The sequence below is a fragment of the Vigna angularis genome, chromosome 6 (genome assembly GCF_016808095.1).
Source record: "Vigna angularis cultivar LongXiaoDou No.4 chromosome 6, ASM1680809v1, whole genome shotgun sequence".
NCBI classification, from domain to species: Eukaryota; Viridiplantae; Streptophyta; class Magnoliopsida; order Fabales; family Fabaceae; genus Vigna; species Vigna angularis.
This window is the reverse complement of record NC_068975.1, coordinates 37,938,297-38,075,326: the sequence shown is the minus strand read 5'-3', so window position 1 is coordinate 38,075,326 and position 137,030 is coordinate 37,938,297. Positions and strand designations below refer to the sequence as shown.

The window sequence follows — 137,030 nt, the reverse complement described above, 5'->3', positions numbered from 1 at the left end:
ACAACGTAAGGTGACCTACCAAATCATGCTTTTAGTTTTCTAGTCATTGTCATTGTACAAGGGAAGCTTCTAAACATGAAACTTATAAGATGTTAAAATATACCATCTAACTATTAAAGTTTTATCACAAGAGGGTAGTTGTCATAAGATTTGGTGCAAAACGAGCACATGTGGACTACATCCAAAATAGTATAAACATCTAGATTCATGTCTTTCTCCAATCAGTTGTCTCGTACCACGCTCCTGGATGACAAAGGAATTGGCATCAAAGATTATTGAGTAATTTAAAGACTTGGTTAATTCACTTAATGATATTAGATTAAAAGGACGAGCAGGAACAAAAAGGACAAATTATAGATTTAAGGAAGGATAAAGGAAAACTTGACCAACTCCCTTCGAGGAAACATTAGAACAACTGGATAAGGTTATGAATTAAGAGTTTTTTACAAAAGAAAGGGACAAGACAAATATATATTATCAAAAATGTGATTAGAAGCATCTCAGTCAATTATCTATGGATTTTGAATCACCATGGATTGTGGGAACATGAATGGGCAGAAAATACAGAACAGGGCCACACTGACAAAGGTCGGGGATAGCTGCAAAATGTTGCTAGATAAAGATGGGTGTTGGTGAGAATGAATGTGCTCAAGTCAGTGGGAAAATTAGGCTTTCATTTAAAGTTAAAATCTCCAATTCAATGAAAGAGAGGTGAATACCATCACCCTTGAAAAGCCATAGGTGACACTTACAAGGCTCACTTAAGGTTCTTGCAATGCCTTAGCACCACTCATAACATGCCCCAATTTCACCATTTATTACAACCACTATTTAAAATTGTGATGATATTTAAGTTTCATAGTGACCAAGAGCGTATCTGCAACACTATTCCACTATATCATTCTATTGATAACTATGTTTTCAAAAAACACAATTTTTTTTCAAAATGTTGGATATAAACACACGCACATACGAGGAGGGGTCAAAAACAATGACAAAACAAGACAAATAGATATAAAAATGGCTCCATTTTATTTATTTTGACGTCTCTGTGTAACTAGATATAAATCATACTTGATTAGCGTTCGTGATATTACAGAGAACCCATAAAATTTTATTCCAAGATATTGAAAATTGCATTAAAATGTTAGTATGAACTAAATGCCAAACTGAAATGAGAAATATATTTTCAAAATTTCAGAAGTTAAACTTATACACACACACACAGCAGTAAAAAAGAACCTTGAAGTTCACAATTTCCCCAAACTTCAAGAATTCTGTGTGGACATCCTCATAAAATTCTTCAAAGCAGCGATCAATCTCTTCATCTGTATACTGACAAAGGGGTTAAAGAGGTCAAAAAACATATTATGCATTGAAATGTGATATTACATAAGGTCCTTTATACAAGAAACAAAGGGGTGTCCTTTTCTGGCCCTAATTACAGAAAATATACAACTATTCTAAAATATATTAATTGATAACTTTCTTTTATATACTTAATTTATTGTGAATTCTATTGATGAGATATTAATTCATTTCTCATAAAGGTGGATGCATGCATTGGACTATTAACTATATAAGTCACAGTAGTTGGTGGGAAAAACTATCCTTTGAATTACGAGTATGTCAACATATATAATATAACTAATACTTACACTATTTACATCTATGGGTGTTTCGGAAATTATTTTAGTTTGTAGCATTGTTAATAAAATTAACTAACTTAACTATTTTCCTCAAATTCAAATCAGTTATTTGTTTCTCATATAAAGGAATAGAGGTAGTAGTAATAATACAAAATACACACGTCATTTAATACTTTTTTGTATGATACAACTATAAATTTAATAAACCTGACAATTGAATCACGGGATATTATCTCTATGATCATGCATACACAAACTATGGAACATTCATAAGTATGCAATATTATTATAGAAAAGCACTTACATTTTCAAAATATATTTGTGTTAACATGAAGTAGCCTCAACTACATCAATCTACAAGGAGTTATCAAACACTGTAAATATGACAAGACTTATTCTTGGAACTAACACATGTTTGGATGAACTCATTTGGGGCAAAAAATAGTTTAACTCAAGGGTTCTTAAGAGTATTTTGAGGGAAAAAAGGATCAATTATTTACTAAACGATCATTATTTACCAAACATATTGTGAGGGGAACAAATACACATAGCATATATGTGTGTGCCTAGAAGACAGAGTAAGTACTAAAAGTGCTAGTTTTTTCAGAACCTAAAATAGTCTTTATAAGTTATCAAAAGTTTTTTATAAAAGTAAAACCCTTCTAATTAATTTCTAGGAATTATAAAAAAGAATGTGAAGAGAAATAGTGACATAGATGTCAGTTTCAGCTTTCCCTAGAGTGCATAAGGAGTGAAAAATACTACAAATTTTGATTCGTGGCGTATGGGATGTTGTATGATAATGGAAATCAAAAAAGAAGAAAATACTAAAACCCGAAGAAAGTGCACCCTCAACTTTATACGGAATGTTGGCAGATAAACATAACACAAAATCATTTAATCGGAAAAATTCTCCATCCCTCCTGCAGGAAAAAGACAAAATAGAAAAATCACAGTAACATTTAACAATCACTAACTGAGTCAATATTTTTAAGCTCTTGCTGCCGCAATCTCAAACACTTTGAAGGTCATGACAATTAGGCTGCAACATAGGTCCATAAGCCAAGACTTGGATAACCCCTGACAACTACGTCCGGTTAAGGAGCATGAGCATGTAAATTATTAGAGTATGAGATATTGGAAGTTTATAGCAAAGATCTGAAAGAAAAACGTTTTAAATAATCAATCTAAACATTTTAAAATGTTATGCTGCCATAATATTAATTCAGACAGTATCAGAAACAAAAATTCTTCCCCTCATGCCAGAAACACAAATTATCGCAGAAGTATGATGCGAAATACATTGTGAACAACAGACTTTGATTGCTAATAAAATCAAGTAAAAAGGGAAAGGTACAATAACAGTCAAACAAATTCAGCGAGTAACAAGCTGGGTGGAATTAATAGTAAAAGCTTATTCTCAGGCTCAGCAAGTAGGATACAACAGCCAATATCTTTAACATTGAGCAAGCAAGGCCAAAATCATTAGCCTCCAAAATGAGTCTTGCAATGAATCTGTGATTATTATTAAGTCAAAGAATTGAATAGACTCCTTTAAAAAAATAGAAATATCAGATGAAGAAGTGCGTGGATTTTGGAATGATAAAAAATGAATTTAAGGATATAAAACGATGCAAATTGATGTATACAAGATGTAAGGGGGAGGGTGAAAATAGTATAGAATAGTTTGAATGGGATTTATGATGATGATGATTGCGGAAAAAAAATAGTACAAGGGAGTGGAATATAGTTGCCGATTATCAAGAAATAAGAGCATTGACTGATGAAAGTAAGTGAAGAATGAAGAGGATACGATGAAGTGAATGAACAGACCTCGAGGCCCTCGTCTTGGTCCCGATCGCAAGCAAGGCCAGGACCGTTGTACATGTTTTCCATTAGAAGAGTGGAGGATTTATCAGGGATAAAATGGACTCTACTACAGCGCCTACCAAAGCGACATGCTCCCGTTTTTAGATGAAAAGGGCAATGAGCTTTATCCTGGAAAAGGAAGAAGCAGTGAGTGAGAGAGAGGGAGAGAGAGAGGGAGGGAGAGGATTACTCAAATGAAAGGCACCTGTTCAGTTCCGAAATTGGGTATTTGTTCAGCAACGTCCTGGAGGTTCTGAGTGCGCGATTCTGATTCCGATTCCGGGGGTAAGGGATTGGATGTAGGTCTAATGTCGTCATTCTGCTGCGAAAAGTTATTGTGGGTGTCGGTGTCCGGAACCCTGACTCTGAGCTGTTTCTTATTGAAGATGATCTCGTTTCCTTGCCAAATAATCTCCGGAGGGCCTTCTTCCTGAACCACGTATTCAAATTCGTTGTCGTGGTCGATGCTCTGCTCTTGGTCTCGTTCTTGCTGCTGCTGCTGTCGTTGTCGGGTGATTATCATATCCATGAAAGCCTTCTCCCTCTCCTGAAAGAGGATCGTGTCCCTCTGCATTCTCTCCGCCTCCTCCTGCTCCAGCAATTGCATCCGCCTCTGCTCCTCCGGATCGTTGAGGCGGTCCTCCTCCTCCCGTCGTTCACTCTCCGCCGCCTCCTTCCTCGTCTGCTTCCGCTTCATTTTCTTCATTGCCTTCCTCTTCTCCTTTCGACCCATACTCTTGCCGTCTTCCATTTCTCCCTTCACCCAACCTTTCTCTTCTCTTCTCTTCTATGTGTAATGTGTAAATTTTGTTGTTATTTTTTCTATATTTTTGGATTGTTCTTGGGCTCCTTCTTTATCATTCATTTTGTTTTTTCTTTGTTTTTTTTAAGTTGCTATAAAATACTGTAATTTAATAAAAAAATGTTTATAATTTTTGCATTGTGTATTCTGAAAGTTAAAAATAATTTCTAAAAAAATAAAAAATGATAATTGATTTATTTGACGGTGCAGAAAGAAAAATATAGGAAAGTGCAGAAAGAAGCTGGTAATGGGTCTTCTCGTCTTTTCTTCTCACGGCCCATTAGCCCAGCCTGCACTTCTATGAATGTAAAATTTCTATTTTGTTTTTTAAGACGAAATAATGTTTTCAAATGAGTACGTCTCATGTCTTCTAAACTGCACTCGAATGATAAAAGTCAAAAATAAATAAATAGAAAAGGAAAAGAGAAAAATAAATAGACTCTCCATTTCAATCAGTGTATTTAAACATTTGAGGTTTGTGGAAATAGCTTCAGAAAGATAATATGATGTTTGAAGTGAACTCCCGCAACATACAAATTTAATAAATTTAATGAAAAGAACGATACTTAAAAATATAATAGTTCACATTATATTACAATATTTAAAAATGTCTTATTATAATTTTTTTGATAAAATATTTATTATTATCTATTTATATTTATAATTTTATAATTCAATAATATTTTATTATTTATCATTATCTGTATATGATTTCATAATTCGGTGTATTTTTTCCTTAAGAATAACAAATTAAACTATATAAAAAAAGTTACAAAACTCAAACAAAATTCTAATATGCAAATAAAAAAGAAAAAAAAAGAAGGATTTAATTGATTGTTCAAATATTTCAAAGAGTCCAAGAGTTAAAATATCTAATATAAAATAGACAATATTAAAAATTATTGTCAAATCATAATATAATTCTACATTTTCACTACCTTTTCTCAATAATTGAAAACTTCATTTTAAGATGGAACAACAATAAAAATGTTTCGAGCTTATTAAGAGATAGTTGTTCTAGTAATAAATGTTATGAAGATTGAGTTTGACCACTTTCTATCTAATCACAATGTTTTTTGCATCATGCTCATATGAGAAGGTCGTCCTCAGGTGCACCCTCCAACTTCCACTTGTTCACCTAAAAATATCATCAAGACATCATCAAAAGTGTGTAACTAGTCTCAAAGAATCTGGAGTCCTACAAAAGCATCCCAAAACATCACATCCGCCAAACTTCTTTGGTCAATTAGAACTTGGTGCATGTTTCTTCCCATCATTGCTACAAAAAGTGTTATGGGATTATCTTCTTGTGGTATGATCCCTTTTCTCTGGTCTTCCTTGGTTAATGTCACATCAGACATTGGTATATATCGGCTTTTGCACCATACTAGGCAAAAATGAAGAATTTATTACAGATCTAGGCAAAAATTGACCAAAAGTGAAGTCGTGGGGGGTAATAACGACTTCAAAAGAAGAAGTCGTGCCCCCCCTGCACGACTTCACACTGTTCATAGCAACAGTGTTGAAGTCGTGCACCCCAAAAACGACTTCTGGGTCCTGTAATCGATTACCATTTTTTGGTAATCGATTACACAATGTTGATGATCTGTATGTGGACGAGCGTTCACTGAAAATGGACGAGCGTCCACTTCTCCTACCGAGCGTCCACTGAGCGCATCTCGACGAGCGTCCTCTTAGCTAGATGGACGAACGTCCGCTTAGCTTTCGGGACGAGCGTTCTCTCTGCCTGGCTGGACGAGCGTCCGATTCTGCCTGGACGAGCGTCCGCTTCTGCCTGGACGAGCGTCCTCTTCTGCCTTGCACCAAAACAACCTGGTAATCGATTACACATGTTTTGTAATCGATTACCAGTGCTTTTGGTGGCATACAAATTTGAAGTCGTGTAGGGTGGTCATGATTTCAACACTCTGTAATCGATTACCATTACATTGTAATCGATTACAAAGTCTTGAAGTCGTTTTTAGGGTGCACGACTTCAACACTGTTGCTATGAACAGTGTGAAGTCGTGCAGGGGGGCACGACTTCTTCATTTGAAGTCGTTTGGGCCCCCCACGACTTCCCCATTTACGTAAATTTGTTTGACTTTGCCTATTTTGGTAATATAAGAGGCAAATTTGCCCATTCTCGTGCAAAAGCCGTATATATCACTTTTTAGCCAACCTTGTTTTCACTCCGCGTGCAAAACCTCCTACAATGGTGTTGAAATATCCTAAAACGGGAATTTCATGGTTATAAATTGTTTTCTTCACAACATCTTCATTTTTCTTTCCCTCCTTTAAATATTTTTGCAATAACCTTTTATACACTAATCTACCGAGTTGATTTGTCAGTGAGTAATAGTTTTCAGTATCACATCATTGTGCATGATGAAAATCACACCAGGTTGTTGTTTTTCTACCTATTACTTTAGAGTTCGACATCGAAAATTCAAATGCCTAGAGACATCCTCGATATTTAGCATGTCCATCCATGAAGAGGTAGAGCTAGAACGGTTTGGTCTTTGTCTTCTGTCTTTTTCCCTTCTCAAACCTTCATAGGTTTACATTGTCCTACATCCACTATTACAACTATTTGCTGGTTCTATGTAATTGTTCTTGTCGACAAAGAGCCTTTTTCTATATGATAGCACAACTCATCGATTTTCCTTATCGATTGCTCGCGTTCCTTCTTGGTTTCTCATCACAATCATTCGCACTCCTCCTTAGCTTAATGCCGCATGTGTTTGTGTCCCTCTTCAATTTCTTATTGTAGCACTTGCTCAGCCTTTGCTCAGGTCCGATCTTCCTCTGAACATCATCATTTCGCCTCATTCTCTCGTCTCAACACTTTAATGATGGTTGTCCATCCCCACCATTGCTCATGGTATTCCTGACTATAGATTCTTTATTAATTGTAGTTTGGAATTAAGTTTTACCATGATTCCATTACATATGGCAATTGTTCAAGTAAAAAATTATGTTTTTTTCATCGAAGACAAACACAGAAATAATTACAAATTGTTTTTATTCTCTAAAAAATAAGAGAATATTTCAGTTACAAAGATAAAAATCAAATAAAGATCACAGAAATAATAACAAAATACAAAGATAATAACAAAGTATTTAATACTACAAACATAACTAAAATTTTTAAATAATAACAAAAAAAGTCGCTAAATTGAATTTTGATCGTGGGTTAATTTCTTTGCTCGACCCATAACGAACTCGATTCAAAGTCCAGAAGGTTAGTTCGGCCTGTGACAAATCTTTATTGAAACTCATTGTTTTGATAAAACTTTCTTAACTACAATAATTTCGCACCGATTCGGTCTTAACCTAAATGCGAAGAGGTCAGTCACCTTTAGACGGTATAATAATTATTTTATGTTTTGGACTTTGTGTCTTAAGTTGAAGGTTGAAGACAATTTCTCCTGCACTTCCATAGTTTTAACCCGCACTTCCCGTATGCTTGAAAATTTTATTTTATCCTCTAGTTTATTATTTTTATTAAGTTCTGAAATCAATAATTTGGAGGCATTCCAGAATAAATTCGTATTTTGGATTCTATATTTCGAAATATAGAATAAAAAATACATTCCATAACGTACGATATGAAATACAAAATTCATATTCTGGAATGCACATTAGTGAGAACAGACAAAAAAACCAATATTTTTAATCGGCACAGCGGGGTAAGGTATTCTAAATCAAAAACTGAAGAAGGAGGAGTGAAAGAGAAGGTGCAATAGATTGGTGTAGTAAGAAGATGAAATGAAGAAAATAAAGACAAATAGGTCATTTCACTCCATTTATGGATCAAACAAATCTTGGGAAAGAGACACCAGGAAAATGACAGCACTTTCACTTTCTCAAGTACAACATAAAACTTTTACTTTCACTTTCACCTTCATTCCAATATTAGATAACAAGAATCATCATCATCACTACATAGGACAACAATAACACTTAATTGTTGTAAATAATAATGTAAACAAATATAACATGTTTCCAACTAAAAGTCACCCATTTATTGTTTTACTTCAATTGCAATAATATTTTAAATAAACCAGAAAATCTCATACTTCTTTACAAAAAACCTTTATATTCTTGATGCTAAAAGAGAAGTAAATAAAATGATCGATGAAGATAACAATGGTCACTCACGACAAGAACTCAATAGAAAAATATAAAATTTTTGAATAATCAATAACAAAAATTTTAAAAACTTAATTAAAAATATTAAAATTTTCAAAAGATTTGAAATTAATTAAACAGAAGAATAAAATGACTAAAATAATACCGTTACAAAAAAAAATCCAGCTGATGAAGTAATATTCATTCTAACTTTCTAAAAATTATGTAGCTTCATATGCATACCCCCGCGCATATGTGCTATATGCATTTAATGATACATTTGCTACGATCTATATCAGAGCTACATATACAATGGATTTTAGAGCCTTACAAATTTGTAGTACTCCACTGAGAAATGAACCTTTTATCTACAATAATGGATTCAATTCAACTTTGTCTAAACCTATAGAAAAACAAGGTCTGATGAACCAATAACAAATGGTGGTCTCAACAGCATTTTTTATGAGCTCGCTTACAAAATTGCAATTGTTTGTTTCTACTGAAGGAGTCACCGATTGAAGCAATGTGAGAGCAACCGAGAGGCCACGGTCCTTTAAAATTTCACTTTGTTATAATCCATTTCTATTTCTGATGAAATGTCGATAAAATGCTGATCACTTAAAACATTTGCATTCAATATCTCAACAAGATGTGTTATCACAAGGAAATTCAAATTCCCCTAAAAGAATACACACTACCTTCCTCCAAATACAGCTTAAGCTCAACGCTAATATCTAGTACATAGTCTAAATATAACTCTTGAGGCAAAAAACTTGAAATTTCTTTCTGGTTAAATGGGGAAGAATATCAATGGCAGTACAAAAAATATAGATATCAAGGCGTGATATTAAAGGTTGATTTATAAGAATAAATTAAAAATGACATGTCATACAAGACAGGATTACATGTGACAGACAAATTCTTGTATCATCGTTCTATAAACTCATAAATATAGTGATACCGAACAGCAGAAATCGGTGTCACAGAGGATTAAGCTGCTACCTGTTCAGGGACTTCTGATTGCTGTTGATGTGATTCCTCAAAGTGAGAACCTACTCCTGAAGAAGGGCCATACGGTCCAGTCAGGTGAGAAGATGGCCCTGGGGCTGTACGATAAGGCGGTGACATTTTAGGTGAGGCCCCATATGAAGGAGCATATGACCCTGATACTGGAGGAGCTGGTCCAGCTGGTGGGTGTTGTCCAACAATTGGAGGGGGAACTCCAGACGGTGGATATCGTGGTTCTGACATTTGTTGGAGCCCACGTGGTGTTGCATAAGGCTGATATCCTCCCATTTGAGGTGAAGGTCCAGATGGTGTTGCATAAGGCTGATATCCTCCCATTTGAGGTGAAGGTCCAGATGGTGTATAATGCTGGGCTGTCATTTGCGGGGCTGCCCTGTTCGTTTGAGAAGAAAGTTCGAATGTAGAGGGGTGGTGAGATTGTCCTAGTATATGAGGTGAAGGTCCAGGCGCTGTAGTGTGAGGCCCAGTCATTGGAGGAGAAAATTTCCATGAAGGTTGATGCATTGGCGGGCGTTCGTGTCCCGACACTTGATGTGGAGCCACATAAGATGAGTTATGTGGTGCTCCGGCCATTTGAGAACGTGGCAATTGAAACCCAGAAGGTGGATAATGTGCTCCAGTCATTTGAGAAGAAGGAGGTGTTGGACTCTGTGCCGCCCTTTGTGTTGGAAACCCAGAAGGGTTAAGTGTAGCTCCTGACATCTGAAAAGGTGGTGGTGGGTGCAGTTGAGCTGCCATTTGTGTGGTGGGAGGTCCAGAATGTGGGTTATGTGGCGCACGGTAAGCAGGTCTTGGAGGGGATGGACGAGGAGTGTATGCAAATCTGTTGACATCTAGTAGCCTTTCAATCTCGTCACCTCTCCCGGCTTCCTTAAAAACCTCAGTAACACATTCCCGCAAGGCAGTAGTAACCCCAACACCATACCTCATAACCTCATCTAGCAGCTCTACGCTTTTGTCCAATAACCCATGGGCACAAAGTCCCTTGATTACAACCTCATAGCAAGTGGGGTCTGGTTTGGGATCTTTCTCTCCTAATTTACTTAAAATTTGAGCACATTCACTGGCCTTACCATTCTTAATCAATTTATCAAACACCATGTTACCAAAAGCAGCAACTACCCTGAGACCAGTATCTGCCATTCTGTTGAACACCCTGAGAGCATCATCGATCCTCTCCATTCTCAAGTAGGCTTCAATCAAAGTTTTGTGAGTAGGAACATCGGGGCTTAAAGACTTCGAGCACAGTTCTTCAAACAGGGTCTCAGCTTGCGAAAGCATCCCATTCTCACAAAACCTAGCAATGATATTATTGTAGCCGGCAACGTCCATGGCAAAGGGCTTAGAATTAGGTTTAGTACCAACCTTCTTAAAAGTTGCAAGGGCCTCCTCAAAGTTTCCGAGCTTAAAGCACTCATTGACCATAAGATTGAAGGTATCAGAGTTAACAGCTTGGAAATTGGGAGGGGTGTGATTGTCGAGCATATGATCAAACAAGGCCCAAGCCTCAGTTTTCCTGGCATGCTTGAGCAAACACTCCAACAAAACGTTGCAAGTGGCAGGGGTCATCCTAAACTGGCGCTCCAACAAGGACCTGTAGGACTCCATGGCTTCCTTATCCCTACCCTTTTTGAAGAACCATTCCATGAAAGTGGAATTCACAACCCCGTCATACACCAGGCAGCGCTCCTTAAGCTCGTCGAAGAGCTCATTGGCCTTCTCCAAATTCTCCAGTTCGAGAAAGCCTGAAATGAGGTTGTTGTAGACGAGGGAATCCGCGCCGTGGCCCTTAGTGAGCATCTCGCGCAAGAGGTCGACGGCTTCGGAAATTCGACCGGCTTGGATCAAACCTTTGGTGAGATGGCGATAGGTAACGGGGGAGGGACTGAAAGGAGCGTTGGCGAGGACGTGGCGATAGACTGCAAGGGCCACGTCGACACGACCCTCGTCGCAGTGGGTGTTGATCACGTTGTTGTAAGAGACGATGTTGGGGACGATATTGAATTGGTTGAAGAAGAAGTGGAAGAGGGCAATAGACTCCTCGTACCGCTTCGACCGGTACATGGCAGCGATGATGGCGTTACAGGTGAAAACGGTGGGCCGTGTCACAGAGAACACCGCGTGCCGGGCGATGGCGGACGCCGCCTCGAGGTCGCCTGCGCGGATGAGGGACTGCACGCGGTTGTGGAGGCTCAACCGGGGGCCCACGAGCGCCGAAGTGGAGTCCGGGAGGCGAGGAGCGTTAGGGTCGCGCGGAGGACCCTGCTGCGGCGGAGGACGAATAGCATTCAGGGGAGGCTCGATGCGCAGACGCCGCTTCCGTCGGCGGCGCTCGGCCGCAGCTTCTTCGGCGGAGGAAAAGGCGTAGGAACGGGTTTGGGTGAGAGAGAAGATGGGCCGGGAGGCGGCGATGGAGGACAGGCGACGTAGGAGCAGGCGGTGAAGCGACATCTTGATATGGTAATGGAATGCGAACTGAATCTCTGCGCAGTGTTTCTTTCACTCCTCCCACACCAACAACGCTATGATAAACCCTAACTAACCCCTTTTACATTTGGAAACGCTTTCTCTTCCTCGTTCTCCTTTTTCTTTTTTTCTTTTTAACTATCACCACTTTTTTCAGTAATATTTTATTTTGATGATTGCTATAATTGTAATGATACAATTATTTCTATTATTCATTAATAAAATCATCATCATTATTATTCATATATAATAATGTATGCTATTATACATAAGTTTAATATATATTAATCATTGTTCTTAATTTTTATACATTTATTACAGTATATAATTATTTTTAGATTATTTTCGTTCATTTTTAAATTTTGATACACTTTCCATCCTTTTTCTTAAAAAAATTATAATTTTTTCTCCTTCAAAACTAACGTTAAAATTAGGCCGACTTTGACTAATATTAGTTACTTATTTTTATTATATATATATATATATATATATTATAACATTTAATTTTCATATATTATATACTTTTTTTACACAAGGCCTAATCAACAAATAACACTTCTACTGGGTTCTTTTAGCAAATTCTACCCCAAATTTTTAAGCTTAATTTAAGCTCTGTCTAGCTAACTTCTCCAATGTATATTGTTTTAACGCATCCAAGTTATAGTAGCACCAGTTCTCAAAGGCACAAAAAACATACATTTAGGAAAAAGCTCACAACTTGCTGCATTCCTAGAAAAAGACAGTCCAAAATGTAACTTTTACATTCTGAATCACCCTTTCCAGAATAAAAAGGGGTATACTTCACTTTTTACATTGACCATCCTTGAAAAAGAATAAAATAAACTATGCAATATGAACACCTGTATACCTCAGACTAGAAACAAAAATCGGATGCAAAATGTGACGTGTGAATTTCAAACGTGACTATGCACATGGACACTGGACTTGGCATTCAATCAGTTAATGGTTTGTCAGGTTTGCCTGTTGTTGATATGGATCAATCCAACATTTGTCTTTCTTTGCTGCATCTCCCCATCTTTTACCGAAAACCTGCATTTCAATGTATGATTGCATCCTAACCTGCATGTAGCATGTTGCTTTGTCAAATAAGGGCAGTAAATGGAGCTAAAGGTTCATAAAGTCTTCATTGTTCTTTTGTGCAACTATGTTACTTACATTGGCTCTAGCATTACCTCCAGGGGAGTCTGACGATGCCTGCAATGCAAAGGACAAAGACCCTTATTAATCATTAGACTGCCAGTAAAATCTAAGCACAGATAGATATACCTGGTTTTAATATGTTGTCAACTTGAACTAAAAGTAGTCAAGCATACAAATCTTTAACAAGGCCAAATTCATATAGAATCTGCTTAAATTCAAACAAGATAGAAAACTGTGCGACTCTTGTCATCAAGTTACAGTACGTGTAGAAATGAAATCACTTGCCTCATTGCCATTTGGGCCACCAAGAGTAGGCAGGCCCAGATGAACTATGTACTCAGAATCAACAACACCAACATTTTTCATTCGATCACCCTGAAATATGGCTGAGAGATGAATAAAAAGGATTTGGAATGAAATGAATATGCTGATCTGGAGCAAGCAAGTTACCTGTGCACAATAGCCAAGCTGCCTATCCAGGCCCCAGGCATGGATTAAGTCATTCTGTAGATAGAAAGACGATTACATGAATATGAATATATGACTGTAAAAAAATCAATCTGAATTAAAAAATTAAAAAACTGTGCTAGCATGTTATATAATGTTCTCAGAAAGAAATAATTCTTCAGAATTTTAAAAGTTAATTAAAAAATCTGTGCTATCATGTCATATAATGCTCCCAAGCATAAAAAGTTCTTTTTGGTCTTCGCAATAAGATTAAGTACCAAATTTACTTAGTTTTAGTATCCATACCTGGATTAAATGCCATACACATTGCCAAGACTTCTTAGAAAATACCGGTGCCATCATTTCCACCCAACTGGAAAACAAATTCTTTCCATATTTAATCATGAATCCAATTTAATGGCAAGAATGAGCAGTGCGTTAACTGAAAAGAAACCAGTACAAGACACACAGTGTGCAACTGTTTACCCAATGCAAGGAGGAGCAATGCTACTATCATCACACCTTCCACTGCCTTTTAGTTTATAATACCTTCTGCATAGACATAACAGCAAAAATAATATTAGCAATATTTTGAAAAGAAAAATCCCAGTAAAAATTCCCCTATAGCATGTTCGCATGGGAATGCAACCTCAGAATAGCAGATAAATGGAATTTACGAGACAAGCCACTGCAGATGTGTATTCAATTAAATGTAGACAATTTTAGCATTCATTCATCGCCTACAAATAATAGGGGTAAATTTTGTCCAGTATGCTTTCCAGACTACCACACTTTACAGAGAGATGTAATGTGTGCATGAGGCACATATATTGTGAAATATAACCTACAGTATGACTAGGAACTGTGCAATATTCTAGCTCATTAATACAGAATCATGTTGGTTACTCTAAAAAATTGGGCTTAGAATCTAACAATTCCCACAAAACCTGTTTGTAAGGTGATAATTGATCATGCCTTATAAGGACTACACTATTTATATATTTAATTAATATGGAATTTCAATTTGCTAAGAGCCTGCATCCTGGTGGTTCCCACACTACGACACTCCACTCGGCTTTGCTGATGATCTCTTCAAAGGTAACATTTAAGACAGTTTTTCGACAGTTATGTTCTAATAACTGTAGGCACATACTCAATTAAGGCTGTGTTAGAGTAAGCAACTCCATTAAATTATATAAATTTTTATCATATGAGAACTTATTCACAAACTCAACTATGAAATTTACTTAAATAAGCTTTAAAAAATTTACTGTGACAAGTTTTTTTAATGTATTCAATTGAAATAAGCTGAAAGAGCTTACAGGAAGGTCATATGTCCAATGTAGTTCTTTGAAAGGTTCCCTATATTAGGACCACTCTGTTCATATACATTGGTAATATAAATAGCAAGGGTATGTTAGGGCACATTTTTCCATAGTACACTTTATGGAGACGCTGTGTGTCTCTTAGTATGCACGTATTTTATAAATGAAACCCCCAAAAGGACAGGGAACTATACAATATTTAAGATCATTAATAGAGTGCAATATTGGCTGTAATTTTAATAAAGGTGCGAATTTACCAGTGGAACATGTTTATTGCAAAAGTTAGAAAAAAAAGGTCAACCTGTGCAGTTTCGATCCGGCTTTATGGACTGTCAGTGGATGATGTACCTCAGATTTGGTAGGATCCAGAGCCGGCTGAGATATCTCAAGACCCTCTTCTTTAACAATAGATAAATACCTGTCAAATAATCAACAAGTCCTATAAGAGGCATATAATAATCACCAGAGATATAAAAAAAATACTATTTCTCATGTAGTATAGTCAAGTAAGACCTTTAAATTTAGTATCATCCTACTCTCTCGGAGAAATTTTACAAAACGAAGAAAAAAACACTTACCTTTTTGGATCAAAATTATCAACAAGAAGGTCCTCATCCCAAAGAAATATGTAGTTGTATTCGGCAATTATGTCTGGATGCAAAAACCGTTTCGCAAACCACCTATGCCATGATATAGCATTATATTACTCAATCTTTACCCAAGAACTTAATCTTCAGAAAAGATTATTACAACTAGAGAAAAAAATTTGCCTGAGCCTTTTATACCATTTTGTTTGATTTATAGCAGATAGATGTATGACATGGTTACTCCAAGCTAAACTCTTCCATCCATCCACAAAACCATCATAGTGAAAAAGCATCACAACAAAATCACTTGACAAGAACTGCCACCAGCAATATGAGTCAGAAGATAGAATGAGTTTTAGATCAAAGAAAAATTGCACACGTGAAGGAATAATAACCTTTTCAACAATATTGTTGACAATTTCTTTCTGCTTAAGTCCTACTGCCATAGCCAACAGATTCAATGGGCGCTTTAAAATTGTCTACAAAAAAGAGAAAGTGATGCATAAAAAGAAAATTAATAAGGTAGATACCATCAACCTATAAGATAGCAGGATTTTGACTAATATATAGTGATAGGTCAGATCAGAAATAGGTAGAGTAACAAATATTTATTATAGAAAGCACTCTGATCGGTATCAGTGGGAAGCTAAACAAGAGATCCAAAATGATGAAATGGGGATTATCTCCCTCTTTAACTCCCAGGTAGTTCATTCTCTCCCTTCAGTGTCCAACTTCTTGCTTGCAACTTTTAGTAGACCCTGACCATTACTCCTTATCCCTTCAGTTACTGAATATAAGTAGTTATTCTATTGTTAACAGAACTGAGTCCTAATCCCCTAGTAATCCTCTTATTTGCCTAAGCTGGTCCCTTTCAATCAGTGGGTCGTTACTAAAACTTATTTACATAAAGAGAGTCAAATGCTTAATGTAGCAGATCACAAGAGAGGCAACCAAAGCATTCAAGCGAGAAACTTAACTTGTGTGCCGATAAGAAAGGGGATAGAGCGAAAAGAGATGCAGGAAATAAGCAGTGAACAGTGACAAAGAGTAAAGTGTCTCTTGAATACCCTGTTTTATATTTTTTGTTTCAGATTTTATTGTTCATTGTAATTCTATTCATTGGTACTCATACATAAAGTGTTTTCAGAAGGATATACAGTAGATTCCCCACATATAAGCGAGATCTGTCCCAGATTCTAAAGTAAAATATTTGGTAAAGTACTTTGTTCTTTTGACTTGTAATCCTATGCATGAACATTTCCTAAGAGCAATAGAAAACTACTCTGACTTATGGAGCAAGTTATTTATATTCATAATTTGCAAGTCATCATTTCTTTCAGTTAGCTCGTCATTGTGTACACTCCAATAATCCCAGAACATAAACGTGCATTTAAAAAACAAATAAATAAGATTACACCATTAAAAGTAGCATTCTAACATATAAAAAGCAGTCAAGAAGTAAGTGGCACAAAAATATATGAACCTCCACCTTCATATAAAAATCAGTGTGTTGAGAGTCTTGCTAATTTTGGAATTGATAATAGACTGGATTTTAAGTGGTTTAATGTTCTACCTTCTGTCATCAATTTAGACTTTTTCTGTAATAGGTATCAAGTCCCTAATTTTCGTTTTGTTTAATTCTTTTGTGATAGTGTGATTGTTTTGTTTCTAAGCATGGGTGTGGTTTAGTCCCGCCATGGTTTTGTATTCATTTTTCTCCTCCTTTATATTTAAAAAGAAAAATATGAAGTTATTTCTTAATCATATCCCAACATGTCCATACACCAACTCTTAATATAAACAACAAAAGTCATCATAGTTAAAAATATTAATTGTACACATCAGATAACTTGTTCAAGATCAAACTCCAAACCAACTTTAGTAGAACCAAAAATATTTCCCGAAAGGACTGTACTTACAGTTGATTAACAACATTTTATCATGTGAAGCTTAAGATTAACACTTCATGAGTCTTAGATGAATTTCTATACAATAAATGAAGGACTAGAATTAGCACACCTCACACATACATGATCTTTACCAGAGTCCCATAAGGGCCGCATTTCCAAGTTAGATGTTCTGGCAATAATTCCTTCAGGTAATGCCTCACTTCCCAAAGGCCAGCATTCTCTCTATGAAAATGGAAAAATGAAGAGAATTGGAGATAGTTCCAAGGAATAAGCTTACAAGTTATATAAAAAAGAATCTCTCCCCCCAAAATAACAAACCTTGCAAGCATTTGATTTTGAATCTGGTATTGTATGAATTAGTCCCCATCGTGCTAATCTCTGCATACATAATACCCAGAATATTTTCAAGTAAGCAAAACCAATTTTCAATTGCAGAAAATAAAAACAAGAGTAACTAAAATTCAACTAGAGTTACAAACTGTCAGCCTAAAAGTTGAGTGCTACCAACACTCTTTGGATGCTCTTCCCACAAGTTCTCTATTGCTAAGAAAATTTTATCAGGATCCCATCAAATAGTGAGTGGGCCCAGTTGTTTTTGATACCTACATAAAATTTAACCTATAGAAAATATTGCATACGGTTTGTTTCTTTCATTTCTCCAGCCTAAGCTAAACTGGGAACCATTCGTCAAAGCTAAAAGAGATGCAACAGATGCGATAACATTTATGTTGGGTGGTGGTGGGACTTTTAAGTCAATTCGCAACCACTTGACCTTGTTAGACAATCCAAGTTGGTGATTTTAATATTGTTAAATCAATTGAGAGCAGCAAATACTACTACCCAGAAGATACATCTTGCCAATGCTCAAATGAACAAATACCATGCAGGATTATATTCTTCCCACCACTTTACCAAAAGTAACAGTTTTGAAGCATTATTCATAGAGAAAGCCAACTAAGGTGGCTCGTATTTCAAAATCCCGGATATATATCTACGGAAATATCAATTTGATAATAGTTTCTTTATAAGGAAGAAAAAATTGGAGTAGCAACAATACAACAAAATTCCAGCAAAATTCCTAATTTCCCAGGTATTTTAACTAAAATTGAAACTTGGAGAGTTAGAAATACAATAATACATACCTGTTTGTATTCATTTGCAAAAAAAGCATTTCCAACGAAATAAGCACCAGAAATCAAAGAAACCACGATGAGGACACTCCAGAGGAACAACCTATTCTTGGGTTCTGGCAAGACAAGACCCTGGCAAAGACAACGGTTAGAATAACAACAAGTGGGGTGATGAACGCAGTTCAATCAACTACTGCCGAGTTCTTAAAAAGGTTGTAATCAGATTATCCATCCTGTTTACGGCCAACAGAGAAGAGAAATCACAGAGTTTATGCAAGGGATGCAACAAAATTATGAAGTGAACATCGAAAACACAGAACTGAAAATAGAGTGGGTATAAAATGTGAAACCAATCGCAGAAAAAGAAAGTAAAGAAAGGCAGCAGTGACAGAATAAAGGAATAGAAACAACTTGTCGAGGATCATAGATTCTGAGCAGAGAGGAAGCCGAAAAGGTGGTTATACGTTGACGGATGAAGAAAGTGGGAAACATGTTTAATGAAGGAAGTGGGTGAGAGACAAAAACCTCAGACAGCCGAAAATTAGTGAAGAAAGTGAGACGGAGAGGGAGGAAGCTTACAGTGACAGAATCGAAAGACTTCATTGTTGAACGTTGAAGTGAGTTGTGGGAGGTAGCGAAAGCAGAAAAGGGTATGAGTGTTACGTATGATTAGTTTAGTAGGTGAAAAAATGAACGATCGTTGAAAGAAGAAAAGGGAAGAAAAAGGAAAAGAAGGAACAATTGGAAAGGAAGGAATAGGAGAAAAGAAAGTTGGTTGGAGAAAGAAAGGGAGAAAAGAAGAAGACCGAATAAAAGAGGTGGCGATGCTGCAAACATATAAACAAACAAAGAATCAGTGTTCTGTAAGAAACCAACGTTGTACTTAGTCACGACATAAAACTAAAACAAATTTACCTTTTAATATCAATGTCATTTTTTATTTATGTTGTCTCTTGAAAATATATGTGATTTAAAATTTCATTGATATTCCAACTTGTTTTCAAGAAGATAATATGAAAAGACTGGTATTTCTTGAAATGGGTAGCATAGAAAACATACTTCGACCATTAAATCAGTCCAATACATTATTAAACCATAAATGTAATAAGTAATAAATACAATGTGTTATTTATATTATTATTTATATGAATATGAATTACGTGATTTAATTTGTTAATATCAAATTATTATAATTAATTATGAATAATACATGTCATCCTAATAAAAAAAGTACAGACCAGATACATATTAGTTTGATAAATCAACGTATATTCGATTAGACTCTTCCCTGTTTAAGGATAGTTTAGTCATTTACATTACAACACTTTTAAATTAGCTTAAATATAAAAAAATTGATTGGTGGAAACTTTTTAATTTAATTTTAAATAGAGAGGGGACCTAATACTAGTATCGATAATTGAGAAGGAAGTAGCCACGTTTCAAAGATCATTTAAGAAAGCTTTATTATATTTATTAATGGCTTATAACAAATCAACTGCTTATATTAAGAACTAACTGCTTTAAACGTCGTAACATGCGCACATGTACACCAATAAAAAAACATACACACATAAATATGAAACTACAGTGTCATTAAAAACTGTTCAATCCGTTTATAACTATATGTTATTATATAAACGTAATAAAATGTATCTTTTACAGTTGATTGTTTCTTTGTTTTTTTCTTTTCCCGTGTATACAAAAATAACTCATTTTTCTGTTTATTTATCTTTATCATCTTGTTTATGATGTATGGCATTTATTTCTCATATTGAAAAAGGAGTATTGAGATGAAAATATTCCACTGGTTAAATTATAAATTTATGTTGGTTGAATGTTATATGATTAATTATTTTTAATTTAGTCTTTATTTGTATAAATAAAATATTATAAAAACATAATATAAGAATAAATGATATAAAATAAATTTACCTTGATATATTAAAAACTTTTTTAATAATTTTTTGACAATAAATTATCTATCACTATTTTATTAATTTGCAAACGTAAAAACAGTGGTTGGAAAAAAGGAAAGTTGTTAAAAAAAGCTTTTTCCAAAATAAATATTCTTTTTCAATTCATGCCACTTTTTTTCTATGCTTTGTTTCCTCGTGTTTTTACATACCTCAACTACATATGTTCAGCCACGTTGAAGACTAAATAGAAACAATTTTATGTAAACTAATCACATTAAATCATGCGAATAAGATAATGTTGATGAGTCGTTGTTTTCGTTGGCACAATCAAGTAGCCATTGCTGTGGATTTTAAAGATCAAACTGGAGAACAACAATCCATGCAGCAAAATCTCCAAAATGTTCACGCTGCCACAATCCTGATTCCTTTTGCCTTTTCAAAGCTCCAAGAACATTATGCATGGTTTCCAATTGAAGATGGTTTTCTTGTGAGACACCACACCAAAGCTGAGGGAATTATAAGTTGTAGCTGCCATCAGTTCGAGTTCTCTGGTATTCTTTGTCAGCATTCTCTTAGAGTTCTTTCAACAGGAAATTGCTTTCAGATCCCAGATACCTTCAAAATATGAATTTACATGCAAGAGGTCTGCAGTATGTTCATTTTTTGAAAAAAGATGGCATTTTTAGAAGACTAGAAGTAGGACTGGGTTGATTAATCACAAAGAAATTTTGGTTTAATATCAAAAATGACATGCACCATGTAGGAACCTTACATTATTTATGCCACGAGAGATAGCTTTCATAAGAAATCTGTGGCTACGCAACAGTAAGCCATGGGTTACAAAAGTTATTTGAGAATGCAGAGGAAAAGCCATAGAAAGTTGAGATCCTATTCGTTTCCTACACAATGCTGTACATTTGAAATTGTCTATCTACATTAACAATTCTATATATGATCAATGTTTCAGCCTGATCTAACTGTAATCCAATTGCCCGATGAGCCCAAGGCACTGTCTTCTGCTTTACACACAGCTATTCCTTTGGAGTAATCAGTGTAAGATGCAAGTGTGTTTGTGAGAGAGAAATCATGTACATCACAAGAGTCCCTGAAATCGTGAACCTCCAAGACGCTTGCCGGAGAGGAAGCATGTTGTTTTTGTTGTTGATGTTGAGAAGGTGGTGTTGATGTAACAAAGGGATGAGAAAGTAACTGCTGAGGCGTAGACCTCTTACGGGGATCTCTCTGCAAGCACATGCTCAAGAAATCCAAACCCTCCTTGGAGAAATGGGGTGGAAACTGAGGAATAGCATCACCATGGGCAATCCAGAGCACATCACTGACGTGATTTGAAACCTGATGAGCCCAAGGAGGACTGCCAGTAGCCATCTCAATAACTGTGCATCCCAAGGACCATATATCTGCAGACAAATCAACAGACTCGTTCCTCAGCACTTCAGGAGCCATCCACAGAGGGGTCCCACCAAATGACTTTCCCAACTCATTTGCCCTTCTGGCACATCCAAAATCTGCCAGCTTCACGTTGCCATGTGGGTCCAAAAGCACGTTCTTGCACTTGAGATCGCAGTGTACAATACCATGAAGGTGAAGATGGTTCAGGCCGTGAAGAATTTCCCTGGTATACACACGAACCACCTCTTCATCCAATGACCCACCGAATTTGTGAGCCACGTCTGCCAAACTACCTCCTGACATATACTCCATAAAAACATTCACCTTGCCCTGCTCCTCCTCCTCTGTCCCTAAACATTGGACAATGTACGGTGAAGAATTAAATATTTTCAGGATTTTTACCTCTTCATCCAAAGCCTCACGTCCAGCCCTCGAATGTGATGATTTTACAACAAAAAGGGCACCCGTTGATTTGTTCATCGCCAAATGCACAGTGCCGAAAGATCCACATCCAACCAGTTTCCCCTTCACCCATTTATTGGGTTTAGGCCACGCCCACTGGTGAACGCCACGCATACCGTCTCTTCTTCTAGTTACCGCCATCGCCACCTTCTTCAAGTATTATTTACAAAAATTCAATCCAAAAACCTATGCACATGCACATTCCGTGGGCAGACGAAAAGTTAAAGCATGCAATGTATTATTATATGTTCTTCTTCACCCGGGAAGCATTGCTTCTTCTTTCTTTCAAGTGATTTCAAAGTTGTTGATAAGGTAGAGCGGTTTCCGAGAAATCGGAAAACCGCCCTCTAGAGGGAACCCCTTCCTTTGGTTGCAGTGAGTGAGAATGCTCAAAAAAATCAAAGCTTTGGAAGAAGTTGAATTTGCAGTTAAGGTTGTTGAATATACGACCAGGGACTCACGCCCGCACAGAGAAACCAAACCAATAAACTCTAACTTATAAAACCCACCGTTTTCGCCCGTTACCGGTTAACGGTTGGCTCTCCTTAATTTTTGCACCTCTGTCTGTTTGTTCGTTTCCATATGATGATAAAAAAAAAAGTAATATACAGATAACAATGTATTTTGTATTAACTTGCATTCTATCTTCTTACAAAGGACACCATAATACATAAATTCATTACAATTGTACCATTCAAATGGAGATGTTCCTATTTAGCAATTTCTCAAATTAAGAAAACAAGGATCTTTGACTTTCTCTCTTCATTTATCGCCACACATGGTTCAAGATTTCCACGTGTAATGTACAGTTGGTGTTGGATTTTGTATAATTTCGCTGTTGTAACCAAATTATGAACTTATATGAAATACTTACATTCTAAAGTCTTATAATGTTACTTCTAAAAATTATTTGAAATTGTTTCTTTCAGAAAATACATTTAAGTACAATATATCACTTTATTTTAATTAAACGATAAATATATCACAAAAACAGTAGATGCAAACATTAAGATTTTAAACTTTACAATCTACTGTATTTTTAATCCATTAAAATCAATTAAAATGTAGATGAATAAGAAAAAGGTTGCTACTTTTTATTTTTATTGGAATATTGTTTTCAAACACATTATAGTGCTAGGGGTTGCTTTGAGGTGGAGGGAGATTAGGAGGGTGATTTGGTATGAACACGGGGAGGTTGACAATTTAATTAATTAAGTGAAAATGTTTTGATAAAATCTTTCAAAAAAATTATTTAAAAAACACAAAAATCACATTTATCTGTTATTGTCGTATTTGCTACCTATAATGTGATAAATCCATTGTTGTTTTATAATCGAGTACCATATTATACAATTGAAAACGATACAAGAAAATATTTTAATAAAGTTAGAATAATTGCATTGAATCGAAATTTAACGAAATATACCATATATCTAATACGAAACCTATGAAAGTATCTTGATATTGAAAAAGAAAAACATATATCTTATACGAAAAGAAGTTATTATAAAAACTATATTTTTATCTTATCCACAGAAAGGTTTAGAAGAAAATACTAACTTAGCCCATATCTTATACTATATTTTGTCATATACTAGAATTGTCCATTGATATTAGAAGGGTCAAATTTGAAATATAAAAGATAGAAAATGGAATGAGAAAAATGTTTAAATTATAATTTTTGATAAATTGTTTAAAAAAGTTTTATTGGTAAAAGGTTTCTTAAAATTGTTCCTAAAAATTATTAAATGGTTGGATTATTTTGATTTTCTATTTCTTACAACAGTAAAAGGCACAGACAAAGATCCATTTACGTTTTTGTAAATTGTAAATATGATTTGATTAATACAATGAACTGTTTTCGAAGGCGGTGTTTAAAAGAAGGGGTGGTTTAACAAAGGGTATATAGTTGTAAAAGAAGATAAGAAGGGTGAAAGAAAACCGTAGGTTGGACTGAAACCCTAACTCCACTCGACTGTGCCCAACTTGATCGCCGCCGCCTCCGCCTCCGCCGCCGCCTCTGAATCAGGTTCGAAGGTTTTCCGATGCTTTCCGTATTCTGTCTTGTCCTTCTCCCTTCTCAGTTTCATCTATTCCTTCCATTTTTTTCGATTACAATTGTTTTGCCCATTTTACCACTTCCATCATTTACCGTTCTATTCTTCCGTGATCTGCTGCAATCTGCTGCACCGCCCTCCCCGTTTTCGTCTGACCCATCCTTTTTCCTTTATTTAATTTTCATTGGTTCAAGAAATCAAGATATTTAGATAGATAGATAGATTGGTGGTCACATCGGTGATCCCACTAATTATTTGATTGCATTTCTATTCGCCATCCTTGTTTCTTGTTTTCTTGCTACTTCTTTAGTGCTTTCCTGCACCTTTGTATATAATATATTGGATTTCTTTATTTATTCATGAAACCTTTATTTTTACATCAATTCTGTAATTTTAATTTTGCATGCCTTCAATTTAGCTTCCTTCTCCTCATTTCTACTCTTCAGATCACACCCCATGTAATGATTTTATCACTTCCTGGTTCCTTTATACTTTGACATCTGGTTGCCCAAAATAGATGTGTAGATATAGACAATTATTGCGTCTAATAGAACGAATTGTATTTAAAAAGATGAAACACGACGTGTCTAATTAACTCATGTTGCTCGTTAGAGAAATAGATTTAGAACTATCGATGGAATATCTTGTAATCTGTATTCAAGAAAGTACTCGTTACAGAAATAGATTGAAATATGACATTTTAAATTTTATGTGCAGAGCCTATATTAAGGTCATTTTAACATATATGTTCGCATTTACTATTGACTAGCTCAGTTAACAGTTTTTATTTGGGAAAGGGCATAGCAGTAACGATGTATGGTTAGTTGACTTAAATTAAGATGTTTTCTGCTTGTTTCAGTCTTCTACAATGGGAAGGAAAAAGCCAGAGGATGCTGGCCCATCTGCGAAGACCAAGACAACTAAAGATGCTCCCAAGAAGGAAAAATTTTCTGTCTCTGCTATGCTGGCCAGTATGGATGAAAAGCCTGACAAACCCAAAAAGGTCTCTTCTACCTCCAGTAAGCCGAAGCCAAAATCTGCTCCAAAAGCTTCTGCATACACCGATGGTATTGATCTTCCGCCTTCTGATGATGAAGATGATGATCTCCTAGAACAGGAGGAGGAGAAAAATAATGCATCCAAACGTGGAAGTCAGCAACAAAGGCCTGATTTAAAGCCACTTGATGTGCCTATTGCTGATAAAGAGTTGAAAAAGCGTGAAAAGAAGGATCTTTTAGCAGCACATGCTGCTGAGCAGGCAAAGAGGGAGGCTCTTAAGGATGATCATGATGCATTCACTGTGGTCATTGGAAGCCGAGCTTCGGTGCTTGAAGGAGACGATGATGCTGACGCTAATGTGAAAGATATAACAATAGAAAATTTCTCTGTTTCTGCTCGTGGTAAAGAACTTTTGAAGAATGCATCAGTGAAGATATCTCATGGAAAGAGGTATGGTTTGGTTGGACCCAATGGAAAGGGCAAGTCCACACTGCTGAAACTTCTTGCCTGGAGGAAGATACCAGTACCTAAGAATATTGATGTCCTTCTGGTTGAGCAGGAGGTAGTTGGTGATGACAAGACAGCTCTTGAAGCCGTTGTTTCAGCTAATGAAGAACTAGTTAAAATTCGGCAAGAGGTTACCTCTCTTCAGAATGCAGCTTCTGCTGAAGAAAGTGTTGACAAAGATGATGATGTAGAAGATGATACAGGAGAAAAGCTAGCAGAGCTATATGAAAAATTGCAGTTGATGGGATCTGATGCTGCTGAAGCTCAGGCATCAAAGATATTAGCCGGTTTAGGTTTTACAAAGAATATGCAAGGCCGCCCTACAAAATCCTTCAGTGGTGGCTGGAGAATGAGAATTTCTTTAGCTCGAGCACTTTTTGTACAACCAACGCTATTATTACTTGATGAACCCACGAATCATCTCGACCTGAGGGCTGTTCTCTGGTTGGAAGAGTATTTGTGCCGTTGGAAGAAAACTTTGGTAGTTGTCTCACATGATAGAGATTTTCTCAATACAGTATGTACTGAGATTATTCATCTCCATGATTTGAAACTTCATTTCTATCGTGGCAATTTTGATGATTTTGAGAGTGGATATGAACAGCGTCGTAAAGAGATGAATAAGAAGTATGAGATTTATGACAAGCAGTTGAAAGCAGCTAAAAGGAGTGGAAACCGAGCCCAGCAAGAAAAGGTTAAGGATCGAGCTAAGTTTGCAGCAGCTAAGGAAGCATCTAAAAGCAAAGGCAAGGGCAAGGTTGATGAGGATGATGCCCCATCGGAGGTTCCACAGAAGTGGAGGGATTACAGTGTGGAATTCCACTTTCCTGAACCCACTGAGCTTACACCCCCACTTTTACAGCTCATTGAGGTCAGCTTTAGCTACCCAAACCGAGAGGATTTTAGGCTATCAAATGTTGATGTTGGCATTGATATGGGGACTCGTGTTGCCATTGTTGGGCCTAATGGAGCTGGAAAATCCACGTTGTTGAATCTTCTAGCTGGTGATTTGGTTGCTTCTGAGGGTGAAGTACGAAGAAGTCAGAAGTTGAGGATAGGAAGATACTCCCAACACTTTGTGGACCTTCTAACAATGGATGAAACAGCTGTGCAGTATCTTCTGCGTCTCCATCCCGATCAGGAGGGACTTAGCAAGCAGGAGGCTGTTCGTGCAAAACTTGGTAAGTTTGGGTTACCAAGTCATAACCATCTTACTCCTATTGCCAAACTATCAGGAGGGCAGAAAGCTCGAGTTGTCTTCACTTCTATTTCCATGTCAAAACCACACATTTTATTGTTAGATGAACCAACCAATCATCTGGACATGCAAAGTATTGATGCATTGGCAGATGCACTGGATGAATTCACTGGTGGAGTTGTTCTTGTCAGTCATGATTCAAGATTGATATCACGTGTGTGTGATGATGAAGAAAGGAGTCAAATTTGGGTTGTCGAGGATGGGACTGTCAAAACTTTCCCCGGAACATTTGAGGATTACAAGGAGGATTTGATGAGAGAGATTAAAGCTGAAGTTGATGACTGAACTTGCTTATTATTAAAACAGTTTATTTTTATGACCCCATATTTTTATATTGTCTTCCTATATTTTTCTGATAAAGACGACGTTCCTCCTGCTGAGGCCGGATTTTGTCTCCCTTTTCATGTATTTAGCAACTGAGTGTAATTTTAGGTTGAATGCTATTAATGATGTTGGTGAAACTCGTGGGTCTTGGGTTACAAAAGTTCATGATATAGCGACGTGTAATTCAATCTGTTATGACTAAATAAACATTCATTGTTTTCAAAATTTTCCTGTTATCTTTAATGGTTCGATATTTTGAGGTGCAATACGTATCAACCGGCGGACATTAATATAACCCACAAGGAAGCAAAAATATAAACCGAGGCTCGGTGATCTTCAACTTAATCAAACGTAACCACTTATATGCTGAAAGAAATAAAACTCTGAGGAGTGATACCAATTTTAAGGCAGGTTGCACTCTTATACCCAACAAATCATTTTATATTCTACTTACATTAGTGGAAAGGAAAAACTGTAATTTCTAGAGTTTGTATTGAGAAAGATATGTAAGTTTATTTTTTAGTTTTTTGGAAATGGAAGGTGGGATTAGACATAAGGGTTTGGACATGTAGGGTTTTTTTATTGATTCAAGTTGAATTATGTAATTAATTAGTAATTTAATTTGCAAATCAATGTTGTAGGTGAGGAAATCTAATAGCAGATGATTTGGTTCTATATGGAGGATCATTGGTTTGGGATTGTGCAGTGAGTCGTCTTCACAATTAGCATCAAAAGTTTGTGAATGTTGAGAATGATTTTTGTTATTAAAGGCATAGGTTTTATTTTGGAGACGTAGAAATTGAACGGTGAGTAAAAGAATGCATTGGTTTTATTGATGGTTTCTATTTTTTATTACAAACTAATTACATTGTAACTACTTTTATATGAAATAAATATCCAACTAAGATTTTGAATGTCTCCAATACCGGTCAATAATAATGTCATAAATCACCTCAACATTTCTTTGCTTCGTTTTCAACAACAAAAAGCTAGTTGAAAGTATTGGTTAGTAGAATTTCTACCATTACAACTAATAATTTATCACCACAGAATGTCTTTAGATGACAACTCTCAACCCAAATGAAGGACATGCAACCAGTCAATAATTCCTCCTTACAAACCTCTAAACACATGTAAAAACACTCTTGGTGTCAAAGTTGATTGGGATTGATCACCTTAATCTTAAATGTTCCAACCTTAACTCTAAGAAATTAAGAAACATAGTCATATAGACAAGCATATTGACGTTGTCCATCTTCCACCATACAGTCCATTGCAAGTTCCTTTGTTTTGCCAATCCTCTAAGGTATTATGCCAACATTGTATAAATTTGTCAATTAATATTTGTGTAATTCAGTCTACACTTACATATTTGTTACCAAATACCTTTTAATTTTTATGACGGCCAACAAGTGTCTTAATCCTAAACGTATGACTGTCTTCAACCTTGTTTACCATTATTAAAAAATCACACTTTCTTTTACAGACAGTTATTATCCTCTTCTGATTGTTCTTCACAAATTTAACTGTTTTACCATTTAGAACACTATGCTCCATTAGTGTATGTATAAAATCATTTAAAGTGGCCTTTTACAATCTTTATAAAATTTCCTAAATCCAATTCAAAAACTCTAATTTTAGCAATTACATTACTGTTTCAACTAATTTATTTTTCACATGTTAATTTTAACTGTACAGATGTCTTAAACAAGTTGGAGACTTGTCATAAAAAAAAATACTAACAACTTGATCTGGAGGACTAAATCCATTAGTTTCAAAAAGAGAAGGACCTAGGTAAAATAAAGTTTGAAAAGAAAACTAAAACAAAAAAAAGTTTAATAATTTAATGACTAAAATTAAACCTAGTAACCGAATCCTTTAAATAGGGAAATTTTTATGTAACTAAGAAAAAAAAGGTGTTCTGTAAAGGATCATTACTAGGAACTAGGGAAGGGAATGGAAAGATGGCACATCTGAGGGTGAGGAGAATGAGATTCGGCGCGTGAGTGTAAGGAGCATAGGCTATTTAATCGTCAAATCTCTCGTCGACTTTTGAAACTTTCTCGTAGTTGTCAGACTCGGCCATGACCCTAGTTAAACCATTCTTCATTACACTCTATTTTTCTTCTCACACTTAGATTTGTCCATTATATTCAATATAATATAATCAAGTCAAGCCTTAGGCTGCTTTCAAAGTTCCCCGTTACGCTCGTCTTCTTAGAATCATATTCTTCTCTTATATTGCATTAAGATTTTAAGCTTCATTGCTCTTATTCGTAATTATTCTTGTCCAATTAGTATTATACAACATTCAAAACAATAGTTCATCTCATAACCTTAGGTTGCACAAAGCTTCTTAATTTCCAAAAATACTTCCTTCGCCTAATTTCTAAAGCACAATTAGTTCTATACATCAGGCAAAACAATTCACATACATAAATAATCAAATATGTACACGCTAGATCCAACACCACACTGTAGTTTGATTTGTCTCCTGCTAATGTTGGAGGCTAAGGTGGATTCGAGTGCAATGTTGACTAGTGTGTTTGTCTGGTTTGTCTCCTGCCAATCACGTATTTCAGTCCCTCCACTGAAACCAAACCTCTAACTTGTGGTGTAGTCCCCTCTCTAAGTTATATAAACTATTAATTACAGTTATTAAAGTTTTAGAATGGAAGTTAATAAAAAATTAAATCTAACCAATTAAGCATTCACCTTGGTAAGACTATTTTTCAAGCAAAGAGAGACATTATTACATTTCTTAGAAGCTTTCAGTGGACTTGGCTGCCATGCAACAGGCAAAACAAAGTAATCTGACCCCAAATAACCTCGTAATACAGAGATACTTGATCCAAAGATCAAACACAGTCCAAATCCAATACTATCGTTGAAAGGTAGTGACCAATCAGATCAAACATCTTAACCCAATGACTTCACCCAAAAGTATTCCAACATTTCAAGTACAAAATTAGAAACAAGTAAAACGTTGTCGAGATGGTACAGAAGCGTAAAAAGAGTACTCACAATAAATTCCAGGGCAAAAACATTATAACTAGAATTAGCAAACATAACAAATTAAAAAAAAAAGAAACAAAAAAGACGCCTTATTGATGCTAAATCCTTTACAATCAGTTTTCCCTTTTCCACAAAATTGATATCGATCCAATATTCAGTTTTCAGCCTGCCTCTATGGTCCAATATGTTGCGTTGGGGATCGCATTGGCCAACCTAGGAGAGGAGGTGATCCTGGAGGGGTTGCACTGCGGCTGGGAGAGAAGAGGCTAAGTTCAACAAATGTTCCTGTTGATGTAACACCCTTTTCTAATGTCCGAAATGAAATCGATCCTCGTTTTGTTGATGCATCAGAGTATCTACCAGGACTAGACCGAACATTTTCTTCAACATTTCCTTCCAGATGACTCTGGCCAGCAATGAAAGACACAGTATCATTATGATCATCATTTCGCCTCCTAGCTTCCATGTCTTGCAGATTTCCCAAAGCTAAGCTATCTGCCACTGGACGGTAAACAAGTGTGTACATGCACAAGCCAGCGCAACATACCAGTGCAAGAAAAGCCAAGAAAACAAAGGCTTCAAACATAAAATGCTCAGGTCCGGATAAAACAGATAAACCAAGAAAAAGAACCCTTAATGGAAGGAAACATGAAACTGAGAATAGCAATATGTAAACCCTCTTCTGCAGACCCTTGTTAATAACTAGTTTCAAAATCCGACTACCAAGCCAAAAAAGGTAGGAAGTCAGGACAATGGCATAAAGGCCAAGGAGAATAGTGCTGAATAAAGGGTAAGTACAGAAGGCAGTATCATTCTCCCCGGTCATTGAAGAGGCAGCCGCTGCACTTGAAAAATAATGAGGCAACTTTTTTCCAGAACCACTATTCTTGTCTAACCGAGGTCCAACCAAAATAACAAAAAGCTGAAGAACAAACATTGGGAGGCAGTAAAGAAGAACATATCCCGATGTTTTCACATTCCATTTTTTGCTCATAATTCCAGTCTCCAAATCCTGTAAAGGTGCCCGAAGGAGAAATACAAGTGTGAGGAATAGGCACGGTTCTGCAAATCCCAAATTTGATACAATGTAACACTTGCAGACAGTGTCCGGCCATTTTAAGTGAAAGGTACTCCTTAACAAAGTAAGTCGAATAATTTCACCAATACCCCACCAGATTGAAAATAGGATTATTGTGATTCTGATGATCCAAGGACCACTAAAATAAGTGAGCTGAAGCAGACCTTGACTATGAATACGAGAGCGGAAGTAAAATGAGTAAGCAATGCACATCAACCCAAGAAGAATTAAGATGGCTACTAAACAAATCGTCACCAGACCGAATGCCTCGGTAGCTATTCTCGACAGGGGCATTACCCGATGTACAGATTCCACGCATGCTCTCTGACAGCATGGATACAGGAAATCCTCTGGTGGTTGTGCCTTCTTTCCAGAACTAAAGTATATATCAATGAGTTCCTAATAAAAGAATAAGATGATTGAACTCGATCCAGATATGCATAATCACTCAAGATAGATAGCTCCACAACATCCCAGATCAATCACGCAGCACCCCCTCCATACGCTCACTGTAGATACAAGATTATGGGTAATACATCAACCCCTGAACATATAGCTTTAAGGCTGATTATCCAATTCAAGCACCTAAAGTTGATAATAAATTAGTTAGAAGAAGAAACAAAGAAAGTTGAACACTCGAATGCAAAACCAAGACAACTTTGGTTAAAATGATCACATTTCAGAACGTCAGATATTCGAACCAAACACATGGGGAAAATCATTTCAATCTTCAGGGAGTTTAGCATATATCATCAAATTGCCGGGGTGCAAAAAATAGGCCAAGGAAAAATAATTTATACAGGCTAACAATAACATCTACGTGAGATTACACACTACATTCCTAAATTGATAACAAGGTTTATAAATAAAAGTCGTAGAGTGGGTTTGGCAGGCAATGTCAACGGTGTGACCTCAATTGTGGCCACATTCATTAACTATTTTTCGCAGTATCAATAAACCCAGGAAGCGGCACCAACAAATGCAATTCAAAAGATATATAAATAATCACAGAAAAAATATTAGTACATTAACTAATTTAATAATCACATAAGATCATAGGCCAGCGACTGGTTTTCAGCAGAGCAAACAGACAAAAAAAAAGAAATTTGGAACAGAGGGGGAGTAGTGTGGAGACTGTAACCGGGAGTTGTCTTCGGCAACAGAAACATTAAGTTGAAAGCAGTAGAAAGTGTTGATTGCAATTAGAAGCAAAAAGAGGTGTGATAGCAGACGAAAGATATGGCGTTGAGGAGCATGAGAGGGTGTTTTGATTGAAAGCGATAGCAATAATAAATGAAGAGTGAGTGTAGTGAAGAAAAATAAGAGAGTTGGTGTGGGGAGAGCAGGTATTTAGGATTGTTAAGGCACATTAACTAGAAAAGCTAAGGGTTGAGGCAGGGAAAGACGGAGGAAAATGTGAAGTAAAGTTAGGTTTGTTGGGTATTTGAAGAAGGAAAGAGAGGAAGGGGGAAGATGAAATCGAAATTGAAATTGAAATCGATTGGGAGAGGAAAAGAAGAAAGGAAAAACGGAAGCAGAAAAAGAAAGGAGAGATTGCAGAGAGTAGAGGAAGAGAAGAGAGAGAGCTTACAGCGGAAGGGACGGTTGATCCGGTGAAGAGGAGCGAGGAAGCGGAGAGGCGAAGAAGGGGATCAGCTAACCCTAATTGCAACGGATGCGAAGGTGAATTTGGGAGAGAGAGAGAGGAACAGGAGAAGGCGAGGGAGTTAGAGAAGAGAGGGGAATTGGTGAGTGGGACTTTGTTGGTGACAGCCTGTCTCCAGCTGTGTCCTCCGAACCTTCCGCTTCGTGGATAAAACCACTTGCTTCGACTTTCTTCCTAACCGACGTGTCTTCCTCCTTTTTCACATCCTTTTCACACTCCAACATCCTTTATTGTTTGTTCTCAAAAATATATTTAATTTAATTTAATATTAATAGGACAAGCTTTCTATTTTTACTTTAAAAATATTAAAAAATATATATTTGTCAACGTTTTCTCGTTATATATTTGAATTTGAATAGTAATAGTAATAGAAAAAGGAAGTAAAAATAGCTATTTAAATTTATTTATATATTTAGGGGTGGGTGAGTGAAAAATGAAATATAATTGAAAGGTGACAGGCGTGGGTATGGGAGTGTGCATGGGAGGGAAAGGGATTTGGCGTAATTGAGAGACATTGTTAGAGATGTTGGATTGGAGATCCTAGGCGTCCAATGTTGCTCTAACCGCTCATCTCCTTTCAATTTCATGTATGCTATGTTTTTGTGTTTTCCGGTCAATGACACAGCATCTGCATGTCGTTGTTGCTTGAACCACGCAATTGCATTGCCCTCTGTTTCTGTTTCCGTTCAATTGTAACCCACATTACAAGTTTCTCAGCGCCTCTGCAGATCCCGTTTTCTCTCTTTCCACAGCATCTCCTATCCCTTTTTCATCCGCATTTCGCTTCGCAATTTCTGTTTTTTTTCCTTTCATTTCATTTGGTTGGGGAATCTGGGCAGGGCCACGTTGGGTCTCTTCTTCAATCTAATACGGTAGAATACAACAGAAAGAAAAAGAACATTCTCATTGGCATTGTTGGAAATTGGCGGCGGGTGTTATGGGTTGCATATGCTCCAAAGCAAAATCATCATCATCACACCAATACGTTTCTCAAAACCATACCGAAGGTTTGAAGGCCACTCCATCCCCCAACACCAACACTTTCGGGGACACCACTTCCCTCATATCCAATGTAAATCAATATTCCTATTCAAGTTCAAATGCAACTCAAGAAAAAGCATCTACCCCAATTTTCTCGGATCAAATTCAACAGAAAGGGGACAAGAAAGCCAATGGTAATGGGGTGCGATCAACGACACAAACACAACTACAACAACCTAAGATGTCTAGGTTGTATAGTATAACCAGAGGGGAAAGAGGAGTACAGGTTCTCGCTGGGTGGCCCTCTTGGCTCTCTGCAGTTGCTGGTGAAGCCATTAGTGGCTGGATACCTCGTAGGGCTGATTCCTTTGAGAAGTTGGATAAGGCAATTCCTATTGTTATTCATTGCTTTCTCTTTCCATCCTTATTTAATGTCACTTACCAAACAAACTTACCTGTCATGTTGCAGATTGGCCAAGGAACTTACAGCAGTGTTTATAAAGCTCGTGATCTTGAAACAAATAAAATTGTTGCACTGAAGAAGGTTCGATTTACTAATATGGATCCAGAAAGCGTTCGTTTTATGTCAAGGGAGGTTATTGTGCTGCGGAGGCTTGATCATCCCAATGTCATGAAGCTTGAGGGCATGATTGCCTCACGGGTCTCTGGTAGCTTGTACCATATCTTTGAATATATGGAGCACGATCTTGCAGGACTTGCAGCAAGACCTGACATCAAGTTTTCCGAAGCACAGGTACCTTCTAATTATGCATAACAGAGTCTTAAAGATAACAGCCTTTCTCTCATTTACAACTGTAAATTTTTCTTGGAAGCATTTAAAATTCACTTGATGTCATTTTTCTGTATTTAAACTGGCACAGTGAACCATATTATTTTCAGAGTGAACCTTGTGAGATCTAGAAAGTGTCTATCATTTATATAATTAATAGAAGCATGACACAAGCTTTGAAGCAATGGATTAAATATCTGTTTAAAACAAAAATCACTTTTACTACTACTACTACTATTATTATTATTATTATTATTATTGAATTTGACGAGTCAAAAACATTGTATATCTACGGGAGTCCTAGTGCTATTTATTGTAAAGGGTTTGACCGGGATAACAACGACATTTATAAGTTTTTTGATTTGAGTATCTCACCGTCTTGCAAAAATCCCTAGTGGCTCTAGAGCTGCAAAGATCTGACTAATTGCTTTTGCATTTCTTAGACCTAATTAACCTAAATAGACAAGAAATCTGTTTAAAGCAAAGAAGAACGCTAAACAGTTAGGCACTGGTTATAAAATCAAAAGTAGAAAACATTAATATTTAAGTGTAACATCTTAGTTACCAACACAACCACACCATGGATTCCGATAAAATCTTTGATTTATTGATTCCTTTGCGAGCATCCTTTGAGCACTTGGTAGCCGGTGTGCAGGACCCCGAAGCAAAACCCGAAACCAACAATAATCTTTTACTAAAAGCCCATGTATTCTTTGCATTCAACTCTATTCACAACTTAAAGTTCCGTGTCAGACTTCTTCTCTTATTTTCTTTTCTCATTAATGGACCTCGGCTTCTTGTTTACGGGTGAATATTTTATGTCATATTACAGATCAAGTGTTACATGCAACAGCTTCTTCGTGGTCTAGAGCATTGCCACAGTCGTGGTGTCATGCATCGTGACATAAAAGGTTCAAATCTTCTGCTTGACAGTAATGGCAGACTGAGGATTGCTGATTTTGGGCTAGCAACTTTGCTTCAGTCATCTCAGGGGCTGCCTTTAACAAGTCGGGTAGTGACCTTGTGGTACAGGCCACCTGAACTTTTACTTGGAGCTACAGATTATGGAACTACTGTGGATTTGTGGAGTGCTGGATGTATTCTTGCAGAGTTGTTTGTTGGGAAGCCTATACTGTCTGGACGAACAGAGGTAGTATTCCTCTTTTGTCTTGGCTATGTGCAATTTTTTTGTCAGACATACTCAAGCCTTTGCATGTGATACCTTTATCATCAAAGCTTGATGATATAAGTCTTAAACTAATAGGTTCTCTTCTGTTACCTGTGCATATTTGCATCGGAGGATAGAAAGTTGTACATTTATAAAGTGATGTAAAGTAGAGGAAGAAATCAAATAAGCATCACATTTGTAATCTAACTTCAACATGTTAGTTTTATAGCCATTTGAGTTATACCTGCAATCAATTTATTGATGAGAAATGGTATTTACGAATTAGGATATAAGATTTTTGACGGTGTCATTTGAAATACTTAATTGTTTTGTTACAACTTTCCATGGTTTAATTGGGAACTAAGATCTGGTAATATGTCATTCTAGGTGGAGCAACTACATAAAATCTTCAAACTGTGTGGATCTCCTTCTGAAGAATACTGGAAGAAGTCAAAGTTGCCGCATGCAACAATTTTTAAACCTCAGCATCCTTACATACGTGTTGTTTCTCAGACATTCAAGGATTTTCCTTCATCTACACTGAGCCTCTTGGAGGTCCTTCTAGCTGTTGAATCGGATGATCGGGGAACTGCATCTTCAGCACTTCGGCATGAGGTAAATATTAGTTTTTTTACGAGTGCAGTTCACACTACAAACTGTCTTTGAACAGAATGCACGTGTTACACATCCTAGAATTTTTTGAGCTGGGACCTCAGAAGATTTCTTTCCCATCCTCTTTTACATAGCGACTGACATTTTCCATGCTTAGTTCTTCACAACAATGCCACTTCCTTGTGATCCATCATCTTTGCCAAAGTACCCACCGAGTAAGGAGTTTGATGCGAAACTTCGCGAAGAGGAAGCTAAAAGGTATTCCTTCTTTGAGGATTTTATATTAGAGGATAATTTAGATTAAATTAGTTATCCGAAAATTTGACTATTAGCGGCGGTTTCACCTTCTAAGCCTACTTTTTTTTAGTCAATTCTAATGTGATTTTGTCATATCTGATTTTTTTGCATTACCTGTAGCAATAGGACATTTTTCGCACACCTTTCTAGTGTGTGCTTTAATGATTATTTGCTTTCTCTATGGATGTCTCAAGCAATAATAGAAACGTTTTGCACTTCTTTTCTCTTTTTTTCCTTTCCTTTGTGTTCTCTCAGGATATTCATTTCCAGAGCCTCTGACTAGTGCAGAAGTATTTGAGTGTTATTTTGGTTGTTTTTCTTCTTCTTTTTGAGACATGACGTTGGTTTGATTTGCTTCATTGTCCTTATTGATTCCATGTGTTTCTCCTGACATCCATTTGTCTATTATTAAGCAGGCGAAGAGCACCAAATAAAGGACATGAATATGAATCACTAGGGAATAATTTTAGAGAGTCTACAGCTGTGCCAGTACCTGGTACTAATGCTGAGTTTCAGGCCACTATAGGGGTACGTTATATCATAAACAAAGTGTTAACGGACCTTCTTTTCATTTGAGTTATTTGGGTTTGCCTGACACACCTTTTTCCATGTGATTTTTGACTCCAGAAACCAGGACTGTGTAATGTTAAGCACGTCTCTGAGAAGTACAATTACGAAAAGGATGACGGTTATGGCTTCTCTCGCGAACCTGTAAAGGCAACGTCAACAACACACAATGTATTTTCTCATTCTGGCCAGTCAATGCATCCAAGTGTTTATGGATCCTCACGCACTATGAATTTGAAAGAGGAAAATGTCCTCATATGCCCTGATCATGACTTTATATCAAGAAAGTCTGAGTTGAGCAAACATACTTCGTATTGGCAAGGTAGTGCCGCAAAATTGTCAAGATTTTCTAATTCAATTGCAGCTCGAGGTGATTCACTTCTTGAAATGAGTGGTGGTGACTTTAGTGTGAATTCGCAGTTGCCAGAAGATCAATTTGGCACGAGATATAGCCATAAAGCAGATGGTGAGTCCAACCAATTGTTGGATGGACTCAAATCTTAACAGAAGAAGGACTTTCTCCCCAAGGGAAGTACCGTGCCAAGGTAAATATGTGAAATTGCTCAATTATTTTGAAGCGAGCATTCCTTGTCCCTTTCAGAGAATATGGGAAAGGAATAGTTTGTTGAGTATGAAGACTGGTTTGCTAACTTGTCTTGATATCAATATTTTCTTGCAACGAGGCGAATGTTAATAACCCAGGGATAATAATATATAAATATATCTGTACTCGTAATTAGTACAATACTGGAACCTGAATGAAACTTTCAGGAGATGGTTGTTAGTATTTATGTTCAATGAATGTAAAGCTATCAAATAATTACTTGCTTTTATTTATGATTACAGGGCCTTGCTAACTAAAATGCCCGCATGCATCATTCTGGACCGTTTGCTGGCTTCCAGGGGATATAGTCTTGAAGGAATACTGAAGGAAAACTGAAGGAAAACGAAAGGCAAACTAAACATGCTGTCCGGAAAGCTCGTTTGAGAAATCAAAAAGTGACTGACTTTCAAGAGGGTTCTGATGCAGTTAACATGGTATGAGAACACTGGAACGCAGGGTTGTGGCTATCATAATGCCAAGATAAAATAGTTGTTATGAAAGTTATTCAATTCTTGTTGCCGATAGATGACTAGTGCTCTCACTTCTTCACTTTCAGATGTTTATAATTACCATGGAAGGCCTTGTACAGTGTTCTAACCAACAAACTTAATGTTTCAGGAAGGTGGATAGTTTATAAGAGCCAGTAAAATCCATGCCGATAGAGTGTAAAATAATTGTATAAAACACAAGTTGTTTCATTGCCTGATCTCGAAGTCATTTCCGTGGCATTGTACATTTGAAACTGATTTTGCCCGATTACATTCTATTGATTTAATGCATAGGTTAATGGGTTATTCAAGTTACAAGTATGTTCAAAGCTAGAAGAAGGCATTGGCATAGGAAACTAGAAAGGCTGAAGAAAGTCCTGCATTTCAAAACATCGAATTCTCATTAACGTGGTTATGCAAGTGAAGTAATACCAAGACAGAAGATTTACTATTAACATTCATGTGATACCTTCACTTCTGGGATAATTTACTAGATCGATTAACCTTTGCAATCAATTCTAAACTTAGGTGGGTGTGTACATGCAAGTGGCAAGTTAATTAAAACATGCAATCTCAAGACTTGGAGCTTTGGAATATAGAAGAAATTTGGAATTTCTAACGAACAGTGGACACTGTATGATTATTAACTAAACATATATAATGGCTGGCTATATTTTCTTCCCACTCTAACGTAAGCTTTAAGTCCACTTCCTTTGGTTTGATCTCAAATTCATTTATAAATAGAAGAAAAGAGGAAATCATGTTTCAAAGTACTTTCTAAGCTGTATTGTTTGTGTTGCTCTAGAGGATTTTGGTCAAGCAAAACCTTAAAATACGTTCAGAAAAGTTTTTTCCCTTCAAGGAATAAAGATAAGAAGGTGGGTTATGGACTAAACTTGTTTGTTATGATTGATTTGATGTTCACAAAGAAGACACGAGTGAGTGGGTGAGTGAGTAGAAAGAGATTGAAGATTAAGATGTTGACTGAAATATAGGTATAGAAAGAAATTCTACCAAATTTGAAGATGCAACAACTGCAGTTTGCTTGATTCACAATTCTGGGAGGTGTATTGTCTATATCAAATACGGATCCATCCAGTGGCAGTGCATGGGAGTTCCCTTGGCGTCAAAGCATCAAACGTCAGGCCTAGCCAGCTAACTTCAAACCAAATATAACGCATGCATCCCTCATCCCTGCAATCCCTGCTCGCTTCACTGTTTTTCATCACTCACTCTCTACAGACAAATCAAGCCAAGATGAGGCCCAAACCCCATCAACCATTCAATTCCAAGCTGCTCCTTCTACCGCTCTTGGTTGTCTTCTTTCTCCTCTTCGTCCTAAAATCAAACTTGTCTACCTTCAAAGACATACAAGAGGAGACCCCAAATGCTGCCTCGCAACCATCGCATTCAGTAAAGACCCCAAATTGTTCCCCCAGTTGCAACAAGATACCGGTTTCTCTCTCCCAGGCACTCATCCACTACTCCACCTCAACCATCACCCCACAACAAACGCTGAAAGAGATATCGGTGTCTGCAAGAGTCTTGGAGAAGAAATCCCCGTGCAACTTTCTGGTGTTTGGGTTGGGGCACGACAGCCTCATGTGGAGTGCACTGAATCATGGTGGGAGGACGGTCTTCCTGGAAGAAGACGAGGCATGGATGGAGCAAATAAGGAGGCGGTTTCCGACGGTGGAGTCGTACCACGTGAGGTACGACAGCAAGGTGAAGGAGGCTGAGAATCTGATGGAGGTTGGGAGAGGAGAGGAGTGCACAGCAGTGGGAGATCCAAGATATTCCATTTGCCAGCTTGCTTTAAAGGGTTTGCCGAGTGTGGTGTACGAGACAGAGTGGGATCTGATCATGGTGGACGCACCCACCGGCTACTACCAGGATGCACCTGGCAGGATGAGTGCCATCTACACCGCTGGGATGATGAGCAGGAACAGGGAGAGTGGAGAGACCCATGTGTTCGTGCATGATGTCAACAGAGAGATCGAAGACACTTTCTCCAAGGCATTCCTCTGTGAATGCTTCATGAAAAAACAAGAGGGCAGGTTGAGACACTTCACCATTCCCAGCTTCAGGCACAACCCTCACCTTTTGCACGGGCCCTTCTGCCCTCCCCCGCCGCCTCCATCCTGATCCCTTCTTCATCCCATTTATCCACTGCTGCTTCTTCAATAAAATATTTCAAAACAACAAAACATTTTTTTTTAATTTTATACAATATTATAATTGTAATTTGCTAGCCTAAAGAACTTGTATGTTGTATATGAGTCCACATTCTAAAAAATCATTACAATTGATGAACAAATATTGCATCATCGACCATAGAGAAAATTACGATACCATACCTTTGAAGTGTGTAACTTCCTGTACAATGATTTTGTATGGTTGATATTTTGTCCGTTGAATTTTACCTAAAGTCGTCATTGCCAATTTGCCCATAAAAAAAAGATTTTTTATTAGTAAAAAAAGAAAAATAAAAAGAGTAACGGCGAAGTTTGGTATTTTAAAAATATTAAAAAAAGAGAATTTAATTAAAAGGGGGGACCGGGGAAGGAGAAGAAGAGCTTTGGTGTTGAAAGAGCAGAGACCACATAGCACAGAGCAGAGAGGATTGCGATAATGAGTAACGAATAGTAAGTGTTTTTGTTTGAGAGGAAGAGGTTGGGGGAAGAAAGTGTTACTAATCTGGGGTTTCGTTTGGTTTGATTTGATTTGATTTCAGCGATTACCTGTTCAAGCTTCTGCTTATCGGCGACTCCTCCGTCGGAAAATCATGCTTGCTTCTCCGATTCGCTGTCGGTCTCTCATCACTTTACCGGATTTCCCCTTCTCTTTCGCTTTCTCTCATCTCTTCACTTCCTTTCCTTGCAGGATGACTCCTATGTGGACAGCTACATAAGTACCATTGGAGTTGATTTCGTAATCATCACTTCTCTTCTTTTCTTCTTTGACTCTTTCTCTTTCTATTTATGTCCCGACACTTTTTCTTCTCTCTCCAGAAAATCAGAACCGTCGACCTACAAGGAAAAACCGTCAAGCTCCAGATTGTGAGTTTTCTTTTCTTATACTCTATTTTTAGGTTTTCTTACTATCTAATATCTATTTTGATTATCTTGTGTTGCATCCACTCTAATGTTACAATTTTGCCCTAATTTCTGTATACGCCTGTTACCCAATGTAGGGTATTGAGAATCAACACATAGCACCATCTCTCACATTTTTCCTTCTTATCTTCATCATTCCGCATAAACATTTCTGCTACAGCTCATCATCACCGTTGGTTGTAACCTTGTTCAATCACGCTCTGCTCTGTAGTTGCCCCCGTACCAAGCTTCGATTGTTTTATTCTGTTTTTGCGTATGTGACATTTTAAGTAGACCTCAGCTGTGAATCTCATTATCCATGTTGCTTGTCACTAGAAAATGAAGCCATTCGAGGCATCATCTTTTCTCCTTCCCTAACCATTGATACTCACTGTTTCCTGTAGTGGGATACAGCCGGACAGGAGCGATTCAGGACTATAACTAGCAGTTATTATAGAGGAGCGCATGGAATAATTGTAAATCAACTTTATGCTATCATCATCTACGCTAAAAACCATATACTTGGCCTGATACTAATTGAATTTCTTTAGCAAATTTCTGGAATTCTTATAAGTTTTGGGATCGCAACAGATTGTCTATGATGTCACTGAGATGGAAAGCTTTAACAATGTCAAGCAGTGGTTAAATGAGATTGATAGATATGCAAATGACAGTGTGTGCAAGCTTCTTGTGGGGAATAAATGTGATCTAGTTGATAACAAAGTTGTAGACTCACAAACTGCCAAGGTAAATTACTGAATTATCACTTTTTCCTTTTCTTTTTTTCTTTCTTGATTCATCCGGTAATTATGTTCTTTCCTCTTTAGGAGTTCGGTGTTATTTCGATATTAATCATTAGGCATCTGTTGTTATTTCCCCTGTATATCCTTACATTGATTCCTACTTCTTCTAGGAGTATGGAGTTTATCTTCTGTTTTCTGTGTCTTAATCAAGTAAAGTATTGATTTTGAAAATATACTCTAAATATAACATGTGAACTTTCAACACTTGTATCCCCTGAGCTATTGAAACTGCTACACATGTATCCCCTAAGCTATCAAAACTGTGGTGTTGTATAAAATAATGGAGGGGGGCATCTTGCGGTATTTACCTCGAAAACTAACAGTTTCATTCTGGATACTGGTCTTTTGGGTTGGAAAACAAAAGCAATAGGAACAATTCTAAACTTCATGTCGTTTAATATTCATCTGAGGTGTTGGAGAGGAAGGGAACTTGAATGTTTTCACTTTCATTCTATGACCAAATAAATAGGCATGACAACCGTTATATTTTTACTCTTTACATTCCTTGCTTTATCTTCAATTACAGAGGAAATGCGCTATCTCGGTAGAATTGCCAATTACTTCGAACTCAGTTTCTCTTAAATAAATCAAAATTTAGCAAAGAGTGAGATCTTTTGAATGCATGTATTGCTAGTTTTATCATTGGCTAAATATGTCATGTATAATAATAACTTTGGACTGGTCACTTCTGCATTTATTGTTAGTTGTCCAATGCCATTTGATATAGAATTGTTTTGTTAAAGAAGCTTGTGCCTGAAGGGTAGATTATGAAATATCAGTTACTTTCCCTGCATGTTAAACGGTAAACAAAGAGTTGGATGATCGTACTTTGTCTAACATGTATTGAGAGTATGAATCACAGGCCTTTGCGGATGAGCTCGGTATCCCTTTCCTTGAGACAAGTGCCAAAGACTCTATCAATGTGGAACAGGCTTTCTTAACTATGGCAGCAGAGATTAAGAAGAAGTAACTAATATCTCTAGCTCCTCTCTCTCATTTAGAATCTTTAAACTACAACTATAATCAATGTCTTGAATTTTTTGTTTCCATGATGAGTTTTTCAGCATGTTTAAAATCTAAAACATTAACAGTATTTTTTTTTTAATTTATGTATGAATGATGAATTGTCTTTAAAATAACAATAAAACACGTCGATGAATAATGGCTTTTGATAAAACGAAAAATAAATAGGATTACATCTTGAGCTAATTTTTTGTAATTTACAGATAATGTGTCAATTTTTATTCTTTGAGGATTAATTCTATTTGTTGATGCCTGTGATAGTATGAGTTCCAACGGTAGACGAGTAAGTCCCTTTGAGATGTTTTGAACTTTGATTTGAACTTATGTGCAGGATGGGAAGCCAAACAGCTGTTGGTAAGTCGGCAGAAGCCGTTCAAATTAAGGGGCAACCAATCCCACAGAACAGCAACTGTTGTGGTTAGGTTTTACGTTCTGTTATAACTGTTATATGAAAATAGGGAGACTCTTTCTTTACTGTGTTATGACATGGATGTTTAAGTATTAACTCTTAAAATATGACTTGTCATCTATTTAAATCCCTGGATAATGTTGTTCTGAATCTTCTGTCCTTATGACTTCCCTTGTTTAGAAGGAAAGGGAGGCAATTGGCCACGCATTTTCCACATACATATTGCATAACCACAAGGCAATTAAATTCTAAGTAAATGGTATATGCTTGTGGTAAGTGCAGGGAACATTAAAAACCAGTGCGCCTGCCGTCGGGAAAGTTGTTGGAGAGTCCTACAATCATAATCCAACGGCTTAAAGTTTTTTGGCTGATATTTCAACATTTTAATGTTCTAAAAATAAATTAACGGCGGGGACTAGGTGGAATCATTCTAAATCTCATAAGAAAATTAAATGATTTGAGTCCCACACACTCTCCACATTACCGCATCTTCGTTAGCGTATGCATGCTATATTATAGAAGCTTTTATATTACTTTTCAAAGAGATCACCAATGATGTTTTATATTCCGAGTAAATCAGCAGTATGTTATAAGCATGACAGGTAAAATTTCTCTTAGAAAACTGCATTTTATTGGGGAGTTTAAAATTTGATGTGAAGGGATAAAATAAGAGGCTCAAGATTATTAAACTCACTTCAGATGAAAAAAATATTATATAAATAATATCTTAATTCAAATAAGTCTATAAAATTATATAACTTTAAAATAAATAAAATTTATAGATATATTGTTCATTAAAAAAATATTGTAAAAAATAAATATCTGGACTATGGTCATTTAATTTTGATACATTTTATTAAGGAGACGAGATGATTATGACCATGGAGAGAGACAAGGAGCGCGAAAGATAGTGACAATCAGGTCATGAAACTCTATATTCCAAACGATCTTGTTTTTTTTTTAATTTTTCTACTTTTCAAACTTGTAGAATAGTTCTAAACTCACGATTTTATACTCTATCAATCGATTCTATCAAACGTAAATTGAGTTTACAAGTTAACTTGAGAGTTTCGTAACCATGCGTTCGCATTATGTTTAATGTAAATGAATGTTTTCTTTTTCCCTTTTGGTTTCTTTCTGGAACCCTCGTCATGAAATTACAAACGGATCGACGGAGGAAGATTTGATGTTGAATTTATACGTTCCTGTCTTACGAAGACACTCTACAGTATTACTATAGTGGTCCGGCGTTGATTTGGTAGGAACTGTGTATATATGTACGGTTGTTTAGAATAATTATTGGGTCTTTATATACCTATGAAATTTGCTCTCAACATTTTAGGAAAGTCTGGTTCACGTCAAAGTTGGTGGTGACTTGCATTATTAGACAAGTTTAGAGCTGGTTAGTTCACGCTGACATAAGCATAATTCAGACTTGGTCAATTATGGTAACATTCACTGTTTCAATTCTAATAAAAACAAATCATTTTACACTTAGTTAATTCTCCAAATTGACATGATTTTATCACGCTATTGGTATAATATTTATATTGATTTTGAAAACTTTCAAATTGCAATTTGGTCCTCAACTCATTAGGACACCTTTCGCGGAAATGTGAAGGAAACTTCACCGAAACACAACTCCAAATTATTACTATATTCTAATATCGTGTTCCCAGCTGCCATTCGAATCCTGTTTTACCTTTTTCGCTTCCCTCGATTCATATTATATTATCAAAATTAGTATACCAAAGCGGTTTGAAGGAGGTAAAATCATTATTTATTTTAAGTAATTATAGACAAAAGTCATTTACAAGCTGCAAGTTGGAAAGGAAGATGAGCTGCTTGTATGAATAAAATTCCAAATCAGGAAGAGGGGAGCATGCCTTCATTGCCATGAAAATGAAGGCATGATGATTTGGGATGTATCATCATAATTAAAGTAACACGAAAACGAAGATAGAAACTAGAATATGCTTGATTAATTTATTTATCTGAAAAAGAAAAAAAAAAGTAAAAATATGTTGTTTGCATGAATTTTAAAAAAATGTAGAACACTGGGAGTTTCATCCTCTCTTTTGATGACGGCGTACGAAGAGAGAAAAATATGTTATGGACTTGCATTTTGATGTCTGAATTAGGCTGCATTAGGGGTTTACTGACAGTGGCGGCACACAACGTTTGTATGAGTATGCGAACCAAAACAAAGAAATAGGAAATAAAAATGGCATCTGTGAATGTTGAAAAAATGAAGATGGAGTGTAGTTACTTTATAGATATTTAGAAGTTTTGATAAAGCGAGGAAAGAATCGATAAACAAGAGCAGGAAAGATCCATATTGTGAAGAAGTGTAGTGGGATAAGGTACTCCTCAGGAGGAAGTACAACAAGGGGTGGTTGTAGTGGTGGATTGGGATTCGCGAACTGTGATGGTCTTGCCTTCTTTAACAGTGGAAGATGCAGGGTGAGGAGTGGAGGAGAGTGATTTCTTACTGATTATGCGGTAGATCTCGGAGAGAATGGTCTGGAAAGCCTTTTCGACATTAGTAGCTTCAAGAGCAGATGTCTCGATGAAAGAGAGACCCTCCTTCTCAGCATAACCTTGGGCATCTTCGGTGGCAACAGCTCTGAGATGCTTCAGATCTGTCTTGTTACCGATGAGCATGATGACGATGTTGACATCGGCGTGATCCCTGAGCTCCTTGAGCCACCGGCTGACGTTTTCGAATGTAGTTGGTTTTGTGACGTCGTAGACAAGAAGAGCTCCGAGGGCACCACGGTAGTAGGCACTGGTAATGGCTCTGTATCGTTCCTGTCCAGCCGTGTCCCATATCTGAGCTTTCACGCTTCGTCCCTCCACCTGTCGTCACATAATATATGTCATTTCATTCTTAATTAATTAATACACCACAAAAATACCAGATCTGGAACCACACCTCCAGAGTCCGAGTAGCGAATTCCACGCCAATCGTCGACTTCGACTCCAGACAGAACTCGTTCCGAGTGAATCGGGACAGAAGATTCGATTTTCCAACACCCGAATCCCCGATCAGCACAACCTTGAACAGATAATCGTACTCTTCCTCTGCTCCACGACCCATTTTCTTTTCTTTTCTTTTCTTTTCTTTTTCTTTTCTCTTCTATTGATGATAAAAACAAAACCCTCCTCACCCATTCCAGCTTTCCTTATACTTTATTTTAATACGACCATGTCTGTCGTAAAACTCAATTACGTTTACCATTTCATACCAGTCAATTTTTGTTTTCCCTTTTTACAAAATTACTTAAACAATTATTCCATCCAGTAATCTGTGTTGAATTCTAAAAAAGAAATAAGGTTACAAATTTCAAGATTTCTTTTTGGATCACATATATAATTTTAAAGTAATTTTTTGTATTTAAAAAAATTGGATTACATAATTTGAAAATCATTCTTCATGATAATAAATTTTAGATCACGTAATTTAGGACCATCTTTCTAAAACTATTTTTTGAATTGTGTAATTCAAAAATATTTTCCAAAGTATACAATTTTTAGCTTATTTTTTGTATTTTTAAATTATGTAATTCATTGTTTTTATAAAAAAAATCCCTTTTACACAACACTTAGAAAAGGGAAGTGATGATTAATTTGATATTTTTAACCACCTTCAAGGGCTGCACATGAGAGGTATGGGGTGCAGAAAGAAATTGGCTTCGAATTTAATTTGATTCGGTGTTTATATTTGGGCTGGCTTGGCTTGAATTTGAGTCGGATCTGGTTGGGTCCTATTGAGTCCAGTTCCTTTAGGGTTTGACCTCGCTTACAAGTTAATCTATCTCGTTCTCCTTCCTTCCGGTGCTCTCTTCTTCGTCGCACAGTGGGAGTAGCAGGAGCAGGAAGCGCCTATTTACTTGTTTGCTCTAAGTTAAAAAATGGCTCTGGTCAGTTTCCTTTCTACTTTCTGCTTTTTACTTTTCCATTTTCCCAAATAACTAGCCAACTATTTCGGCAATTTAGCTTAAACCTGAATGCAATGCTTCGTGTGTAGATCCTGCATGCAATCAAAAGAAACAAAAATGTTTTCAAGACTCTCATCGCAGCAGAGTACAGTGGCGTCCAACTGGAATTTGCCCCTGATTTCGAGTTTTCTGTCTCCAACAAAACTCCTGAATTCCTCAAAATGAATCCTCTTGGAAAGGTATGTATGCATCGATGTATCTATGCATTCTCATGTGATCCCCTAACCAATCAATTTTCCTTGTTTCCACCAGTTTCCTGTGTTGGAAACACCCGATGGTCCAGTCTTCGAAAGCAATGCTATTGCTCGTTACGGTACGTCTTCGTGCAATTCCATGTATAATTTCAGCATCATTTTCCAATTCAATTCTAATCGGCCTCTTTTCTTTCCTGCAGTTGCTCGGCTCAATGGTGACAACGCATTGTACCTGTCTACTCCCATTGATAATGTAACTTTCCAGTCTATTCGATTTCTCCTCTTTTTCCACACTCCTTTTCCTTTTCCTATTTTATACGCTCTTCCGTTTCACGTTGCAGGCCCGCATCGACCAGTGGATTGATTTTTCAACTTTGGAGATTGATTCTAATATTCTCAAATTGTACCTACCAAGGTTTGGATACGCTCCATACCTTCCACCGGTAAGCTCCATCTTTTACGACCTTTATTAACTTCCATATTATATTTCTGTCTTCTCTGGATCATCCCCGCCGATCATCTTTCTTTTTTTGTGTCTTTCGAAATTTAACCATTCATCTGAAATGTGTCTACTTCAAGGCCGAGGAGGCTGCAAATTCTGCGTTGAAGAGAGCATTCGGGGCCTTGAACACTCACCTTGCATCCAATACGTACCTGGTTGGTGATTCCGTCACCCTTGCTGACATCATAACGACATGCAACCTGTATTTGGGTTTCACCGAGATCTTAGTTAAGAGCTTCACTTCGGAGTTCCCTCATGTTGAGAGATACTTTTGGACCTTGGTCAACCAGCCCAATTTCCGCAAGATATTAGGTCAGGTTAAGCAAACCGACGTTGTTCCACCTGTTCAATCTGCGAAGAAGCCTGCCCAGCCTAAGGAGTCGAAACCCAAACCTAAGGATGAGCCGAAGAAAGTGGCTAAGCCAGAGCCAGAGAAGCCCAAAGAAGAGGCAGAAGAGGAGGCACCCAAGCCCAAGCCCAAAAATCCCCTTGATCTTCTTCCTCCAAGCAAGATGATATTGGATGAGTGGAAAAGACTCTACTCAAACACCAAGACCAACTTCCGCGAGGTTGCAATCAAAGGTATTATGATGGCTTTCTGTGTTTTAATTTTTGTCGTTGCTAGGAGGTAGTATGTCACGTGTTTTCGAAAGCTCCTTGCTTTCTTCATCATGATTTGTTACTATTATTTACCGAAGAGTGTCAAAGTGAGCTGATATGAGATGGTAGATATCTTAAGTTAAATCCTCCTTGTGAACTTGCAGGATTTTGGGACATGTATGATCCAGAGGGTTATTCTCTCTGGTTCTGTGATTACAAATACAACGACGAGAACACTGTTTCCTTTGTGACATTAAACAAGGTTGGTGGTTTTCTTCAGCGGATGGATCTGGCTCGCAAGTATGCTTTTGGAAAGATGCTTGTAATTGGATCACAGGCACCATTTAAGGTGAAGGGGTTGTGGCTTTTCCGCGGGCAAGAGATTCCACAATTTGTGATTGACGAGTGTTATGATATGGAGCTGTACGAGTGGACCAAGGTTGACATCTCTGACGAAACTCAGAAAGAGCGGGTAAATCAGATGATTGAGGATTATGAACCATTTGAGGGAGAGCCTCTTCTGGATGCTAAGTGCTTCAAGTGAAAATTATTCCATAGTCTTTAAGAGCTTATGATTTTGTTGCGTCTTTTGGTAAGAGTTGGCTTCTATCTTATTTCTGTTATAGTGAGTTCTTAGCTATTTTGGTGATTTTGCCAGCGTTGAAACTTATACAAGGATGATTTTGGTATACATTCATTTTGTTTACTAGTACACAAATTTATTTACACAAATTTATTTATCCGTGAAAACTTCAATGCGTACGTATTTTGTTAATGTGGAAAGACTACTTTCAAGGATTTATAAATACCGTAGAGGTTAGATGTATGGTCTATTATTGTTTTCGAAACTATTTTTCAAGAAAAATAATATTTTAAAGATGGAACTACCAGTTTATTAATAATCTTTTGCGTAATCACAAGATTGGTTCGATCTTTTTTAGTTTGTACAAACTGAATTGTCATTATTTTACAAATTTTACTATTTGAAAGATATTTTAGATTATTTTATTGAGTTTCACGTTATTTCTTATTACTTTACCACCAGCTTTTCTAGGTTATTTTATTTATAACAAATGTTTTGTATAATAAGGAGATTGTTTTATACAATTTTAACAGAAATGGAATCTCAGGGTAATTCAGAAGAAAAATTAGAGAATGTTGGTGTCATCTATTCAATTCAAATATTATATTACTCTTTTCTATTTTTTATTTTTTTTCAACTTCATCAATTTTCATACCCAATCTTACATCTGTTTTTCTTTTATGATCTTCTCTTCCTAGCTTGTGTGGTTCACTTGTCCATCCTTGTATGCATTCCAGAAAATTATTTTTAATTAAATTTAAAAATTATATTAATCTCAGTAAGAGAACTGGTTTTTTTTTTTTCAAGTAACTGTTGGTAAAAAATGTAATTGTAATAAAATTCTTAAAATTGTACAAAAGCTACAGCTGATTTCCCCTTTACATAATTTGAAATATTTGGGAGTTTTTTAAATGTTAAGTAAACTAGTTAATAATATTACACGCAAATTAAACTTCTTTTACAAAATAAAAAAGGTTAATGTAACATTCTTATTTATCTTAATATTTTAAAACTATTTTGTTTAAGAAAATTAATTGTTAATTTAAGATTAGAGAAAATATGATTGATTTTTTTTTATGATTGATCTCATCTAGTGGTTCAAATATAATAGTTTAACATCTAAAACACATACATCTTTATTGTTAAATGAATGAAAGAAAAACAATTGAAAAAACTTATAAAAACATGAATATCTAACCCATTTTTACCTCACACTCAACTCCTAGTCAAGTTTAATAACACTCATGGATGCTTGTCCAACCCATAGTCATAGAACCTGTTCAAACACATGTCTAGGAGCATTCATATACACACTTATCATTGTCTAATCATTAACACGAAACATGAGAATGCATTTAATATTTATCCTACAGTCACATAAATCATTATTTTCCTAACTTGAATTTATTTAATAATTATAATAAATTTAATTTTTTATTATAATAAAAAATTAAACATATACCATAACTCATTTTTATAATTAAAATAGATATAATATAGATAGTATAGATAAAAAATGAAGTTTTGAGGGTTGATATTCATAAGTGATTTTTATTTTGTCAAAAAAAAAATTTAATCTTTTAAATTAAAGTTATTATAAATTAAAATAATTATTTCATCAATTATATTTTTTAATTGATATTTTTTAAAATTTAAGTTTTATTTTTTCAATTTCACATTTTGTTAACTTAACACTTTTTAATTAAAATATTACTTATAAAACAAATAAAAATTATTTATACTTAATTTTATAATATGATAATAATATTAATAATAATAATTTTTTTATCTTAAATAACAAAAGAAAAGGAAAGAGAATAATGTTTTTTTTTTCAAGATTAGAAAAGGGGAAAGAAGGGAAAGTGTGATTCAACCTTCAATGTTGAATGTTCAACGTTGAGAGAAGACATTTGAAAATCACGTGAAAGCAAATAAGCCGAAATCGCATCCAATCTCATGCATCGCTCAGAGATGAATTCAATTGCCAGAAACCGATCGCTAAGTCTCATCCTTCTTGCTTTCTCTTTGCACTTTGTTATCGGTTCGTTCCTTCAACCTAACCTAATTCTTTCCTTTTTCATTTTCATTCAATTCCTACTCTATGTTGCAATCTATGCCTTTAGGAAACCCACAATTTCTTCATCTCTGTTTTCGATGCTAAACGACCATGCAATTCTACAATATTTTCCCGCTTAGATTGAAATTTTTGCATTATCTGAATGGTTTCGATGCCTGCATGTGTGTGACCGTTTCTCGTCAATTGCATTTCCAACTTTGATTTCATTTCAGTTCATTGCCTGCTTTTCCACCTTAAAATGTCTTATTATTTTTTTCCTTTTTGGGCTGTTTTCTAGGTTTTTCCGACGACTCACCTGTTACTAAAGATCTCACGAAGATAGAACATTTTGCCACCAGAAGCCCTAGTACTATAATTGTCCTTGTATTAATTGGGATTGTGCTGTTTTCCTTGTTCTCCTTTGCACTTTTTAAACTTTGGCGGAAGAAGAAAAGGGAAGAACAATACGCTCGTCTTTTGAAACTGTTCGAAGAGGATGATGAGTTAGAGCTTGAGCTTGGCCTAAGGGACTGACTTTGCAGTTCAACATCTTCAAGATTGGTATTGCATCATAATTTATACCGTTCTTCTCTTTCTTACACTCGCCCAAACTGTATTTCTATAAAGTCAAATCGTAAATTCTCCATTCTTAGAGTTTTTTTCTTTTTCATGATCGTAAGAGGAGAGTTTTGAGAGAGCTAATTAACACCTTAGATTTGTTCGCGGACACGTATTACGGAATCAGAATGAGCCTGGGATTTCTCCTTTAACGATTAATGACCCAGAAATCTGCCAACCTTTACACTTACACTTTCAAATCTAGGTGGCCGGGAAGCCTTTCTCTTGCTGGGTATTTAAATGTTCCTGCTGCTAGTGTCCATATACCATTCAGTATTGAGTTTAAACTATAGGTCAATCCCTTGTGTCACTATAGTCTTATATAATCCAATCAAAATTGGAGTTTTGCTATGGTAATTGAACCTTTATTGTCTGAGTTACCTTGGCGAAACTCAAATTTTCTTACTTTGATTGGATTGGATAACATCATTAAAAGCATATACTATATGACATTGCACTTTAAGTTTCTGCCTTTTTGTAATGAAAAAAAACTTAGGTGCAATATGTTAGATGCTTATTTGTGTTTTACATGCCCTTATCAAAATTGAAGTTTTACCAATCTCTAATATGTGAGTTACTTACCGTGTCTGAGGTGAAACCTTAAATTTGATTTCAAGAACTATATCAAAAGCAATTAAGGTACTTAAGTTTTGTTCTTTTGTTGTATGGTCTGGAACATCTTTCTGATATAAAATATTAAATGGTAAAATAAATATATTTAATGTTCTTCTATTCTTGGTAATTCAAAGGTTTATCAGAAAAAAGATTCGTTGACTCATAAAATGTAAACACCCCCAAGCGAAAAAAATTATTTGAAAGTGTAACATTTAATACTATCAATATATCCCTACTATAATTTCCTATTAAACATTTAATACTATCAATATATACTTAGTCACTTCCGAACATCTCCCCGCATTCAGTCGCATTGCTAATGTGCGCATATATTTGTACCTTTTTGCCTTTCTACTGCACTCCTTCTGTCGTGACCTTTTGAGTATAACTTTTGTCTACCTCACTTAATCTCATGTACTCAAACACAGCCTTGAATTATGCTCTCAGGCTCAAGATTCAACGAGTTGAACTGGTGATCCACTCAGATAGACTAATAAACAACCAAGCACTTGGAGAACCCTCCCTTAAAATTTAATTGTTAACATCTCATATTACTCTATCTGGGACCTTGGGATTGGCTGTGGGTCTGAGTATAGAAACAACCTCTTAGCACATGTAAGGGTTTGATTCTGTATTATGTTATGACCTTCACCCATACCTTAGCAATGTAATAAGCCTTTGGCACTGCGGTATGTTAGCTTTTATTGTCACATACCCAGTCCACCAAGGCAGCCATCGTCATTTGTTCAAAAAGTACCATAAACAACTGAAACCATCATTACAGAACCAGCTTGTGAAATGCCATTATCAGAGAGCTCTTAGCTTTGTTGCACATGGTTGTCAAACTATATATGGGATCTTTATTTGATTATTGTACATACAGATTTTAGGGATAAACTACTTGGGCAAAGGCGATGATAGAATAGAGAAACCAGTGGCAGACGAAATGTTTTCCCTATACCATTTCTTCCAATGCAACACAACAACAATAGATGTTGAAAAACATTTCTGTGAATCTAAACTAAGTCTCAACATAGGTGTGGCCACTAGATCATATGGACCTTGTGTTAAAGTTGTAGTTGCAAAATAGAGCATGAATCAGAATGTAGTGGTGGAAAAGTGTAAACCATAGAATTGAGTTGGGTAATGTTACTCTCGAAACCATTGAAGCTACCAAAGCTGCTAATTGAAACCACCGTAGCTCGTGACTTTCCTCATCACCTTCCCATCTCCTGAACTGCACTTACCTGAGTGTTGTTCTCCTACCACAGTGAATACTGTTATTCTTCCTTCTAAGCTCATCTTGTTACTGTTCCAACTTAACACAACTATCAAGCTCTAAACCCAACTCATAAGGGCCAACATAAGGGCCAATCTTAACATCTTTACAACACCCAAGTCATACAATCATTGTAATTCAGGAGTTAACAGGCATGTGTGCACATTAGTAAGGACATTTGATGGAAAGTGACATTTTGGCAAACATTAAAGCTTGTAAACGTAAGAATTCATTTGATAAAAGGAAAACAAGGAATCAAATTGAATAAAGAACACAAGGGACCAAAAGGGTTTTTTCCTCCTTTTTTAATGTAAGAACTAGAAGTGACATATAATTGCTTGTTTAGAAGTAATCCTGTTACGATGTCTTCATTTATTTGTTGGATTATTAACTATTATAGGGTTTTATGGGAATCTTAGCTCAATCGCGAGGTTTTTTATTTGTGCTTCTTAGGTTCAAATCATGAAAATAACCCATCTATCTACTTGTAGTGGTGATGTTGCGTACATCTATCCTCTCCACACACCCTACTAGGTGGATCTCGTGCATTGCCACCTAAATATTTTGAGTTTGAAGGGGGTGATCTTCTTTTAAGCTCGCGTATATGGTAATTATGTCATAATACTTTCAAAACTTCTGATTGCAGGCTTATGCGAGTTTATTTGTTTTGAAATGAGTTATGCTAACAAGTGCAAGGACACTTGTTAACAATAAAAAGTAGCAAAATATATATGGTGAAATGCACAACAATTAATATAATACAGTACTTTAATTTTTCGATCCTTAACAAGTGTCCTTATAACTCGTTAGCATTTGCCTTGCCTTCAAAAAAATGTCGCTTCTTGCCGAAGACGGATATGATGGTGGTGGACGTGTGGATTAAAACTTTCTTGGAGTGAAGAACCGTAGTTCATTGTTTGTAATGCTATTCCATGATTTTTTGTAATAGATATTTATTTATCTACATAGTAGATGAGGAGAATGCTAATTTGCACAGAGATTGGACTGGTGTCGTCTTGAGTATGATACACCTGAAATTTGTTGATATGTATGATATTGTAGTCTTGACATGTTATTGGTAATATATGGTTGTCCATGAATGGGTGACATTTGTTTTTTAAAATCGCCTGGGCAGGAAGGATGAAGAGGAATTGTGTTGCATAACGTGTTTTTAGCGTTATTTATGAAAAAGATCTTCAATGCATCATCCATACGACAGCCAAGACCTTTTTTTTTTCTGTCTTTCAATTGAAATAAATCATGGCACGTTTGACATTTTTTTTATATTAAAAAAAATTATAGTTCTGGAGGAATTTTGACACTGGCGAGGAGTGAAGTATTTATAACAAAATTGAGAGCTTAGCACACTTACATGCCATATGTTTCTGTGTGTATATGCGTTTGTGCGAGCTTGAGAAATATAGTATAAGAATTGAAAGGAAGGTTTAGCATGAGAGGTGAGAGGATATAATATTAATTTGTATGTGTTCATATCTATGATCCAGATTAAAAGTACTCTCTCATTGTGCGTATTAAAACGCGTGCATTCCGTCTTTAAATTATACATTGGGGTGTACATTAGACCATAAGAACTAGAAATGATTATACGATAACTTAAAAATTAAATGACTGTGAAACTCAATCCCAAATTATATGAATATATGGTTGTACGTTATAATTTGTCATTTTCTTACAAACAATCATCTCAATTGATAATCCTTGTGTATACATTGCATGTATGGTTGTACAAAGGACGGCGTTCACAACTTTGGCATAGGACAGTGTTCACAACCTTGAACAAATGTAAAGCTACGTCTAACATAGTTGGGTTCAGTTTTGCACTATTATTATATATTTCTCCCGGAGAATTCTTATAATTCCAAAAGTTGGAAGAAATCTCTTAAACGGATGAATAAAGCTGTTATCTTACTGTGTCATTATTTAGTTTAATGAAAAAAAAAAGGCTCGTTCATGGGGTAGAGTATCTCTTGATTCTTCTTTCTGCGCAATGAGCTGCATCAATAACGCTGACGCCACAAATATTAAAAATATCAAATTACAGTATCGTTCTCAAAGTACATATCGCAACTGTCATTCGTAGTAGTAGTACTTTATTCTTCTTGAAGTGACTACTAAAATGCACCTGCAAATTAGTTAATTAAAAAAGACGAAATGATGTTTTATGCTCAACATGCATAATAAAGTACAAACTATTACAGTTATAACAATAGTTCAATTGACAAATGCAGCTTTTCTTCATAAAATCAAAATCTTAACACCAGATGCAGCTTCACTAAGCACAAGCTGAGAGTAATAATTGCACGGTCGAACCACTTCAATACCATGACTTCTGAGTTCACATTTCAGTTCATGAAACTATACAAAATTCCGTTAGCAAACTCAATAATAACTTAATAGACCATCCTTGAACAGCAATGACAAATATCATGTCACAATAATGAAAGACACTCCATTTGTTTATTTAGTTTCAGTCAATACCATGCATATAGAGAGAGATGCTTGCAAACACTCTTATATGCATGTATGTAATTTAATAATTTGATAAATGCAAAATGACTAAAAAATTAAAAGGTATTGAACTAAGTGTACGCTACTAAGTAGCAGCTGCAAATTAGTTAATACTATAACTAAGCAAAACGACATTCAAAAGTTGTTGCGGTTAATACGCCAAAGAATGGACGTCAAATTAAATCTGGCGTAAACCAGCTATCATCCCAGTCCCAGCAAGCTTCTTGAGGAGACTCAGCACAAGGGTGTTTCTGGTGAGTTATCAGATGCTAATAACTTGACTTTAGAAAAATGTATGATCCACCGTTAAATTTCCGGGTGGGTCATCTTCCTGTCTTGGCTCGTTTCATTCCAGTACTATTGAAAGGTGACATGCTTGGGCTCATGCTTGGGCTCATGCTTGGACTTTCCTCTCTCAAAGTACCATTAAGCATAGCCAACTCCCTCAACTGTTGCTTCTTATAGTGATCAAGGGATTCATCCTGGCGGGTTAAAAAAGATTAGCAAGATACCAAGAAAAAGAAGGCCCAATTAGTGCAATAACTACAATAACATAACTATACCACAGGCTTCAAAAGATTTTCTAGTATTGCCACTGCATGATCCAGCCGAGAATTAATTATATCCTCTGGAAACTCTGCCTCCACCAACACATGCAATGGCTCTTTAAGGTGCTCATATCCGGGCTTATCTTTAAGCTTTTCTTCCTACAAAGAAATATGGGCAAATAGAAAAACGTCATACAAATGTGACGATCATACTTACTATAGTATGAGTAATGAGAAATCCAAAAAATATTTTTTAAAATTGTATAAGTTCGGGAAAGAAAGTCAATTACAAAGTACCAAGGCGAAGCTAGCTACACTAGAGTTGGATAAGAGCCAGTTGAGACTTGCGAAATGTTGTGAAAAGTAATGTTTAACGTTCACCGCATCAGTTTATGCATACCAGTGGGGAAAATAGAAAGTTTACTTACACATACCAACTTTACCTTAATAGAATCCTTTACTGAGCCACAGCCTCTGATGTAAACCCTACATTCAGTCATGGCTTCCACTCTTTTCAATGAGTTTCCTCGAGGTCCCAGAATTCGGCCAACAAAATTATACTGCTGAGATTTGAGTCTAAAAGCTATTACATTTGAAAAACAAAACTGATATAAACTGGAGTGAGATAACGAGGTTTTGACTTACATTTGGATATTTGTCTACAGGAACATCAAGCCTGATAACTCTCTTCACAATAGGAGTAGATGGAACTCCTTGTGTCCCAGGCCAACCCATTGGTGGCGCTTGAAAGGATGACATCCTTTGGAGATTTGCTTTGTCCTGCAAGAAGAATTTGGTATTTAGATCTCTCTTTATAACCAGAAGCTGTTATAACAACCCAAACTCCTTGCTACCAAGTTTTCTCAGTTCAAAAGAGATATTTACATAAATTGCCCACCTATGAGCATTTTCATTTTTCAAAATGTAAATGCTAAAAGCATTCATCATTTTAAAATTCCAGTAAGCCAGAATCTGGCGATAAAAAGCAATCAAGAATTCACCCTAGTAGGGTTGAAGAGCTGATGGGCAAGCATACGGACTGGTCCAAAACATGTTAATGTATATAACAACATTTGCCTCCAAGACGGGTTAAATCTAGAGTATATGTAATGCCCCAAACTTCCATTAAACTGGCCAGTTTCGGAAATGAAATATTTTCAAAAATCAAGTCAAAATTAGTGCATTCCAATGCAGGAAAGATAATATTTCGTATACCTGCCTCTATGTGTAAAACAACCCTTTAAAATGCAATGAGACAATTAGGAAATACAAGGTTAACAAGTCCCAAAAAAGTCGTCATAAGACGCATTAGACACAAAATGACTCACTATATGGACGATAGACACAATGCAAATCATCATGGTTGAAATATATATATATATATATATATATATATATATATATATATATATATATATATATATATATATATATATATATATATATATATATAAAACAGATAGAGGTTTGAGTGACCTCTATTGGCAAAGCAGGCCATCCCTCCAACTCCATTGGTCTAGTATTTGGATGTTGACCCAGGGGCCTGAATGGACTATCTGGCTCGAGTCTTTCATGATCGATAAAACTTTGAGAAAAGCCCGACATGCGTCTGATTTCTGTTAGGCAAAACAACACAGTAGGAATGAAGGAGTAGGAGTAAACGTATACATAAATCAAAGAAAAGGTATGTATGCATAAATACGGTATTAGAAGAGAAAGAGTTGATGAAAACTCAAAAGGAGTGGGAATGATGCATTGGAATGGGAATAGGAATGGCGCGTACCTTGAGTCAAGAGCTTGGTACATTGGGGAAGAATTTGTACAAAAGGCACAAGTTTTTGCCTCTCAGCGAGTAGTTCGGCGAAATATCTGGGAATGATTAGATTAGGAGGAGGGAGTTGAGTTCGGTTGAGTTGGGTGGAGGAAGAAGTGAAGAATGGAAAAGGAAGTACCTTTCGCGATCTGGAGGAATAGAGGAGGAAGAGGAACGAACAGGGGACGGCGGAGGAGGAAAATGGAAATAGCATCCATTCCCATTCCCACCGCCATGGATCCTCTCTCCCATCACTCACTCTCTGCAACCGAACCAAACCAAACCTAGTTAATCCACTCTGCAAACACGCACACAGATTAACACAACACACAGAGACTCACCGAATGAACGAAAAACAGAGTGAGTGACCGAGTGAGCGAGTGACCGAGTGAGTGTCTCGCAAACCCCACAGCCACACACCAAATCCCTATATCAAACCTCCAAAGCCAGAGAGAGACGGAGAAGAAGCAAATATGAGACGGAACGGAACGGAACCAAACACTATATATATTTTATTATATGTCCTAACATGAATTTTATTTTTCTATTTTAAAGTATTTCTTTAAACTAACTGTTTATATGTTTTATATATTATATGTAAATACTAAAACTAATAAATATTTTTTTCAGTATCCTTTTGACATGTACGTCTGAATATGCATATATTCATTTTTAAATAATTATACGAATTTTATATTCTAATTACTAATTTAATAAATATATAATTTTTCTTAAATATAAAATCATTGATAACAGTTTATATTTAATACTTGAAATAATTACTTTTCGGGTATGTGCTGTTATGCATGTAGGTCAAGCATTTAATAAATCTATATTTAATTATTAATTTTAATGACTACATTATATTCAATAAATGTAATATTTAATACTCTGTAAAGAAAATTGTTTTTATTTAATATTACACTGACGGCATTAAGTATTATATTAATGACTAAATATTCATTAATTAAATATTAAACATTTGACTTTTGGTGTAAGAAAATGATAGTTTATTATTTTCTTTCTTATTTATTGAGTATTCAAATTTTGTTATATTTTTCTAATTAGTTTTCTTATTTAATTTTTTTATTAATCTAGTAAGTGATCATTTCTTTATAAAATGACAATGTTGTTAATGTGTGTATAAAAAATTAAGAAATATAAGATTCTGTACACGAATAACTTATACTATTTTCATTATAAATATGTTGAATAATAAAAGATACTCAACATTAACAATTTTGTTGTTGATGTGTTTAACATTTTATTTAATAATCTAAAATTATTAAATAAATATATTATAAATATGATAATTATTGAGTAGATTAACATATAATTATTATATTATAATCTCATGTATATTCAATGATATAATTATACGGATATAAATTTGAGTTTTTCAAAAGTTAAAATTACATTTAATCATTGACCTGATATAAGTTGTTGCATCATCCACATTTCATACTAGATTTGTTATTTTCGGCTCATAATATTAAGGTGATAATTGCAAATAAATAGAGTGTAACAAAAACATAATCACACATGTTTCGGTTGAATTGGTCTAAGGGTCAGTCGTCTTTCTTGTTCTGCTCTCTTTTGATCTTCAATCATCTCCGAGATATACTTCATATAATAAATAAGCCTCATCAAGTCCGAGCAAGCTCTTTATTAAAAGAGGTGTGTAGGGATTATTATGAGCTTTAAAAGAGGTCGCTCACATTGTATTTAGAGAGTCTATCTTCGATGCTTTGAGTCTTCATTGCTCTATGTACCGAGCGACGAATTTTAGGAGTTCTCTTTGGATCTGTTCCTTAGATTGAACGGAAAATGCTAAGAGTTCTCTTTGAAACTTTTTTCTCTGCAATAGATTTTCACTCCAAAAAATATGCTTTTAAATAAAGTAAACGCTTCAATATTTATTTTTATAATGAAAAGGCATTGGAACCTGACAAAGCCGAACCTGTTGAATAGTTGACTGATAAGAGTTTTTTTTCAAACTTCCTGCGTTGAGCGGGGATTTCTGAAGCCATTTTTATGACTTCCCCCGAGCGGCTTGAGGCAAGAGTCATTTTTCTGACTTCCTACGTTGAGCGGTGATTTCTGAAGCCATTTTTCTGACTTCCCCCCGAACGGCTTGAGGCAAGAGTCATTTTTCTGACTTCCTACTTTGAGCGGGGATTTCTGAAGTCATTTTTCTGACTCTCCCGAGCGGAGGCAAGAGTCATTTTTCTGACTTCCTGCGTTGAGCGGGGATTTCTTAAACAATTTTTCTGACTTTTCCCCGAGCGGCTTGAGGCATAAGTCATTTTTCTGACTTCCTGCGTTGGGGATTTCTGAAGCCATTTTTCTGAATTCCCCCGAGCGGCTTGAGGCATGAGTCATTTTTCTGACTTTCTGCGTTGAGTGGGGATTTCTGAAATCATTTTTTTGAATTCCCCCGAGCGGCCATTATAACCTGACCAAGTTGAGGTCTGAACCTTCATACACATAATATTTTATAATTTAAAATTAAGAGTCGTTAGAACCTGACAAGGTTGAACGCAACTCTGAACCATCCTGTGCATAATATTTTATAATTTAAAATTAAGAATCGGTAAAACCTAACAAGGTTGAACGCAACTCTGAACCATCTGTGCATAATATTTTATAATATAAAATTAAGAGTTGGTAGAACCTGACAAGGTTGAAAGCAACTCTGAACCATCCTATGCATAATATTTTACAATTTAAAATTAAGAGTTGGTGAACACATTTATAAACCATCATGTGCATAATATTTTATAATTTAAAATTAAGAGTTGGTAGAATCTGATAGGTTTGAACACAACTCTGTAACTTCCTGTGTGCAGGATATTTTTACTCACAACAAAAATACGAGTTAAACAAATATATTATAATTTGGAAATTATAATGAAAACTATAACCTGTAAAGGTTGGATGTAGGGTTGAACGATCTTGAAAGTTCTCAAAACAAAAGACATGTCTTTAGGAATTACTACGAAATTTTTTACTCTTGTTGCAAAAACTAGTGTTGATCCGAAGTAGTGATGTCGAGACCGAGCGCGCGTTTGGTTCTTGGTGGCTTCATGGGGATGCCGCTCGGCCCCACGGTGGGCTCCAAAATGTTTCGGTTGAATTGGTCCGAGGGTCGGTCGTCCTTCCTTGCTCTGCTCTCTTTTGATCTTCAATCATCTTCGAACGCGATCCACTTTAATGGGTTGTTGACCTGCAGAAGACAATCATATATGTTTCATAAAGAGGTCTATATTTTACTAGGATAGAAAATGATGATTGTACCTGGACATCAGTTGTCTACTTATAAGGCTTGGGACAGTCACGTCCATTGATTAACCATTAGTGCAATATATTTTAGGTAATCAAACCCAATAATTAATCATTAATGCCGACAATCTGACCTATCAGTACCTGTTTAATGACAATCAATTCCGATCGATATACTTCATATAGTACAACACACAATATTAAATGGATAAGCTAATATACATAAATAATAGTCATAAAATAGACAAAGATTCATCATCACATATCATTCATTCACAAAAGCAAGCATATGACATTTAAAGACTATTATTAGACACGATTTATCCAAATACGTGTCTTGAGTTAGACTATTAAAATCATGCACTTTGTGACAAAATACTACTCTACTAAGCTATTCTATCGAGCTAACAAATGCAATGTTAGTCTCTATCATGGTCATGAGAACTTTGGGGTCATCCTTATCACAAAACCTTTTTGTGATTCTCACTACCTAAACATTCTCCTTTACATAAGTATAAATTATTAGTACGATTTTAGGATGGCTACACAAACATGATAAAACACATTCGGCAGGATTCCCTCCGTGTAAATTCCTTACAAATAAACATGCATAAAATCCACAGTAAATATATCTAAAACAAGCCAAAGCAAAAAAAAATTCTAACATACAATATGACGCTCAACGATAAACCTTTTGCAAAAGGCGATGCTTAACGACAACGTTGAACACCATTTTTCTTGTAAAAATGTATGTTCAACGACACTTTATGGTGCCTAACTTCCTCAAGCAAAAATGCTTCAGATTTGCAATTAATGATGGTACTCTGCTTTATCTCGATATCACTCAATGCAAAAACATTCACAAATTTTGTGCATTTTATCATAGCGTGGAGCAACACAAACACAATTAGGACACATAATTTGAAACGCTAATGAATAAAAACTCTTATATAAGACTCAAATTACATTTGAACAAAGACGATCAAAATACATAAAAGAAACTAACTAATTTAGTGTATTAGAAAAATTGATTAAACATAAATGAAAAGTTCGTCTTACAAGTCACCATAGCTTTAACATTTAAACAAATAAACAAATGATTGAAAAATCTAAAAAAGAGAAAAAAATATTGAAAAATGTGTTTTAAAAAATAAGAGTGATTTTAAAATAATAAAACTTATTTATAAATATTCTATTTATATTTTAAATTTTTATTCTTGAAATAATTGAATTTGTATGTCTTAAAAACATGATTAATTTTAAAACACGATTTTTTAAATAATTATATCATGACATTAAAAAGCATAATCATCTCATAATTGAAAAGACTTACAATTAAAACACGATTTCCTCCAAACAACTACCAATCAAATCAAATAAATACACACAATTAAATCTAAATACAACAAGTTATGAAATATTCAATCCAAAGACGATATATACAGTATGATTTTTCTTAATGAATTAATTTTCATGGCTAATGAATTTATTTTAATATTTTAAAAAATATGACATTGTACCTTACTTGTGTCGTGATTTCGTTTACGATTATATACACACTCTCTCAATATAATGATCTAAAACAACATTAAATTACGACTTTAAACAATTAATAAAACACTGATCATATATTAACCATATATATTTCTTTTGTTGACGTAAAAATGTATTTATAAAGACGCTATCTTCTTCTGGAATAAAGCATGTGGAAATCTTGAGTACGAGTAATATAATATAGTTTTAAGTTTATATTAGAGAATATTATAATTATAAATAATTTATTATCCAATAAAAACGTATGAAAGGAGCATATAATTAGATTGTAGCAACTGAAATAATTTTATGAAAAACATCTATGTTTTAATTTAATATTAAAATGATATTATTCGAAAATGCAGGAGGCATAATTCTTTTAAACTTCCAAGAGGGCACCCAAAGTCAGAAGTAGAAAACGTAAAACGCAAAACGCAAAACGCAAAACGCAACCGTATATGCTTTTAAATTAATTTGACACCCTTCCAAACGCACGCAAACCCTTCTTCTGTCTTGTTTTCTTAGTGCATGGCAATTTGGGGGTTTTCTTTGGAATTAGGGCATACGTTTTCGCTGAGTTGATCCTCTCAATCTGAAACAGTGGTGAAGATGTAATCCTATCGAGATTGTCGTTCGCGCACTCCTTGATTGGTTGATTGATTGATTATTTGATAGACAAGTGGTAACTGTAACTGTAAGAGTGTGCGGTGAGGATAGGGTTTTGGCATGAAGGGTGCGTTGGATCGGACGAAGGTGGTGCTGCGTCACTTGCCGCCCTCTCTTTCTGAGGCCGCGCTTTTGGCCCAAATTGATGCCGCCTTCGCTGACCGCTACAACTGGTTTTCTTTCCGTCCTGGCAAAATCAGGTGACATTAATTTCTATCCCTCCATTCGCATTCGGCTTCGTTTTTTCTTCATATATATTTCATTGCGTGCTGCTTTTTATTACAGTAGTCAATTGACCGTGCCTAGGCTTGGATAGGCTAGGCTAGGGTACGTATGGTTTTGCCTACCGGATTCTATATAATTGTTATAATAGCATAAACTATGTATTAACTCTGTCTTTTCTACGGGGAATATCATTTAACTGGTAGTTATTATTATGATTATAACTGAACATCTGTAATGCGATTTGGGCGTCGATGTTTACAATTTAGATATTCTGTTCAATAATATGTCAAGAAAATCCTTTTTGACTTTATCTTATGATTCTTTTGAATGGATTTTTCAGCCAGAAGCATATATCATATTCTAGAGCCTACATTGACTTCAAGAGGCCAGATGACGTTGTACTGTTTGCGGAGTTCTTTAATGGACACGTCTTTGTGAATGAAAAGGGTAATCAATGAAATCATGTGAAGTGGTTTACTAGGCATGCTTAAGATCTTGCTGAAGCTGTTATCTTTGTCGTTCTTGCAATCAATTATCGAATTTGGCCAATGCCACGGTTTGGTTTTTGTTGCCCTGTAGTTCAGTATTCGATACATCAGGAAATAGTCTTGTTTCCATTTAGGTTTTTCATGGCAAGAAATATATGGTTTTAGCCTTTGGAATATCAAGACTTTCACAATTATATTTTATGCATTTTACATATTTTCTGCATGAAACAATGAGAATTGGATAATAGATACTGAATGTGGTTCTCTGTTTCACCTTTGTTGCTTCCTAGGATCTCAGTTCAAAGTTATTGTTGAATATGCTCCTTCCCAACGCGTTCCAAGACAGTGGTCTAAAAAGGATGGTCGTGATGGGACCATATATAAAGGTATCACTTGGATAATGGTTTAAGTAAATTGTAGTGGATATGTTTATCTCAATAGGAATTATATGAACGTATCTGGAGTATCTCAATAGGAATTATATGCATCTCAATCAATAGATTATAGTCTTTTCCTTTTGATAAATGTAAGCCTTTCCATGATGAACATCTAGATTCTGAGTATCTGGAGTTTCTTGAACTACTTTCCAAGCCTGTTGAGAATCTTCCCAGCGCTGAGATACAATTGGAGAAGAGAGAAGCAGAACGATCTGGTTAGTCAACTAATGCAGAAGATACCCTGTAAATTTTAAGTTTGAAAGTTTTGAGACCTAAATATACGCAAAATGGATACAAAGTAAATTTTATGTTTGAAAGTTGAGACTTAAAACCATGCATACACGGCTTCACAGTAAATTTTAAGTTTGAAAGTTTTAGGACTTAAAACCATGCAGACATATAATGGGCACAAAATACTATTTTCCCCCATTTGTTACTTACTGGGTTTACGTGCTTTACCAGGTGCTGCAAAAGATATTCCTATAAGTACACCACTGATGGATTTTGTGCGCCAGAAAAGAGCTGCCAAGGGACCTCGGGTATTTTTCTTTGTGAACAACTTTTGAAATCTCAAAGCTTATTTGTTTGTCCCTTGTCATTATATTAGCTTTTTTGGGAACATGTATTTGTCAACTCACGCATGTGTGATGATGAGAGCAAGTCCCTTGTAAATATCCTTATTCTGTTTTATCTATTAGCACTTTACTGGTATCTTGCTTATCTAATGTGCATGATATGTGTGCAGAGGTCGTTATCCAATGGCAAAGTGAGTCGAAGAGGCACTTCATCAAATGGGAGTCCTAGTTCTGGCACATCAAGACGAGGTTCCGGAAAGAAGAGGGTTTCTGCTACTATGGTATTGTGCACTTTTTGAAGAGGAAAGTTAAATATAGTTAAGTATCTGCATGATTATTAAAATGGAACCGGCTTGGTATCCTGTTAGGAATAACCTCAAAACCACTTTATAAACAAAGCGGTCTTTAACTAGTAAGACCTGTCTTGAACCAGTGGTTCAGCAGAGTTGGCCAGTTTAGCAATACTTAACTTGAAGGATGTTCATTTCCTGTTTTAGAACACCAGTAATTTACAGTTATTAGAGTACCTGGTGTGGTGCTTTACTTTCACTCCGTTGCCATATCCTTCCCTAGGCCCAGTACTGTTGTGGAATATAATCAATCCAAAATGGGCTTTACTTCTGCTGAGTGCATGCCTCACAACACAAGCTTGTTAGTCTTGTAAATACCTTTCAATGTCAGTAAGATGTTCATACATCAACACAGATTAAGGGTAAAATTAAGAGAGATGACCTTAAATCCACAAATATCCATCGAAGAATGAATGGAAGGTTTTAGACTTGGGTTATGTGTACATGGGACAGCCTACTGAGACAGAACGGCATATGCAACAGTTTTCTTTTACTTAATAACTGTGAAGCAATTATAGAAACCACACTGTTTACTTCATTCCTTACTGTCGTTTGTTTAATCAGTGTCAGTACTGTTGGTTTGAAAATGTATTGGAATTGTGGATGGATGACTATTAGAATCCAGCCAAATGCAGATATATAAAATCCCTCGTAATTTTTTAGGCCAGCTAATAAAACCATGTCTTTATGTTATTATTATTATGATGATGCTAACAATACCGATGCATATTTTCTGGACATAGTATGTTGGTATAACATTGTTAAAAGTTACACTAAAATTTAAAAAATATTATTTAAATATTAAATATTATACTACAATTGGACCATTAAACCTTGAACTGGTACCCTTAGAGCATCTCTAACAATAGAACTCGTTTTGGGTTCTTAATACACTTTTTCTGGCTGCCTCACTGCCATATAAGATTAAGAACTTCAGCTACTTTTTGCTCCAATAGAAGAACCTAGCTTGAATTTTGGATTCGTCTTATGTGGTTAATTATGTAATTAAGAACAAGTTTTTATGAGTTTTTGTAGAAGAGCAAGGTCTCTCTACTTGGCATCCAACTTAGCCTTCTCCAATTTAAGAAAAAAATAAGAAGTTCTTGGCTTAAGAGCACATCTAAGAACCACCATTGGAGATTGTACTAGTGTAATAATCAGTTTGGTTTTCATAATATTGATTCTCCCTTCTTCAAAGCAATATTTTTTTTCTTCAAAACAATAATAATATTCAATTTATCCTTGCTTTTATGTTTTGCTCCTATTATTTTAATTTTTAGAAGAGAGAAAGAAAAGGTGCAACATAATTGTTAGAATAATTACTGTTACATATCATCATTAAGGCTAGTCTGTTAGACCAATAATGAGTAGTACCTAGTTCTGTACCTAGAGGTCTAGTGCAGACTCTTGGTGTTCCATGTACTCTTGCTTTTTCAATATATATAGAAGAGAATGAGAGGGATCTGTCAAGCCCTCAAGAATATATTTTTATCAGTTTTTAATCTCAAGTATAATAATAATAATAATAATAATAATAATAATAATAATAATAATAATAATAATAATAATAATAATAATAATAATGGTTATATACTTTTCAAAACAGCATAGTATTTGATACTTATCTAGTTGGAATAGAACATTTTGCTCTTAGTCGTGTGTTTTAACATTCCTAACTCTTGCTTTCATGATGGTCAGTACGTTGCCAGGCACCCAGGGAAAAATGCTACTATAAAAGACAGATCAATTTATACTTTGGTTCCTAGCCAAGGTGATCAGCATATTTCAAGTAAAGCTTCAAACATGGCCCCTTCAGATGGAAAACAAACCCTTGATGAGAATGGTAGGGTTGATGTTTTGTTCAAAACTTCATGTGTTATTTTTTTTATTCTCTTTATTTTATGAGGTGGAGGCAAACATTTAAATATACACTTTTGATTTACTTTATTTTCTTTACACTTTTGTCCATTTTATCAGGAGTTTCTGGAAATAATGATGCTGGAAAAAAAAAAGTACTGCTTCTTAAAGGGAAAGAAAGAGAAATAATTGCTGTAAGCTTATGATTTATATCTTCACAATTCAATTTTATTCGCAATCTATGTAGCACATGTTGTGTTAAAGATTTATATAGAATCTCATAGTTTAGTTTACTATTTACTTGGTTGTGAGAAGTTGCTCTATTTCTGATGGATGACATGTACCAATAATGCACAGCACTGACTTAAGCCGATTGTATAGTTGTTAATTGTCTTTATTAGATTGATAATTTATCACTTTCTTATCTCACTCCTCTTATGTCCCTTTTTCTTGAATATTTTGTTTATTTATTCTGGTGTTTTCAATGTTGTTGACTTGTTGGTGCTGCCATCTTGTCCATCAATTGATTTTGTGAAAGTTTTGCTTTAATGAGGTTGAGTTGCACTTTCGATTAATTTTATTCTTAATCGATATGCAAATTTTCTGATGAGATTAATACTTAAATCATCCTATTGGTGAGTGGAGGGGCAATCAGACAGATCAAGATCTAATAATATGCTATTGGTTTTCAATATGACATTACGATCCTCATAATAAATGTGAAGATCAGTGTGCTTTAGAGAAGCATTATGAAAGAAGTGAAAGTATAATTATGCAACAGATTTAATACGAATAATGATACTACTTGCTAATGTGGTTGATTTCCAGGATTTGTTTATGTAATATACTGTCTTATTGTTGCATGATGAATCACTAGTTCGCTATAATTTGGATGTGGATTGTATTTTAGTTCATTGCCAGTGTCATTGGTGGATCATGCTTATAACTACTATTCTGCTAAGAGTCTATTTCCTTTTGTTTGTTTTTATTGTGCAGGTATCCGATTTAGATAGCATGTCACAGCATCACAATGTAACATCTTCGGCCAAAGAAATTGTTGGTGCAACAGTTTTAAAGCAGAATCAGAGGCATGAAGGTAGTGGAAGGATTATCAGAAGTATACTTTCAAAAAAGGAGTTGCGTCAAAGCCAATCTTCCAGGGCAGAGCATCAAATCCAAACATCTAATCTAGAAAAAGAAAAACAATCCCCTCGGCCCGTACATGTGCAACCAATTCTGAAGGGCATGAATGGTATATCAGAGAATAAGATTGGTGTGCATGATTCACATGTATCTAGCGAGAGGCAGGAGAGACATACTAGACATAAAGATAGACCAGATCGTGGTGTTTGGACAAGTTCCAATGGTGCTGATGAGTCTGTCTCATCTGCTGCTTCCTCACAAGTAGATCCTTTTGAAGGTAGGTACATGTTTTATTCTAAAGCTATGATTTTGTTTTTGGCAATTGCTAATTATCCTTTATGTTGTAAAAAGGGGGGAAATTAAAAAGCATTTCAGCTAAATATACATTCGGTTGTCATAGTGATGCACTGTATGTAGTCGGAGAAAGTTAGGAAGGAAGCCTCGAAATGGCACAAAAATTAATATGGATTTGATAGAAAAAACATAAAACTTTTACTGTTTAAAAAGAAATGTTTTCTTAGCAACATGCCAAGAATTGCGCAGAAAGTCATCAATCTTGAAGAAAAAAATATAAATTGAAAAGAAATTTTTAATAATTATAATTTTAAAAAATATTTTCTTATTATAGTAATTATAGTAATAATTTTAAAATAATATTAAAATAATAAATAATAACTATTAATAAAACAATTATCTTTCTCTTCATTGATTTAAGTTTTTATTTATTATAATAAAATAAGTAATAAATATAATATTATTAAAAAAAAATTAGTCACATCAATCACACCTATTCCAAACTTTTCACTAAAATCTACTCATTTTCTCTCAATCCAAACAACACTTTTCACTCTTTTTTCCTTCATTTCCTTTTTCCACCTTCTCAAATTTACTCTTTAACCCAAATACACCCTTATGGATAATGAACACTGCCTTTGGTTGAACTGAAATGGGGTCAGGCCGGTGTAAGATATCAGGACCTAGATATCATAATAACAATGGAAAATATAGAAATGCAGAAACAGAAGGGGTGAAATCTCTTCGCACTTCTAGAGGCCTTGTCTCTCCCAATTTTCCAACTAATTCCAGCCGTTCACTTCCCTTGATACCTGTTTACACCCACATCCTACTCTTACCTCCCAGTACCCATGCCTTCCATCTCAGCAGTTAGTTATATCCCCACCCCCACCTAGAGACTCCTGTTCCTCTGATTTCTAACCTGTGCGATGTCACTCTTTTCCTTCTTTCAAAGACTCTAGTTATTAGGGGTTCTATGATGCACATAATATAACTTGTGGCCAAATTGCTTACATCTTAAGAAGTTGAATTTTTCACTTATATGAATCAGGAAGAAGCGCAGATTTGAAACATGACATGCCAAATGCAAGAAGTGGGGAGGTAAAATCTCTTGGAGGTGTCCGTACCAGTCATTCATCAGAAAATGGTTGGTTTCTGGCTTTGAAAAACAAAATCTCAAGATATTTTTATGCTTCATTCAGGGTGGTTTTTATTTAAGAATTTACTTATTGCTCCTATTAAGGCTTCAATAAGCATTTTGGTCGCCGTGGACCAACACATGGGGTAAAGGATGTTGATAGCTATTCAGTTTCAAGTGACGGGAAGCATCCTAGAAGATCTGGTACCACTACTTATGGTTCCAACGAGGTACCTAAATTTGATTTCTCCATGGGGATACAAATCATACTCTTTTCTGGTTCCGTAGTTGATTAAGATTTCTTTTCTAAATTGCAGAAACAAGTTTGGGTTCAAAAAGCAAGTTCTGGTACCTAGAGTATTTTTATTGGTGAGACAAATTCCCTTTATCAAGGCTGTTGTTGCATAGAGCATATGCTTGTTGATTAGCCAATCTTAAGAGTCACCTAGTTCGTATTTTTTGGGTTTTTGAAATTTCTCTTGGTCTGGCATTATAGAATATTATTTGAGCTGATATTATTGTAGAGCTACTCATCATTGCTTTCCTGTGATGTTTACTATCACAAACAATTTTCTCTTCAATATGTAGTTATTTACATTGAGAGTAGTAAGCCTTGGCACAAAGATTAAGTTGTGTCTGGGTCACCACTTGGTCAGGGGTTGAATTCAAAAAAGCCTCTTTATATATGCATGGCATAAGGCTGTGCACAATGATCTTCCCTGTACCTTCGCATAGCAAAGAGTCTTCAGGAACAGGGGTATGATAATTTTAGTTATTCACATTAATGTCTTTTTTGTAAATTTTGGTTTTTTGTTCGTTTCATATAAATATGGGTGGGTATATATTTCTGGCTTGACTTTCTTTAATGTGGTTTCATGATGTAGCTTCATAAGATTTGGTATATTCATTTCTTTTTTTTGTAGTGGGTCCTTCGCTTTGGGACCATCCCTGGAAGTTGTAAATATTGTAATGATTGGAATATGTTGTTTCCTAACCCCAACATGTAATATTCGTTTTGTTTTCAAGTGCTGATTAGATGAAGAAATTTTTTTCGTTTTGTTCAAATGTTGATGTTAGTTGAAGATTTTCTACTTTTTACTTTTATTTACATTGTCAAGGTTGATGATTTTCCCTTGCAGTGGTAAGCTTGCTGACATACAGATTTGGAGCATCCATTTGGTAGCTGCTGGATTCTGTCTCTTTTTAGTTGACAGATTCTTACAAGTAAATGAGTGTGTGGTTAAAAAAATTCTTTTACAATACAAGAGAGGAGAGTACCGTGATGCATTTGATTTGGCTAAAAATATTCAGACATTACTTCATTGAAGATGGCTCCTGGTAAAATCGAGATGAGAACAATGGCCTGGTGTCCAGTTACGAGTTGTTTGTTTGAAGAAATATGGATAGATTTGCCAACCTTGGCAAGTTCACCTGGATGACCATAGTCTGGGTTTATACACAATTAATCTGAGTGGATTTAGTGTAAATATAAATCCAGGGTATTGTGTATATGTTTCCTTAGTTCCTATAAGTACAAACCCCTATTCGAGGTAATGTGTACCTGTGTCCTTAGTTCCTGTCGATTAGAAGTCCGCCAAATACAATTGGGCGCATGAAATGATCATTGGAAGTTTTTGGACCATCTTTGCTCACTACTTCGAAGCAACACTCCATGGAAGTCTTCGGTCTTTGTTGACAATTAAGTTTCTTCTTGTAGAGCTCAGACACTTAAATACCATTGATGGTGTGTTACTAAGGATATATAAGGGTCTTGAGGGAGTTATAAGTGTGTGGATAGTGATTTACGTCTAAAATATCGTTGTACAGTATGGTGTTGCATTTCTCAGCATAACTTAGCTGTGACATTACCTGTTCTTGATTATATTGTCAATTATGTGAATTGCTGCCTTCAGCGCAAGTGTTAAAGTATACTCTAAGTTACGTAGTTAAAGTTACGTCCTACCCGGCTGTTCATCTTTCAGCTGACGCCGACATCCCCAAGAATTTTTTTCTTGGAAGACTTGGTACAAATTTGGACGAAGTTCTATCTCGGATGAGTTCAACGATTCTGATGTTATTGACCTCGCAAAATTGGGACATTGTTAATCTTTTTCGATTTAAACGGGTAGTATTTTTCACATAAATCCTTCTGATAATAGATTTGTTGTATTTAAATGCCTATCAATTCGAATTTTCCTACTTGATTCAAGTAAGGAAGCCAGGAGTAGAATTTGAAATTAACATGCCTGAAAGTGGGTTGTGGGTGACATAATTAATATTGGAGAAAGAGCATTGTAACCAAAATGAAAGATAAGGGTGATCTAGAGAGTAATCGCTCGGCTCTGATGTTAAACTCAAGCTTGCACTTTTCTGATTGGATCTATGTAGTTGCTAATTTGCCCTCTGCTTGGGTTTGGAATGGAAAAGAATATGATAACTGACTATAGGTGTTTCTTGGTTGCGATTTCTGTTTTGTCAATTTGTAAGCAGATGGATGGTGTATTGCATTTAATTGAAAGGAGCATTTGCTACCACAGTACCTGATCATCATGCCTGTTGTTTGTTCCCACGTTAAAGAGTTAGACGGTGACATGAAACCATGTATTTATGAGTTTTAATGTAAGATACATTTTCTGGGTTCTTGTATATTCCTATCATGTACTCTTACCCTTGTTGGATATTTCTACTTCAGCAGTGAAATAGAGGAAGCAAAAGCAGCGCGAGTCTTCATCTGTATCATTGAATTTCTTTTTCATTTAACTAATCTCAGTCTTTCGTTTGGTATTCAAGCGCGCACATGCATGCATGTCCCCACTCCCCGCCCTTTCCTCACACACAGGCACTTCCATCATCTTTCGTACTTCCAATGCTTCTCTCTGATTGCATACCACACCAACTTTTCACATCTTTCTAAAAGCTTCATTCATCTCATGCAGAGCATATAACAGCAGAAGTTTGTGTTGCTGCTGAATTGTCTATTGAGCTATGTACCATGGATTCTGATTCGGCCACCCATACTTTGATACTTGTAGTCTTAAAAATACAAGATCCAGATCTATATATAATATTATGTTTGAATCATATTAAAATCATATCAGAAAAAAAAAATTCAAATTAAACACTTCACTAATAAGTGTATGTAGGTATTTTGAGTGGCCTACAGTTTTGAACGTAGGGAGATGATCGAAGTGGAGGAGGATGATGATGAAGAGAATCACTTTTTGAAAGTCCTTTTGAAGATTTAGCCAAATACACATGAAGCATGCCGCCGGCAAATGGGAACACTGTGCCTAAAGTGTGCCCTACGCTCCCACACCACGAAATCATTACTTTCAACTCTGCATTTTACTTCACCCTACCTACCTACTCCTTTGACTCTGTATGCTCCTTTTCACTTTTTTATTTCTAACAACGGATTTGCGAAGACTTTGTAAAGCTTCACAAAGAAATACGATCAATTATATACAAATATTTTATTATATTTATATACTGTATTTTTATATAATTTATTTTTATTATATTTTTATAATAAAATAGATATAATTAATAAAATACTATAGTATAATACACGAGATAAAATGTAAGAAATTATTAATAAAAAATAAAAAAATAAAAAGTTAATAATAAATTTTAAAAAAAATTATAAATATAAATAATAAAAAATAATAGTAATAATAATAATAATATAATTAAAATTATTAAATAACAATAATAAAATTATAAACTTTTTGTGGTCATAAAAGTGTATTCATATAATTAATGTGGGTTTTTAATATGTAGTTAAAGCTACTTGAGGATGTGTGTCTTGTGTAGAGTATTTGTGAATAATTGTTCATTTTGTTTTTAGGTATACTCAACATTAAGTTTGTCATCATGTTTAGATGGGTTTTTGAGTCAAATTGGTAAACATGTGATGTTGATAAGTGAGTTTGTGTTTTCATTGATTTATGTTAAATTTGTATGATATACTTGATGGATCCTTTATAATAACTTGATACGATTCAGGAAAGAGTATGATAGCTTTTCAAGAAATACAACAAAAATAAACCAAAAAATAATACAAAATAAGAAAGGGATGGAAACACCACAATCTAGTAGATTAATAAATCAAGTGAAGATTTATCACAAAGATAATATTTGATAAGAATCGGAGTTTTAATCCAAGAATCAAAAGTATTCTCTCCAAAAATGTAAATGATATAATATGACTAAAAAATGTTTACATCAATTTTGGCACCTCTATATATATACACATAATTTTTAAGAAAACCTAGAAGTCCAAAACACATAAAAATAACATAAAATTACACATAGACTTCCACCTAACAAGGCTCGCTCGCCCAACAAACAAATACTTGCTCATCCAATGAATTTAACATTTTGTAAAATTAAAATAAAATTACAATTTATTTAATTTCCAACAATATTCTTAAATTGCCTTCATGATTTCCATGTTCTTTAAGTTCACTTTTTCATAGAACATTATAAAATTCAAGAAGACGGGTTTTGATCTTTGATCTTGTCATGAATATTTTAAATGTAAATATTGTTTTTCAAGTTCTTCTCATATATGCTCAAGAGATAGTCTTTTATCATACATTCCTTCTTGAAGAGAATTTGTCTTCAAATTCATATCACTTTAAGATTTTTTTTTATCATAACTTAACTTGTTAAATGTCATTTTTGTACTTTGATTAATTTGGTTTTAAGTTAAAACTCGTGCCTAAAAGGTTGAACAGACTAAGTCGGTAATCTGATGGGTTTATGCATGTTTAAATTATGCAGACTTATTAGGCGAGTGTTCCACTCACTTGGCAAGAATATAAATCTTTAACTTAGAGAAGTAGAAAAGTTTCCCTTGTTGGGCGAGTGATTGTTTTGCTAAGCGAGAAAGAGTTTATGAAAGTAAAAGAGACAATGACGTGTTATATCATTGAGCAAGATAAGATCCGTTTGATGAGATTTTGAAAATGTATCCTAGTGGTCTTCTTCGCTAAGCAAATTTTGAAAAAATTTATTTTAGTGCTTGCGTCACTCAATAAGAGAGAAATATTTCATATAAAATTTATCTAAAATGTTTAAAATAAATAAATGAGGAATTAAAAAATTGACTATATTGCATGAACTATATTTAATGTAAATGGACTCAAAGATTTATGTATGTTTTGTTGTATGGTTTGGGATAATGCAGAAGATCTCCACATAGGAAATACTACATTATCATATATTAGGATGTATTCAGACGTTGATTTTGTAAAGTGATTATTCTGACTTGATGCGTTCTACTTATATAGAGGAAGATATCTAGTTGTGAGAGTTAGAGTTAGAAGAGGTTCTACATGTTAAATTTTGGTGATCGATCAAAATTGCAAATACAGTTATCTGTTATATATGCTACGTGAAAAAAAAAGTAACTTAATATAGTTATAGTCGTGATACAAGGGTGGGAGATGACAGGTATATGATCTTTAAGTCTATTTAATACACATATCTTCTAGAAATAGTAAACAATAAGTGGTGTACGAGTTTATAATATAATTTGAATGTTGAATTATATGTTATAATATAATATGATTAAGTTGAATTGGAAGAATGTGATTATATGTTGGTTAACTCAACTTAATTTTTGTCTAATTTTCGTTTAAGTGAATATATTTTTTCTTAAGCTATTTTTTTCTTTGTTTAATTCTTTAATTGATTTTATCTGAATATTTATTATAAATATAAAATAAATATTAGGTTGTATGTTTTACTGATTTTGAAGTTTATTTAAGCGAATTTTGTTATATAAAAATTATTATTGAAAAAATAAACTTATTTGAACTTGTGATTAAATATTTGAAAAAATACGTAAATTATTGTTTGATTATAATATTAATTATTAATACATATGATGTAATAAATATCACTTTATTTCATTAAATGTCTATGTTGTAACGTCTCAAAAATATACGTCATGCATATATAGAAAGGACGTCATCATGCATAATATGTGAAAGCAGTTAAGAGTATTAAAGATTACAGTCATCCTCAAATTAGCTACAGAATTTTAAACTTAAACGTAGCAGAGTATTTTAACGTACTAATGACAAATAGAACTCCTAAAACGACTAAGCGGCAACGTCAAACATCGTCACTGGATCAAACGACATTCCTTCATCTACTCCCGTATAACGAATTATACGATCATCGCACATACACAAACACAAACAAGTAGGGTGAGCTAACATGCAACAAATCATGCATAATTACTTCGTTACAAACATCATATAAATTATGTCAGACACCCTCATACCATCATACCACAATTCCTATTAGACACTCGTCCCATAATACCTAATAAACATCACAATACCTAATAGACACTCATCCCACAATACCCAATAGACACTCATCCCACAATACCCAAATAAACACTCGTTCCACAATACCCAATAGGCACTTATCCCCACGATATTCAATAGGCACTTATCCCAACGATATGTTGATGAGCGATACAACGGAAGGTTTTTCACTTGTGATGTCATTCTTAGTCCCCTCACTATGTCCAAAACCGGCACATAGACCAGGACATTCTACCCTCCATACCATTCATAAGGTTAGTCCCCTCACTATGTCCTAAACCGGCACATAGACCAAGACATTCCGCCCTCCATACCATTCACAAGGTTAGTCCCCTCACTATGTCCTAAACCAGCACATAGACCAGGACCTCCTGCTCCTCTCACCACATAATTCATCATTCTATACTTGAGACTGAATGATTATTAGAGTATCAGGATAACCTCCAACTTCATGACCCTCAACATCAACATATACGCACATACCATGACATTACAGAATCTCTCCACTAAACTCATACCATGCTCATATTCCTTAACTCATATTATACCATTACGAAATCTACCCATAATCCTCATACACATACCATGACATTACAGAATCTCTCCGCGAGACTCATACCATACTCACATTCCTCGACTCATATTATACCCTTACGACATTTCCCCGTAATACTCATACATGTTTAGATGCATAAATTCAAATCAAATAAACTTCAATCATTTCATAAATCATACAAACTGAATATATTCAAACAAGATATATTACATGATAATTTAACAGTACATAATCTGTACACAAGATTTAAGTTAAAAACTTGTCGAGTAAACTTCCAGGAAAGAGAGGTGCGTCACAATGGACAACTTAAGTACCAAGTCTTTCCTTAGCCAAAGTGTTCCTCAACTAGTTTTTAACAAATTTCTTATTAACAGATTCAAAACAACAGCATATAATATTTACACCGAATATCAATATAGATAAACATACAGTAAGCATTAACAATATTCATACATAATTTCAAGACATGAATAGAAATAAAACAGTACTAAATCATAATATAAAAGCTTAGAAAAGTTAGCTCCCCTACCTCTATTCCAGATTCCTCTTGATCTGAATTTATTTCCCCGAAACCCTTCAGAACCTCTACTCTTCTTGCAACTAAAAATTTCTCCCTAGCTCTTTCTTCTCTATTTGTCAAGCTCTCACTTGATTCCTCTTTTCTTGGTGCAAAATACCCTTCCCTCCCATGGCTATTTATAGGTAAAAAAATTTACTATTCAATAATATTTTAATATTATTTATTATTTTAATATTATTTAAAAAATAATATTTTAACCATTTACTCACCAAATCTGATCCTAGTTTCTACCTACTACTTTCTTCCATGCTAAGAAATCCTCATGCTGAAAATTTATTTTTACTATTCACTTTTTACTATTTACTATTCACTTTTTACTATTTACTATTCACTTTTTACTATTCAATTTAAAAAATTTACTAAATAAGTTACCAAAAATTTGAACCTCTCCTTCTAAAATTACTATAATTTTATATCCAAAATTTACATTTTTCTATCCATTAAAATTATTATTACTAATAAAATGCTAAAATTTACTATTATAAATATTTTTCATGAGTCTTACAAATTAAGCTACCAAAATTTCTTATTAATCTTTCCACATTTTATAAACTTATTATATTTTCCATTCACAAAGAAATTTATTACTATTAAGATAAATATTTTTTTATGGGTCTTACATATGTCACATAAAATGACGGAAAAGTAAAAAGAAAAATTATTGTATTTTATGATATGCATAGACAATAAATTTAACTTTATGATTTTTTAAATTTATTTTTTAAATCTAAGTGTTAGATATTGAATTGAATATTAATATCTCATAAAAGATATTTAATATGTACCTTTCCAAATTGATATAGTTGTTGTTTCTTGAATTTTGAATGAACTTAAGTTGTTGTGATTTGATTAATTAAAATGTTACTTTTTACACACATTTTGTTTTGTTAAATTTTTTATTTCAATAGTTTATGTTATATTTTGTACAATTATTTTCATAATAATCTATGTAGTACTTTTAGAAAAAAATTTAGGAAATTGTCTTTGGGTGACCAATTTGCTACGGTGAGCACCGAAATAATTTTGTTACGATTTATACTTACGCGGTAATATTATTCACTTTTTTTTTTCTTTACATCCAATTCCTATATTCCATTAAGGTGCTTATCTGATATGAATATTTTTAGTCTTTAAGTAGTATGTAATGACTTTCAATTCAATAGGGTAATTTAGTCATCTTACATGTTATTTTAAAATATAAAAACACTTTATCATTATAAATTTTAATTCTTACATTTAAATCTTAAAACCCATTTAATATAAAAACGTAAAGAAAAAACAAAACAAAAAGAATATTATCTATGGAAGTAATCACATTTATAGATACCTCTACATACAAAATAAATAAAACTTATCCGTAGTGAAGTGGACATCCAAAACAACTTATCCATTTCAATAAATTTTAAAAAAAGAATATCCGAATTGATAAATTCTAAAAATAATGATTAAAAAATGCTCTCAAATTAAACTCAATTGATAAAAAAAAGTTGTTCATGGAAAAAATATTCCAATATTTTAAAACTGATTTAATTTCCTACATTTCCAATCATTGTAAAGTTAAGATTTTATTGCTCATTTGGTATTTAATTTCTTAAAAATGGTTCTTCAATTTTTTTTAATCTTAATTTACTCACAATTTATAAAAATTGATGTAATTTGATTTTAATTTTTGAAAAATTGATGTAATTTGATTCTGATTTTTATAAAAATTAATGCGAGTTCGTCCTTTTTATCATGGATTATGAATTTTTCATCAAATTTTGTTAGAGATATTAATTTTATTTTATTTTTGTCTTTTATCTTTGGTTCGTTATTATTCTTTGTTTGTATTTTTTGTTTAGTACATATTTCTTTTATTATAAATAGAGTATCATGTGTGTATATTTTTTCTATTATATTTAACATAAGAGTATGATTTTACTATATTCAACATGGTATACAAGGTCTAAGGTTATTTTGAGATTTTCTTTTGTCGCCTCTGCCACTGCACTCGTTGATACTTGTGGCGGCGGCGTCTATCACCGCTGTCGGCGATATCACAATCAATCTATATTGTTAAGGGCACCGCAGTCTACCGTCGATGTCAGCAATGATGACATCTATTGAATGAGGTCGTTATCTGTTGTCGTCACCGTGTGTTTGAGTACCTCAATTATACTTTCTAAATTTTAGTTCTTTATGTTTTGTCCAACGTCGTTTCTTGTTAAGGAGTATGTTTCTATGTGTGTTGATGAATAAATGAGACATTCTTTTGAAGAGTCAAATATTTCATCTTCACGGTTTGTCATCAACGTTTTCACTTTTTGTCATGAATGCATTGTCATTTTCGTTGTTTACCATGAGGGAGAGTATGTTTCTATGTGATCCAATGTAGTTCCTGAAGTCTATCGCTATTCGTCACAACAGGTCTCATTCATTACCGATGACAATCTAGTCTCTATAAAGTATTATTGTTCACCACTACAAGCCGATATCCATTGTTGATAATAACTTAATCTATTGTAATTTATCGTTTTCAAATAATGATAAAGCAATATTGGTTGTCATCAGTTGTAACATCCCCATAATTATAGCATCAAACTATAATAGAGTTCTTACATCATTGATACAATAGAACAGTTGATAGAAGGAGGAATAAGAGTTTTTCCTCATTATTATACAAACCCTCACTGTTAATTCAAACTAATTACACTCCACACCTTAAAACAGAAATAAAAACATAGGTTTCATTATTAAAACTATTCTTCAGTCGATCCTCCATCTAAGGCTTGCTCCACCGGCATATCACCGACTTCTGCTCCCATCCACCGGATGATCATCGCCAATCAAATACATAACACCAAATAACAACCAAACAACAGACAAAGCAAGGGTGAGCTAATGCAATACAAAACATCATGGTAAATTAAATTAATAACCAAACTTCCATCTTATAAGTTAAATTACTCAATAATATAATAAACATACCATTATCATTCGTAAACTCCATTCATTTGGACAATCGTATGAATATTGAACTCTTAGCTAGTTCTACACTTGCAGTGGTACTTTTACTCAACTACATCCTATCCTACTCTGTCCCCAAACTGGATCTTCGGACATGGATGTACTTATTCGCTAGCTCAATTATTCTATCCTACTCTGTCCTCCAAACTGGATCTTCGGATATGAATATCACCACTGAAGCTACATCCTTCCTACTCTGTCCACTCACACTGTGGATCTTTGGTAAGGATTTTCCACTCTCCACCACATAGCTTTCTCTCTAAGTGAGATCGAGACTATTGAGAGCATAAGAATGAACCCCTAAGTCGGAGTTCCTATATTCATACGTACAGTACTTGACACAAAATCAATAAGGAGTTCCTCCTTGGAACTCTATTATACAATTTCCATTCATAAATACACATGTCAACATATTATCATCTTTAGTCATATCTCAAGAAAATAATTCTCACATACTCAGACATTTCACAACCTCACAGAAACATCACTTATTAACACATAACTCTTTATGGTCAATTAATTTGAACCATTAAGTAGTTCAAACAGCTTGGATACCCTCACCAATGGCTCTGGAAGGGTCAAAAACCCCCCATATCGACCTAAAGAACGTCTAAAACGGACATCCAAAACTCCCAAAACGTCAAAAATATCAAAACACTAAATTTGTTACGCATAACTCGCTTCAGCGAGTTAACTCATTCACTCAAGCGAATTTACTATTCCAAAATTACGAAAATTCACTTCCCGGACTATAACGACTATTCCTTCCATCATACAGATTTTCTAGACATCCAAAAACTTATCTCCCATCAACAACCCATATTCATCCAAATCTTATAAACATCTAAACTAAACATATAATTAAAAAGGCAGCGGATAATTAGTACAATCCAAAATTTCCGATCAAGACCTAGTCTCCTTTTAAATCCATAAACAGATTCAAAATCTCCGATCTATACGTATACCTAAAAACTTCCACCGATTCAAAATGCTTAATATGAACAAGATCTCTTCAAAACCATCAAAACAGAAACATATCCCAATTCCAAACCGTACATCAATTCAAAAGATACAACAGAAGCAGAATTTCATTCTAAAATCATAAAGGGAATCAAAATCCTAAACATATACCAAATTTAGATCATACAGAAACAAAAAGACTCAAGGTTAGCTCCCCTTACGGTTTTCTCCTAAGCTTGCTTTCAAACGGTTCCCCGACGTTCCTCTGCCTTAGAATTCCTTCTCGTGGCTCCAAACTTAGCTCTAAAACTTCTCTGGTCCAACGCTTTTAGGTAACAGTTCTCAGATTCAACTTAGGAATTCTCTCAGCCCCAAAACCCTCTTAAATAACCAGAAAAACGTGTTTAAATAGTAAAACGCGTTTACTGAGTCAAAACGCGTTCAAAACGCGTCCAAAACGCGTACAGCGAGTGAGTCTGATTTTGACAACTTTGTCAGTCCGGTTGAACCCCTTCCCGATGTCGGAATTACGCGTATAAGTACTCGAATCGAAGCTATTCGAGTCTACTTTCTAATCGAAAAAGAATCAACTTAATATCTAATTTGTACAATTAATTATAATTAAAATACCAAACCATGTCAAAGTTGACAGCATTGTATTTTGCATATAACTTTAACTTTTGTTACAACTTGATACATTTTTTGGTTTCTTACTCTACTAATGACCCGAGATTCACATTTTCCTTTAATTTTTCAGGGTCTTACATTCTCCCCACCTTTAAAATTTTTCGTCCTCGAAAAATACACTCTTTAATCAAATAAATGAGGATAGAAGTTCTTCATTTCTTCTTCCAATTCCCAAGTCATTTCTTGGGTCTTCTCATTCCACAATACTTTGACTGTACGAATATCCTTTCCTCTTAGTTGCTTCGCCTGAACATCAAGAATCCGTACTGGTTTTGCGTCTAATGACAAATCTTCTCTGACTTGAACGTCATCCACTTCGAGTACATGATCAGGACTTGACACATATTTCCTCAATTGAGATACGTGAAATACATTGTGCAAGTTTGCCAGTTGAGGAGGTAGTGCAATCTCATATGCTACTGGTCCAATTCTCTTGATAACTTGGAATGGACCAAGAAACTTCGGAGATAACTTCTTGGATCTGATAGCTCTCCCTACTCCAGTCATCTGAGAAACTCGTAGAAACACGTGACTTCCCACTTCAAACTCAAGAGGCCTTCGCCTATGGTCTGCATAAGACTTCTGTCTGCTCTGTGATGCCTTCATCCTTTCCTGTATCAGTTTCACCTTTTCTGTTGTTTGCTGAATCAATTCTGGTCCTAACATCACCGTTTCTCCTTCTTGGTACCAACATAGGGGTGTCTTACATCTCCTACCATACAGTGCTTCATATGGTGCCATGCCAATGCTTGCATGATAGCTGTTGTTGTAAGTGAATTCAATCAATGGTAAGACCTCATCCCAAATACCCAAGTGATCTAAAACACAAGTCCTCAACAGGTCTTCTAAGGATTGAATCGTCCTCTCAGACTGTCCATCAGTTTGTGGATGATACGCAGAGCTCATGTGTAATTTGCTACCCAACTCACGTTGTAAAGACTGCCAGAATTTCGATGTAAATCGCGGATCCCTGTCTGACACTATGCTCGATGGTATTCCATGTAGTCTCACCACTTCTTTTATATACAGTTGGGCAAGCTTCACCATAGACATCCTCAGATTCATCGCCAAGAAGTGAGCGCTCTTTGTCAACCTATCTATCACAACCCAGATAGCATCATGCCCCTTTCCTGTCCGTGGTAAATGTGTTACAAAATCCATGGCAATACTATCCCATTTCCACTCAGGTACCTCAAGCGGTTGCAACATACCCCCAGGTCGTTGATGTTCCACTTTAGCCTTTTGACATGTCAAACATGTTGATACAAATTGTGCCACATCTCTTTTCATTCCAGACCACCAGAAAGACTCCTTGAGATCTTGATACATCTTGGTCATACCAGGATGCATGCTAAGACGACTTTTATGTCCTTCTTCGAGAATCAACTTTTTCAGCTCAATATCATCTGGAATACAGACTCTGCCTCTAAATCTCAAAATACCATCAGCTCCTAACATAAATTCTCTGGCTTGATCTGTACCCAATAAACCCACCGTCTTTTGTAGCTCGGCATCTAATAATTGTTTATCTCTGACCAAACTCAACAAATCACTTGATATCACTAAGTTATTACAACTGATGAAATCGGACTTCAACTCAACATACAACTTCATATCCCTGAATTTCTCGATCAATTCTAACTCCTTTACCATCATAGTAGATACATGCACCGTCTTTCTGCTCAGAGCATCTGCTACAACATTAGCCTTACCGGGATGATATAGAAGTTCAAACTCATAATCCTTCAAAAACTCCATCCATCTTCTCTGTCTCATGTTCAATTCCTTTTGATCAAAAAGATATTTCAAACTTTTATGATCGCTGAACACTTGGAACTGTGCGCCATAAAGGTAATGCCTCCAAATCTTCAAAGCAAAAACGACGGCTGCCAACTCTAAATCATGAGTGGGGTAATTCTTCTCATGATTCTTAAGTTGTCTCGAAGCATAAGCTACCGCTTTCTTTTCCTGCATAAGTACACATCCCAGTCCTTGATATGAAGCATCACAATATACTTCGAAAGGTCTTCTTGGGTCAGGGATCACTAATACAGGAGCACTTGTCAACCTCTGCTTTAGTTCTTGAAAACTAGCTTCACATCGGTCTGTCCAAGCAAAGGGACGATCTTTACGAGTTAATTGCGTCAATGGTGACACAATCTTGGAGAATCCTTCTATGAATCTACGGTAGTACCCTGCTAATCCTACGAAGCTCCTGATCTCCGTTACGGACTTGGGTCTCTCCCATTGAAGCACAGCTTCGACCTTAGACGGATCCATAGATATTCCACCAGCCGATATGACATGTCCCAAAAATTGCACCTCTTTCATCCAAAACTCACATTTGGACAACTTGGCGTATAACTTCTTATTTCTTAACACCTCAAGAACTGATCGAAGATGATCCACGTGTTCTTCCCGAGTCTTGGAGTATATAAGAATGTCGTCTATGAAGACCACGACAAACTTATCTAAGAAAGGTCTGAATATCCTATTCATGTAGTCCATGAATACAGCGGGAGCGTTGGTTACACCAAAAGGCATAACCACGTATTCATAATGTCCATATCTGGACCTGAAAGCAGTCTTTTGTACATCCTCTGCCTTTACTAAAATCTGATGATAACCTGATCGTAGATCAATTTTCGAAAACACTTTTGCTCCATATAACTGATCCATCAAGTCGTCGATTCTTGGCAACGGATATTTGTTCTTGATAGTCAACTTATTCAGCTGCCTGTAATCCACACACAATCTGGAACTCCCATCCTTCTTCTTGACCAACAACACTGGCGCACCCCAAGGCGAAACACTTGGTCTGATAAATTGTTTTTCAAGCAAGTCTTCTATCTGCTTTTTCAATTCTACTAATTCAGCTGGAGCCATCCGATACGGAGCAATTGATACTGGTCCTGTGCCTGGTACGAGATCAATTGAGAACTCGATCTCTCTTTGAGGAGGCAGTCCCGGTACTTCTTCAGGAAACACATCCATGAAATCACTTACCACTGAGTGATCTATGCTCCTTCCACTCTGGTTAATCTCCATGTGTGTCAACACAATGAAGCAACACGACCCTTCCTGTACTTCGCGCAACAGATTCCTCGAAGATAATATCTTCGATTCTTCCTCTTGAGGAAATAACAATTTCTTTGCACCACAGTCTAAGAGAATGTGATTGGAAGTTAGCCAATCCATTCCTAAAATTACCTCTAAACCTTGTAGAGGTAAGCAGATGAGATTAACTTTAAACTGACGTCCTTCTACTACTACAGGACATCTAGTACATGCTAGAGATGTCTTAACTAAACCCGAAGCCGGAGTAGACACTATTAGGTCATACTGTAGCTCACTCACAGGCAATCCCAACTCTCGCACACAAACATCAGACACAAAGGAGTGTGTAGCTCCAGAATCAAACAAAACACAACAAGCTTTCCCAAACAATAAACAATTGCCGATGATAAGATTACCTGGCCCAGTTGCCTCTGCTCCGGTCATTGCATATACTCTGCCCACAGCCTGCGGTTTGACATCTGCCGTCTGTTGAGACTGACTAGTCGGTTGCTGAACCCTTGGTCTTCCAGATGTGGGACAATTCCTAGCAAAGTGTCCCTCCTTCCCGCAGGCATTACACTTCATATGACCAACTAACTGAGGGCAAACGGACCTATAATGTGGTCCTCCACAATTAAAGCACTTCACCACTCCAGGTTGTCCTGCTTGGCCAGATTGATGAAATGAAGGTCCTTTAAGCCCCTGGAAAGGAGGTTTAGAATAGGGCTTTCTCCTGTCTCCATGCCGGAATTTGGACCCAGATGGTCCACCAATCCTCTGGGGTGGTCTCTGCTGAAATTGCATTTCATTCTTTGTCTTTTCTAACACTTTAGCTCTCTCCACCAATGTAGGAAACTCCTTGATACATAAACCTTTGACCAGCAATTTGATATCTCCTCTCAGTCCATTTTCAAACTTCCTACACTGCCATTCTTCATCCATATCCAGAGTATGGAAGCGACTAAGATGCTTAAATTTATCGGCATATTCTGTCACAGTCATTCCCCTTTGCACTAACTGGAGAAATTCTACTTCCTTGGTATACCTTACACTGTCCGGAAAGTACTCAGCATAGAACTTATTCTGGAATAAGTTCCAAGTGATCGGTTTACCACTCCTTTCCAACAATGTTCTCGTACTGGTCCACCAATGACTGGCTTCTCCTGACAACAAATATTCAGTATAAGCCAATCTATTATCGTCTGGGCAGTTTTTGGCATTGAAAATTCTCTCCATATCTCTAAACCATTGGTCTGCTTCGTCGGCACTGGTATTGCCACAAAATTTAGCTGGATGATGTTGAAGAAAATTCTCTAGACTCCACTCTTGAATAGGAGTGGGCGGAATATAGAATGGGTCAGCGGGAGCTCTTGCACCACCGTTTATTAGTTCCACAAATTGCCTCTGGTGTGCCTCAGCTGACACCCTAGCAGCCTCCAATTGTTGTAATGCAACTGTGTTTTGTTGTATCAATGATGCATTCTGCTGTTGCATCGCCACCACAAAAGATTCCATTACTCTCACCAAATTAGAAACATCAGACTGTGCAGGTGAAGGAGAAGGAGGAGGAGGAGGTGATCTGCGTGCCATGGTTCTGTCCAAAGAGAAGAACCATTAGTCTAAAATTCAATTCCTATAATAGGAATACGCAACTAAGATCACACAACTAAGACATGGTATTTTCATCACCTACAAAATTCCTAGTGAAAGAACTGCTCTGATACCATTAATGTAACATCCCCATAATTATAGCATCAAACTATAATAGAGTTCTTACATCATTGATACAATAGAACAGTTGATAGAAGGAGGAATAAGAGTTTTTCCTCATTATTATACAAACCCTCACTGTTAATTCAAACTAATTACACTCCACACCTTAAAACAGAAATAAAAACATAGGTTTCATTATTAAAACTATTCTTCAGTCGATCCTCCATCTAAGGCTTGCTCCACCGGCATATCACCGACTTCTGCTCCCATCCACCGGATGATCATCGCCAATCAAATACATAACACCAAATAACAACCAAACAACAGACAAAGCAAGGGTGAGCTAATGCAATACAAAACATCATGGTAAATTAAATTAATAACCAAACTTCCATCTTATAAGTTAAATTACTCAATAATATAATAAACATACCATTATCATTCGTAAACTCCATTCATTCGGACAATCGTATGAATATTGAACTCTTAGCTAGTTCTACACTTGCAGTGGTACTTTTACTCAACTACATCCTATCCTACTCTGTCCCCAAACTGGATCTTCGGACATGGATGTACTTATTCGCTAGCTCAATTATTCTATCCTACTCTGTCCTCCAAACTGGATCTTCGGATATGAATATCACCACTGAAGCTACATCCTTCCTACTCTGTCCACTCACACTGTGGATCTTCGGTAAGGATTTTCCACTCTCCACCACATAGCTTTCTCTCTAAGTGAGATCGAGACTATTGAGAGCATAAGAATGAACCCCTAAGTCGGAGTTCCTATATTCATACGTACAGTACTTGACACAAAATCAATAAGGAGTTCCTCCTTGGAACTCTATTATACAATTTCCATTCATAAATACACATGTCAACATATTATCATCTTTAGTCATATCTCAAGAAAATAATTCTCACATACTCAGACATTTCACAACCTCACAGAAACATCACTTATTAACACATAACTCTTTATGGTCAATTAATTTGAACCATTAAGTAGTTCAAACAGCTTGGATACCCTCACCAATGGCTCTGGAAGGGTCAAAAACCCCCCATATCGACCTAAAGAACGTCTAAAACGGACATCCAAAACTCCCAAAACGTCAAAAATATCAAAACACTAAATTTGTTACGCATAACTCGCTTCAGCGAGTTAACTCATTCACTCAAGCGAATTTACTATTCCAAAATTACGAAAATTCACTTCCCGGACTATAACGACTATTCCTTCCATCATACAGATTTTCTAGACATCCAAAAACTTATCTCCCATCAACAACCCATATTCATCCAAATCTTATAAACATCTAAACTAAACATATAATTAAAAAGGCAGCGGATAATTAGTACAATCCAAAATTTCCGATCAAGACCTAGTCTCCTTTTAAATCCATAAACAGATTCAAAATCTCCGATCTATACGTATACCTAAAAACTTCCACCGATTCAAAATGCTTAATATGAACAAGATCTCTTCAAAACCATCAAAACAGAAACATATCCCAATTCCAAACCGTACATCAATTCAAAAGATACAACAGAAGCAGAATTTCATTCTAAAATCATAAAGGGAATCAAAATCCTAAACATATACCAAATTTAGATCATACAGAAACAAAAAGACTCAAGGTTAGCTCCCCTTACGGTTTTCTCCTAAGCTTGCTTTCAAACGGTTCCCCGACGTTCCTCTGCCTTAGAATTCCTTCTCGTGGCTCCAAACTTAGCTCTAAAACTTCTCTGGTCCAACGCTTTTAGGTAACAGTTCTCAGATTCAACTTAGGAATTCTCTCAGCCCCAAAACCCTCTTAAATAACCAGAAAAACGTGTTTAAATAGTAAAACGCGTTTACTGAGTCAAAACACGTTCAAAACGCGTCCAAAACGCGTACAGCGAGTGAGTCTGATTTTGACAACTTTGTCAGTCCGGTTGAACCCCTTCCCGATGTCGGAATTACGCGTATAAGTACTCGAATCGAAGCTATTCGAGTCTACTTTCTAATCGAAAAAGAATCAACTTAATATCTAATTTGTACAATTAATTATAATTAAAATACCAAACCATGTCAAAGTTGACAGCATTGTATTTTGCATATAACTTTAACTTTTGTTACAACTTGATACATTTTTTGGTTTCTTACTCTACTAATGACCCGAGATTCACATTTTCCTTTAATTTTTCAGGGTCTTACATCAGTTATGATAATAATATCTTTCGTCAAAGTTATATTAGTTAAAATTTCACTATTATCCACTACAATCAAAATTATCTTTATCTTTCATTTCTATTTTCTAATATTTTTTATTATTATTATAAATAAAGTAACCCACCTTTATATTTAAACGGATCCTAGTATGATACATAATTTTTTTTATATTGAACAAATTCAATACTAAAATTATTTATTTAAACTAAAAAACAAACTATTTTTATTGGATACCAATATTTTTACAATATTTTATTGACAATATTTTAACACTACATACTTATTATTCTATGATTGGTTCAAAATTACAACACAGTCAATAATAACAATCATAAACTTCATCACAGACAAATCACGTAATAATACGAAAATAATATTAAAATATTGTCAAAATAATGTTGTCATAAGCATCTCAATTTTGATAAAACATTCTTTATCTATTTTAAGAAATTTTAATGAAAATAACCCATTGTATTAATTTTCCACAAAAAAACTAAATTGTATCACTGTACACAAATTGATTAAAAATAAAAAAAAAATTGGAGAATCAATTTAATATTTTTAGACTAGACGAAATAAGTAATTAAACGTAAAATCAACTGCTGTTGATCGATGAAATTAAGGTTAGGATGAAGGGTAAAAACCATTAATTATAAATGTGATGTGAGTTAAGATTAAAAAAGGTATAATTATGTGAGTAAATGAAGTATTGGAATAGTGAGGATGAAAAAAAGAAAAAAAAGAAGAAGAAAGAATTGAAATGGTAAAGTGGGTATAGGGAAGGTTGAAGAAGGAGGAATAATTGGTATTATTGTATAGATGTAAAGGGAAAAGGTGGAATGGAATAAATAAGAAGAGAGAATGGAAGTGAAGAAGAAGAAGAGATGAGAATGGTTGAAAGTGAGAGAGAGTAAGATGCAATTCCACTGCTTTCATTCTCACCACAAACTGACACTTCCACTTCAACAAGGTCACTCTCACATCTTCTTTACCATTATCTTTTTTCCTCTCTCCTCTCTCCATCCATCTCTCTTCCCTTTTCCCTTTCCGATTAGATCTGATCCAACTCTTCCTCATCAATGGCCTCCGCTAGCCTCGGAACTGGTGGGGTCGGCAGTTCCAGGTCCGTTAACGCTGCCTTCAGGGGTTCTTCCAGTTCCGTCGATTGGCTTGGCAGAGAGATGCTCGAGATGAGATTGAGAGACCACGACGAAGACAGGGTCTGTTCACTGTTACCCTTTTTCAACTTTTTTTTTTCATTTTTTTTTAATTCAAGAAGCACCATCTCTCAATTCATCTTTTTCCTGTTCCATTCTCTTCTTCTTTAACCACTATCAAAAGTGCTCGGGACACAAACACAAGTTTTGAAACCACCTTCTCCCGAAATTTTAATTTTTTTTCCTACCGTTTTTGTTGTTTCTGTTTCAGTAGGTTTCAATTGCCCCTGGTTTATATTATGCAGGATAGTGAGCCTGACATCATCGATGGTGTGGGTGCTGAGACCGGGCACGTGATAAGAACCAGTATCGGTGGCCGAAATGGTCAATCTAAGCAGGTAAGAAAATAAATTATGGGTCATTTGGTGTTTGAGAATTCTCGAATTCTCGAGGTTCTGGAATCATGGTTGAACTGTTGACAACTGGCGAGTTCTTTCTGACAAGTTCTTTGTTTGAGTTGACAGAATGTCAGTTATATTGCAGAACACGTGGTTGGAACAGGCTCTTTTGGTGTTGTTTTTCAGGTGAGACATACCAACATAGTTTGGTTTTGATATCTTTTGTGAACCTGTGCTGTCCACGTATGACATTCTGATACCTTTTTCATTTTATCAATGCTTTTATCAGGCAAAATGTAGAGAAACGGGAGAGATTGTAGCCATCAAGAAGGTTCTCCAGGACAAGCGCTACAAGAATAGAGAGTTACAGATTATGCAAATGCTGGATCATCCAAATATTGTTGCCCTACGACATTGTTTCTTCTCAACAACTGACAAAGAAGAAGTTTACTTGAATCTTGTCCTTGAATATGTTCCTGAAACCGTGAATCGTATCGCAAGGAGCTACAGCAGGATTAACCAGCGAATGCCTTTGATATATGTAAAGCTCTATACCTACCAGGTATGTGATTGCTTGCTTCCTGTTAGATCTGGAAATGAAAAACTAAAGTTCCCCAGCTTTAGCTATGTCTGATGTGAATATTTTGAGTTCCAGTTTGACCTATGGATTTCTTTTTCTAAGGAATTGTTAAAAAAGGAAAAAATAGTGGATATTGCTTTTTGTGCATGAGAAACAGACTTGCAGAACGAAAGTGAGGGATCGTGTCATTTACACATTCTAAATCCTTATTCCTTTCTTGCCCATTTATATCTTTATTTCTTCTTTTCTCTGGTTTTGTCTGCAGATTTGCAGGGCACTTGCTTATATACATAACTGCATTGGTATATGTCACCGTGACATCAAACCTCAGAACCTACTTGTAAGATAATTCTGAGTTACGGATTTATTTGTTGTGTGGAACTTATTTTGTATACAGTATTTCTCTCATTTGTTATGATATTATTTATTATTTATTTTTAGCATTCTTATATCTGATATAAATCTACACTGAAAAAGGAAGTAGGAAGCACTAGTGAACTCCAATTAATATTTTGTGATCAACAACAATCAAGTCTTTTTCCCTTTAGGTATGGTTGACCACATGAACCAAGTGATGTCATTATGTTCTATCATAAATCATATACAAAAACAAAACATTGAACTCTAAATCCTTTTTAATGGTTTCAACTATAGCTTTTCTCAATCTCCCTTTGTCTAACACATTAACGATTGAATTGCCTTTTATCCAGCAGTATACTCTCCCAACTAGGGCTTCTACATGTCTTCTCCACACATGTTTACGCATCCCTCTTTCAATTAGTATGTTATGTTCTCAAGCAAATAATCACTCGTCTTATTCTGTTCATTTTAATTTTATTATTCTTGAAATGCATGCCTGACTGCTTGGTCCCACATCCTCCCACGTCTCTGCATGTGCGAATAAAGGTGATTCTATATTGTTAAATGTAGTCTGCTTTAATCAGTTGATGATGTCTGAATTTTCCTTTAATTTGCATTGAAGTTGATGGTTTTGTGAATGCTGGTCGTACTTTATAATTGTGTGGAAGCCCAGTCTTCATATTACTAATAACATGTCCTAACCAATTGGTCAAAGAAATTCAGTACCATGTTATGTCCAACCTCCTAAAGCTCGAGCTATTAAGTTAGAGAGGCACAAGCTGCAAAGCAATAATAGCTTGATTTTGCTAATAACATGTCCTAATCACTTAGTCAAAGAGATTCAGTACCATGTTCTGGTCCAACTTCCTAAAAGCTTGAGCGATTAAGTTAGAGAGGTTGAAGCTGCACGGCAACAATGGCTTTATTTTACCAACACTGTTAAATCTTTATGCGAAAGTCTTGTTTCATTGTTTTTCGGTTAGAATCATGTAGTAGTGATTATTTGGATTGTCAGACTTTAACTTTTTGTTAAAAAAAAATTAATATCTAGATCTTTTGGAATAAATTCTTATATAATGTGAAAGATAAGTGAAGCTTTTATAACCATTTAAGACTATGGCTTAGCAGCCTACCTGAAAGATTATAGAGTATGTAGCAAATATACTTGTATGCCATCTGTTACTATTTGTTTGACTCAAATGTATGTCATGTCAGGTGAATCCGCATACTCATCAGCTGAAACTATGTGATTTTGGTAGTGCAAAAGTGTTGGTAAGATATTGATTTAAGTGCACTGTTGGTTGATGGAAGCTACTATATTTTGTTCTTGAGTTTCATCCATATTCTTCTAATACATCCAGGTAAAAGGAGAACCAAACGTTTCTTACATCTGTTCAAGATACTACCGTGCTCCGGAACTTATATTTGGGGCCACCGAATATACAACTGCCATAGACATATGGTCTACTGGTTGCGTAATGGCTGAATTACTCCTTGGACAGGTAATGTAGTTCTTGAAAAATTGTGGCTACATTTTTCTCATTTCATCATTTATCTGTTTCATTGTGTTTTTCCTGAAGTTCAAGTTGGTTTGCAGCCATTGTTTCCTGGAGAGAGTGGAGTTGATCAGCTAGTTGAAATCATCAAGGTAAGAATTTACCTTATGGTTTTCAATTAATCTGGATTTTGCTATCCTAGATTGTGAATATATTTTTTAGATGTTATATGCACAATATATTCAGTTTGGTCCACCAGAAACGGTATATGTCCTGAGGATTTCTACATTTTCTCTGCATCCTGGCTCAAGGAAAGGAATGTATTTATTTTCTTTAGAGCAACGATTGCAGTCTTAATGTACAAATATTCTGCTACGCTTGATCTTCTTGTCTTGGTTTGAGAGAAATATACAAAACAAAAAGTAAATTTTCCTTTACTTGTACATTTTTGTAATTGAAAGTTCTCAAGTTCTTTCATTGTTCTGGTATAAAGTTTTATCGTTCACTATTCTCACAATAGAGTCATGAACAATTACATTTAATTGTTTCTATTTCAGGTTTTGGGAACTCCAACTAGGGAGGAGATAAAGTGCATGAACCCTAATTATACTGAGTTTAAGTTTCCACAGATAAAACCTCATCCATGGCACAAGGTTCTTTCTCTCATCTTCTTTCTTGCATTCTGTAACTTCCCATGACTGTAGTAATTCAGGATTTAGGTTAAATTTCCTTTGCTAATTCATTGCCTAGAACAGTGCATTTTAATCACTGTTGAACCTGTACCATGCTGATACTATGCACTTCATAAACGATATGTATGTCGATGTGGTCCATTTGATGGTATTTGCATTCTTTTTCTTGTGGGGACTCTAAGCAACTGGTATAGTTGAGTAATTGAGTTGCTAAAATTAGTCTATGGGAGGGTGATGAATTCCACATTACCATCCGGTATTTTGAATATAGTTTATTCCTACAAGTACGATATTTCACAGGGAAAATGGGAACCGAGTGTTTCATATAAACGAGAAGTAGAATCTTTTTGATACTTGTATTCTGACCCTATCCCAACACCATTTTTCAAAGTAATAGTATTATGAAAAATCATTATACTGTTGTGCATTTTTTGGGGTGGGGGTTCTTTGTGCAAGTATTTCAATATGATATTATTATAATGTAGCAGAATTTCGTGTTTTTCCCTCACAAGCAGTAGAAACTACATTTTCTTTTAATTTAGTTTTTTTCCCACTTTCTAGTTGTAGTTTAATTGTAGTTGTTGCAGGTTGATATAAATGGTTTTGGTTGTAAGTTTTTGGGCATTAAAAAGAGTTGAATATAGATCAAGGAGTCAGCCTTTTTCTGGGTTTGGTTTGTCTGCCACACTGGATATGCATGAGACTGGATTAGTGCATTAGTACTGATAGTTGTAGGTAGATAGGACAGTACGTCGTCAAAAGTTAAATTGTAATGGGCTACATTTTTAAAACATGGTCCCAGTTTCTCAATGGTTAGCGAGGGATTGAATCAATGTTATATATCAGTTCCTCTAATGTATAACATTGATTAATATTTGTGTGCACGCGTGAAGCTATTTAATTTGAGCATATGCAAAGTATTAGTAAAACAGGTGTGAATGAGAGATTTACAATGATATTATCATGATTCAATAGGTCTTTCAGAAACGTTTACCCCCGGAAGCAGTGGATCTTGTCTGTAGGTTCTTTCAGTACTCTCCCAATTTGAGATGCACTGCGGTAAGTTGAATGTCTGCAATGTTTTTATAATTTACTTTTCTCTGTTGTAAAATTGTTTGACTATTATGATGTTATGGCACTGCTGCAGTTGGAGGCTTGCATTCATCCCTTTTTTGATGAATTGAGGGACCCGAACACCCGTCTTCCTAATGGTCGACCACTTCCTCCACTTTTCAATTTTAAATCTCAGGGTGAGTTTAATTAGCTCCCGCAATCTAATAATGATGTTTCTTTGAATTAGCATAGTATGGGTTTTAGTCTTATGCTTTGGGATCTCGGGGTTACAAAGCAAATTCTGTTATATTATTTTCGTTAATTTTCTGCTTGTTCATTTATGCAGAACTTTCTGGCATACCCCCTGATGTCATCAATCTTCTTATTCCAGAGCATGCGCGTAAACAGAACTTATTTATGGCTTTGCACACTTAGCTATTTTACTCTCTAAGTTGTCGTCATTTTCTAGCAGCCTGTAAATTATCTGGTGCATCTGAGAAAAACTCCACAGAAAGAGTTCTTAGAATTATATTTTATTATATATAATATAATATATAACGTTTTTTTTTTCTTTTTGAAATTTTATTGTCAAAAGGAGTTGTTTTTCTATTCTGGTTGAGGAGACGTTTTCATGTATATTTATGTCATACGTGTGCCACTGCTTATTCGAAGCCCTCTCTCTTTTTTTTCTTTTTTCTTTTTATAAAAAAAAAGGATGATAGAATAAAGAAAACAGTTCGACAAGTAGTGGAAGATGATGAATAATCCCTCATCTGCTTCTAAGAGTAATTGGCAAAGGTCAGGCAAAGTAGAAATAGGAAATAAGAGAAAGAAATTGAGTAGAAAAGAAAAACAAAACAGAGAACAATACGCTCTGTAATAGGAACAGATATTGACACGCTTGAATGATGTTTGATCAAAGGAAAAAACTTGATGTTCTCCACACATTTTAGATTCGAAATTCACACACAGAAGATGTTATGGGGGCTTAATACAAAATACAAACTAATTCATCCACTTGCAGGATTCGTGGTGATTTTTTATCATCATATTTCCTAAATAACTTTTCCCAATCTTGTATATATCTATGATATACTCTTAGCAATAAAAGTATTTTATCATAACCTAATATTTGAAAAGCAAAATCATGCACTTTTACATTTGTTTCATTCTAAAACTCAGAACAATACGTTAATATAAAAATTATCACAAAAAGTTCACTAGTTCAAGTAAAGACAATAAATATTTAAAAAAAAAATCTCTATTAAAAACTGAGAACATCAAACTCCTAAAAATATAGAGATCGTAAGCAATATAGAAAGATAGTTAGTATAAATATATTATATACATCTTTTATCACATCAAACTTATTGTATGTTCATATAAACAGAACCACAAACTGTATTACAACAAAGTTAGCACATCAGTAACTAAATTAATATTTAATCACACAAATCTTAGTTAAAAAAAGTACAATTATTTTAAAATATTTAAACCGTTGAAGTCCAAAACAATGTAAGACCTACGAATAGTATTAAAAAACAGTTAGCACCTAAACTCGCAAAATCAGGTTAATATAAAGAGGACAATGAATTACCACATTAACTTCTGACTGGATATAACACTATAAATATTGGAAAAAAAACTTATACCTTAAATTTTTTAACCATTGAATTAAAAAATGAAAATGAAAAATATATTCGAAAATATGATCGAATAATAAACTTAGAAGAGAAGATTTGTAACAAAAAAAAAAATGAAATAGTAGTAGAGTGTTGTAGTAGGTTGTAGCGATTGTTTGTTACGATGGTTCTAGAATAAGAACACGTGGCCTCACAGAGGACGTAACATAACCCTCATCCTCTCCCAAAACCCTCCTTCTTATTTATTCTTCGTCAGCCCTTCTTCTTGGGTGGACTCTCCAACCTCACACTTACCTTTTTCATTTTCAATCTCTCTCTTTCTCCGTCCAATTATCAGATTAGGGTTTCGCCATGGCTTGCTCAAGCGCTCAAATACACGGTCTTGGAACCCCCTCCTTCGCCTCTTCCCGAACCCTATTTTTGGGTCAGAGGCTAAACACCAAGGCCTTTATCAAGGTCAAGAGTAAACCCAGGAGGCACGTTCTCCGTGTCGTCAATGAGAAGGTCGTCGGCATCGACCTTGGAACTACTAATTCCGCGGTCGCCGCCATGGAAGGCGGGAAACCCACTATTATCACCAACGCCGAGGGCCAAAGAACTACCCCCTCAGTTGTCGCATACACTAAGAATGGCGACAGACTCGTCGGCCAAATCGCCAAGCGTCAGGCCGTCGTTAACCCGGAGAACACTTTCTTCTCCGTCAAGAGGTTCATTGGCAGGAAGATGTCCGAGGTGGACGAGGAGTCCAAGCAGGTCTCATACAGAGTCATCAGAGATGACAACGGCAACGTCAAACTCGACTGCCCCGCCATTGGTAAACAGTTCGCCGCCGAGGAAATTTCTGCCCAGGTCACCTTTCTCTTTCTTTCCTTTCTATTTTCTCATATTCAGTGTTACTTGCCGGGTTGTTGTGATATTGATACCCACTTGTGCGCTGTGTAGGTCTTGAGGAAGCTTGTGGACGATGCTTCCAAGTTTTTGAACGATAAAGTGACCAAGGCTGTTGTCACTGTCCCTGCTTATTTTAATGACTCGCAAAGGACTGCTACCAAGGATGCCGGTAGGATTGCTGGTCTAGAGGTTCTCAGGATTATCAACGAACCCACTGCTGCATCCTTGGCCTATGGCTTCGAAAGGAAAAACAATGAAACTATCTTAGTCTTTGACCTTGGAGGTGGTACCTTTGATGTCTCGGTGCTTGAGGTTGGCGACGGAGTGTTTGAGGTGCTGTCTACTTCTGGGGACACACATCTTGGTGGTGATGACTTTGATAAGGTTGTCCTTGTTTCTGATCTGAGAATTGTAGAAAATTTTGTTAATTGTGGTTTGCTGACTGACTGTTTTCTGTTGCGTCTTTTTTTGGCTATAGAGAATTGTTGACTGGTTGGCTTCCAATTTCAAGAAAGATGAAGGCATAGACCTTCTAAAAGACAAACAAGCTCTTCAGCGTCTCACCGAGACAGCAGAGAAAGCTAAAATGGATCTCTCATCATTGAGTCAAACTAACATAAGGTGTTTACCTTTCTCGTTTTGGCTGACATCTACTACAGACGTTCTTGTATTCTTTTTCATTGCATTTTATGACTTCTTGTGCTAATTAAGCAAACCACTGAGATATTGTGCCTATTTTTCAGTTTACCATTCATTACTGCTACAGCAGACGGTCCCAAACATATCGAGACAACTCTTACAAGGGCTAAATTCGAGGAATTGAGTTCAGATCTTCTTGACAGGTAACGATAGGTTTGAAATGCTTTGAATTTGAATGGATGATAAACATAAGATTTTTGCTGTTTTCACTAAAAGCACTCAGTTTTAATGGATGCCAAGCATAAGATTTTCCTGCTTTCACTAAAGCGGAACAAAATGGTACAAGCTGTCTAACCATGGTTGTACTTGTATGAATTGTGTTTCAGGCTAAGGACACCAGTTGAAAACTCATTGAGGGATGCAAAACTCTCATTTAAGGATCTTGATGAGGTTATCCTTGTGGGTGGGTCAACCCGTATTCCAGCCGTTCAGGAGCTTGTAAAGAAGTTGACTGGCAAGGACCCGAATGTCACTGTCAATCCTGATGAAGTGGTTGCCCTTGGAGCTGCAGTTCAGGTGACATTTAGCTATAATCTTTGTAGAATCCCTTATTTGAAGGGAACGAGGAGGGGGACAGAGAATGTCTCTATGCTTTGTAGAGTCTTTAGCAATTTTTTATTTTCATACTAGTATTCTATTATCATTGACCATTTTTTTCCATAATTTGTGCTTTTAGGCTGGTGTGTTGGCTGGAGACGTCAGCGACATTGTGCTGTTGGATGTCACTCCATTATCTTTGGGTCTGGAAACTCTAGGTGGTGTGATGACAAAAATTATCCCTAGAAACACCACTCTTCCAACATCGAAGTCCGAGGTTTTCTCTACCGCTGCCGATGGACAGACCAGTGTAGAGATCAATGTTCTCCAAGGGGAAAGAGAATTTGTTCGAGACAATAAGTCACTTGGTAGCTTCCGTCTGGATGGTATCCCCCCTGCACCTCGGGGAGTTCCTCAGATCGAGGTGAAGTTTGATATTGATGCCAATGGCATTCTATCGGTCGCCGCGATTGACAAAGGCACGGGGAAGAAGCAAGATATTACCATTACTGGTGCTAGCACCTTACCTTCAGATGAGGTATCCACTATAGTTGACAGTCTTGTATAGCCTTTGCATATTGTGTTTGTTTTTGTTGCCAGGTGCTTCTTTTGTATTAATTATATGAAAGAAACGCCAATTTTATGATTATGGGAGGGGGTTTAGAGGTGGGAATGCTTACTGCTGTGTGCGGAATGAAATACAGGTGGAGAGAATGGTGAAGGAAGCTGAGAAATTTTCAAAGGAAGACAAAGAGAAGAGGGACGCTATTGACACTAAGAATCAGGCAGATTCTGTGGTGTACCAGACAGAGAAACAATTGAAAGAGCTTGGAGACAAGGTCCCTGGACCTGTGAAAGAGAAGGTTGAAGCAAAACTAGGGGAGCTTAAAGACGCAATTTCTGGGGGTTCGACACAAGCTATTAAGGATGCCATGGCTGCCCTCAATCAGGAAGTTATGCAGCTTGGTCAGTCCCTTTACAACCAGCCAGGAGCTGCTGGCACAGGAGGCCCTACTCCCCCACCTGGTGCCGATGCTGGCCCCTCAGAATCTTCCGGCAAGGGACCGGACGGTGATGTCATAGATGCTGATTTCACCGACTCAAAATGAAACTAGTTACCTATAGAGTTTATTGTTAGTATTTCCCCCCAAATTCTTAATGATTTTTGTCAATGGAGAGTGGGTGCGTATTTCCTCTAAAAAATTAGACACGGATTTTGTAGGTGCTCATTGATGCTCGCGTACACTGGAATTTTGTCTTAAATATATTTTTTGCTATTTGTTAAGGATTATTTGTTTATTACGTTCGGTTTATTTTATTTTTCCCAGTTTTACCGACGATAATTGTGTTTTGGCTCGATTGCATAATTAGTTGTAGGAGTTCCCGTTCCCGAGCGACGTTGTTGGTTTCTCATCTATGTATGTCGCACTGCTCTTTGTCGGAAATATTTATGCTCCGGGATATAGTAATCTATCATCTATGAAGCTGGTATGAAGTTGGCAGGACAAGGCAATGGCTGATTATTTAAAGTCCAGTTGCCTAGAAATATAGTAATCTACGTAAATTATCAGGTTATCTTTCTAAATGTTGTAATGTATTAGCAGGTGAGATATTATTGTCTAAAACTGTGGTCAAAAGTAAGAATTTTCAATTTGTGTACGCCTTACTTTACTTGATTCTATAGAAATGTTGAAGGAACAAACGCACTTCAAATTAAAATGCCGACAGAGAAAGTTGAAGGTCCCGAACTTGGACAGTTGTTACACGGAATTAAATAATGCCGCAGGATTCAGGTTCTTCGCACGCCCATCATCGTTGAAGTCTCAAAAAGTTGAGGTTTTCCAATGCTGACTCGCCTCCGTGCTCACGGGCCCATATAATTTACTATATTTTTTTAGCTTTTCGCTTCAGCTGTATAATATCCGGAATGCATAGCTGATTTGAGGTTCTCCGAGGGTTATCTGCACTAGGGACAAATTATAAACTATCAACAAAATACTGACTGTTAAATTAGTTTAAAAACATAAAAGATGAAAGAGTAGTTATGATAAGATATGAATAGTGTAGAAGGAAACAAAAAAAAAGAGAGAATTTTTAAAGTCAAACATGATATAAACATATATTTAAAATGTTAATCCTACATTTTACATACTTGAGTCTAGAAAGGTTGCAAGTTAGTTAATAAACGAGAAGATGTGTTAAAAATGCTGTGTTTGTAGTTTTTATGATAAGAAATTGGAAAACAAAAAGGAGGAGGAGAATTTAGTAGTGATTGATACGGTGTGCCAATTTACAAAAGTTGGGGTATATATATATATATATATATATATATATATATATATATATATATATATATATATATATATATATATATATATATATATATATATATATATATATATATATATATATATATATATATATATATATATATATATATATATATATATATATATATATATGTACAGAGATGGGGAAGGAGGGGTGGGGGTTAGGGTTACTCCCATATAGATTTTCTTCTGGGACTTCTGGGGATGTTATGAAGGGCATTCCCATAAGTTGCAGAGTCGTCAGGGTAGCCGTAGGGTCCTAGTCCTCTGGGGGGTTGTCTGGGGTTTGAGTGGTGGTGGTTGAAGGAGGCACCCCTTCCACCAAGTCTTGTTATTTGAGGATCTTGGGGGGGTCTAGTGGTAGAGAAAGATGGATAGTTGTGAAAAGGGAGATGGGAATGTTGGTGGTAATGAGCTTGCTGATCCATGTTGGAGAGGCTGGGAGAGCTTCGCACTCTCTGCATCTGCATCGCACTGGATATGGATATCGAATTGCCAAAGCGAGGGGAGTACTGATCCCCTGCATCTGGTGAGATTGATTTCGGGGAAGAACACGCAGAGCCCCTGGTCGTGGCCTTAGGGCTTGTTCTCAGGATCCCATTCACGGCGTCGATGTAACGTTGCTCCAATGGATAGGTTTCCGACGCAGCCAAACACATCTTGTTAGAGGGAAAGAGGAATGCACGGAGCAATCCTATGTGGTGGCGGTCGTGCTCCTGGATCATGTGCTTCACATCTTCCTCCGTCCTAACAGACACCAACGCGTCCAGATCTTCCGGGACAAGCTGGTACTTGAGCACCACCTCCCCCTCCACCATGCTCCCCACCTTCTTCATCAACTCTGGAATCATCAATTCACGCAATGCAAAACAATTCAATTCTATTCTATTCAATTCAATTCAAATTAAGCTCAATTCAATCCTTCAAATCGAAGGCACGGGTACCGGAGAAGGTCACGTCACGAGGCACTGAAACCACCCGAGTCTCGCCGCCGACGTACCTTAGAATCCCATCGGAGGGTCGTGGAAGGACCTTGCCGGCGTAGCTGCAGAGGAACTTTACTTTATTTTTTGGCGAGTCGTCTCCCATGGTTTTTTCATTGCAAATGCATCGATTGCAGTGAAAAGTAAGAGATTTTATATTTCCCTATCCAATTCAAATATCTCTCCTTTCAATCTCAACAACACACAAACTTCCACTATTCCCGCTTCTTATTTTTACACCTTTTATCCATTCTCTATCAACTAATTCTTTCTATTATATTTATTACCTTTATATATCTTAACCAAAACTTGAATAATTCGTCATATCGTCTCACAAATTTATCTATTCTTGATATCAAGCAATTTAGATGGTTAAAAGTCTCACATTGAATTCCTATTATTGTTCTTTTATTAATGCTCACATCAGCATCACCACCACGCAATGCCGTGTCTGAAACCTCTTGGACCAACCCCTTTTATTTTTAGTGTTTTATAATCAATTCATTCTCAATTTTTACTCTATGAAAAGTACTCCAACTAGTATGTATGAAAAATAAAATAGTCGTCGCTAATTTTGTTATATTTACAGTCAACTATAAACATTTGTTTTATCGTTAAAAATAAATCAATTGTTATTGATTGTTATATTTACAGTTAACTATAAACGTTCATATTAACAGTAAATAATTGGCTGGTAAAAGAACCAAGTGAACGAAGAAGAAAAAACATTTTGTGGGACTGGACTTAATTATGTACGATGCTTGGAACTTAAATTATTCTGGCAATGAATAATTTGACTGCTACTGTGATTCTATCTTTGAATCTTGGTTATGAAACAAGAAAAGTGATGACACCAAAATTCAAACTTTTTTCATTGTATGGAACTTTTATACCCTTTTACGCAGAGCAACAGAACTTCATATTGGGTTTTCTCAGAGCAGATAAAAAGATCTACTTTTGCAATTTGAAGATCTCGACAAGGTATGATAAAATGTAAATAAATAAACTGACAAAGGTGTGATGTCACTCTGGTCTGAAGTGAAGAGAGGTGAAAAGGAATGGAAGACTAGAATGGGAATCGAAGAAGGCGCTTACATGCTTTGAGGATCTTAATCTTCATCCTCACTCCCTTATCCTCCTTGGATCTTGCTGTACCCTCAACTTCATCATCGTCATCATCTTCAATCGGCGATGCTATTGCTGTGTCATGGATCCTGCAGTACCTCTCTGAAACCGATGAAGATCTTCCCATTGAGAATGCCCTTTTCATTGTAACCTCAAACGCCCCTGAAGCAGAAGAAAAACTGGTTGAAACAGAAGCACTCCTACCCAGTATCACTCCGAATATCTCTCCCTTCCCATCTTCCACCCTCCTCGGACTCTCGCTGGTTGTTGTTGGTGGTGCTTTTTGGGTTTGAGGAAATGGAGTGGTAGCATGATCCATGGATCTTGCTTTGTGGGTAGTCTCACTACCAATCCTGCCATACCCATTCCTCATGTTTTTGGTCACTAGCTGTGGGCAGCAGAGAGACAGAGTGACAGAGAGGGTAATATGATATCATGTCATATGTATGTGTAGATGACTAAATAAAATGAATGTGCAGAGGTAGCAGTACATGTGAAATAATACGTTTGACAGTAAAATCCATCACCATCTTTTACTGCTGCAACATAATACCTTTGCATATTTTGGGTCAAAGTACTAATGCATTCATTAAGCTTCGGTCTTACTATATTTGTTCAGTACTGTCACTGCATCAATAGTCTTACTTTTTTTACTGTGTTTGAACTTGAGATTTTATCTTAGAGTATTCAACCACACATTTTTTACCAGAACTAGTGCATTTTTTTACTTTCGTGATTTTCGTTGAATATTATCTACAAAATAGTGAAAAAAAGTTTGATTAAAAAAATATGATTACTCTTCAAAAATAGTTGAATATGCAGCAAAGATAATAATTTGCAAATTATAGTTTGCAGCGAAAAGTGGGGAATGAGAAAGTAGAATGAATGTTTGGAGATAATGGGCGTAAAGTTTGTAAAAATCGTCAATGAATGCTATTATTGCTTTCACTCTTTCTCATTCAATAGTCAATAGTTTTAAAATAATTAATAATTACTTAAAATGTTAGTCTACCTCTGTTCCGGTTTCCATTCCTCTCTCTCCTCCGCTTTCGTGTGTGTGTCTCTCTCTACATCCTATCCACCATTCCAAGAATCCAACTTTCACTTTAGGGTTTTGAAATCCCAGCTACAAGCCACGCGCTGCTTAGCCTGATCGCTGATTGGCTATTGGGCGGCGGCCTCCATTTCCACGGCTGGAGAGAAACTGTGAGGAGCTCCTTTTGCACCGTAATTATGTAATGTTTAAGCACCGAATTTGGCTTAATTACAAGTTTTTACTAAGAATGCGTTTCGTTAAGTACGTGCTGAGCTCTGGGGGCTGGTGGGGCATTCAATTCCTGAATTGCAGCCTAGCTTTTTATTTGTGGGGCACTGTATAGAGAGTTCACCGGGTTATCATGAATCATTGCGGCAAAAACTATATTATTGTTACTTTTTAACTTCCTTTTTCGGCCGAGCTTAAGGAGTAAATGCTTTACTAGTTTTGCACCACTCTGAACATTTTCTCCTTTTGTCGGTTTCGAGATGGATCTTGAGTTTTTGTTTTTTACTTAGTTGCGCGAGTAATCATTTATAGTTTGCGTTTGTATGCATGGTTTGTGTTTTAGAAGGCGACTCGATTTATTGTGTTAGCGAAACTCCTAATTTCTGAGTTAAGAGTGCTGAACTGTGGAATTTGGTTCCATTTCAGGGAAGAGAAATGATATGCTAAGATATGGCACTTAAAGTTCCCGCTCATGTAGCTGCTGAGATTGCAATTGGGTCCATCGGTCGTGGTTATGATATATCCCTTGATATAAGGCTTAAATATTGTAAAGGAGATTCCGTAAATTCACGTTTGATTGAGATAGATGAAAGTTATGTCAGAGAGGTGGTACTACCCGGTGGAGTTTCAATACCAAATGTTTCCAAATCAATTAAATGTGATAAAGGGGAACGCACTCGGTTCAGGTCTGATGTTCTGTCTTTTCAACAGGTAAAGTTTTCTGTTTTACTTTTATGTGTTTGAAACCATGATGCACAATGAACTTTGTTTTCAGTATGATGTTTCCTGGTTTAAAGCCAACGAGGGATTGGCTCAACTGGTAAGATCTGTTTGACTGATTGCTGTGGGTAGTCTTTCCTTGGTAGGTTATATGTAAATAACCCTTATAAGCTATTGCAAAAGCATATGACATGCCCTGACCGCTTAGTGTGTTATGTGTATCACTAAGTAGCCAAACCCTCTTCAAATTATGAACCAGTTGGTAGGTTTCTTAAGGCTTTTGATCTTTGGATAATTACGCTTCCAAAGGCTTTTGATCTTTGAAGGGATATAACAAAATATTTCTTTTGTTATAATCTTTGACTTTCTTTTTGTCTGCATTTTAAGTTTTAAGCAACACATGCATCATCTCCTGTTCAGTGGCTGTTTACTTTTGAATGTTTTCAGATGTCGGAGCAATTCAATCAGGAGTTATCTTTGACCGGCAAAATTCCATCAGGGCTTTTCAATACAATGTTTGAATTTTCTGGTAGTTGGCAGAGAGATGCAGCCCTTACGAAGTCCCTTGCTTTTGATGGGGTGTTAATTACACTCTATACTGTTGCACTGGAGAAGTCTCAAATGGTCCTCTGTGACCACGTTAAGAAAGCTGTGCCATCATCGTGGGACCCACCTGCTTTAGCAAGGTGAATTGAGTTTTGTTATTGTAATCTTGACCAAATGGTGAAATTATTTCTGACTCCTTGTCAAATGAAATATCATCATCCTCTAAGTTCTAGTTTTGACATCTTGGTCAGCTCTTCGAACTATGGATGGCCTCTGATCTCTAGCTTCATAATGATTAAGGTTCTGTGGGCCTTAAGCTGATTCATTATAGCAAAAAGATAGAAATGACCTTTAATGATAAATGAATAATATGTGGAAGTAGTTCTCCGATATATTTCTGTTGTTTTATTTATGCCCCAATATTATATATTTTGCCATTTCTATTTTCAACCTTGTACGATAAGCAGATGAAATTCTGGGAATGGCTGCATAAATGAGGTGAATTGTAAAAACACATTCATGTTATTATGCAGTCGCATATCTGAATATTCTTTAAAAAATTCAATTTCGTTAAGCTGACGAGTGCATAATTTTATTTGAACTTTTCTTCGCTGATCAATGTCCTTTTCATGGAAAATTTTGACTTGGGCTTATAAATAACAGCAATAAGAAGTTCATTGTTGATGTATGCCTATTATAAGCCTAATTTATGTGATAAAAGCTTATTTTGGCCTATTTATTCTCTTGTTTTTGATGTTTATTTGCTTTTAATTTATAATATAAATATTCTTAAATGGTGCTACGTTGTAATCTTCTAATCAAATTAGGACTAATTTGGATATATTATCTTTGTTTGTATGGCTCAATTATGTTGATAAGCAACATAAGTTGGCTGTCTTAAAAGTTATTTAATTCTATTTGGATTACCTCGCTTTTCTTTTTACTGTATTTTTGGTTTGATACTCTGGCTAACTGTTACTATTCACAATTCTCAGGTTTATTGATACCTTTGGCACTCATATAATTGTTGGTATGAAAATGGGGGGAAAAGATGTAATATATTTGAAGCAGCAACACTCATCAACTCTTCAACCTGCTGATGTTCAGAAAAAATTGAAAGAAATGGCAGATAGGAGGTTTCTAGATGCCAATAGCCACTATACCATTGCTTCTGATCAAGTTTTCCCAAATGACAAGGTTTGTGAACAATTTTTTGAGCATAGGGTCCGATCAGTATTTATCCTGCTATTTTATGAAAACTTCAAAATATGGTTTGTCTAGTGGACTTTAAACCTTACTCAGAACTAGATATTTGTGGTTGGTTAGATAGTGGCTTAATAGTGGTAACAACAAACTTGCTAGGATAAGTTATACTATCTTAAAAAATAGACTTTAAGTCTAACTCACTTTCATAAAATCGGATTGTAGATTGCACCTTCATTTAAACTATAATTTAGTCATATCTCTTGCTGATATGACATTTCCAACATTTTTATACCTTTCTTAATTGAGAGAAGAAGTCAGGGGAGAGTCTAGAGGTTTGTAAATCTGCAATCCGACGATTTTAATATCTTGAATCGCTCATGTCTGATACTGTCTTCCATTGATACAGACCTATATATATTTTCTGGAAATAAGCATTTTTCTATTTTCCTATATTGGATTGAAACTTGACCGTTTGTAATAAATTTTGCTTCTTTTCAGTTTGGAATCAGGGAGCAGAGGCTAACATTTGCCAATATCAGTCCATCGAGTTCTTACTCACACAAGGAGGTGTGCTTAAAATATTTAACTTTGAAAACATTTTTAATATTTATATTTACCATAGCAATTGTACTTATTTTTTTTATGGCAGGATATTGTAAGCATTTGCAAGAGGAGGGGTGGGAGTGATGACAGAAACCTATCCCACAACGAGTGGTTACAAACTGTTCAGCACGAGCCAGATTTGATCTCAATGTCGTTCATTCCAATTACATCTCTATTGAATGGAGTGCCAGGGAGTGGATTCTTGAGCCATGCCATAAACCTTTATTTACGATGTAAGCAAATTTATTTTTCTTTGCGTACTTTTTATCTAAATAATACTTCCTCTTGGTATTTAATTGCAACAGTTGTCCATTATGTTGTGGACTGAGCGATTCGGTGAGGTGCAAAATTTTATGGTTTAAGGTTTACTATGAATAACTTGTGAAGTTCCCCGATGCCCAACATTTTGCAAGACTAAAGCAATTATTGAAAATTGAGTTAGCTTGCAAGTTTTTTATTCATAGGGAAGTATTCTCACTGCAACTGAGCTATTGTAGATAGTTGTCTCGTAGAATGACCACCAGCCTGCTCTCTACTTTTTAACTGGTTTTTTTGCATGACCAAAAATACTTGTGATCTTTATCTTGATGGTTATAGACTTCCCATTACATGCTGTTAGACTGTCCTTTATATTCATTGAATGTTGATTATCGTCTGGCCTAATGCATAATAAGTTCTGAATTAACGAATCCCAAGGAATATTGTAAATTCTATTGATCGCCAGAGACATATAAAGTATAAAAGTGAATGTATTTTTCAAAATTTCTCATATTTGGAGTGGTATTTCCTTTATAAATTAAAACTGGGCAAAGCATCACTTGTCTCGTGGATAGTCATATGGTTCTCGTAAATAATCCATACTGTGAAGAAGTTTGCAACTATTCTCGTAAAAATGGTCATGATTTTTTGAATTGCACATTTTATTCTCTTGGCTGTGAAGGAAAAGGATTTGTCATCGGAATAGAATAGAAGCGTTCAATTCCTTTGCTTGTTGAAGTTCTATTTCATTCTATATTTTAATTCAGTTGGCTTTGAATTAACCTACTGTCATAAATACTTTAAAATATCCGCCCTACCAGTGCATAGATGCTCTCATAAGGACTTAATAGCGTTTAGGCATTGACATGCAATACCAATTAGTGAAACATAAGAAAGCATATTCTTGTTTGTGAATCATATGCATCATTACACTGCCCATGTCTTAAATTTTTGTCTTAAAATTAAATTTTCATGGATCACTTTTTTTAATGTTTTGTCTTCAATTTTGGTTTATTCCACATAGATTATCTTTACTAGTTCAAAATGTTTAGTTACACATTGGATCTTGCAGATAAACCACCGATTCAAGAGCTCCACCAATTCTTGGAATTCCAGCTGCCAAGGCAGTGGGCGCCTGTATTCAGTGATCTTCCACTTGGTCCACAACGGAGGCAACGGAGTTCATCTTCTTTACAGTTTAGCTTCATGGGTCCAAAGCTTTATGTTAACACCACACAGGTGAAGCTTTGTTCTTTGGTCCTGGGTTGGGCACATGTTAAAAACACAGGAAGTTTTTTATTTAAAAAGCATATATTTGTGATTTATAATCTCTGTGCTGAAGCCAGGAATTGTTGTCATGTTATAATAGGTTGATGTAGGTAAGAGGCCAGTAACTGGTCTACGTCTGTATCTTGAAGGTAAGAAAAGCAATAGGTTGGCCATCCATTTGCAACACCTTTCATCACTTCCAAAAATCTTCCAGCTTGAAGATGATCCAAATGATAACTTTCAGCGGAAGTCATACGACAGGAGATTCTACGAGAAGGTTCAATGGAAGAATTTCTCTCAGGTGTGCACAGCTCCTGTGGAATCTGAAGAGGATCTTTCAATAGTAACCGGAGCACAATTGCAAGTTGAGAATTACGGCATAAAGAATATACTGTTCTTAAGACTTAGATTCTCAACGGTGTTGGGAGCTAAAGCAGTGAAGCATCCGGAGTGGGAGGGATCACCCAAGTTGGGAGCCAAGTCAGGACTGATATCAACTTTAATCAGCCAACACTTCACATCCACATTTCAGAAGCCTCCTCCGCGCCCTTCGGATGTTAATATAAATTCTGCCGTCTATCCGGGCGGCCCTCCGGTTCCGGTCCAAGCTCCCAAGCTTCTGAAATTTGTTGACACAAGTGAGATGAACAGAGGACCACAAGAGTCTCCTGGCTATTGGGTTGTCTCTGGAGCAAAGCTTGTTGTTGATAAGGGCAGAATTTCTCTCCGTGTTAAGTATTCTTTGTTGACCATGATATTACCAGATGAAGAAGACATGTTGGATGACCTCTAGCCATGAACAACAACAATTCCTCTGCTTTTGCTATGCTCCTACTTGTATTAAACTTCTACAGTTTAACACCATTACTTGTTCAAAATTACAGTTACAATTACTGATCAATTCCACTCTAAGAATTTATGGTGAAAACGCTGAGAAATCATGTCATCTTTTAGTATTCTTTTGGTATCATGTTTGTATATTGTTACTTGTTAAGTTACATTCCATTCTTTGCTCATTCATTAGTAACATACGCAGCCTTATGAACCTCTGCAGCAAAACAATTTACGCCTATCTTTGTCCCTTTCTGTCTGTTACATTACAAACTTCAGGACACTCTTCATTATGTTTTAATAATTATAAACTCTTTCACCCAAAGATCAATTCACTTGTTTCATTTGCAAAGTAATACTTAAGAGATGAATTTATTGATATTTAAGTTTTTTACTGGTAATGCTGTATTAAATAATGTACAATTTCTTATTGGAGATATATGGAGCTACATAATACTTTAGGAAAAATAAAAATTCAAATTAATTAAATTTATTTGATTTATTATTTCAATATTTTTATTTGAATATTTATTATATATATACATATAATAAAATATTAAACTAAATTATCTTATCATTTGTTATCCTAATTATTATTATTTTATAATACAGAAACATGTCTTTAATAAAATAATTTATTTTATATTTCATATGTACTATTTTAATTATTTATTTCATTATAATTTAAAAATATGTATGTAATAGAAAACCAAGGTGTGCTCAATTTTTCACAGATAAGTGACATGTAAAGTTTAATATTTAATTTCTTTATCATTTTCGAGCTTTATGCTCCTTAAAATCTATGTAAACAAGATTTATTTAAATCTAAACAGACATCAAGCATTAAGAATCTGACACATTCACTTAAAAAGAAAAAAATTAGTGATATATAGCTTAATAAAGACTCACACACATTGATTTTTAAAATTTTATGCTGAAAGTAATGTCAAAATCTTTTATATGAACAACTCATATTTTAGAAATGATAAGTTTAGTGAAAATTTCAACATTTGATATCAAAATTAATACTTTGTCTTAAATACAAGAATGTATTAAATTAAAAAAAAAAATGGTGAATGGCTTTTAAGTTTAAATAACGCAAAATTTTCTTCTACATTTTGTTTTTCTGGTAACATGTGCAGCCTCTTAATTAGACAAAGCTTTAGTTGTTTCCTGAGTTGGTTGGTAGTTACACCAACTTACAAATTACTGCTGTGTTGTGGCAGTTTTTCCCCTTTACACATTTGACATCACACTCTCCTCTCATCATGAGAGCTACCATCAATGCAACACTCTCTCTCATTATACTTACTCCAATCACTAATCACCCACCACCCTCATCATTATACTTTACTCATCTTCTCAACCTTCTCAAATTTCTCCAACAATGTTATTGTCTAACTAATATTTGCTGCCAAAACTATTATCATTTTAATTTTGGTACTTGTTCTTAGCTTTCATCCTTGCCACCACCAATGTCTCACGGCACATATTCCTCAACAATGAAACAATGTCTTAAAACTAACATGTCTGGTATGTTATAAGAAACAAAACCCACATAATTATGGAAATCAGAAACCAGAAAACAAACTATAATGGCTTAAAAGTAAGAGTAAATACTGATAGTAATGCAAGTAAAAAGAAAAAAGAAACATTTATGGTGCAACTTTAGTTGCTGAAGTTGAAGTACATCAAACTAGGAAAAAGCTGGCTTAACATTTTGGCATATAAATACAATATTTATGTATAAAATTGACACAGGTGGGTGGTCTCTGAGTATCTGTATACAGAGAGAAGAAAAGTTGATCATTGATAGCAACATATTGAAGGATAAAAAAAAAGAAGAAGCACTAATTAAATAGAAAATGATGTTCATGAGAAGGCCAATAAGCCCCTTCCCTTTGACAAGGGAGAGGAGCAGGTTGAGCGATGTAGGTAGGATATTGCTGCCCTGGCATCACCACTGAGAAATCAGAACCATAACATGCTGGAACCTGTCACAAATAAGTTTCCAAAACATGATGTTTTTTTGTATTGAACTCGTTTACTTGATTATGCAGATGGGATAATTTATCTATCAAATCAAGATGAATGCATTCATGAAAGTGAGTAATTAATTTATAGTTCTTAACTAACACAGGTTGATGATCATAAAATGCAGAAAATGTTGCTCCAGGATCTAGAAACAGTGAATAAAAGGAAGGTTGAAAAGCATGAAGAGACTTACTGATTGTGGGTTTCCCTGTTTTGGTGTTGGTAGTGGTGGGTGCTCCTGATAGCGTCGCGTCATAGATTCTGGTGTGGAGAATTGTGAGGTGGGTTTGAACAAATGTTCAAATATGGCCATTATAAGAAACATTGAAATCAAAATGGCGGTGGCAACAAAGCCAAAAGAAATAGCACTCATAGATGTCCCTAAGCTTTTCCATGGAGCTTCCTCATCAACTCCTGTCTGTGATGGACCAGGGTTTGAAGATGGATATATGTTCCATGGAGGCTTTGATCTTTCACCGTTCAAATCGCTCATGGTAGTACCTCTACCACACTCTCTACTTTTGGCCTTTCAAGATCTTTGCATTCATATATATCTGATGATAATCTCAAGAGAAACTCTATCCTGAAACAAATGAGAATAGAAAGCATCAGCAGTGTACTAAATAGGGAATTTTTATGCAGATGCACAGTAACAGAACATTTGTTGAGAAGCTTTTTACAGGTACTTGTTTTTTACCACAACTAAAATGGCCAAGACAAGAATATCATGATTTGATGAACACTTGAAGTGAAGAAATTTAAAGAAAAAAATGGTGGGCTGAGGCAATTATATTAAATGGTAGAAGCACATGTATGCATGGCCTGATAGAAGGTTGTAATAATGATATTGAATAGAAATGAAATGAATAGAGTAAACTTACCTTTGAATGAGGTTGAAGTGTGTTGATCCAAGAGCAGAGTTGTTTATGCTATATTGGTTGACAGAAACATGATGGTGAGAAGGTTTGCTTTATAGAGAATAGAAAATGTAAAGACAAATGTGTATGATAATCCTATTGGAACACTTTTCTATTTATGTTCCCATGTCGATGATCCTGATGCCTAACTTATTGAATACTATACCTTGTCAGAAGAAGCAAACTTTAAGAAATAAAAAAGAATGGGCCTTCTTGTCAGGAGAGTCTCAGCAACAATTTTCAATTGCTACCTTTAAAACTAAAAGTACTCCTATTTAAGCCTGGATTGTTGTTCTTAATCCAACCCTTTAAGTCTCATGAATAGTGCAAGCAATAATTTCAAACTACTATTAGAAATCACAACATTCCTTTAACACAGCAATGTAATTATTGTATGCATTTCAAAACAAACAGTTTTTATGATAAACACACACATAATTATTAAGATTAAGACTAATACACCGAATGAAAGGAGATAGGAGCCTCTTCCTAACCTCTGTGATGTGAGGATTAAAGCCTAAAGTCTCTCTATGATGATGGCATAAATGTATTGAATTCCCTCACTTCCACCATAACCATTCAAATGTAATGATGAGAAAGATTGCACTGTGAATCTTGCATAATCTGATAAAATCTCCACTGATAAAAGATATTAAAAGAAGAGAAAAAGGCTGCTGCAATATCGTGCAAATACCAACTCATACATTACATTACATGATAAACCCAAAAAATGAAATGAACACAACACAAGTAAAATAGCAGTAATGATTATTATTATTGTGATATAATAAATAAAAAATATGAAAAGGGGAGCGGGAGAATGAAAGTGTTTGACATCCAACAGCTAAGCAGTAGTAGAGCATTCATGATTCAAGTGAAGAAAGAAATAATTTTATAGTGAAAAAGAAATAAAGGTAGTAAAGTGGTGATGTAGACCACTTTTATTCCTCTCATGTTTGCCCAAAAATAAACTGGTTAAGGGAAAACCATGGCTTTTGTCAGACTATGTATTACCATCTGTCATGTTTTATGTTAAATCACTTGCAAGTGCATCATTCATACCCAAAAAACTCAGAGTAATTACTGAAATGAATGAAGCAATAATGAAGAGAAAAATGATTAAAAAGGAAAAGCATTGAGTAAACATGTTTTTGTCAACGAGACAATCACAGTGTCTGAGGAATATGAAAGGTTATCAGCAACCCCCCCCCAAAGAAAAAGGTAAGAAAGAGATGAAATTGAGGAAGTAGATGCAAACATCACTTTCACTTTAGTGTGTGACAATCAATTGGTTTTAGACGACATTGTATGAACTACCGTCCATGATTATTCCAGATTATATTATTCCTCAACTTCTCTGAGTACTTGCATTTGAAGTAATCCAAATGATGAAATTGTGAGTTATTTGAGAAAGAATGAAATTTTGGATACAGTGTTTGAAAGTTAAAGGGGAAAGTGTTGGCCATTTTGCATGTAAGACATGTTTTTGAGAAAAGAAGATGGCCCGTGACAAGAAAGCGCACTAAAGAAAATGTCGAAAAATAGATTCAAACACATATGTCTCCATCTTAAGCAACCTTGACTTTTACAACAAAAATTATGAACAAAGAATTTGTACATACATAGTCCAAACAAGATACCATAATTGCTTATATTGGTGAACGTGGAGGGCAGCCTGTTATGTTTCATATTTTATTATCTCTGTCACCTTCATGGCCTGTTTTTTCACCTGCTTCTTCTCCTCATCATCATCATCATCACATCCTACTTCATGCAACTCTCTCTCACACTTTCTTTTTTATCTCTCATTATACTTAATCTAAGCTTTACAGAATTCGAGTATAAAGTAACAACCATTGTCAGATATAACAGTGTCAGAAAACTGCTAACAATACTCAGATAAGAGAGTGATTCTAAATGATGGAACATATAAAATCATTTATAAGCTCTATGAAACTTGATTTTAATCTATATCTTCAATTAAAAATTTAAATTTACTTGTTCGTTTCATACAACCATAGTCAAAATTTATCTATTTGGTAAGGTAATCTTTTCTATAAGTCATCACCGACATGTATATAATCTTAAATATCATAGTAAATATAATACAATATTTCCCTTAATTTTATGAAACTTCTTAAAAGTCAAAATATAACTTTTTAACAACTAAATTTTAAGTTGTCACAGGTTTTCTAATTTTATCTTTTAAATAAAAATGTTAAAACTAAAATAATTTTTTTATTTAAGTAAATGTTATTTTTTAATTTAATCTTTTTTTACTTGACATTCTTTAAAATTTATTATTTTTTAATTATACAATTACTTATAAAATAAATAAAATTATTTACCATAAAATTTATTTAGATTTACCGTAAAATTATAAAAATTATTTTTTATTATCATAAAAACAATATATATATATATATTTACTAGTAATATAATATACATACGTGAACGTGTTTCCATTATGATATATTAGAAATTATTCTGATAAGCCAAATATTTATATTGATAGTATGATTATATATTTTTTCGGTTGCCAAATTTTGAATTATATTGATAGTATGATTAATATTCAATATATAAATAGTTAATAGGTTAAAGATAAAATTAATTGAGAATTTAGCGTTGACGTGGGTAGAGGAGAGAGAGAGTGGTGGCGCAGGTGGTAATGAAACGAACCGTTTTGAAGTTGGGAAGATAGCGAAAGGAAGGGATTGAATTGAGTGTGGCACGGTGGGCGTGGCGGTGTTCTTCCTCCGTCGAGTGAAGCTCAGGGAAACTTTTTCACCATCCCACTCCGCCGATTCCTCCGTACTCCTGCCTTTTTCTCTCTTCCGCACTCCACACCCGTTTTCCCTTCCTTGTAACTGTTTTTCTCAATTCTCTAATTACTTCCACTTTTAATTCTTTTGCTCCATATTTTCGTTTCATTTAGCTCAAATTTACTCTCTTTTTTCATTCAATTCATGCCCTTCCCCTTGCCAAACTCTTTTTGTGTTTAGTATTATAAGTTTTTGATGGCCCCTTTATGCATAAATTATTGTACTTTGTAGTGTGGTGATTTATTTAGCTTTTGTTTGAATTTGTTTCAGGGTGGTATTTGGTTTGAAGATAGAACATGAAGCGCAAGCGTGGGCATAAGAAAGGAAAGTCAAAAGGTGCCACTAACCATGGAATGAGTGCTAACGATAACCTAAGTAATGGTGGGGGTCAAAACAAGGAAGAAACCTCTGGTTTGGATGAGTTTGGTTATGATAAAGATAACTCTGGAATGGAAGATGACACGCCTTCTTCCACTGGGACGGATCAGCATTTCAATCTTGCTAACATAAATCCTGATGGTTCCATTGATAAGGCTATTGGGAAATCAGTTGGGCGTGTTAAGGTGAAGCTTAGGACACCTAAAATGTTGGACTCCCAACCCACCTCATCTGATGCTCCCACACAGAGCGATACTGATAAGAGTAGCCAGCAGCATGGCCTTGAAAAACAAGGTTTGAGTGCCGAGAGGATGGAGGATAGTGCAAACTCGTTGCCTGATATGAAACTGAGTAATCTGTCAAAGAGAGCTGGTAGCATAAAAATCAAGTCTTCAAAGGTTTTGGGATCAAATGCGGAGCACACAAGCAAACCATTGTCAGCTTCCACTGAGGTCATCCACCCAAAAGAAAGAAAGGCCACTCAACATAATGCCCTATATAATAAGCAGGAATTGGATGCTTCCTTAGTGGTTTGTTGAAGCTTTGATATAGTTGCCCTTCTTGATTTTGTTTGTTGTTTCCAAGCATTACATTGTCAACTATAATAATGCATTCGGTTTGTTCTGCACAGATTATAAGGAAGGTAATGAAGATGGATGCAGCTGAGCCCTTCAATGTTCCTGTCAATCCCGAAGCTCTGGGAATTCCTGTGAGTAATTTTTTGCCATAGCTTATTTTCTTAAAAAAAAATAGATGACACCTATTTTATGTTTGGTTTCCGTTCTCTGGAGATGTTAGATATTTCTCTTCCTCAATTTCTGTCACTGAACCTAAAGTTTGCTCCTTTTACAGTGTTTTGTTTTGTTAAATTTCATTTTTTTCAATGAAGCAGTCTTCTACGTCCTGGGTACTTCCAGAAATTATTGTTTAGTAAAGTTTCTCTTGACATACTAATACTAGGAAGGAAAGATAACAGTGAAAATGAAGAGCAATTAAACTAGTACATTCTAGTAGATACTAATTTGTTGACGTAGAGGTTATATCCTACAAGGATCTATGATATTTGTTCAGCCATAGTGAATAACGTGATTGATTATAAAACTTGGAACCATTTTTTTTATATATTTACTTGTGTATTATGTCATACTTTTATTTGGACCAGGACTATTTCGATATCATAGATACACCAATGGATTTTGGAACAATATGCCGCAATCTTGAAAAAAATGAAAAGTATATGAATTCAGAGGATGTATATAAGGATGTTCAATACATTTGGGACAACTGTTACAAGTATAACAATAAAGGTGACTACATCTTGGATCTTATGAGGCGAGTAAAGAAGAACTTTATGAAGTATTGGACTGCAGCTGGGCTATACACTGAACAATCAAAAGGGACCAAGGGTGAGACATCTATCTATCTATCTATCTATCTATCTATATATATATATATATATATATATATATATATATATATATATCTATATATATATATATATATATCTATATATATATATATATATAAAGGCTTTTAAGTTATCTAATAAATTATAGATATTTTAGTAATTTAAAAAGGGACGGGAATGAGGACGGGTATAGGGACAGGGATGGAGTGGATATGTAGATACCTATTCCCATCCCCATATATGTATTAAAAATATTATCCTTCCCTTTTATTGTGCTAGGATGGAAGATATAAAGCATTTAGCAATGTAACTCTTGTCTCTGCGTTCTCTGGATCTGTTTTGTATGAAGTATGTCTGGAAATATGTCATTCTTTGGTTTTTAATATTTTTGTTATTCAATGTTTTTTAGAGGAATCTTCGGCTAGAGTAGGCTTGGTTTATGTGTAGTTTTTCCTCGCTGGCTCTGTCTTTGTCTGTGTCCCTCTACTTTTATATTTTGGTTTTCTGTGGACAGGGTAAGGAGGTGAGAGGGTGACAATAAATGATAGATATTATAATTTTTAGACTGAGAAGTTTTAGTTAAGCAATTTGCCTTTCTGAGATTTCACTCTAAAAAGTTTAGCTCGAAAAATTGCAAAGTTTTAGAATGATAATTAGTTCTATTCCATCTGGACTTTTGTTGTAAAATCTAGCTAGACCCTTTGTATTGTTTAAAAAATCTATTGTTTACTACCCCTAACTTTGAGGGGTGTGGTATGTTGTTTCCTAATCCACTGACCATTCCAATTACCTCCCATATCACAAAGTGGAAACTCTCCCCCATTCCATTGTAAAATATCCACATAAAAGTATGATAACTTTAGTCAAATTCTACTCATCTCATCCCAGACCCATCAGTGGGTACTAGATATCTGAACATATTGGAGACAATCTGGGAAGCTCCCTCCTAAGCAAACAGTAATCTTATTGTAACATATCTTAACCCTATCCCATGAATGAAGAACATTACTTTGCATGCATTATCTTCTTAAAACAGATGGTTTTCATTTCATGTAAAATACTTTGACATTCTGATAGCAACATGCTATATGTTTTCATTATGTATCAGGTATGGAAAGGACTTCAACAGAAGATACCACACTGTCTGGTGATGGAAAAGTAGGGAAGAGTAGCCAATTGAAGCAGAAGACAAAAAAGCGTCATGGGTGTGTATTCCAAAAATGCAAAATAACTCTATTTATTATATGATGTTATAATTTCTTACGTGATAATTGTTCTTAGCATGGAAATGTCTTAGTTACCATGGAATTGATAATGTTGATTTTATTAAGTGAACAATATAAGTTTACAAGTAGATTTTAATTGTAGATTGATACTTTTTTCCCTGAAATTATATACTGTGTAATTGTGTATCTTTCTTAAAGGTGCGTTATAAATCTCAAGTAAGATAGAGGGGAAGAGAAACTTTTATTTACTTCGGGGGTTGTATTTCCTTTAGATAAGTTTTGTTAAATGGATCTTTTGTTCATTTGTAATTGTAAGTGTTCAATACTGAGGAGTTCTGGACACAGAATTCCTTGCTCCCATCCTTTTAGTTTCCCTTGTATCAATGTGAGAATTGTTGATGGATAGTGGTTCATTGAAATCATATGCATGCTTACACTCCTTATTTTGCAGAAGACACCATAAACATGACTGTTTATGTGCTATCTGTGTTCTAAAGCGACGTAGGAGAGAACGGGAGGAAAATGCTCGTATGGCTAGAGGCAGCTTCGGATCTGGTGGTGATAAGCATGCTAAAGAGTTTAAGCACGAGGTATTTTAATGGCTTGTGGCCTACATTTTATCTTTTGGATGTCTGGCAATTTTTGGAGGCAGTTTTAGGGTATACATATCATGTCTCATGGGTAAAATTCTGAACTGAAATGATAAGATCGCAACAGATTTACTTTTTCTGTTTAATAGTCAGACTGACTTTATATACCTGCCTTGGTGCAAAATATAAAGCCAGTTATTATAAATCAATTTTTTTAAGTGACATGAAAAGGATATTCTCAAGCTTGATTTCCCTTATTACTTTATGTAACATTCGATTCCCAGACATAAAATGAGGGTCATAGTACAAGTATTAAAGAAATCTAAGTATCTACTTCATGAAATCCAAGAATTGATTAGCTTGGCTAATAACATAAATAATTTTGTACTGCCTTATTTTTAAGGAATCGGTGCAAGTAGATAGTCCTGGTGGTGAGGATTCATCATCAAATATAGATGAATCTATGGGCACTGATGGAGATGTTGATGAAGACAGAGGAGAGGTAACAAAGATGGATATTAGTGAGAAGCAGTGTAGCCCTCCTGAGAGAAAGCACAGGAGCATTGATGTTGATGATGATGGCAATGATGACCATGGCCTAGAAGAAGGGGATGACGAGGAGGGGAATGAAGAGGAAGATATTGAAATGAACAGTCAGAAGCGAGAGATGGATGAGACTACAAAACATGGTGGGACCTTGGCAGTGAAATCAAATGTTGGTGATGCAACTGTTCTTCACGATGAATATAGAACAAAGCAACAAGAAGGGCAAGCTTCGTCAGTCCAGCCTAAGAAGAAATACAAGGTATTTCACTGACAGTTTGATCTAGTAAATTACAGCAGTCATGCAAGAAATCACATGCTATAATGCAGTTGCTTTAACTTGTCACCATTTGCAGTTGATAAGTGTACTTAATTGTTCATTTTGTTTGTAGGGGTCACAAGATAAACAGCAGAAAAGTAAGCTCCTTGAGAGTTTATATAATGAAAACCCCAAGCTTTCAGGTTTGTGTGCAATTCTTTTCCCCCAAAATAGTCAGTCTGTTTGGAGTGGACCACACTCACTAATACAGAGGACAAATTCTGCTCGTACTACTACAATCCATGCTGCTATTAGTTCTTTCATGGAGTAACTTCTTATGTTGATCGATTCATTATTAGTTTAGTTGATGATATCCATTCGTTACATGGTGTATTATAGTTACAATATCTTTATAACAAGAGCAGATATTTTAATTTTGGTTTCTGTTCTTTGTTTATTTTGTATTTCATTTAACTTTTTAGATCCGCGCAAGCATATTACTATGGAGGCGGCAGTTTCCTTCTCACTCAGTTTTTTCCTGCGGGGTACTACTATATCCAAGCTTTTAAGTCTGTAGTTAGGTTCAAGGCTTAGCAGGCAAGAATTTCATGGATAGATTTAAAATTTTTATATTAGAATTATAGTTTTTCTTAATTATATGAATTTATCTTATTATTCTCGTTAGTGCTACAAAATTTACATGAAAGAATTTGATTGAAACCCGATTAACTTATAGAAGTATACTGCAGATTGGCGATTGGATGCATTAAATTTCACTAACCAACTAAGATGTCTGGGATTACTTATATATTCTATTTATATTTTTAGACGAAGTAGGATATCCAATGTATCCTTTCGGTCTGAGAATGATATTCCGAATTTCGACACCTTCATAAATTTCTTTTTTCAGTAATCCGAAATGTTAGCTTTATAGTTCAAAATATAGTGTATTTTTATTTTATACTTTGAAATATATAATTAGAAATATGATTTCTTTTAAGAAAGTAAATTTTGTATTTCAAAATGTACAAATTAAAATGTATTTTTCATTTTGTATTTCAGAATGTATGACTTGAAATATTATTTTTATATTTTGAAAAATACAATCAGAATATAAAATTTTATAAAGTTACAAAGTCAAAATTATGGCAAAAAGAATGAGTTTCAGAGCCATATTAAAAAGGAAAATTTATGTTGTACAATCAACTCGTACAGGAAAATTTATATCTACCTATATATTTTATTTTCATCATACTTTTAGAGGATAGATCTCCGCTGGTGAATATTACATAAAATATTTTCTACCTTTCCTTTTGTTTAAAGAACATAGCTAAATGATATGGTTTTTTCTTAATTTTAAAGAAATAAAGTTAAGGAATGATAAAGTTATGTTCATACAAAGGGACAAAATTTATCCATTGGATTGACTCCTACATAAGCTTTGTGCTTGAGTCAACTAAGTTGTAGGCAGATCATATTTCACCTCTCCCAAGTAAAGACCACATGCTGGGGCCATTGGACTTGCGGAAGTAACACTCTTGGCATTCAAAATTCTTTCAACTGCAAAGTGCCCATCATGTGAGATCATTTTTTAGCCCAAACAAATCAATGTGAATATATCAAACGTGACTAGACATGAATGTATGAGTACCGTCCGGAATCGTCAAGTTTCCACTGCCAACAGCCTTGAGAACACCCACAAGTAATCTAACCTGAAATCAATTAGCATCTGTGTTCAGAACAGATTGGATTGAAAATGCAGGATTAAATATAACGCAAAGAAATTGAACTTCTTCCTGGACTCAATTCTAACTTAGATTACTCAACCTGGTGGTAAAGAAAGGAGCGTGCTCGTGCTGTTACCACCAGGCAACGATGTCGTCTTCGTTTGCCAAATCCCACATCTTCACTTGAAGTCGTTAATTTATCAATGCATGGACTTGAACTAGGAGAAATGTCAGTTCCGGAGTTGCTAGGGTAAACACGAAGATTACTACTAACTTTATTATGTCGTTCTCTATCCATTACAGATGGGAAATATGGACTTTCAATTACCTCGGTGACACTGAGTTCATCCAAAGTTCTAATTGGTGATTTTGCCTGTAAGCGAGCAATTCTACGTCACATTTTGTTGATAATACAAAGAAAAACATGAGATGTTTTAGAACAGAAACAAGACATGCTAAAAACACCTTAGAAAGAAGCGTACAGTATATCCCTTAGAATCATATGAATGTAGAAGAGAGTTGAATGGCAAACAAGGTTCCACTTTAAGTTAGACAAATTATTAATTAGAATTTTATGAATTACTGTTCACACATATTAGAGAGAAAAAAACAACCTGACAACCAGCTGCCCTGAAGGAACTAAAATCATGGCATCCAACAAGAACCCTGCATGCTTCCTGCATGGATATCATCAATAACTTGCATAGATGGAAGATTGACAATCTGATAAATATACGGAGCTGTTAACTAACTTGCATAGCTGGAACATTAAGATCTTCACATACATGCCATGCTCGATCTTTCTCAAAGGTTGACAAAGGCTCTGGCCCAGACAGCAAACGATAGAAGTATCTGAATTGTAGTTCCAAATAATGAGCAATTACTTCAAATGATCAAAAACAAGAAAGAATTCTATGGAAACGCACGGAAAAGTAGCTAATGCCAGAAATCTTAGATGAACCTTTTTGCAATATTCTTCACTGTCACTATTACACAAAATTAAAGAACAATTTCAAAAGATCAAGCAGTTCTACTCCATTCATAATCCAACAAATATACTTCATAGACCAAGTAGCTCCTCCATTTATAATCCAACAAATAAAAGCTAAGAATGAAAATCTTGCATCAAATAGAACTGTAGAAAAGCCGGTGACGGTATATAATTGCGGCAATTGATAATCTACGCATGAAAATCAAGATTCTGAAGAACTCACGTGCGCTCTTGTGCTTTAAATCTGGCATGAAAATCAGATGGAACACGTCGAACATCAATGATCGTTAAGTCACTGTCATGCTTCTAAAATAAATGAAATTGCCCAAAAACATGTCAGAAGCCTTTGAGAAACAGTTTAGGTTTTCAAAACTGCAACTCCAACTTTGAGTACAATCAAACACGAAGTTGATAATAAATTTGCTCTTAAGAACATACTCAATAATTCATTAATCTTCATGCAATAGTTTATAAAGCCAAAATTCGATAATAACAAATACTAAGAATCTGCACGGATGAAAAGCTGTCACAAACAGAAAATCTCCTGGGTATGCAATAGCATTAGAAAATTCCAGTGGATAGAAAAAAAAAAGTGAAAAAATAAAATAAAATAACTCCGACATTAGCTGTGGACCTTTGGTGCAAGTTTTTGCCTCAACACGCATCATGCAGACAGTTCAGAATAAGATTGAACTTAAAGCACAAGGTGATGGAAAGTAAATTACAATTCTATCTGCTTTATCCAAGCCAATTACTAAAAAATTGCAAGCACGCATTCTTTGCAGCTATCTTCATAGTTTCTTTCTTCTTCCACGTCATGTAAGAAGATCAAACATTTTTTCAAGACAGAAGAAGCAATGTATTTATTTAAAGGGTAAAATGTGTTTTAAGTCCCTAACAATTTGGTTATAATTGCTTTTAGTCCCTAATTTTAAAATTTGAAATTTTGGTCTATTATTTTTAAATGTGACGGATTTGGTCGGTGTCCCAGTAATTTATTTTGATTTGAGCACAAGAAGAAAATACCTGCAAGAAATGGTTTACAGCCCTTCCAACCACAGCAGGTTCATGAGGTGGTAACTACAAGTTTACAATGACCAGATGAGCAAATATATATTGATTAGTATAAAGTTAGGGTTTATGTAAGATATAGACCACTTCACCGGGCTTTCTTTTGCTGGTCCGTTGAATATCCACATGACAAACATTTGACAAAGCATGAACTCCAGCATCCTGCATTTCCATATCACAGTTAATTGGATTGTATTGTATTGCATTTGAAAATTGTTTGTGAATAGTGAGTGACATGAGAGTGATACTTACAGTTCTACTTGAACAGGAGACAGAGACGGGCTGGCCAACAAACTTAGCAAAAGCTTCCTACAAAACAACAACACATTTGATTTTATAGTAATAATTGATGGAAACAGCGATGCGATGTTGTAATTTGATACCTCGAGAGCTCCAACGACGGTACGGCAAGTGAGCTGCTTCTGAGAACCGGAGAAGCGAGTGCCGATATACTCGATTGCAAACAAATAGCGTTGAATCCCATTTTTAGGGTTTTGATTCATCTCTTCTTCTTCTTCTTCTTCAATGTGACTGGAATGCTCGATTTTTGATAACTTGGACGGTCGATTGTTATCACTGCACTCCAAATCCACTGAATGCTTCAAACTGTGTGTCATTGAAATTTGAAATTTCAATCTCAATGCAACTCAAAGAGGGTTTCTGTTTCTCCTTTCCGCTTCCCACCATACTTGCCAAATAAAATTCGTTCTTAAATACTAATTGAAAATATCATCTTTAATATTTCTCAAATAAAAAATTATTTTATATTATCCCCTTAATTGCACTCAGAGATCAAAAAACAAATATAGAAGAGAGATATATCTGATCCAATTAATGTAAAAATAAGCACGATAAAAAAAACATTACATGGTAAAAATTCTAATGCTAATTTTAAACAAAAGCTATATATCCAATAAATATTAATGTTAGGAGGTAATTAAACGCTTACTCACTTTTTTTTTTCTTCAATCTCAATTTTTAATGACATTTTCTATAAAATAAAAGATACTCGAAGTATCAGAAAGAAAAACAAATAAACACATAGTCATGGTTTGAGTCAAGATGAGTAATAAGTTTCTTGAGAATCCAATCAATCAGGCCGAAGACGAAAAATAGTTTGGTTTAGTTAAATTCACTTTTACTTGTTTTTTTCTTTTACAATTGTTCAAAGAAAAGTTCATCTGCCCAGAAAACAGAGTAGAAAATTAAAGATTACAGAAGTAGAAAGGAAATGGTCCCAGTCTTACCGAGATCCGAAGAAAAGGAGTGAGAGAAGAGAAAACTGCACGGTGAGAAGGTGAGAAGGTGAGAAGGTTCCATGGAAGAGAGAAAATGGCGGGAAGAAGGCGTGGATGATCTAACTCTGAAAACCTCTCCTTCTATTCAAAACATGTGCTTTTATAGTGTTCAAAACAAACTCCTAATATTTACTTTTATATATATATATATATATATATATATATTTAAAGTTTTTTCATAAGACAAACACGCATCTTCAATTATAATAAAATAACGATTTCTTTTTTCAAAATACTTACTAGCCTGTAATATTTATTTTTCTTATGCTTTTAATAAAATACTTCAATTTTCTTAGGTTTATTTAAAATAAGATATTAATTACATTTTACTTAAAAATATAAAAAAGTAATTATTTAAAATTTTAAAATATATATATAAATTCAAGTTGAATGTTTAATACTTTTTATCAATAAAAAAGAAATAAATAACTATATATAAGACATTAAGGGTTCTAATGCGATAACAAAATATCCTATTTACACTGATATTTCATTTTAGCACGTTGTTCTTTAATTAATGACTTATATAATAAAAAAAAGCCTAAATAGTGACGTTGTTCCCTTTAATATACAGCATGTAGATGATTATAAATTATATTCACCTTCCTTATTTATTTTAAATAGCATATCTATTCTCTTTCGTTTTAAATATTTTTTTCGTGTATTATTAATAAAATAATACTCGAACTAGTTATTTTATATATGCACTTTTTACGATATACTTATATTTTATTTTAAAAAATTAAAATTTAAAATGGATTAACTGTACAAATAATTATAATTCTGGATGAATATTTAAATTTTATTTATGCAATGAATGTGATTCTTTTGACCTCTAGAGATAAAGATAAAATAATAAATAGAGAGACAAGCAAATTAATAAACTCAAAAATTACAAGCTTGATATTAATGTTAACTTCTAAAAGGTAAAAACATTTAAGAAAACGTGTCAAACAAAATTAAAATGATTTAAATAAATTAAATGAAGATTTTGTAAGAAAATAAATAAAATCTATCATTTTAATTGATGAGTCAAATTTATTGAACCTATTTTGTTCACAGGTATAAATTCCAATTATTTGGCCCAATAGGTATCATAATATAATGACTATTCTACGTTGCAACATATAAATTTTTTTGTTATTTAATATTTTATAGAATATTAAAATATTAATAAGACATTTGATAGCAAATTATTCATAGATAAACTTTGTTTTTTAATCTACAATTGTTTTACACCTTCCACTCATTTTAAAAAGGTGTTTTTAGAATATAACTTTTCTACATTCCAAATGATTTATTTCAAAAATGAGTAAGAGATATAACAAAACAAAATTGAGAGGTAGGAAAATCACCATCAATTTAACTCACTAATTTAAATATATTTTAACTATTTCTTTTTTTAGTTTCATCATTCCATAAATTCATACCTCAATAGATTCATTTTAAAGATCGTTTGCGAATGGCAAACCAAGTAATATAAAATGTGGTCGTGGTTATCTTGTGAGCAAATCACACAAATCATGGTCATATAATACTAAGAAAGTCTAACTGCATGTCTGTAACTCTAAAATGCCTACTAGCACAAGTAAATATCATCGGCTCTGTTTTCTCCTCTGGCCCTCCACTAATCTTGCTATCTGAATCCTTGTTTTCCAGAGGAATTTAGAGAAAGATTCTTTGTAAGTTTGACCAGACTACCTTGCACGGTAGCACTCGATTGAATCTCTGTTTTCTTCTCTCTTGCCCTGAAAGTATTCTGCATAAAGTAAAAAGGCAAAAAAACGAAAAAGTCAACATATGAACAAAAGAAAGAAAAATGTTTCTACAGCATGCAAGGGAGAATCTAATGACTAACGTAACATAGTAGCATTACAATAGTCCAATTGGGTGTACTTGGGGAAAATCACATATCTTCTATGCTCCAATTGCAGAAATAACAGAGAAGCATTGTGCCGATCCAAAAAAAAAAACTAAGAAGCACTGCAGACGATGGAAATGGAACTTACTTGGTAATTGGCATTACCATATGCTCCCTGTTCTGGCCTTGTATGCATAGTTTTCTTCTCAGAACGAAATAACTTTTCTCGGTTCTCATAAAAGTCAAAATCATCCAAGAGAGATGTCTTAGCCGAATAATTTTTGAAAATATTCAGCATCTCCAGACCTTCCTTCAGTCCAATCTGCAAACCATATAATCACAAATTTAATTATACACCACTTGTAACAAAACATGGAGTCAATAACTTTAACGACATTTATATGACCAAAGTAAATGTGATATATGGACAATTGGACTTTAACAGGTTAAACTATTTTAAATTATCCACAAGAGAAAGAGAGAGAAGAGATCAAATTATTTCAAAAGTAAGGTTAACAGGTTACTTCTTATCTCTCTTTTATCTTCTTTAATGTAATGATAAAAAAAAAAGTTGATCTCAAGAACTATTAGACTGAAACATAAAAAGAGTTACCTCTTGTGTGTCCCTAGTGAAAGTTACAGGCTTGTTCTCATTGTTTGGAAGAATGATATGCACAAACTGGTTGTTGGGAACATCTTTTATTATGTGCCACTTAATTGGGAAGAAACCATTGTACTTGTCAAGTTTCCAAAAGTTCATGTCTTTTTTAAAGTCCACCGGCCCAAGCATCTCAGCCACTCCAACAAACTGTCCGCTAGCATTAACCTGATTTGACAACGAAATACATTCAGGATCAAAGTTATAGTAGCTGATAAAATTGTTGTGAATGACAATTATATTTAAATAATAGATATTCTAGATAAAATTTGGAAGAGAATATATGTTTTGGAGTTTTGATCAGCCAATCTTGAAAAAACATTTATTTTCACACTTATTAGACATAAATATAAAGGAAAACACTAATTGACGTTCATGTTCTTTAAATGAGTTTTTGAATATAATATATCCCCACTGAAGAGAACCAATATAAAATAAAATAGAAGAAAAGATATAACAGTACGTCAATATCTAAAATATGAACGGAAAAATGAAAAACTTGTTTTTGTGTCAAACTTCTGCTGAAGAAAATGAATAGAGTGAGAGACCACAAGTGAACAAAGGTTTGAACTCACTGAGAAGAAAAGGAATACTGGACACTTCGTGTCTGTCTGTCTCAATTTAGCTTCTGAATCAAGGTACGCTGTGTTCAACTTCCTATTTCCGTTTGGAGTACTTGTCCAAACATTATATTTAACACCCTTATGAACGTCGTCTTCATTAAAAGATTTAATCACATAAAATTTAGCAGTTTCGTATTCAGTTTGGAAATCTGACAGGTTATATTGGTCTCTAGATATTGTGGTTTCAAACTCATCATTAACAATAGATGGTGGTAGAAGAAAATAGTTGTAATGACCCCGAGGTCCCCGAGTCATTTCCTTTGACGTTTCAGATTCTCCATTCCTAAATTTGTCATTTGAAACAGGTCGATCATTTAAACTAGATACTCTCCCATTTGGTCTGTTGGTAGAAGAGGTATTTCGAATGTAGTCAGAAGAATTTTGCCTGTAGTTTGTGGGGGGAAACATATGACATCCTGAGGTGTCTGAAGATGAAAGTTTTCCTACGTGCTGCTGATATGTAGTTGGAGAGGTAGCTGCTGTAAAATTAGAATGCACATGAGGAGCCTGCAAAATAAGCATTCACATGCTCAAGGAATTATAGTGAAAATATAAAACAGAGAGGGGAGTTTTTTTACCCATTCCATATTTAGATAAGTATATTAAATGAAAGTAAAACAACAGATGCAAGAGATGACAAACAAGACCGAGGAGAACATTTTCGGTAACAAAGTATCCAAAAAAACTTAAAAGGGTGTTAATGAAGACAATAATAACTTTCGAAGTATTCTTCATCAAAGCAACAACACATCTCAAAAATAAATAAATAAACTAGAAGCAATGATACCTTATGATATAATAAAAAATCTGAAACACCATAATCTTCCAACTGTTACCTTGTTTATAATTTTGATATCTTTTTCTGTATTAGTCACGGGCTTATATATTATGCTGGTTAAACTCTCATTTCTATGTGTAGACTTGAAGTTATTCGGCTTCATTGGACCAGGGGATTTTGGATGAGTTTTTGCAATTACAGAACCCTTGACCGTTTGGCTCTGCACACCAATAGATGTTGGGACTGATGCATAACAAGGCAGAGCTTCTGATTCATTCACACCTGGTAGTTGAAAATTCTCAGTCTATGAGATATAAGATTGATGATCAACCCAATACCCATCCAGACCCACAATAGCCCTGATAACTAAAGGTTCTATCAATAAAAAAACGTTTCATTTACACAGCACAATGTTCATAAATTTAAAGCATTCCAAGTTAGCTCATCAAATATCTGCTATCAAAAAGTATCCAAATGAATAAATGTTTATTTTAATTTCTATATCATAAATCATTACAGCATTAAACCACTGCTTAACAAACAGATTCAGATAGCCTTCTTGTCGTCAATGCTTATATCAAACATAATAACAACTCCATCTAACTTTCATTGATTAGTATGTTTAAGTTTAAATAAGAAAAAATCTCAATTTTAATGTAATGATCCATATAATAAATATCCTAGTGCATTTGCATAGGTTAAGAATCAAATGTTAAAAAGATAAAGTTAAGACTTTATTTAATCCTAGAGAAAGTAAAATATTATTTTCAGTCGTGATCATAATCCTCATTTAGTATTCAGGATTGTTTTGCGTAGTTAATTATAAATATAGAGCAATTTCTAAGACAGATACATCACTATCATTATCAGCAGTATTTTACGTGGACAAGGAACTATTTTATCATCTTTCCTCATAAGTATTAGGTGTAGGATAAACACAAAATATCCCTCTCACTCTTGAGCTGCCTCACCTGCAACGCCAGCATCGTCTCCAGAGGAGGTCACAAATGATGTTGAAACGGATGAGATACAATCTTTTCTAGAAACCTGCAGAAACATATTCATAAAATATAGTGAATATGATGGCATCATGAGACATATAAAGGTCAGAAACAAAACTACAAAAAACTGCGTGTTATTGTTAGTCCCAGTTGGCATTCATGGACAGTTATAAAAGTATATATATTATAAAGTCCACAGTGTGATTTATATATGGTGACCTCGATGCAACAGGCTGACAGCCAATCGAGTAATTGTCCAAAGTTCTCCATAATTGATAAGAACTACATTTTATCACATTCAAGTAACTCTATAAAGGTATGGGTCTGAAACAATTTTTGCTAATACCAAAGGTGGGTGACTGTCTCCTAGAAAGGCAAAAGCACAAAATTCTAGGAAGATTAAGTAGTTATCTGACTCTTGTTATCTTCCATAAATAGAAGTGCCATAAGTTAGAAAGTGAAAACATAGGAAAAATTGTGTGTCAAAGAGAAAGACACTTGTAATCCTATAAAATATAAAGATTAGCAGGCGCGAGACAAACAGACACTTACTTAATGTTTTAAATATAGGACATAAAAATATTTTCGATATGTAAATAACCAACATGACAAAATTCTCAATTGAGAATTAAGATTTTGATAATGTATTCTGTAAAAGCAAGTCTATCGAGCTTTATAGTTTTCCTATTCTCACAAACCTTACAGTAGAATTCTAAGAAACATATATCTTAAATAGTTAAAATAACCAGTTAAATCTTATGGAAACAAATCTCAAAAAAATGTCATAAGTGTTGCTCTATTTATGATATAAGTTGTTTCTTTTTTTTAATTTATTTTTACTTTTTTATGACACTGTCGTTAAGAAAGTGCTTAAAGTTTACTCTAATGCAGAAGACAAGCTATCACTCAAACAATGTGGTTTACTGTTGACATTTCAGTAGAAAAGCTTTGCAGTAGTTGTTTATTAAAGAGAATCAAAAACTAAATTTTGAAAGAAAAGCAGAGTGAGACACACATTAATATTATAGAAAAAGACTTAGAAAGTGGGCATACCACATCTTCATCCTTCCGCTGCTGACTATGACTTGTAGTTCCTTTTATAGTTCTTTTAGGGACGTATTGAACTATATCACATGGTTAAGTATATCATAAATCATAAATAGAACACAAATATCTGAAACATGTCTAAGAGAAAAAAATAAATCAACAACAATTTAAAAGTTATCAAAGTACAAATCTGTTTTATCTCCAGAAGAGAAAATAAGCAAGATCAGTGCTAATTAAGAAGAATTATTATTAATTTAATTTGTAGAGATATGTCCTTTTTAATTAATGATTCTTCCCATTTGACTAAAGTTTTGACCGAGTTACTACTATTCTCAATCTTATTACTTACTATCAAAAGCAGACTATTGTGCGTTCTACAAATTTAGAGTCTATAACATCTTATAAAAGAAAAACCTAAAATGTGGTATTTATTATAGACAACTTAGTTTTGGTAATAGATATATTTTTGTCCTACAATGGATTTCCATAACTCAGTTGTTGAGACTAATACTAAGTGTAGTAAGGGAAAAAAATTAACAGCAGTGACTGCACAATTGTCACCCACTCACTGCAGAAAATCTGATACCCAGTAAAATGAATACAACAGATAATGTGGCAAAAGGTAAACATACTGAAGAAGTGGGATGCCAATGAATAAACTGATTATTACTTGAAGGAATAATAATAATTTAAAAAAAATGTGTAAAGGTAAAATAAAAGAAGGATACGTTTCTGGAATCTCTTGCCACGGTCCATGATGAATAATATATGAATGTTTACGATAATGGCGAGCCTGAATCGGAGGAAGAAACAGAGATGTTAGAGAGAAGACGAAGATGCGTAGCCCAAGATTGATGGAAAATTGAGGAAGAGATGAAGAAAGATGAATTGAATGTGTTGTTAGGTTAGAAGAGAGAAAATTGAAAGGTATAAACCCTAGAAATAGGAGAAAGAAAAGATCGTGTGACAGTACAATTGGTGGCTTTGCAGTTTGCTTTTTTCTATGTTGATATATTCATTCTATGTCTTATTATGTTAAGATCTAATAATTCATAAAATCAGGGGATAACTGCCTCTAATCCACCAATGCTGTTGTTTTCTTTCAGTTCCAACAAATATTCTACTAATTAATGATATAATTGTCATTTATAACAAAAGATATATCTTTTTGATATATAAGATTGTTTTAACTATTTAATAATTTATTCTTAAAAATATTGAATTCAATTTAAAAATAAAAATAATATAATATTAAAAAAAATTCTGATTATATATATATATATATATGATATTGATAATTATTGTTATAGAAAAGTAGGATATTTATATTAAAGAACTTGCTTAAAGATTTATTAAAATCTATTTTTAAATTGACAAATCCCTAAATAATTAATTTTCTCTTTTCTTTAAATTCTAAATATTTTGAAAATCGAAAAATATTTTTAAAAGATCTTAGTCACTTCATAAAAAATATTTCATTTATTGTTGTTGGATTACACTGTATTTCAATTTTAATAAATTGTTATATAAAAAAAACTTAAAATATTGATTTAATAACCAATAAACAGATATTTATAATAGATTTGGAATTGAAGAGAAACCGATATGGTTCAAAGAGAGTGATACTTACAAAGTTATTTTAGTTGAAAAAAAAACTTTTAATTATAAAAAAAACATACTTTAAATATACGATATTTTAATAAATTTTATTTTTAATTTAAAATATAAAAAAAACAGAAATTATTTAAATATTCTTTATCTTAAAACTTAGAATTTATATAAAAGTATTTTCAGTGAACCCCATATATATATTTGTCCTCATTCAATACACTTTTTGAGAAAAGTTTCCATAAAGTCATTTATCCCTAAATTACTCGAGCCTAAACACACTTAACCATAGAGTTGTTATGGGTTAGGCTACCGAAAAACAAATGCATTTTGGTGATATGAGTAGCCAAATCAATTCCTTTTTTAAGTTATCCTTCAATTGTATAGTCTCATACTTATACCGTCTCTAAATCTCTCTCATTCCGGCATCGATTACGCATCGTACAAAGGGGATGTTTAAATTCACCCGTTTTTGATTTCTCGTCGTAAATAGGATTCAAGCCATTTTTTTTTATCGACGAGTGTTTTATATCGAAAAAAAATATAATAATTGTTTTGAAACCATTTCCTTTCTGTATTAACATAGTGGTAGAAAGAGTACTACACTGCGTATAGACTTCAAACTATTTTTAACCATGGTAATAGTCCAAAATTTTTGGTTAATAGAGAATCAAAGTGGATTACCAATAAAACGTGAAATGCTATGGTTCTTTAAGATTTTTCTTAAATTATTCAAAAAAGAAAATGAATTCAGAAGTAATTCGCAGGATTTTGCACATTTTCTTAATTATAACTAAACTAAAAAATGCAGTTTGGTTCCGGGTGTCACACACACACATATATGTATATATATATATATATATATATATATATATATATATATATATATATATATATATATATATATGGGGTTTCTTAATTTACGTAAGGTTTTTAGTTGGTAATGTACCAAGTTTTAATGGACAAAAAAGTTCCTATTCAAAGAAAAACATACTTCTAAGGGTATTTTAATAATTTTAATATTTGATTTAAAAAAAATAGTTATTTACAATCCATGACTTAATAACTACCTTTTATATTTTTATTTAAAAAAAAATCCTAAACCATAACCCCAAAACCCTAAACCCTATCATTCATGATTGTGTTATTTATCATTTATGATTGCTGCCACATGTATCAATAGTTATTAGTTTTTTTAAAATAAAAAAATAAAGGTAGTTATTAAGTTATAGATTATAAATAACTACCTTTTTATTTTTTTATTTTAAATTAAATATTAAAATTATTAAAATACTCTTTGTTTAAAATTATGTTTTTCTAATAAGAATTTTTTTTTCCATTAAAACTTGATAGAGTTTGCTATAATATACCAACTAAAAGAAGACTTTATGTAAATTAGCAAACTCACATATATATATATATATATATATATATATAATTGTAAATTGTTTATATTTACTTCTATAATTACAATAATAATCTTATTGTTTTTAATCATCATAAAAGAAATACACATATCAATACATACATGAGTTTTCCCTGTTATAAAAGGAGTTTTTGTTTTATTGTTTCTATTAACTCAGAAAGACTGAATTATATTTAGCTTTCTGATTGATTTTTTTTTAAAACAAATTTGTCTAAGGCTGACATAATGTACTTATTCTTATTACTGTGAAAATTGGTTGTAATCTGCAAGCTAATCTGGTTCATCACGAATTTAAGTCGAGTTAAGTTTGAAACAATTGTAATTTTTTATGCGAGTTAGTTTTTAACCCGGCTCACTTAAACCCGATTTACCTGGATTGAACCCGTGGTGAGCCGAGTTGGCTCACAAACCCACCTAATTTAATTTAATTATTTATTATTTTGTGTTTCAATATTATTAGTTAACATTTTTTTATATTGTAGATGAGATAAAAAAAAGATATTTCAAGAAAGAAAAATATTATAGATTTATCTATTTAAGACTCTAATATTATAAATGGACAAGTGATACAAAAATTATCAACATCAAAAACTTATTTGTTCGAATTTTGTGTTCTTTTTTGGAGTACGTTTGGATTTATGATATTTTTATTTTTATTTTGAATTTTCTTTGGATTTTAACATATTTTAGAGTGAAATTTATTTAGATTTGAATTTAAAATTATTTTTTTAAAAAAACTTATAATTAAGTGAGCAATCAACCCATTTAATCCACCAATGCGTGATGGGCCGAGTCAAGTTTAAATTTTATTTCAACTTACTAATAAGTGAGCCAAGTTGGGTTTACTCATTAAATGATCAACCCGTGATGGATTGGACTTGGTCGAGCCGGATTACCCGTTTTGACAGCTTATTATTGTAACATCCCAAAAATTCTCCCTTTAAAAGTTCAAAATTTAAAAATATTGTAATAATACAATTGCAATAACACCATGTAACCTCAAACTTAAATATATACATAAGTTTTAAGCTCATAGTTGACTGCAGAGATATCATTGAATCCCTCTAATCTGTTCTTCCAAATCTTCCTTCATATACACCAGATCATGCGACAATTCTTCCTCTGCTCCCGTATAACAAATACGTTATACGATCATCGCAAAAATACAATTTTCCCGGCACAAACAAACAAGTAAGGGTGAGCTAACATGCAACACAACAATTATAAAACATGCGTAATTACTTCAATAAAAACATCATATAATATTTAGGTCAGACATTCTCATATACTAACATACCACAATTCCTACTAGACACTCATCCGGATGATACGTTGATGAGCGGTCATGGGAGGTTATGCACTTGTGATGACTTCTACTTTTTCTTACAAATACCCTTCCAAAATACTTCATACCATTCACAAGGTTAGTCCCCTCACTATGTTCAAACCGGAACGTAGACCAGGACCTCCTGCTCCTCTCACCACATAATTCATCCTTCTCTACATGAGATTGGATGGTTATTAGAGTATCAGGATAACCTCCAACTACGGGACCCTCAACATCAACATACACACTAATGACATAATATTACATAATCTCTCCATGAGATTCATACCATACTCATATTCCTCAACTCACATTAA

The 137,030-nt window shown here is 34.8% G+C and overlaps 21 protein-coding genes and 2 long non-coding RNA genes across 46 annotated transcripts in view; 10 read left to right on the top strand and 13 right to left on the bottom strand.

Annotated features, from left to right (window-relative positions):
* Positions 1 to 4,353, bottom strand: part of LOC108342917 (zinc finger CCCH domain-containing protein 5) — an 8,410-nt gene extending 4,057 nt beyond the window's left edge. Inside the window, exons 1-3 of the mRNA XM_052879198.1 lie at positions 3,724 to 4,353; positions 3,483 to 3,647; positions 1,243 to 1,335 (exon numbers count right to left, since the gene is read on the bottom strand). Of these exons, the coding sequence (XP_052735158.1) occupies positions 1,243 to 1,335; positions 3,483 to 3,647; positions 3,724 to 4,269 (804 nt within the window). The 5' untranslated portion in view covers positions 4,270 to 4,353. The remainder of the gene's footprint in view (positions 1 to 1,242; positions 1,336 to 3,482; positions 3,648 to 3,723) is intronic.
* Positions 4,354 to 9,296: 4,943 nt separating this feature from the next.
* Positions 9,297 to 12,075, bottom strand: LOC108343383 (pentatricopeptide repeat-containing protein At1g10270). The gene has a single exon (XM_017581634.2). The coding sequence runs from the start codon at positions 11,929 to 11,931 to the stop codon at positions 9,445 to 9,447; it is 2,487 nt and encodes an 828-aa protein (XP_017437123.2). The 5' UTR covers positions 11,932 to 12,075; the 3' UTR covers positions 9,297 to 9,444.
* Positions 12,076 to 12,644: 569 nt separating this feature from the next.
* Positions 12,645 to 19,371, bottom strand: LOC108341205 (uncharacterized). 2 transcript variants are annotated; one of them, XM_017578879.2, is made up of 14 exons: positions 19,086 to 19,371; positions 18,519 to 18,638; positions 17,695 to 17,754; positions 17,497 to 17,598; positions 15,862 to 15,945; positions 15,665 to 15,783; positions 15,458 to 15,559; positions 15,181 to 15,297; positions 14,041 to 14,106; positions 13,861 to 13,927; positions 13,558 to 13,611; positions 13,393 to 13,482; positions 13,123 to 13,161; positions 12,645 to 13,026 (listed from the first exon to the last, which is right to left on the bottom strand). In XM_017578879.2, the coding sequence occupies exons 1-14, from the start codon at positions 19,107 to 19,109 to the stop codon at positions 12,907 to 12,909; spliced, it is 1,164 nt and encodes a 387-aa protein (XP_017434368.1). In that variant the 5' UTR covers positions 19,110 to 19,371; the 3' UTR covers positions 12,645 to 12,906. The 2 variants fall into 2 exon arrangements, with proteins under 2 accessions (XP_017434368.1, XP_052735414.1); XM_052879454.1 differs by lacking the exon at positions 19,086 to 19,371 and adding an exon at positions 18,918 to 18,934.
* Positions 19,372 to 21,213: 1,842 nt separating this feature from the next.
* Positions 21,214 to 22,821, bottom strand: LOC108341742 (mitogen-activated protein kinase kinase kinase NPK1). The gene has a single exon (XM_017579384.2). The coding sequence runs from the start codon at positions 22,433 to 22,435 to the stop codon at positions 21,386 to 21,388; it is 1,050 nt and encodes a 349-aa protein (XP_017434873.1). The 5' UTR covers positions 22,436 to 22,821; the 3' UTR covers positions 21,214 to 21,385.
* Positions 22,822 to 24,163: 1,342 nt separating this feature from the next.
* Positions 24,164 to 27,664, top strand: LOC108343174 (ABC transporter F family member 4). Of its 2 annotated transcripts, none has more exons than XM_017581279.2 (2): positions 24,164 to 24,323; positions 25,211 to 27,664. In XM_017581279.2, exon 2 carries the CDS (start codon positions 25,220 to 25,222, stop codon positions 27,398 to 27,400), a length of 2,181 nt encoding a protein of 726 aa, XP_017436768.1. In that variant the 5' UTR covers positions 24,164 to 24,323; positions 25,211 to 25,219; the 3' UTR covers positions 27,401 to 27,664. The 2 variants fall into 2 exon arrangements, with proteins under 2 accessions (XP_017436768.1, XP_052734937.1); XM_052878977.1 differs by having other exon boundaries at positions 24,204 to 24,331.
* Positions 27,665 to 30,371: 2,707 nt separating this feature from the next.
* LOC108343267 (uncharacterized) lies at positions 30,372 to 39,858 on the bottom strand. 3 transcript variants are annotated; one of them, XM_052878976.1, is made up of 2 exons: positions 39,720 to 39,858; positions 30,372 to 32,117 (listed from the first exon to the last, which is right to left on the bottom strand). In XM_052878976.1, exon 2 carries the CDS (start codon positions 31,824 to 31,826, stop codon positions 30,627 to 30,629), a length of 1,200 nt encoding a protein of 399 aa, XP_052734936.1. In that variant the 5' UTR covers positions 31,827 to 32,117; positions 39,720 to 39,858; the 3' UTR covers positions 30,372 to 30,626. The 3 variants fall into 3 exon arrangements, with proteins under 3 accessions (XP_052734936.1, XP_017436929.1, XP_017436931.1); XM_017581440.2 differs by lacking the exon at positions 39,720 to 39,858 and adding an exon at positions 33,124 to 33,401; XM_017581442.2 differs by lacking the exon at positions 39,720 to 39,858 and adding an exon at positions 33,124 to 33,319 and having other exon boundaries at positions 30,372 to 32,041.
* On the top strand, positions 33,623 to 38,964 carry LOC108342894 (probable serine/threonine-protein kinase At1g09600). Of its 3 annotated transcripts, none has more exons than XM_017580789.2 (8): positions 33,623 to 34,564; positions 34,649 to 34,933; positions 35,802 to 36,119; positions 36,525 to 36,752; positions 36,907 to 37,007; positions 37,460 to 37,574; positions 37,674 to 38,158; positions 38,460 to 38,964. In XM_017580789.2, exons 1-7 carry the CDS (start codon positions 34,136 to 34,138, stop codon positions 38,115 to 38,117), a joined length of 1,920 nt encoding a protein of 639 aa, XP_017436278.1. In that variant the 5' UTR covers positions 33,623 to 34,135; the 3' UTR covers positions 38,118 to 38,158; positions 38,460 to 38,964. The 3 variants fall into 3 exon arrangements, 2 of the variants coding, with proteins under 2 accessions (XP_017436278.1, XP_017436279.2); XR_008249864.1 differs by lacking the exon at positions 33,623 to 34,564 and having other exon boundaries at positions 34,646 to 34,933; positions 37,674 to 37,935; positions 38,034 to 38,158; XM_017580790.2 differs by lacking the exon at positions 33,623 to 34,564 and having other exon boundaries at positions 34,646 to 34,933; positions 37,463 to 37,574.
* A 26-nt stretch (positions 39,859 to 39,884) lies between the features above and the next one.
* LOC108342895 (glucuronoxylan 4-O-methyltransferase 1) lies at positions 39,885 to 40,865 on the top strand. The gene has a single exon (XM_017580792.2). The coding sequence runs from the start codon at positions 39,885 to 39,887 to the stop codon at positions 40,848 to 40,850; it is 966 nt and encodes a 321-aa protein (XP_017436281.1). The 3' UTR covers positions 40,851 to 40,865.
* Positions 40,866 to 41,212: 347 nt separating this feature from the next.
* On the top strand, positions 41,213 to 44,185 carry LOC108342896 (ras-related protein RABD1-like). 2 transcript variants are annotated; one of them, XM_017580793.2, is made up of 8 exons: positions 41,214 to 41,350; positions 41,440 to 41,512; positions 41,589 to 41,636; positions 41,717 to 41,764; positions 42,205 to 42,276; positions 42,392 to 42,547; positions 43,466 to 43,569; positions 43,958 to 44,185. In XM_017580793.2, exons 1-8 carry the CDS (start codon positions 41,337 to 41,339, stop codon positions 44,046 to 44,048), a joined length of 606 nt encoding a protein of 201 aa, XP_017436282.1. In that variant the 5' UTR covers positions 41,214 to 41,336; the 3' UTR covers positions 44,049 to 44,185. The 2 variants fall into 2 exon arrangements, with proteins under 2 accessions (XP_017436284.1, XP_017436282.1); XM_017580795.2 differs by lacking the exon at positions 42,205 to 42,276 and having other exon boundaries at positions 41,213 to 41,350.
* Positions 44,186 to 46,275: 2,090 nt separating this feature from the next.
* LOC108343547 (ras-related protein RABA2a) lies at positions 46,276 to 47,204 on the bottom strand. Its single transcript, XM_017581898.2, has 2 exons — positions 46,971 to 47,204; positions 46,276 to 46,894 (listed from the first exon to the last, which is right to left on the bottom strand). Exons 1-2 carry the CDS (start codon positions 47,133 to 47,135, stop codon positions 46,406 to 46,408), a joined length of 654 nt encoding a protein of 217 aa, XP_017437387.1. The 5' UTR covers positions 47,136 to 47,204; the 3' UTR covers positions 46,276 to 46,405.
* Positions 47,205 to 47,792: 588 nt separating this feature from the next.
* LOC108341756 (elongation factor 1-gamma) lies at positions 47,793 to 50,064 on the top strand. Its single transcript, XM_017579403.2, has 7 exons — positions 47,793 to 47,958; positions 48,066 to 48,215; positions 48,289 to 48,349; positions 48,431 to 48,483; positions 48,572 to 48,673; positions 48,810 to 49,314; positions 49,497 to 50,064. Exons 1-7 carry the CDS (start codon positions 47,950 to 47,952, stop codon positions 49,874 to 49,876), a joined length of 1,260 nt encoding a protein of 419 aa, XP_017434892.1. The 5' UTR covers positions 47,793 to 47,949; the 3' UTR covers positions 49,877 to 50,064.
* Positions 50,065 to 56,850: 6,786 nt separating this feature from the next.
* Positions 56,851 to 59,870, bottom strand: LOC108341098 (KH domain-containing protein At1g09660/At1g09670). 5 transcript variants are annotated; one of them, XM_017578727.2, is made up of 8 exons: positions 59,715 to 59,870; positions 59,513 to 59,635; positions 59,344 to 59,429; positions 59,037 to 59,176; positions 58,206 to 58,340; positions 57,995 to 58,123; positions 57,576 to 57,719; positions 56,851 to 57,494 (listed from the first exon to the last, which is right to left on the bottom strand). In XM_017578727.2, the coding sequence occupies exons 2-8, from the start codon at positions 59,623 to 59,625 to the stop codon at positions 57,336 to 57,338; spliced, it is 906 nt and encodes a 301-aa protein (XP_017434216.1). In that variant the 5' UTR covers positions 59,626 to 59,635; positions 59,715 to 59,870; the 3' UTR covers positions 56,851 to 57,335. The 5 variants fall into 5 exon arrangements, with proteins under 5 accessions (XP_017434216.1, XP_052734934.1, XP_017434217.1 ...); XM_052878974.1 differs by having other exon boundaries at positions 57,995 to 58,120; XM_017578728.2 differs by having other exon boundaries at positions 58,004 to 58,123; positions 59,715 to 59,869.
* A 4,798-nt stretch (positions 59,871 to 64,668) lies between these two features.
* Positions 64,669 to 73,279, top strand: LOC108342097 (regulator of nonsense transcripts UPF3). Of its 2 annotated transcripts, none has more exons than XM_052878973.1 (13): positions 64,669 to 65,054; positions 65,420 to 65,526; positions 65,858 to 65,953; positions 66,121 to 66,219; positions 66,467 to 66,543; positions 66,750 to 66,860; positions 68,628 to 68,772; positions 68,907 to 68,980; positions 69,783 to 70,206; positions 71,275 to 71,370; positions 71,467 to 71,591; positions 71,679 to 71,730; positions 72,523 to 73,279. In XM_052878973.1, the coding sequence occupies exons 1-12, from the start codon at positions 64,915 to 64,917 to the stop codon at positions 71,715 to 71,717; spliced, it is 1,533 nt and encodes a 510-aa protein (XP_052734933.1). In that variant the 5' UTR covers positions 64,669 to 64,914; the 3' UTR covers positions 71,718 to 71,730; positions 72,523 to 73,279. The 2 variants fall into 2 exon arrangements, with proteins under 2 accessions (XP_052734933.1, XP_052734932.1); XM_052878972.1 differs by having other exon boundaries at positions 72,501 to 73,279.
* Positions 73,280 to 81,399: 8,120 nt separating this feature from the next.
* LOC128197391 (uncharacterized) lies at positions 81,400 to 84,154 on the bottom strand. Its single transcript, XR_008249922.1, has 2 exons — positions 83,029 to 84,154; positions 81,400 to 81,635 (listed from the first exon to the last, which is right to left on the bottom strand). It is a non-coding gene; the product is annotated as an uncharacterized LOC128197391 (long non-coding RNA).
* A 4,146-nt stretch (positions 84,155 to 88,300) lies between these two features.
* On the bottom strand, positions 88,301 to 90,055 carry LOC128197390 (uncharacterized). The gene is made up of 2 exons (XR_008249921.1): positions 89,918 to 90,055; positions 88,301 to 88,524 (listed from the first exon to the last, which is right to left on the bottom strand). It is a non-coding gene; the product is annotated as an uncharacterized LOC128197390 (long non-coding RNA).
* A 1,177-nt stretch (positions 90,056 to 91,232) lies between these two features.
* LOC108330760 (shaggy-related protein kinase kappa) lies at positions 91,233 to 96,792 on the top strand. The gene is made up of 12 exons (XM_017565305.2): positions 91,233 to 91,696; positions 91,939 to 92,031; positions 92,158 to 92,217; positions 92,321 to 92,593; positions 92,877 to 92,951; positions 94,187 to 94,243; positions 94,333 to 94,473; positions 94,569 to 94,619; positions 95,025 to 95,120; positions 96,135 to 96,218; positions 96,307 to 96,409; positions 96,559 to 96,792. Exons 1-12 carry the CDS (start codon positions 91,556 to 91,558, stop codon positions 96,645 to 96,647), a joined length of 1,263 nt encoding a protein of 420 aa, XP_017420794.1. The 5' UTR covers positions 91,233 to 91,555; the 3' UTR covers positions 96,648 to 96,792.
* Positions 96,793 to 98,098: 1,306 nt separating this feature from the next.
* Positions 98,099 to 101,267, top strand: LOC108330741 (stromal 70 kDa heat shock-related protein, chloroplastic). The gene is made up of 7 exons (XM_017565271.2): positions 98,099 to 98,704; positions 98,798 to 99,130; positions 99,225 to 99,367; positions 99,490 to 99,588; positions 99,772 to 99,961; positions 100,122 to 100,520; positions 100,687 to 101,267. Exons 1-7 carry the CDS (start codon positions 98,207 to 98,209, stop codon positions 101,089 to 101,091), a joined length of 2,067 nt encoding a protein of 688 aa, XP_017420760.1. The 5' UTR covers positions 98,099 to 98,206; the 3' UTR covers positions 101,092 to 101,267.
* A 346-nt stretch (positions 101,268 to 101,613) lies between these two features.
* Positions 101,614 to 104,862, bottom strand: LOC108330769 (uncharacterized). 4 transcript variants are annotated; one of them, XM_017565341.2, is made up of 2 exons: positions 104,391 to 104,862; positions 101,614 to 101,948 (listed from the first exon to the last, which is right to left on the bottom strand). In XM_017565341.2, the coding sequence occupies exons 1-2, from the start codon at positions 104,791 to 104,793 to the stop codon at positions 101,890 to 101,892; spliced, it is 462 nt and encodes a 153-aa protein (XP_017420830.1). In that variant the 5' UTR covers positions 104,794 to 104,862; the 3' UTR covers positions 101,614 to 101,889. The 4 variants fall into 4 exon arrangements, with proteins under 4 accessions (XP_017420830.1, XP_017420822.1, XP_017420806.2 ...); XM_017565333.2 differs by having other exon boundaries at positions 101,614 to 101,943; XM_017565317.2 differs by lacking the exons at positions 101,614 to 101,948; positions 104,391 to 104,862 and adding exons at positions 102,480 to 103,153; positions 103,257 to 103,401.
* LOC108330750 (MACPF domain-containing protein At4g24290) lies at positions 103,308 to 111,214 on the top strand. Of its 4 annotated transcripts, XM_052879093.1 has the most exons (9): positions 105,400 to 105,655; positions 106,111 to 106,395; positions 106,852 to 107,090; positions 107,946 to 108,147; positions 108,655 to 108,723; positions 108,806 to 108,992; positions 110,090 to 110,256; positions 110,387 to 110,435; positions 110,531 to 110,752. In XM_052879093.1, the coding sequence occupies exons 2-9, from the start codon at positions 106,135 to 106,137 to the stop codon at positions 110,611 to 110,613; spliced, it is 1,257 nt and encodes a 418-aa protein (XP_052735053.1). In that variant the 5' UTR covers positions 105,400 to 105,655; positions 106,111 to 106,134; the 3' UTR covers positions 110,614 to 110,752. The 4 variants fall into 4 exon arrangements, with proteins under 4 accessions (XP_052735052.1, XP_052735053.1, XP_017420781.1 ...); XM_052879092.1 differs by lacking the exon at positions 105,400 to 105,655 and adding an exon at positions 103,308 to 103,438 and having other exon boundaries at positions 110,387 to 111,214; XM_017565292.2 differs by having other exon boundaries at positions 105,406 to 105,626; positions 110,387 to 111,214.
* Positions 111,215 to 112,752: 1,538 nt separating this feature from the next.
* LOC108339546 (uncharacterized) lies at positions 112,753 to 114,926 on the bottom strand. 4 transcript variants are annotated; one of them, XM_017576685.2, is made up of 4 exons: positions 114,563 to 114,926; positions 114,033 to 114,080; positions 113,345 to 113,734; positions 112,753 to 113,111 (listed from the first exon to the last, which is right to left on the bottom strand). In XM_017576685.2, the coding sequence occupies exons 3-4, from the start codon at positions 113,642 to 113,644 to the stop codon at positions 112,968 to 112,970; spliced, it is 444 nt and encodes a 147-aa protein (XP_017432174.1). In that variant the 5' UTR covers positions 113,645 to 113,734; positions 114,033 to 114,080; positions 114,563 to 114,926; the 3' UTR covers positions 112,753 to 112,967. The 4 variants fall into 4 exon arrangements, with proteins under 4 accessions (XP_017432174.1, XP_052735208.1, XP_052735207.1 ...); XM_052879248.1 differs by lacking the exon at positions 114,563 to 114,926 and adding an exon at positions 114,235 to 114,498; XM_052879247.1 differs by lacking the exon at positions 114,563 to 114,926 and having other exon boundaries at positions 114,033 to 114,213.
* Positions 114,927 to 116,684: 1,758 nt separating this feature from the next.
* On the top strand, positions 116,685 to 121,731 carry LOC108326326 (uncharacterized). The gene is made up of 8 exons (XM_017559796.2): positions 116,685 to 116,934; positions 117,164 to 117,801; positions 117,903 to 117,980; positions 118,434 to 118,677; positions 119,788 to 119,884; positions 120,357 to 120,495; positions 120,899 to 121,300; positions 121,431 to 121,731. The coding sequence occupies exons 2-8, from the start codon at positions 117,190 to 117,192 to the stop codon at positions 121,626 to 121,628; spliced, it is 1,770 nt and encodes a 589-aa protein (XP_017415285.1). The 5' UTR covers positions 116,685 to 116,934; positions 117,164 to 117,189; the 3' UTR covers positions 121,629 to 121,731.
* An 897-nt stretch (positions 121,732 to 122,628) lies between these two features.
* On the bottom strand, positions 122,629 to 126,455 carry LOC108324839 (uncharacterized). 3 transcript variants are annotated; one of them, XM_052879041.1, is made up of 11 exons: positions 126,334 to 126,455; positions 125,470 to 125,774; positions 125,339 to 125,395; positions 125,171 to 125,248; positions 125,042 to 125,095; positions 124,239 to 124,321; positions 123,777 to 123,876; positions 123,639 to 123,701; positions 123,125 to 123,397; positions 122,949 to 123,009; positions 122,629 to 122,857 (listed from the first exon to the last, which is right to left on the bottom strand). In XM_052879041.1, exons 2-11 carry the CDS (start codon positions 125,701 to 125,703, stop codon positions 122,754 to 122,756), a joined length of 1,107 nt encoding a protein of 368 aa, XP_052735001.1. In that variant the 5' UTR covers positions 125,704 to 125,774; positions 126,334 to 126,455; the 3' UTR covers positions 122,629 to 122,753. The 3 variants fall into 3 exon arrangements, with proteins under 3 accessions (XP_052735001.1, XP_052735002.1, XP_017413274.1); XM_052879042.1 differs by having other exon boundaries at positions 123,810 to 123,876; XM_017557785.2 differs by having other exon boundaries at positions 125,179 to 125,248; positions 125,470 to 125,692; positions 126,334 to 126,442.
* A 1,368-nt stretch (positions 126,456 to 127,823) lies between these two features.
* On the bottom strand, positions 127,824 to 133,353 carry LOC108331534 (YTH domain-containing protein ECT4). Its single transcript, XM_017566269.2, has 8 exons — positions 133,081 to 133,353; positions 132,359 to 132,429; positions 131,276 to 131,351; positions 130,363 to 130,586; positions 129,479 to 130,033; positions 128,859 to 129,071; positions 128,394 to 128,567; positions 127,824 to 128,143 (listed from the first exon to the last, which is right to left on the bottom strand). Exons 1-8 carry the CDS (start codon positions 133,106 to 133,108, stop codon positions 128,021 to 128,023), a joined length of 1,464 nt encoding a protein of 487 aa, XP_017421758.1. The 5' UTR covers positions 133,109 to 133,353; the 3' UTR covers positions 127,824 to 128,020.
* Between the last annotated feature and the right edge of the window lie 3,677 nt (positions 133,354 to 137,030).

Bases quoted from the DNA above. Each gene is read 5' to 3' on its own strand.
- LOC108341098 (XM_017578727.2), bottom strand. From the start codon at position 59,625: ATGGGAGAGAGGATCCATGGCGGTGGGAATGGGAATGGATGCTATTTC. The intron at 59,177-59,343 runs GTACGCGCCATT...TTTGCCTAACAG, and splicing joins TACCAAGCTCTTGACTCAAG to AAATCAGACGCATGTCGGGC. The intron at 58,124-58,205 runs GTAAGTCAAAAC...CTCAAATCTCAG, and splicing joins CTGTAGACAAATATCCAAAT to CAGTATAATTTTGTTGGCCG.
- LOC108343174 (XM_017581279.2), top strand. From the start codon at position 25,220: ATGGGAAGGAAAAAGCCAGAGGATGCTGGCCCATCTGCGAAGACCAAG.
- LOC108342895 (XM_017580792.2), top strand. From the start codon at position 39,885: ATGCATCCCTCATCCCTGCAATCCCTGCTCGCTTCACTGTTTTTCATC.
- LOC108331534 (XM_017566269.2), bottom strand. From the start codon at position 133,108: ATGGACCGTGGCAAGAGATTCCAGAAAC. The intron at 129,072-129,478 runs GTGAGTTCAAAC...TTGTCAAATCAG, and splicing joins CAGTATTCCTTTTCTTCTCA to GTTAATGCTAGCGGACAGTT. The intron at 128,568-128,858 runs GTAACTCTTTTT...TATGGTTTGCAG, and splicing joins TCACTAGGGACACACAAGAG to ATTGGACTGAAGGAAGGTCT.
- LOC108342896 (XM_017580793.2), top strand. The intron at 41,513-41,588 runs GTCGGTCTCTCA...CTTTCCTTGCAG, and splicing joins GCTTGCTTCTCCGATTCGCT to GATGACTCCTATGTGGACAG. The intron at 41,637-41,716 runs GTAATCATCACT...TTCTCTCTCCAG, and splicing joins GTACCATTGGAGTTGATTTC to AAAATCAGAACCGTCGACCT.
- LOC108342097 (XM_052878973.1), top strand. From the start codon at position 64,915: ATGAAGGGTGCGTTGGATCGGACGAAGGTGGTGCTGCGTCACTTGCCG. The intron at 65,527-65,857 runs GTAATCAATGAA...GTTGCTTCCTAG, and splicing joins CGTCTTTGTGAATGAAAAGG to GATCTCAGTTCAAAGTTATT. The intron at 65,954-66,120 runs GTATCACTTGGA...ATGAACATCTAG, and splicing joins TGATGGGACCATATATAAAG to ATTCTGAGTATCTGGAGTTT.
- LOC108330760 (XM_017565305.2), top strand. From the start codon at position 91,556: ATGGCCTCCGCTAGCCTCGGAACTGGTGGGGTCGGCAGTTCCAGGTCC. The intron at 92,952-94,186 runs GTAAGATAATTC...ATGTCATGTCAG, and splicing joins TCAAACCTCAGAACCTACTT to GTGAATCCGCATACTCATCA. The intron at 96,219-96,306 runs GTAAGTTGAATG...GCACTGCTGCAG, and splicing joins CCAATTTGAGATGCACTGCG to TTGGAGGCTTGCATTCATCC.
- LOC108330769 (XM_017565317.2), bottom strand. From the start codon at position 103,401: ATGGGAGACGACTCGCCAAAAAATAAAGTAAAGTTCCTCTGCAGCTAC. The intron at 103,154-103,256 runs GTACCCGTGCCT...TGATGATTCCAG, and splicing joins TCGTGACGTGACCTTCTCCG to AGTTGATGAAGAAGGTGGGG.
- LOC108343547 (XM_017581898.2), bottom strand. From the start codon at position 47,135: ATGGGTCGTGGAGCAGAGGAAGAGTACGATTATCTGTTCAAGGTTGTG. The intron at 46,895-46,970 runs GTGTGGTTCCAG...ATGTGACGACAG, and splicing joins TCGCTACTCGGACTCTGGAG to GTGGAGGGACGAAGCGTGAA.
- LOC108343383 (XM_017581634.2), bottom strand. From the start codon at position 11,931: ATGTCGCTTCACCGCCTGCTCCTACGTCGCCTGTCCTCCATCGCCGCC.
- LOC108330750 (XM_052879092.1), top strand. From the start codon at position 106,135: ATGGCACTTAAAGTTCCCGCTCATGTAGCTGCTGAGATTGCAATTGGG. The intron at 107,091-107,945 runs GTGAATTGAGTT...CACAATTCTCAG, and splicing joins GACCCACCTGCTTTAGCAAG to GTTTATTGATACCTTTGGCA. The intron at 108,724-108,805 runs GTGTGCTTAAAA...TTTTTATGGCAG, and splicing joins GTTCTTACTCACACAAGGAG to GATATTGTAAGCATTTGCAA.
- LOC108330741 (XM_017565271.2), top strand. From the start codon at position 98,207: ATGGCTTGCTCAAGCGCTCAAATACACGGTCTTGGAACCCCCTCCTTC. The intron at 99,962-100,121 runs GTGACATTTAGC...TTGTGCTTTTAG, and splicing joins CCCTTGGAGCTGCAGTTCAG to GCTGGTGTGTTGGCTGGAGA. The intron at 100,521-100,686 runs GTATCCACTATA...AATGAAATACAG, and splicing joins GCACCTTACCTTCAGATGAG to GTGGAGAGAATGGTGAAGGA.
- LOC108339546 (XM_017576685.2), bottom strand. From the start codon at position 113,644: ATGAGCGATTTGAACGGTGAAAGATCAAAGCCTCCATGGAACATATAT. The intron at 113,112-113,344 runs GTAAGTCTCTTC...TATTTGTGACAG, and splicing joins AACAGGGAAACCCACAATCA to GTTCCAGCATGTTATGGTTC.
- LOC108341205 (XM_017578879.2), bottom strand. From the start codon at position 19,109: ATGAAGTCTTTCGATTCTGTCACT. The intron at 15,946-17,496 runs GTATGTGTGAGG...TCTTTTTTGTAG, and splicing joins GGGACTCTGGTAAAGATCAT to ACAATTTTAAAGCGCCCATT. The intron at 15,784-15,861 runs GTTATTATTCCT...TGCTGGTGGCAG, and splicing joins TCAACAATATTGTTGAAAAG to TTCTTGTCAAGTGATTTTGT.
- LOC108342894 (XM_017580789.2), top strand. From the start codon at position 34,136: ATGGGTTGCATATGCTCCAAAGCAAAATCATCATCATCACACCAATAC. The intron at 37,008-37,459 runs GTATTCCTTCTT...TCTATTATTAAG, and splicing joins CGCGAAGAGGAAGCTAAAAG to CAGGCGAAGAGCACCAAATA. The intron at 37,575-37,673 runs GTACGTTATATC...TTTTGACTCCAG, and splicing joins AGTTTCAGGCCACTATAGGG to AAACCAGGACTGTGTAATGT.
- LOC108326326 (XM_017559796.2), top strand. From the start codon at position 117,190: ATGAAGCGCAAGCGTGGGCATAAGAAAGGAAAGTCAAAAGGTGCCACT. The intron at 117,981-118,433 runs GTGAGTAATTTT...TATTTGGACCAG, and splicing joins CCGAAGCTCTGGGAATTCCT to GACTATTTCGATATCATAGA. The intron at 121,301-121,430 runs GTATTTCACTGA...TTTTGTTTGTAG, and splicing joins AGCCTAAGAAGAAATACAAG to GGGTCACAAGATAAACAGCA.
- LOC108341742 (XM_017579384.2), bottom strand. From the start codon at position 22,435: ATGGCGGTAACTAGAAGAAGAGACGGTATGCGTGGCGTTCACCAGTGG.
- LOC108343267 (XM_052878976.1), bottom strand. From the start codon at position 31,826: ATGCCCCTGTCGAGAATAGCTACCGAGGCATTCGGTCTGGTGACGATT.
- LOC108341756 (XM_017579403.2), top strand. The intron at 48,484-48,571 runs GTAACTTTCCAG...TTCACGTTGCAG, and splicing joins TGTCTACTCCCATTGATAAT to GCCCGCATCGACCAGTGGAT. The intron at 48,674-48,809 runs GTAAGCTCCATC...GTCTACTTCAAG, and splicing joins ACGCTCCATACCTTCCACCG to GCCGAGGAGGCTGCAAATTC.
- LOC108324839 (XM_052879041.1), bottom strand. From the start codon at position 125,703: ATGACACACAGTTTGAAGCATTCAGTGGATTTGGAGTGCAGTGATAAC. The intron at 123,702-123,776 runs GTTAGTTAACAG...ATATCCATGCAG, and splicing joins TTAATGTTCCAGCTATGCAA to GAAGCATGCAGGGTTCTTGT. The intron at 123,010-123,124 runs GTTGAGTAATCT...AATTGATTTCAG, and splicing joins GCTCCTTTCTTTACCACCAG to GTTAGATTACTTGTGGGTGT.